The 144,179-nt window shown below is 41.6% G+C and overlaps 2 protein-coding genes across 8 annotated transcripts in view; one reads left to right on the forward strand and one right to left on the reverse strand.

Annotated features, from left to right (window-relative positions):
* PPHLN1 (periphilin 1) overlaps positions 1–21,777 on the forward strand; it is a 68,847-nt gene extending 47,070 nt beyond the window's left edge. For all 5 annotated transcript variants that reach the window (XM_042872459.1, XM_042872460.1, XM_042872461.1 and 2 more), the window contains one exon: positions 21,210–21,777. In XM_042872459.1, the coding sequence (XP_042728393.1) occupies positions 21,210–21,419 (210 nt within the window). In that variant the 3' untranslated portion in view covers positions 21,420–21,777. The remainder of the gene's footprint in view (positions 1–21,209) is intronic.
* Positions 21,778–26,162: 4,385 nt separating this feature from the next.
* PRICKLE1 (prickle planar cell polarity protein 1) lies at positions 26,163–87,223 on the reverse strand. Of its 3 annotated transcripts, none has more exons than XM_042872387.1 (8): positions 87,156–87,223; positions 36,647–36,826; positions 34,287–34,400; positions 33,309–33,446; positions 32,270–32,473; positions 31,533–31,719; positions 30,530–31,393; positions 26,163–28,446 (listed from the first exon to the last, which is right to left on the reverse strand). In XM_042872387.1, the coding sequence occupies exons 2-8, from the start codon at positions 36,776–36,778 to the stop codon at positions 27,587–27,589; spliced, it is 2,499 nt and encodes an 832-aa protein (XP_042728321.1). In that variant the 5' UTR covers positions 36,779–36,826; positions 87,156–87,223; the 3' UTR covers positions 26,163–27,586. The 3 variants fall into 3 exon arrangements, with proteins under 3 accessions (XP_042728321.1, XP_042728320.1, XP_042728319.1); XM_042872386.1 differs by lacking the exon at positions 87,156–87,223 and adding an exon at positions 41,641–41,720; XM_042872385.1 differs by lacking the exon at positions 87,156–87,223 and adding an exon at positions 41,574–41,645.
* Positions 87,224–144,179: the final 56,956 nt, after the last annotated feature.

A 144,179-nucleotide genomic window follows, 5' to 3' on the forward strand; every position in this document is an offset into this window, starting at 1 on the left:
GTATACCATATTGATCAGTTCTAGGTATATTAGGTTCAATATTGTATTTTAGCAGTTGCAGTGAAATAAATGAATAAATTGGGGGCATGGGGCTCCGAGAAGGAACGAAGGAACAGGAGCTCGAAGCTGACCTGGGTTGTACTTTTCCTTTTGTCTTCAGCTGAGACAAGAAAGTGGGCTGCAGTTTCTAGAGATTAGCATGTTGATCTGCTTCTGCTGCTGCTAGTTTCAGGCAAAATGATCTGGTTTAGAAAAAATCCCCTAATTAAAATGTGAGTTAAGAGGTGGATAAGTTAAGTGAAGCTAAGAGGAACTGGAGTAGCTGGAGAACACATTAAAGGATTAGCTCAGATTATAGATGAGGTCAGACATGCTTTGCTTCTGATGGGAGTAGACCAGACAAGAGTAATAATCTAGATGAGAGTAAATAATGAGGAAGCTGTTGAGATTTTGGTTCCCTCCTAGTTTTTCTATTGAGCACTTCATCAATTTAATTTCTTTGGTACCATACCATGTGTCATGCCTCGTCTAAGCTTACATTAGTTTATTTAAATGTATGATGTAGTTAAGTGTGCTAATTTATTTTTCCTAATCAGAGAAACTTTTGTCCCTGTTTTGGGTAGCTTGCTGTAGGGATCCCAGAGAAGTTGAAGAGGTTTCCTTTTTTTTTTTATGGTAGCATTTGCCAATGGTCTCGTTTCATCCTTCAGTGACTTACCAATTTCCTCATGTGAGTACTCTTCTCCTTAAATAGAGGACAAGTAATTTTTTTTTTTCACATTCTCATTCACTTTTTCTTCGGTATTAATTTTCACTTGCTAATTTTCTCATAGCTTTTTTAATGTATATCCTTGAATTTTACCATTGTGAAATCAAGTCAATTAATTTTTTTTCTATTTTCATCCTTACAGTTCACACATATCATTGTTTGTTTTTCTTGTAACGGGATATTTCAATTTTTAAATTTGAGCTGTTTGTTAGAAATCTGTATTTTCATGTTTATGAGGACTGCAAGAAAAAAGGTTTTAGTCAGCATTTTGGTATTATCATTGATTTAAGGCATTGTAATATTGCAAAAAAGTAACATTGGTTTAAAGCAGAGTACCTGGGATATCAGAAGGGTTTGGAAACTTTCCTTGTGCTACAGATACTGTGCTTTAGAAGTTGCTCCTCACTTTACAGTGATTTAGCCATGTTCTCTTCCATTTCCATGGGCATTAATGTGTTATTGGGGTTTGGACTGCAGTGTTCTTAACTACAGACTGCTGCATTTGCAAAATCAGAGCGACTCAGTCGTTTCACTTCAGCACCTGCAGGTAAACTTTAATAAGGAAATGTATTACCGCATTTCAGCTCTTTGCCAGCAGCTTTTTCTTCATTGCAAAGCTGATAAAAAGCGAATGTTACTTAAAGTATAGCACTCATAGGGCAGTACTTTTCAGAGAACTTAACACCAGAAATGTTGCACACATGTAGCAGTGGGGTATTTTTGTTCTTAACGACTCAAATACAATAGATGGAATTCACCTTTTGTTTTTTGTCATCTGTCCATGGAAGAATTTGAGTTTGGCAGTTTGTCTTATCTTTTTAATGTAACAATTTTTGTTCTTTGCTAAGCACATTATTTTGAAGCTGCTAATGCTGGGAACTCTACTTGTTGGCAAGTCCAGTCGTTGATGTAAATTTTGACACAGTGATGCTTCATTTACGTGATCAAACAATAGTGCGCATTCCAACATCTCAAAAGGAATGTTTGTTTACAATCTCAAGAGCATTATTGCTTGTAGGTGTTGCTGGTAGATCTCTGGTACACTTAAATGAGTGAATGGTAGTAGTACTTAGACGAAATTGCTGAATGTAGTAAAAAAAAATAAATAAAAATAGCAAAAATATATGACTTGTACCTGATTCACTCAGTGCCCAGCTGTTGAAATTTGTAAGACAAGAGGCAACTTTTGTTCAGATATAATGAAAATCTAAAAACTTGTCCATTAAATAGCATTTTTTCAGTCAGCTGCTACCAGTGATTGTTAACTGTAACACTGAATAAACTGGAAAGAAGAAGGCTTAGCATAAAGAAGGAAGTTTAAACAGAATTGGAAAATTTGAAAGAGAGGAAGCCATCTAAAAATATATAACCCTTTATATATATAATATAATACAATATATTATTATGTATTATAAAATATATTATTATATATTATTATATGTAATATATAGTAATAAATATAAAATATTATATATAATAATATATATAATATATTATAAACATATATGTCTATATATATATACTATTTATATTTAATTATTAATATAATATATTATATATATATATATATATAAAATTAAGAGCTAATTAGCAGAAATTCCCTAATGAGGAAAATGTCAGATGTCAGGGTGCTTGGAAAGGTGAGCAGAACTGACACTGAAGAACCTCCTGGGAAAGCCAAAGGATTAAAAACAGAAATGGTGAATAGGCAAAGCCTTAACAAATGCAGTAGTTTCTTTGGGGTTGAAGGATGTCATTTTTGTGTGTATGAGTTGCTTTTTTCTCTCTTTTTTTTCCTCCTCCTTTCCTATTTTTAAGGGAACTTGAATTTCATGTAGAAGAAAAAGAGAAAGCTCCATGTCTTCCAAATTTGTCTCCAGCATATTCTTCCTTTTACAAAAGAACATTAAAGGATTTGAGAGATGGTTTTTTATACATATAATACTGGTATTGTTATTCCTGATGAAGTCTGTATTGTGTTCTGAAAGACTTGGAGATAAAATGGGATGTATGTCGGGCATGTAGTCATGACATGTAGTGTCATGAATGAAAGGAGATAGTTTCATAAAATCCAATGTGTAACTCACTGAAAATACAAAAAAACCTGCCTGGATGCCTACCTGTGCAACCTGGTGTATGGAACCTGCTTTGGCAGGGGGGTTGGACTCGATGATCTCTGGAGGTCCCTTCCAACCCCTACAATTCTGTGATTCTGTGATTGGTAAGTAGTGAATGAAATGCAGTCAAAAGGAAGTTGGTGGCAGAAAGGATTTGATGTTTGGCATAGAAACTGGTTGCCATCTCTCCTGTACAGGTGAGAGCTTTCAGGCTTCAGGAGCTTGGAACAGAAGAGTGTGACGCAGACAACCATGCATATGGAAAATCTGCTCGAGTGTGAATGAATCTACAGCTTTGGTTTTTGTGTCTCTTTTGCAGACTGCTGAGCTGATCTTAATTTAGCAGAAGGTTATTTTGTGGATGCCAGCTTTGCTGGTGCGTGTAGTTTAATCCTCTAAATCTAATCCATTTGTAATCTGATTTGTATACAACACTGACATTCCCCTATAAACATAGGATCATCTATGTCAAAAACCACCTTCGTGATAGATTTTGTCTCTTGGTTTCTATAGACCTTGTATTTCTTTTGTTATTCTGAATTACAGTCCGTATCATGTCTTCTTTCTTCTGGCACTTACTCCACTGAGCAGATTAAAGTTGTTGCATTTTAAAGGGTAGGCTGCACATTTTTAGTAGGTTGTTCTTCCTTCTGAGCATTGGTAATTTGAAAGCTATTAATTGCATGGCATTTTGGAAGCAAGCAAAATAAGCTACAATTTACAGATAACTAGTCTTGTTTTTTTTGTTCAAATTATTTTGAGTGCACATCGTATTTATTTTTGTGTGTGTGTGTGTATATAATGCTTGGCATAGAAAGTATATATGTGCTCTGATCTTTAAGGCAACCTTATAGTTCTATTTTTAATCTGTTTATTTGTTTCATAAGGTTATTAAGTTATTTCCAAAGGGTTTTGGAAACAAGAGCTTTCCTAAATGATGCAGAAAAAATCTTTTGTTGCACAAGTAGTTTATGCATGTGGTTCTTCTGCAAGTCAAGATTATATAAACTAGATTTTTATCTTGGGGTGTAAATGACTAATGCATGTCATCATTTATCACCAACCCATGAGTACCATTTCTCTGTTTCGTTTGACTCTTATTTGCTCTACTGCTGTGACTGTCCTCAGTAATTGTCTGGTCATAGACACATTTGGACACATCATGTTTAATGGCAAACTGCAAAGATGTGGCAGATAAATAGGGCAGGATTCCCCATGGGGCAAAGGCTCTGCAGTTGCAGTATGCCCATTTTACCTTGGCACTTTGACTTTTAAAGGCTCACAGAGTCAACCTGACTCATAAAAATTACAGAAATTGAACACTGACAAAATCAAGTGGGTCAGGTTGTTCATGATTCTTTAGCTTCTCATACTTCTTGAGAAGGACTATTTATACATTAATTTTCTGAACTGCTGATCTTTGTGCATTTCTCTGAATGACAGTAATAACCCTTAATAGATGGGCTAATTGACCTGCTAGCAGTCTTTCCCCCTTTCCTGTCCCCTAAATAGCTTAAGTACTTGTTTCATTACAGCATTTTCATTGCTGTGTGTACTTACTTGACCGTAATTACACCTCAGAAGCAGTTCACCACCTTGGTGTAGAAAATAATTCATATATTAACTTTTGAGTCACATGCTCCTTGAATGGAAAATTTCCATGTAAGCATGTTAAACATAGAATTGGAATAGATAGGCTGTGCTGACACAAATTTTTCCTGCAATGTGCCTGCTGTCACAGGTGAGTTCCCATGCTGCCTAGCTGTTGTTTGACTACCTGCTACCATCTCTGAACATCTAGTGTTTTGAAAGCACTGCCTGAGATACTCAAATTTACTAAGAGGTTGAGCACAAGTCTCCAGGAAGCCACTCTTACGTGGCTTTGTCAATTCCATAGTAACATTTTTTTTGTTCTATTTTTTGTGTGGTGTTTTTTTTGTTTTTTTTTGTTTGTTTGTTTGTTTGTTTGTTTTGTCACAGGGAAGATAAAACTTCTGAAAAATAAAAAATAATTGATTTCTGTCTAAAGCTACCAGAAATATCTTCTTTCTCTAAGACACATCACCATTTTTAATTTTTTTTTTATTTTTTATCTTGAATAACCTTGTTTCTGTGTATTTCTATGAATGTGAGCAAGATTCATAGAAATGAGTCCCAGTTGACTTATTTGGGAGGGCTAGTGCATTACTAAACACTCTCATAGCAGCATCTTCCAGGTGGCTTGCTGGAGCTTGGATCTTGCTGGGAGTAGATCTCAGAGGAAAGAGCAGACACAATAATCAGTGATTTTGGTAAGAAGATAAATCAGTTTTGGGTACAGAATGCTCCTTTTGAGTGCAGACTCTTAACATCTTGCAGTTCATTAAAGTATTTGCACCTTGGAAAAAGAAGATCAAAATATTTCTGAATGTTTTACTTACTGCCTGTCAGCTAGTGTGATGATGAACTGGAAGTATGCAATCACAGCGAAATGTCCTTCCGCATAGAGGCACAACAGTCTGTGAGGTAAAGCTGAACACATCTTCATTGAAGCTGAATGCATCCTATTCTGTTATCTACCACTGAATATGATGGTTGAAACAAAGACTTTGTTAGAGTTTAAAATACTGGCTCTTTGTTTTTGGGAGGACTGAGATGGAGGAGAGCTGGATGCAATCTCCTTGGAACCTGAGACTAGATTACTTTGACTGATGGGACCTGCTGACCCACAGCTTTCCCAGCAAAGGGATGGAGGCCAGCTTTTGGCAATGAGTGGTGCACCACCCCAAACAAAATGTAGCTTTTTCATAGAGTTGAAAAGAGAGAAACCAGTGTAGGATGATGTGTGAATGTAAACGTAGGAATCTTCATGTCAAAATTATGTATTTATTGAGAGAGGTGGACTGTGCCAAAGGAGTAATTGAAGGAGAACTGGATGCAAGAGAGAATACAGAAGAGTGTGAGGAAAAGGATGCTGAGGAAGAGATGAAATGGAACTTTGTGTAACTGAGCAGTGATGTGACCTCTGAATTGGAGGGTGGAGGCAAACTGGAAGAGATGAAAGGATTTGTGGTGACAAGAGAGGGCTGGCAATTGAGTGTGGAAAGCAATGAACAAGGGTGGGACTGGACTTGCATTTGAAAAAAAGGTTTGTGCCAAGATCAGGAACCCCAGCCAAGAGGGTGGGGAAAAGAAAATTATGAGGAACAAGAGGAACTTGGGTGGAGATGGTAATTAATTCTGCAGGAGAAGCTTTGAAGCCCATGGGCAAATGCAGTGGAGTTTCTCCTTGGCTGGAGGGTGGAGATACTACATCATGCAAGAAAACTCATTGCTATTTCTAGTGCCAGAAACAAATGGGAAACAGTCAGGTGCTACCTGCTTGGTGTCTTCCCCTCTGTACACCCTTGGGGCATCTGCTGGAAGGAATAATGGAGTCATGAGGCAAAAAATGCACTGTTCCAGCACTGAACACCTGAAATCGCATGCTGAAGAATTAGAAAAACATGTTATGCTGTAGTTTGTTCTACTCTATAGTTTGGCTTACTATATGTCTTTTCAATTAACAATCAACATGATATGAGTGTTTTAATGTAAAATTGTTTTGAATGAAGTTAGTGGTCTCTTTGTCCAACTGGATGTCTAGTTATAGCTTAAAACTCTTCTGATCCATTTTTAAATAATTTTCTTAGCTTTTCCTCAAGTTTGTAATTAGGCATAACTACAATTTGCTGTATAATTTCCTTTCTTCTTAGTTCACTGCTGGAAGATGTTTTCTTGCAAGAATGTTTTCTCTCAAATCAGAAGCAAAGATAAACTCAAAGATTCTGTTTCCTGTTTCACTGAAGTCAGTTAATGTGTTTTCCTTTGAGTTTCTAGTAACAGGATACCTAAATGTTTAACTCCAAGCTGTGGGAGGCTCTCTGACTCACCCTTGATTTGGTTTAGGCTGTTGGTGTTTTGAGCCCATTTATGAGTTATATATGCTTCTAATAACACAGTGAAATGTTTCAGAATACGTAAAATGAAACTATTGGTCTTACTATCCTTGCAGTCTGCTCTTGGATTGAGAATTGCATCTGCATTCCAAATGTGACACTTAGGATCTGTACGCTAGTGAATGTATAGTAAAATGGTTGTGGTATTGAGTCATTAACATACTTAATCCAGATGTGATTAATCTAAAATTGCAAATTTATATGTGATTAGGTAAAAAAGACTTTTAAAATTACTTATTTAAAAAAAAAAAAAAAAAAAAGCATATTATGTGTTCTTGGTGTGAATTTTCCACATAATTTGTCAGCCAGTACTCAGGGAATAGGGTAGTGGTCGACAAAATCTTCAATTTGAAGCAATTATATTGTCTTTCATGACCCAGGTAGGTCACCAAAGGGACTCTGTTTGAGGAGTGTTTCTATTTTAGTCAGGGTGGGATTTTTGCTACCAAGAAAAGCATGTTTCATCATAGTGAGTGGGCTCTCAAGCATTTTAGTCCGTTTGGGTGTTAGTCGTGTCCTGGTAAGCAGCTCAGAGGAAGGGTGCTGAATAGAAGTGTTTCATCTACTGTGAATATTATTCTTTCTTTGTATATTTATATCGATTTAAGTACACTTTCATTGATGGGGGAAACATAATTTTTGCACGTGGGTACTTTTGACAGTACCAGTGAAAATGGAAGGTAACTTCTGTGCTATATATTGAGGACTTCCAAAGATACATACTTCCAATATATTGAGGACTGTGTAGTTTGCAGCATTATCCTCTTTCCGTACTCTGTCTGTAGACCATTTAATTCACTTTTGTGAATCATGGCATTCATCGTAAAAATGTTTGTTTCTGCTTTAGGGAAATGCAGGGTTTGATCACTTATAACTCCTTTGTTAAAGCAATATTGGATATTTTTGAAAGTCTGTTGTCTCTGTAGTAATATGGCTCATGTTTTATATCTGGCTTGAGTTTATCTCCCATCTGCTGTTTGATCAAGTTTGCTGTACTATAAGACCAAGTATTCTAGAAAAATAGGATAATATATTGCTGAAGAGCTAACAGTAACATATAGGTCTGTTAGAGATGATGATATGTTGTTTTCCAGCTGAGATATTAGAGGAGGCAGGGTCAAAACTTGATAATTGTGTCTAGTATCTTGTCAGGTAAATTTTATGACTACACTGGTATATTTGCAGTTCAATTCTGTGTAGGTTGCTCAGTGTAGGTATACCTTTAAGTAGCTTTTTGCTGTACTTCTTAGAACTACTATGTTATACCTTTAAAATGAAAGCTCTGAAAGAACGAATGCATGTGTAGGTAGGTATACGCGGTGCAGCGTTTGTTTCTGCTTTTTAAATAGATTTTCTGTTTAGTTATGAAATGTACCTTTTATATTTTCATATTTGATAGAAATCCATGGTACATAAACTCTGGAATAGTTGTTTTTATGTCACAATTAATATAAAGATGATCACGTAACTTGCTTGATGCAAAATATTTTTCAAGATGTTTCTGAATTTAAGGCATTATGTGAGAGCTGGAGTGAAGTCATGCCAGAATTAGGGAATGGAGAAAACTTGTGTAGCAAAAGTGGTTGCAGAAGCAAGGGCAGTAAGAGTATTGCTTATAGTTGCTGCTTTATTAAATACATATTGACCATCTGCAAGGTCTTTAGAGTAGTAACGACATGGCCTTGTCTGTAGTAATGTTTGCTAAGCAGCGAAGTGCTGAGGACAAAGAGAAGAGGTGAACAGATGAGAAAAGGTAATGCTAAACTGAGGTAAGATGGAGTGGTTCGTATTAAAACTAAGCAACAGTCCCAGTTACTGGTTTCAGTGCATTGCAAGCTGGTGAATGGGAAGTGATGGTTGTACTTTTTCTGTTAAGAACGTAAGCTACTGGCTTACCCTACAGAAAGCAACTTTTTTTTTTTTTTCTTTTTGAAGAAACAGTTGCTGTTGTCATCCTACACAGTTCATGGTGCTCTTTAAGTAAATAAATAAAATAACCCTTTGTTTAGCAATAAATCAATTCTTTGTGGATACTAATTCTTGAAATAACAAAATGTCTGGACTTGAAAATAGAAAGTTTGCAATGTTTATACCTTCATGTGATTTTAAAAAACAAAAAGCCTGCTGGAATTTCTAAATGAAATGAGAGAACGTCATTCATTTTGATTTCATTTCTTCCTGAATTTGACTTGGTCTGTTCGAGTTGATTAAATTTTTTCCTTGTTTAATTCTGTTTCCAGGCACTGTGGTTCAGGCAGATCTTGACTGACATGAATTGTTTTTGTTTAAGGAAAAAAGAAAAAAAAAAAGTTCTGGAAAGCTGCACAAAGTGAGGAATGCCTTATTTTTCAGGATATGTTTGTACGAATAGCCCCCGTCTAGTCTGTATCTTTGAGAGCACGTGGTAATCTTTTATGAAGTAAGGTTAAAAGGTAAATGGTGTGGTACTGTTTCTTTTGGCTATTGCATTCAAGAGTTTGACCTTTAGAAGCCTATTTTTATCTCAGGCAGCAAACTATTTAGCTCTGCTTATCAAAAGAGACTTCACTGCTCTCTTTCCATGCTGTTCTTATCCAAAACACACTGTATCAATTTAGCATCAGTAGACTTTATCTGCAACTGCTATTATTCTGCTTCAAGATGCAGCATAAAATGTTTATTTATATTGCAGCAGTAAGTTTTAGTCATTGAATGCTTTCATGTATAGTTCTGTGGTTTCCAGTGTCGTTGACTAGATCTTTTGTATTACCTCTTTATTATTGTAGTGAATAATGTAAAATTCCTGAACCCAAAACACTGCTTTTAATGACCAGAAATCTGTAGAAAAATACAGTGATTATAAAACATGAAATACAGAAGGGGATTTAAATCTGTCAGAGGAAGAATAAGTGCAAAGTCAGTCTGTTAAAAATTTTAAGCAGTTTTTCAGCAGACTGATGAATTATTTAACTGGCAGAAATTGATCACTAAAACATTGTATCATTGCAACTGCCAAGCATTCTCATTACTTTCCTGAAAGTATGCAGAAATCAGCTTTGCAAGGAAGAAAAATATAAAACAGAGTACAGATATGAACAGTGTTGTGGTGCCGTTATTGTACTATTACGATACTTTTTTTGTTTTTTCTTTTCTAAGAGATTTTAAATATTTCCTCAGATTAATATGGCAAAGTAAGTCTATTTGCAGTTATTAGCAGATTTCCTAATTATTTGAGGATATCTTCAAATCATCAAAGTGCTGGTGGTAATGTGAAATATTACCAGCTGTTTGGTTGAAGGCTCAGTCCCATCCCTTCAGCTGTCTGTGTGACGTGCCCAAGTTCTGCACGTTGGGGTGCTGGCCAGAGGCAGAGCTTGCTGCATCTCTCAAGCGAGCACAGTTCATAACGCTGCTAAAGCTACTCAGCAAATCTCTTTTGCCCACATGAAGTCAACTGGGCTTCTAGGCAGCAAATGATTTATTTTAGACTTAATTTTTTTTATTGTTTTAGTCGTTAAATTATATGATGCTTTACCATATTACTCACAAGCTTGTTTTATGATAAGAGTAAATAAGGTATTTCATGAGATAAATCCAAGAGCACAGAGTCTAGAACTCTAAGTCCTTGTGTAAGGGCTTTGTTGCATTGTGCTGTTTTCATAATTTACAGATGTCAGGGATCACAGGAAGCTGCTTGAAGCTATGTGGTAAATACAGAGCTAAAGCTCTCAATACTCTCCCACCTCCCCCCAAAGGGAAGTATTTGATCCCAGTTTTCTTCTATAGATCATAATGTTTTTCGTAACAACTGACTGAAACCAGACTCAAAACTTTTCAGTGGGTGCCAGAATCTGAAGACAAGCGAACACTTCAGAAAGTTATGAGTGTGTTCACATACCTCGCCAAGTCCGTTCCAGATCTGTCCTCCGTCAGTTCACCCCACTAGACGACTTCTGGAAAATGTTTGGTGTCACTGCACTGAACGCTGCAGACATTCCTTTAATGAGTTTGATAGGTAGCAGTTCTTGTGCTGAAATGCTGCAGCACTGCTCAGCTATCTCATTAATGAAGGCATGAAATGAGGACATTGGAAGCCAGTGTTCTTCGTTTCAGAAGATCTTCAAAAATACTTTTTTATACAACATGCTTGTTTCTCACGTGGAAAAGTAGTTTACAAAATAAAAATAAGCGATTCCCAAGGTATTTGAAGCATGTAATTGCTGTGATTCTTCAGTATCTCTTATGAGCTGTGCTCTGAATGTATCCAGTAACTAATTCAAGTGCTCTGGGATACAGTCGGCAATGTATCCTCTGAGTAAATGCAGAACTCGTATTGCATTCTCTTGGACCACAATTGGTAATCGCTGCCCTAAGACATATGATTTACTAACCATAAAAGACAAGCTCTGTTCCTTGTGGCTTTTGCTTTAGGGAGAGACATGTTTTCAGTTTTTACCCATTTTTGGATCAGATTTCAGCTTCAAAATTGAAGCAGCTAGAATTGCAGGAGCAGGTTCAGAAGGAGGGATGAGTGTAAAACACTAAAAAAAAATACGGAAGAAATGAATGTGTTTGCAAAAAGAAATGAGGTTTCATCATATATCCTCTCTGATCTCTTTCCTCCACCCCCACTATTATGGGTTATGTTAGCTTTCTTGTTCTGTTTCTTAAGGTATTTGGTGTTTGACTGAAGATTCACACTAAGATGTGCAGTCATTTGAGCACAGATCCTATGTGCTGTGTTTGTCTGGATAGCAGTTTTGTGAGAGGTCCCAGCTAAACTCAGACCTACATGTTTAGCCTCACTAGTATAAGGCTGAACGTCCTCTCTAGGTGTGATCTACAGCTGCTCGTTACCCTCTGACCCCAAAGAAGTGATTCCTCCCTGCAGCCCAACTGATGTGCTACACATGACCTAATCAGCCTGATTTTGCCTAAAATCAAATTTTAAGGGTGGTCCTGTATAGTGCTGGCTCACAAATAAGAGAGGTGATGATTTCTGACATGCAGACAGGGACAGGTGGCAAAGGGGAATGGCCTTTTCAGCTGCCACAGCTGTGTATGGGAAAAGATACCCATCCATGTTCTAGGAGAAAATTATGGAAGTCTTCAAAAATGTGGCCTTCATTGATTTTTTTTCTTAACTTTATATTCAAACTTAGTACATGGATAAAGGATGATACAAGACCATGACTTGGACATGAAAAAAATGTAGGTCCATTACTGAAGCACTACTAAAACTGATTTGTGAGACCAGTATAATGTGTGAAGTAATTCTAAACTCTCAGAAACCTTAAGGTTTAACATAAACTAAGTAATAAAATGTTGGTAATGTAAGTAATTGTTTTTCTTCTTGCAGCTGTTGCTTTTCCTTTCTGAAGAAGTTGTCCATTACATACAGTTCTTTATTGACTTCATGTACTAATCTCTTTATGCAGTGTGTGATTGAGCAGCACTGGCTTCTATAGTGTTTTGTTGTTGTTTTTATAAATTGTGTGTTTATTTGGAGGCTACTCTTAAGCTTTGATGATGAGAATGCCTTCTCATTTGGAGGCTGGTTTAAAGTCACTGTTCCATTAGCTTTGAGTTCTCAGCAACAATCAGTTGCCAATTAACCATGCAGTTAATCTAGTAGTTGTTGTTGCGCAGCTCATGTACTAGTTGCTCCTAAGTGGAAAAGGAAGATATATTTTCTTTTTCCTTTTTTACTATTCTCTTACAGTGTGTTAGTGATGTAAATACAGGTGATGCACACTCCAGAATAAAATTCTCTCTTTCCCATTGACAAAAATAAGCCTTTTTAATGCTGAATGTGGATTCTGAGAATATTTACAGCTGAGGATATTTGTTGGAATCGAAAACATAAAGAGTATTCCTGAGGAAAACCTCAGGTCACTTTGGCTGAAATCTCATGCACTGCTGCTGATTTTGACTGCAACACAGTACATATATATAGGGTTAGGGTTATGGATTTCTAACTTCCGTTCTTTCTCTATAAAAATGGTGGAGTGCTTTTATGATGAGTGGTTTCTCATTATTGCCGTTAATATGCAGCCCATCTTGATGAAGCTTAAACAAATATTGCTTTCTTTTATGGTCAGTGGGCATAACTGAAAGCTATTAAAGAAATTGGAATGAGAGAATTAACGTAGACAAACAGTCTTCTGCAGATAAACTTCACCCTTCCTGTTTTGGATAGAGCAATAAGTTTACTGTGAAACACATTTAGGAAATAGCTTCCATCAATTCTGTGTTTTATAAATAAAAAGTTGCAGGGTGAGGTCCTTCCTTTGGCATAAAGTTGATTATTTCCTGCTTAATCCTGAACTCAGGCATTTTAAGTCATGTGATTTAATTTTTTTCTTTTTTTTTCGTTTTAACATCCATCAGAGAGAAGAGCTTTTGGATTTTGTTTAGTTTATGGTCCCATAAAAAGTGCAATTTCTAGGTTTTTAGATCATTATAGAACAAGAGAAAATTAATAGCTACCTAAATTGATACTCTGGGAGACTTTTTTGTCTTACTTGCAGAGATTTTTGTGGCTGATTATTCTTAAACATGTATCAGGGTATTCATACATGTGAGCTGGAAAGGTATCGTTGGTATGTCTTTAAGAGATAATCAGTACTTCTGGAATAGTATAGACAGTGATGAATTGTAGTTGCTATGGTCTATTTGATTTTGGATTTATAATCTGCTTGCAGAAGGCACATGCTTTCTGAGAAGAATATGTGAGAGGTAGAACTTTAATAGTGCTGTTTTACCTACAGAACACACAAGTTAGTATATGAAGTAACACTACCCTCGTCCAACACATCTGTTGTAAAGAAGCCAATGAAATCTAGGCCACACACAAACTGGTCTCCAAGGGCCTGTAGTTGGTGTTAGAATGCTGTTATTATGTGGTCTGATTGGTTTAGTAAAGAATTATCTCCAGTAAAACCATGTAACATAATAGTCCTTGCCTTCCCACATGGGAGCTGCTTTTGCCTGGCTGACCAAGACATTTCTGGAAGAAGTAATAATGCACTTGCTATTGCCAAAATATAGCACTAAATGAAGTGTATTGCTGTGAACACTTCTTGTTATATATAAATTCTTGTTCATTTAAACATTCACTTAAAATCCTCCACTGTAGCATTTAAAATTATTGAAGTACATATATGGATTTCTTAGCAAAGCATTTTAAATAAACTTTTTGCTCCTTATTGAACTGATTTGTACCTAAATAAATTTTGAGCAATGGAGAAGTATTTAAAAAAAACGTGAGCTTTCATAACTAAACTTCTGTTGCTGAATTTTCCCAGATACTAATTTTATGGCTAAGAAATACAAGTCATGGCAGTTTAAATTTAATCTTACGGTGCACTGGTTAAAACATATGTGATAATCTGCCTTTTCTGTTCACTTCTACTTACAAGTGAGTTGAGACAATTCTGTAGTTCATATGAATAGGTATCTAAATGGTCTCAACACACTTAGCTTTTGCAAGGGTTGTTCAGACCCACATAGCCCTGATCTACAGATTTGTCCTTGTGTGCCTCTAGCTGCAAACACTTGCTACAGTTGGTGAGGACTTGCCTTTTTTATTGCTTTTCGTGCTTTGGCTCTACTTACGTGTCATACAAAAATCGTATATTCCATCTTTAAATCACTTCAGAAGCACTGAGTACATGCACAAGACAGTGATTTTTATTTATTTATTTATTTATTTTTTAAGTTTGGATAGTGAAAGCAAAAAAAAAGAAAGTTGAGGAGGTACGGCTGTCCTCTGCAGGGATCATAATTAGGAGCACTGTTGCTCAGAGGCAGAATCCTGCATGAAGTTGCAGGAAGAAGGGGCAAGTGCTGCAGATGGGATCATGATGAAGATGCTACTTCAGCTGCTGCCTGCTGGAGCCAGTCATACACCTCTCTTACAGTGAGCTCCACCCTGTGCAAACCCTGTGGCTTCACTGTCATTGCAGGAGGTGTCAGCTGGGCAGCTTTGAGGCAAAGGAGTGTCCAGATGATGAGCTTAAACTGGGAGTTTCACTGAAGTCAATCATCTGGTCTGCATGTTTTCTTCTCAGTGAATGGAGAAGACAAGAGCTGGATCTTAGGTCCCAAGCCAACTGTTCAGGGCTTTCAGGCTAAAAATGCGTGTAAGCTCAGCAGGCAGATTACTGCTGTAGACACACACACACACACACAACACACAATTTTATAGGACATTTTTCATCTTTTTGTGGTAGAGTTCTACTTTTAAGTGGAGCGGGAAACCTTGGTTGTGTGGTTTTGGTGAAAGCAGAGTCAGAATCAGAATTCAGGCTTCTAAAATGATGGCTGTATTGGCATTTATCCCACGTGAGGGAGTTCCAGCAGATTTTTCAGTCAGGTATTTAAATGCCAAAAGATGTTTTAACATTTCTGAAAGCTGATTAAATCTATTAAAGAAAGCATTAGAAACTTTCAATGGGAAGGGAGGCAGAATTGCATTTAAGTGCGAATAACTTAAATGTTTTCCATATCTCCAATAAGTAGCAAATTAACATGAAATTGTTCATTATTATATAGTACATTAAATGACTTGGTTCCCTCAATTTGCATTTCAATGAATATCTAATCGGCCTTTAAACAGCGCATTGATTAATGGGTGCAAAACTTATTGCATGGATTGAAGGCAAAATCGTTAGTGCATATTAAAGAAAGGAGTAGAATAGACTTGTTGATATGTTATAATTAAAAATTGTATCCCTGCATTGTAGCTAAATATTAAATTTGTTGTACGCTAATTTAGCTTTTTGTAACCGTAAAAAATAGTTAATCTTGCATGAAAACCAATTTTAAATGTCTTGATCACGAGAATTGTTTGCAATGGTTTAATGACAGTTCTGAGCTTTCTTTGCACTATGGAGCAATAAGTTTATATATTGTGCTCATAAACATAGCAGTACAATTACATTGCCACTCCAGTAATGGAAATGTCTCTGTATTCTTTCAGCAGAGCATTAGCTTATTGTTCTTGAGGAGAGTGGATGTAGTCTAATTTGCATGCTTGAGAAAAATCTAATGTAGCGTGTAAATTAAAAAAGAGTCATTCGGGGAGAGGTAATAATTCCTTTCAAAAGAAGTCTGTGGCAAGGAAAATTCTTTGTTACCAGCAATATTGAAGTCGCTGATTGTTCACTAACTTCCCAATTTGCTAGTACTTACGTGCACAATTACAATGTAAGATTTTATTGCATTTGCAATCAGCTCAGAGCTAGGTCTACATTACAAAATCTTTTCGTGTAGCTCACAGTCAGTCTGCTCATGCTGGGAAAACCTGGCAGAGGTGTGGTTGTGTTAACAGAAGAGTGCTTTGTCGGGTTTATTTTAGGGCTGCTGAGGAAGGGAAATACAAAGCTGACTGATACCACCAGAGGGCTATACCAACCTAGCTATCGTGGTTCAGCTGGCGGAATGGAAGCTGTTACCTCCGTCTGCTGCAGAGGAGCCCTGGGGCTTCATTGAAGTGAGAGATTTCGGGCGGTTTGCTCTTTCATTAATGGGATATCTGGAGGGGATGTGGTATGGCTTTCAACCCTGTGCTCTGCAAGTTCAAGCACTGCCTTTGTCAGAAATCAAATAGCTATCAGGGAGTGTGTTGCTTCTCTCCTTGCATGGAGCATTTGATATTTGTGGGAATTGTGCCCTTAGTAACAGAGTAGTTTCTGTCTTCTGAAAGATAATACATAAAGTGATTACTTGCATGAATCACAAGCACTGGGCTGTGATTGCTGAACATGCTGGATCTTCTCAAGGGTGAGTTAGTATCTAAGGGTTGCAGGCTGTTTAACATGGTTTCTGTGCCACAGCCCTAACTCACCTTTGCCTGTGCTGAACGGAGGGTCAGGATGTAGAGCTAAGCTGGGAAAACTGCCATAGGCTTCAATAAGGTTTGTGATTACCTCCACTTTAACCTTCCTGGTTTTCCACAGCCCTTTTGATTACTGTGTCTACTTCTATTGTGGAAATAAAGCTTTTTGGCCAGGTATGCAAGACTCCGAGACTAGGGAGTCAAAATATCTGAGTCTCCTGCAGACTGTAGTCTCCTGCAACAGGGGAAATTTTATTGTCTGATTTCTGTTCTCATTACTGTTCATTTATGTTGTCTAGCAGCTCTGTTGTGCGAAACGAATGGGCAGCTCTAGATAGTTTTGGAGAAGTACACCATACTGTACAAGGCATAGAAAGGAAGTGATGCAGACTGTCAGTGAGTAGTAGGCATGACATCAGGGCATTCCCTACCTAGGTATAATTTCACCCACACCCAGAATTTGAAGTTACAACCAAGTTTTGGTGATGATGTTTAGAGGATGATATGAGCTGGTGCTCATACATCATCTGAGCCATTCCACAAGCATCATCTGATTTAAGTCAAAACTGACATTAGATGATCATTGTAGAAGGGACATCAGAATATAATAAATGAGTAGTCTCTAGGTGGTTGCTTTTGCCTCTCCACCCTCAGAGGTCAATGTCCCTGAGGTAGAAGAGAATCTGCAGTATCCTTTGTCTCTTTCATGTCAGCATCGAAAATTGTTATTTAAGTCACTGTTGATGGTGCTTTGAAGTTAACTCTGGAAAGTTGTAGGGCTCAGTCGCCTTCAGTTGGTGGGCAGAAAAGGTACCTGGGGGCTGACATCCTTATTGTTCTAACTAGATCAAAGGCACTTAGCTGTATTTAAACTGTCCTAGTGGTGCAACTTTTGGTTTAGATTTCTCGAATATAGGAAGAGTGTTCACTGACGTGCTGTGGGTGCAACACCCTTTTAGATTATACAGACTAGCACAGTGAAGGGCTGATCTCAGCCAGAGCTTCTAGGCTATTATCATGCAGGAGTGAAAAGAAGTTCAAATATCACGTGAGCAATATAAGGTAAGCATCTTTGTGATCCTCTGAGCTCATAGATGTTTTGCTGACCTTGGAAAGCTTTTCCAGAGATAATTTGAATGCAGCTTTTCCTTCATTGGTGAATTGTACTTAGAGTACAGGTATATATTATGACATACATTTAAAAAAAAAAAAGATATTTAGGAATAGAACACCTGTTTCTACTCTTCCTCCATCTGCTTGCTGCAGTGATACACGTTCTGTTCATTATGCTGGTGCTATAGCTTAGCTCAGAGTGTGAAAGTACACTATGGCCTCAGTAAATGATCATCCTATGGCTTTAGCTGTTTTCAGGGTTACTTGACACATACATCAGACAGAATGGTCGCGTTGCTGGTATCGTTGCATTTTTGCTCTTCAGTATAAAAGCACTATTTCTTCTTTCCCCACACATGGAATCATTTTCAGGTTTCAGCTCCAGCTGCTTACAGACAAATGTTCCACAGTTTGAACTCAAAATCAGTATCAGCTGGAGTTTTAAAGATGGGGATATTTTGCAACCTTGTTGTGTTGTAAGTTCTTCTAGTATTCTTCTCTAACAGAGCTTTTTTTGGAGTATTTTCTGCAGTTTCCTTTTCTCAAGCAACATTTCTCTGCTTATTTCCCAGTACTAGCTTCCTACTCTTCTGCAGAGAAGATGGATATGAATATGCACGGCCACCATCTTCATTTGCAGCAACTTTGAATACTTTGGCAGTTCTTAAAAATAATTCATCAGAGCATTAAGCTGTAGTTCATGTTCTCCTGTAATTGATATTCTTGTGAATGATAGCCTCAGTTCCCTTTGGCAGAGCACGGTAACTTCTCTCTGACAGTTTTCATGCATTGGATTCAGATACAGTCTGGTTTATGAAGTTATTTTCCTTTCTCAACTGTGGTTCTCAGTTCTTCACTTGTGCTGATGCATCTGGTTTTAGAATTGAATCACTGAATCATGTTAATTGGAGGGAAGTAATTTGAAAAGGGATCATTTCAGTGATGCAATTTTTGTTGCAGCTATATAAATAGGCTTATTAGCACAGTTGAGGAAGAGGCAGATTGCATTGGGAGCATCAGAATTAGCAGTGAGGCTAGAAAGCTTGTTGAGGGAAAATTACTCAATTGTTGTTACAGGAGCTGAACTGTTTCCTTTGTTTTCTGTTGCTAGAAATGCCTTCCTGCCCCACCTTCTGCCCTCTTCCTCTATGTCAGGTATTCCATTTTTTAAGTCTTTTGTTGCAAAAGAGAAATGTTGCTGAAAACATTCACCTCTTGTACGAAGGATTTGTTTCCACTTCATTGTGTCGGCAAAGTGTCTTCTCTGAGTCCAACGGTGATGGTGGCCCACTTGATTCTCCTTCCAGGCTTCTTTTGGGAGTCCTTGGAAGAAAAATGTGCACAGCCTGAGCCAATCTTTACATGCTGAGGTTCAAAACGTTTCATCTGGGCTGTTTCTTCGGGATGCGGGAGAGAAATATCACTCATTTGAAGGCCAGCTTAGAGTGGAGAGCACTTACATTGGCCCTGTTCCAGGGTACTTTACAGCATAAGAGATGGGGCAGTGTTGCCTGTGTTCTCCATTCCTGCTGAGATCTCACAGGTGTCAGTGTTGCTCTGCAGGCTGTGAAGGCTGTTGGTTATCCGGGCGGTTTACCTGTGGAAGATCATTCACACATCCTTGGTCTGAAGGAGGTGTGAATAGGATAAATAGACATGCAGTAAGAAAAAAAAACCTCACCAACCTTTTGAACCATTTCCTCTCTAACATAATGACTCTGGGGTTAAAAAGAACTTTCAAAAATCATTCTGTGAAGGTGATAGGAAGCCTGCTGCAAGCACTTGAAAGGCTTCATTTTCCAAAATGCAATACCATCTGTCTGTCATGTGGCTAATCAGACACAGCAATTCTTCCTGAGCTTTTTCCTTGGAAAGAATCAGGAAAAAAAGGAGCTATCATTTGCTCTGTTTCAAATTTCTCTTTGCAAGTGCCCTACTTCACTTGGTGTGGGAAATGAGCTCTGGGAGAATCTCTGTTTCTTACTGATATTTTTGCTACCAGATAACTGAACGTATAAAGCAGGAAACAAACCCAGTCTTTGAAAAAATGCCACGTGTGTGCTGTTTCCACATTTGAGGTGTTTTGCACCAATCTGTTTTGGACTGCACTGTTGTTTTTGACTTCGTAATCTCTCTTGAAAATGAGTTCCTCTCAAAAGATTTTCTTTCATTTCCTAACCACTGTTTGAAAAATGGATCTGGTTTTAAATTTACAGCATCATAGAATATACTGTCAAACGTTTGACAAGTCTTCAGTAAGAATATTGTGTTAAATCATTATGTTTCTGACAATGATAAATAGAAAAAAGTAGGTAGCGCTGGTGGGAGGATTCTGTTTGGTTCAGGTTTTTGTTCTCTCTTCTTCCTCTTTTTCTCTTTTCCTCCTCTCCCCCCTTCTCCCCCTTTTTGTTTTGTAATACAGAGAATCCTTCATATACAGTAGCATCATCTGTGCACAAAATATCATGGAATCACAGAATTTAGGTGCTGGAAGGGATCTCTAGAGATCATTGAGTCCAACCCCCTGCAAATCAGGCTCTCTACAGCAGGCAAAATACAGATAAATGTGCTAGGAAAAGCTCACATAACATTACAGAAGTCAAGTTCTAGCGCAATGTTGAAATACTGAGAAATATCAACATTTTTGTTCCTCTTGTAAAATGTGGAGTTATGCAACTGATTTACCTTTCTTCAAAAATCTGTTGTGCTTTCTGAAAGGAAATTTGTCAAATAAAGTAGGATTGTGTGAAACCGAACTGCTTGTAGTAGTTGGAAGACTTTGATGTGTGCCTCTTTTGGTGGTGTTTAGATTAATAACCTCATTTGGAATTTGAAAAGGTGAAGGACTACTACCAAGATTTCTTTTATTCTTATTGGTTGAATCACACATGCAGTCAAACTACTTGCAAGTTACACTTGTCAAGGACTTCTATGAGAGATGGACATCCAATAAATAAACATAGTTTGGTGAAAACATTTGAATATTACTTGCATTTAAAGCACTATGAAAAATTTAAAACTAAGTTAGTGTTGTGTGAAGATTGAGATTGCTGGTTCAATTTGCACAACAGTTCTATTCATTTTACATGTCATTTTACAAAACTCTGGTTTAGCATTTGCACTTTATTCTGCTATTACTTACTAAATAGCATTGCAAAAGGAACTTTTTCTCTTCTTTGGCATTTCTTCCAAGAAGAGTTATTTCTTTTGTTCGAGTAGTCCTGTATACTGGGTATGTTTGTATTAAAGTCGGTCAGAAGAGAGGAGAAGGCAAATATTTCTTACAGCTGAGACTGGTTAAATTCAATGCTCTCTGGTTTTGGCTATGCAGTAGCTCCTGACTTAGAGGACTATTGGTGTGCTAATGTAGACAGTCTTATATTTAACTGTTTTCTAAAACATGTTGTTTCTAGGTGTACAGACAAGACTGTGAAACCTTTGGCATGGTGGTGAAGATGCTGATCGATAAGGATCCGTCGTTAGAGAAGTCCATTCAGTTTGCTCTGAGGCAGAATTTGCATGAAATAGGTGAGCGATGCATTGAGGAACTCAAACATTTCATTGCTCAGTACGATGCTGCCAACCAAGATATGTCAGAATCCTTCAAAGATGGCTCATACTAACACAAAAATACAGTTAGAACTCTGCATACAGTACGTGCACTGCAATGCATACATCTGTTTCTTGTGAGGAAAGGGGAGTTTGTGTTGAAGATTGGAAGCCAAGGCCTGTGCTACTTCATAGCTCAGATGGCTGTACCTTGCTCATTGCAGTTTCCACAGTTCTATTCTTTCTACCTGTACTTGTTATTCCTTTGAAAAAGATGGTTTTTTTCTTCAAAAATTCTGTAAAGTGACAAGCTATGCAGTTACCTGGCAAAACACATTCAGTCTGATGTTTGTGCACTTGCATTTTGATGTTTGTAAGCATAACCAGAAACACCATGTTTTTTATTAAAACAAGAATGTTCTTCCTTCCTTAGCTTATGCAGAAATATGTCCTGTGTTCATATATACTGTAGGCAAGGACAATTTGTAAAATTGCTCACAACTATGATTTAATTTATTTATTATAGTTTAATTTTGAATTTCAGATGGATTCTGTAAAATTACACCAGGGTTTATGTCTAGTCTTTGCCAGAGGAACTCTGCCTACTTAATGTTAGAAGAACCTACTCTACTTCTGCGAATGCTTTTTATATGTTGGTTTTCCACACTGTATATCATTACTAGTGAGCAGTATTATGTAGAACTAAATCCAATTTTTGTTAACTGTTTGCAACTGTCTTCTTTTGTAATGATTTTTGAGCTGTACCTTACAGAATGTAAGCACAGGCAGACACTGAGGAGAGGACTCTGTTTTTACCCTTTCCCCTTCTTATCCCTTAAACCTCACCATTTTTTGTGCAACAGTTAGGAAGCCTTGTAAATCTTCAGAAATCCAGAAGGCACAGGAATTTGGAGTGCCAAGATGAGGTCTGGGCCATCTCTCTATTTAGTAACTCCAAATTGCTTCAGATCAGGTATAATTTGAAGTTAAACCCTAAGTAGACCCCAGATGCGTTATCTCAAACCTAAATGATTCTGTAGTAGTGTAGTATCTGGAGCCATTTTTGACCTGATAGAGAGTGACTTACGGCTGGGAAGAATGGTTGAGTAGAGGCAAGGAACTGCCAGTGCTGTGCCATTGCGTTGCAGAGATGAAACGTAACTTAGGAATCGTTGGCACTGGTAGGTATCCTGACTGTTGGTATGTGTACGTGGAAGGTGATACTGTTTTTCTTGAACGTTTTAGGAAGAGGGAGAATTTGAGTCATAGACAAGAAAAAGTAAACGATTGTTTTCTATGCGTGTATTTAGAAACATGAAATTCTGTCAAATGGCCAACAACTAAAGCTCACCGTTTCCCATATGCATGGTATTAAATGGAAATGTCAATGGATTCAGCCCCTTATTAAGTAGCTTCTCAGATTACTGCCAAATGGTTTGCAGAAAAGTAAATACAATGGCAGCGATTTTGCACATACAAGGTACTTGACCACAGCATCTTACACAGACAAACCTTGATATGGTGCATTAAATATATATTCCATCAGATTCCTGAAATGCCTGATTAGTTTTAACGTCAGGGCTGCAGGGTTAGGGAAAAGCTCACTGATCCTACTGGGTGCTGATTTGGGGTGGGAGATGGGAAAGAAAGGTGACCTGTGATGATACAGCAGCTAGACCTGACCCAGCCCTTTTTGCAACAGCCTGGCTTGTCCTGCAACGACAGGCAACGTTCTCTGAGACAGAAACGTCGCAAACAGGGCTCACTATGGACCAGATAGTTTTCAGGTGGTAGATCTGAGCTTCTGCTTTGGGTTAGAAACACTAAAGAAGAAAACAGTGAATTCATGCTTAATATATTTTTTTGTCCATTGTTACTGTATGTTGTGTTAGGAGTCTCTTTCTTTTGTTCTCATAGTGAAATTTAATCAGGCTTCTAAAAGTACCTGATTTTGCAAGAGCTTCTCTATAGAGCTTACAACACTGTTGTGTTTTTGCAGTTAGTCAGTAGGTCAACATCTTCCTAGGATGTTCTTAGCATTCTTTTTTTTTTTAATTGATTTATTTTTACTGATGAGCTAAGGAGACACTTTTATTTTTATTTTTTTAATAAATACTGTTTCTATGAAAGTGATTGGTGGCTGTTTTTTCCCTGTTTAATACTTGGCATGGTGCTAAATGTTCATGAGTAACCTTTTGTGATGTATCCTTGATGCTGATGTCAGTAAAATGTTACGCCACTGACGCTTGAGCAAGAACTACATTTTCTTATTCTTGCTTCCTGTAGGAACAAGGAATTTTATTTTGTATCGGTATAAGAAGTTGTCCTTGGTCTCTTGTAGAGCCTCGAGGGGACTGCTAGAAAGGGGCAGGAAAAGCACTGACGGAAGGAACCCACGCTGTGCACCAGGAATTGTTCTTTGTCCCTTCAGGAGCTCTTGGAAACACAACATACTTCTAGGACTCATTAATGTGCAGATGCCCTTAATAGAATGAAAGGGGAAAAGGAAGTGGAAGGAAACAAGGGCAGAATTAGCTGCTAAGGCTGCAGAGAATATGAATGAATCTGTCTTCTCAGTGGGGGTGAGGTGGCAGCCTTGAGCAACAAGTGGAGCAGTTAGGGTGGAAGTCAGCAATACAGCCACTGCAGGTAGAAGAGGAGCCAGTACAGCGTATCAGAGGAACTGCTTCCTTGTGACTGTGTTTCTGTGCAGGATTTCATCTTTGGGAAGGTGAGGCTGTGTGGCCTAAACGTTTCTTGGTATCATGAAGGTATAAGCTCCGCACACAATGAAGGCACGCCTTCCAATAATGTACATTCTGTACCTGTGTCAAGTGCAGGGAGTGGGCACTTCCTATCATGTCCATATCATTTTCTTCATATTAAGGTGGAAGAATGGATTAGAAACATTTCCCAAAAGAAACTGTTCAAAAATAACGAAGGAGCAATCTTTTATATCAAGCTGTAGAAAAACAAAACAATCTTACAGCCATCTTTAAACTTAGTGTATAATGTCTGAATTGGGTAGTAGTACAAAAAGCTGCCTGTTTTGTTACATGTGGTTACAGGCACCTGTTACTCTTCACATGATGGGAATGTCCTCAGTGATCCTCAGAAAACACAATTTTCTAAGTGTTTCTAATAGTCTTAATTGTTTGTGGCCCTGCAGCCTAGCACAGGTGAGTGGTGACAGGTGACAGAACAAAGGGAAATGGCCTCAAGTTGCACCAGGGTAAGTTTAGGTTGGATATCAGGAAACACTTGTTTACAGCAAGGGTTGTTAAGCTCTGGAATAGGCTCCCCAGGGAAGTGGTTGAGTCACCATCCCTGGATGTGTTTAAAAACGGAGGAGGGAGCAGAGGGTTGTTAGGGCAGTATGGTTAGGTTGAGGTTGGACTCAATGATCTTTAAGGTCTTTTCCAACCTGAGCAATTCTATGATTCTATTCTGTGATTCTTGGTAAGGGAGAGCGATGTGTCTCAAAGTTGAGGTACCTAAGCTAGCCCTGAGGAAGCTGCTCAGCCAGAGCACTGCTTCCCTGGGCACTGTGCTGTGCAGCTGTACCTTCAGTGAGTGTAGTCTCAAGGGAAAGAGATCACAGCTCCTGCCTTGGGCTGGAAAGAATGGCTGCTTTTTTTCCTTTGGCTTGTTGTTTTGTTTTAATAACAGTATGGGGAAGAGAGTCATCTTTCAACTCATTTATCTGGAGGTTTAGAGGGAGGTGCTATGGAAGCAAACTCTCTGAAGACAGCTTAGAAATGACACTAGATATCTGCATTGAATAGTTGCGTTGTTTGAAAGAAAAAGAAAGAAGTGATCACAGACAGTGATTGGAAAGCGTTTATCATCTGATACTCCGTAAGGCTTTGTGCTTTGGGAGAGTATGTATGTGCTGCATCTCTGAAGATGGTGTAAGACAGTTTAGAACAAGTGCTGCTGGGACGTATCTGCATGAAGCCCTACTGCAGTAGCAGAGGATTTTGATGACCTGTAATTGCAAATGCAGTTAAGAATGGAAAATCCCAATCCGTGTTTGAGTATCTGGGGGAAAATGCTAACAAGTCAGTATCACTCCTCAAGTCCTGGAAGTCTTTAGCAGGCTGGCTGTTGTAATGTCCTTAAGCACAACCGCCATTTAGCTGCCAGAAAAGTAAATGCTGCCTAAGCCACCAGGGCAGCCTGCCAGCTGGAGGCATCCCGCAAGCTGCCCATGGGCCCCTGTGATGTAGCATGATATTTCTTTGATCATCTTTCATGTACACAAGACTTGTTTGTACTAGAAAAGGACTCGTATGGTGAATAACACCTCTGGGAATAAAGGATCTTCTGCTTATTTTACCCTGAAGAAGACAAGCAAGTAACAGCTATTTTAACTCAGCTGTAACAATAACTTCAATTTGTTGGGTGTGAGCAATACTCATGTGTCCATTCCATCCCTTATTTCTAGCTGCTCTTACTCCAAAACTTTTTATATCCTTAAAAATGACTTCAGTTCAATCTGCCAGTTCTGTGTATGTAAGAAGCACCCGTTTCTCCATCTCTTCATTAATTACCTGTGTTCAGGTGGTCAGACAGCCTGCTGTTTTAGTGTTTACTATTTCAGTGGGCAGACATCAGTGTTAAGTAACAAAGTCCTGCTCTTTCCTTAAAATAAGCTGCTCTCAATGCTTTACCTTGAAGGTGAATTCAAGGCAACTACTTTACCAACTTGCCTTCTAGGACAACCCTGCGTGTCTCTCCCTTGATGTAAGCAAACATGGAAATGATTTCTGAGAAAAGAGGGAAACAATAAGAAAAAAAATCCACATCCACAGGAGTTGGGTATTTGTTGTACTGATATATTCCAGGCTTGTGTGGTTTTTACATTTATATAGTTTACATTTTGCTTGACCCATAAATAACACTTGCAAGATTAAGAGGGCCATAGTTTGGAGAGTATTTACAGAGCCCCACCATGCATACAGAGCTTTCAATACCTAGTAGACAAAATTAAGCTGTTTTGCACTAAACATTTTTCAATATTTTTAAACTCCCTGACTAAAATACAAGCACTATTTCATCCATAATGCTGCTGTTAAACCCCTAACAAATCTAGTTCGATATCGTAACAAACTTCTTCAAATTCAGGGATATAAAAATATTCAGCTTTTAAAAATCTTAACTGTACAATATGTACATTCGTATTTGCACTGTTAAATTATGAATACATTTAAGCCTATGAAATACTACGTCATAAATAGCAATTTTTTTGATTTAGAATTGCAACTAATACATTTTAAAACCTGGATAATACATTTGAAAAGACAGAATTTTGGAGCCTAATCCTTTAAGCCCTTATGAAACTGTTTGTTATGTAAGTAGATTCATTGACTTAAATGGGGTTATGTGCCTGAGCAAAGGATCCCACCATTTGTACCTTTCTCTTTCAGTGCTTTGTTGCAGAGGAAATGACATAAAAGCCATCACTGCTCACTGGCAGTCAAGTCCAATTCCAACAGCTGAATTAATATCTTCCTTTTAACAGGCACAAAAAAAACACAAACCAACATAGGATGGAGTTATTTTAAAAAACAACAAAAACTGGAAGGAAAAACATAGAAGTTAAACGTGTAAACCATTTACTGCTGCTTTAGGATGCATCAAGGCCTCAAGCATTTCAGCTCCCACAGTCTGATTTTTCACACCTTAATGGGGGAATCTATGGAAAAGCAGCTTCTTCCTAAGTCAGTTAAAAAAAAAAAACAATAATAATTCCAGTTTTTGTAGGGAAACATCAAAGAGGAAGAATGAGTTCTATCGATGAGGATAGGGTGCTGTCTGTAGCCCTCTGTTTGATGGAGAGAAGTTGAGTATCACCACGTACGGGTACGTACAGCTACAGTACAGGACTGACAGTTTTATTTATTGATCTTCACCGAATCCTCTCTCTCAGGTAACTGAATGTGGGTGAATAGAGAGCGTAAGGTCAAGTCTACAGAAGTCTGTATCAAGAACGCAGCAACAATATTTTGACAGCTGAAACACAGTATGTAAACCTAGTGAAATCTGAACAGATCATCATTTGGCATAGTGACATTTCCCAATGTTACTTTACTTTCACAGCGTAAACTGAATGGGTTATCAGTTAAACTGGCAAAGCATTAAGAACCTTAGCAACTTGCCTAAGTACAATTATTAATATAGAAAGATGTGGTTCAAACTGTAGCTAGAGTTGACTGGTCTTCCCAACTGTTAAAACAAGTTAAGAAATGATGCAATTTTTCCCTTTGTGTCCCCTCTTCTTCTTCTTTGATTTGGTTGTCCTTTGTCCAAACTGAGAACCAGATAACGCATTAGTTGGACCAGAAAGGTCATCTGTGTAGTACGGGTATCTCAGTGACCGTGGCTGCGGAATTGGCTGTCCTAGGAAATACCCTTCCTCTTCAGAATCTGATGACGAGGATGAAGTTGAGCACCAGGAGTCATCTTCCTCACCATATAATCCAAAAAATTTATCAACCGCCTGATTCCTCAGTGCATAATCAGAACTAGTATGGGCATACTGGCCGTACAGCTCTGCATTTTGAATATAGGCCCGAAACTCACGTGAGCTTTTATTTTGAATAAATTTGTCATGATCCTGAGGTGAGTAATAACGAAACCTCTCTTTTGGAGAGTATCTTCTTTCTGTGGCCAAATTAAGTGCATTGTCTGAACGAGATTTCCTACTTCTTCTGCGATGATGAGAAGGTCGATTTCCACGTTCTTCAAAATGATAAACGCGCCTACGAGTCCGTTCACTCATTGGAGGCTGTCGAATTTCAACGTTCTCGTAACTTCCATTATCAATAACATCATCTGAAAACTTGACTTGCTGTGGTCTAGACTGGGATTTAGATCTTCTCAGTACAGGCACATGCGCTGGCTTTTCCTCTGGTAATGCTTTTTCCTGGCACAGCTCTGAGCTCAGACTCTTCAAAGACTCTGTGCTCCGATGGAGCATTGAAGAGTTCAGAGTTCCCATGTTGCTCATCTTCTCACAGTCCTCTACCTCCAATTCTTGGAAAGTTTGCAAAGAATAGAGAGATGGCCGTGGCTTGCCTTCTCCATCCATTGACGCCCCTGTGGTGGGATGGAAAAAGAAGGAAAAAGAGTATTATTAGGGGCGTATCAAATGATGATACAATGAAACGTTAAAAACACTTCATGAAAGCAGACTTTGTTAGTGTTATGCAATGGACACAAGCTAAACTCTCTCTGACCACTAGGAAACACTTCTGTGCTTCTGTGCAGCGATGGAGCACTGGCACAGGCTGCCCAGAGGCTGCGAGGTTCCCCTCCTTGGAGATCTGAAGACACCTGGATGTGGGTCTGGGCACCCTGCTCTGGCTGTCCCTGCTGAGCAGGGGCTGGGGCAGGTGGAGCCAGAAGTCCCTGCTACCCTCAGCCATTCTGGGATTCTGCTCTTTGAAACTATTATGAAAAGGACGAGCTTCACATAAGAGTAACTAACTGTTGTTTTTACTTACTTTAAGAACTTGCTATCACCAGGATATTGAGAATGGAAGAAGTTTAGTGAGTTTAAAATATTTAAACAGCTCTAACACATGTAGAGCTAAGCCTCTGAGGAAAGAATTACTTCAAGTTATTCTATGTAGATCCCTCTGAAAGCGATGCGTTGTACTGATTTCTGTGGAAACTACAACAGACACGAAGAGCACAATAACACTGCTCTTCAACAGTCACCACTGTTAGCTGTGCAGTTTAACCAGCAGTGAAGAAGAGCCTGCATGCTGTGCACATAAAAATCTGCCCTAGCAGAGGTGATCCGCTGTTGCCACTGCTGAAATGTACCACCAGCCACCTCACTGTGCTCACATCCACTGGTTGGTTTCCAACCCTGAGTTAAGCGTTGATGGATGGCAATAGATGCATTCTTTTTTCAGCATGGAGGAATTCAGTGACAGATCTTTGCTCCATACACACCTCCATGTCAAACATCATTGTGTCAGACTGCCCCTCTGCTGCCATCTGTCTCACAACAACAACATGGGATGGAATATTGGTGAGAAGGTTCAACCTCTGCTGAGGCTGACCACCACCACCACCACGGGCCAGTATAATAAAACAGGGGACATTACTCTCAGAGCAGCCCTCATAGAATCCATGCTTACCATTTTGTAAGGCTTAACTGCTTCTGGTATCACTAAATTCAGTATTCCAGCCGTTGTTCCAAAAAAGCTAGGCTCCCTCTCAGAGGATTCTTACTCTCAAAAAGTCATCAACAGTAAGCTAGTCTGGTTTATTCCAGGTTTGTGTCAAATGACCCTTCTTCCTCACAACAAGAGTTTCATTCACCCTTTAACCCCCATCCAAATGCAGTGCCTGTGATTCCTCCTTCCTTAACCCCTACACCTAGCTCCTTTCATCATTTCCTTCTTAACTGCGTGGGTAACACAGCACACAGCTGGCTCTGACCTATAGGAGTAGCTAGAATCTTTCATGCTGCAGAAGGAAAGCAGTTTGTCTCTTTTAGCCAATTCTCAATTGTTTTGTGTAATTTTTGTTGGGAAATAGAGATGGGAGGGCGACACACAAAACATGGACATGCCTGAATATCTGACTTCTATCCTTTTGGCTAATTTCAGTCACATTTGACAAGGAGGTTCACAAAAGTGGATTATGTTGCTCTTTAGTCAACGGAGAAAGATAATCTCATAAACCTCATTTCCTAAGGCTAAGAAGGTTACTACTATTTCAGATTTTCTACATAATTTTACAAGCAAATCAGGAAATCTACAGTGTTTTGCAGATTACCTTTAAAATTATTCTAGCAAAGAATGCAACTTCCTGTACTTAAGGTACAAAATTTGCTTGAAGCAGTGGTTTGTATATAACATGCAGAGTTCAAGACCGCTTTTACTCTGCTTATCATTGTTTATGTTGTCTCCTTAACACTGTTTATATTGTTGTCATTATAAGCAAAGAGAAAATTTAAGCAGAAAAGGATTTAAATAGAATTTAAATAGCATAAATAAATCTCATGGAAGAGTATGTGCTTGATAAAAGCTATTGCTTACTTTACGTATATCTCTTGCTGTGAAAGCTTTTTAAATATCACAGATATAAGCTTGTTTCAAAATATACAACATCCTTGCTTGATTTGACCTCTCCATCAAAACCATTCGGTTTCCCCTGCCATTACCTGTTATGTTAGACAAAGCCAAAGAATCCATCGAGTCCCGAACGCTTTGTTCTTGCTGCTTCAGATCAGACAAACATTCAAGCGAACCTCCATACCACGGTGTCTGGTCATGTTTGTATCCTGATGCCCCATGTTCCAACTCCAGCTCCTGGATTTTTCTGCTGCTGGCAGGGCCTGGATGGCTGCCATACGCAGAGTCACCCAAACCATCTTGCGACTGGGCCCAGTACATGTCTGATTGATATTTCTTACTTGCTAGGCTTGGGTTATTTTTTTTCAAGTCCAACTTGCTCTTGACCATGCTATCAGAAATCCAGTGTTCACTTGATCTAATCTCTACTTCAGCAGGTTGCTGGAAAAGGCTTTTATCACCAAACTTCAGAAGAAGTTGAGTCATGTAGTCTTCATGTTCAGCCCATTCTTCAGGGTCTTCAGGCATTTCTTGCTCTACCCTTCCTTTCCAGAAGTCTTCGTTAACAAAGCTTGCCTCTTGCCTTGAAAGGCTTAAATCATCCAGCTTACGAGAAAGCGTATCGTCAGCATTGCCTGAAAGACCAGGAAATTTATAATTGAGGGCTGGGGACAGGAGGAGAGACTGGCGGCACTGGTCAGCCGAGCGGCTGCTTTTTCCCATGCGAATGCTCCTCCTGGAATCTCTCGATCGAGCAGACTGGAATGCTGAATCAGAGGAATCGGAGGCATGAACATCTTCACCCAAGCTGCAGGTTTTTGAACAGTAGATCTGCCCTTGCTTTGGAAGGAAAGGGCAGCCAAGCAAAGAGGTCTTGCACTGAGCACAAGAAAAGCAAGTCTCTGTAGCGTGCCAGTGCTGTCCATCATAGGTCATCTGAGCATGGTCAACACCTAGAAAGGGAGAAACAGCAATACTTTGGGTTCTCTCAGAAATTACTTACAGAATCCACAGTTCCGGAATGTATTTTTGTTTTTTCAGATCGGCTTTCCCCAGGTTTGTAAGTTTAAGACCTAAAAAGGACATACATACCAATGTGCTCCCCACAGGTCTCACAGTATTCTGCATAAAGAGATTCAAAACAGCTACAGCAGAATGGGCGCCCATCCTTCATGATGTATCTCTGCCCACCCAGGATTGTTTCACACTCGAGGCAACAGAAGTGTTTCATGTGCCAGTGGCGGCCTTCAGCTTCTGTACACTCATCAGCAAAAATTATCTTTCAAGAGATAAAAATGAACTTTAATGGAAGTGGGGAAAAAAACTCACCTCAGGACACAGAGCAAACAAAATATCCTACTTGCACAGTTAGCACATCGAAGTTATTTCTCTTTAACTGGCTTTTGAGTACTGTGACAGAAACAGCAATTTCCTGTAGTTACTGTGGCATTTTGATCTTTTAAACAGCAAAGAAAGAAGAAAAACTACTTTTTAAAGCAATAAATTAAACGAGGTCACAGAACTCAACAAATAGCTGCTATTATGATGACATTTTTAAATATCTCTACAGATTCTTTACCTAATTCAATCTACAAGACTCAATTCTAAATACAAGCAGGTATGTGCTTTCTAAATACAATCCCTTTGCTTGTCATATTGCCATTTGGACAAAAAATGAAACACCTCTCAGCTTTCAAACACCACTATGCACCACAGCCCTTACTGCTTGAGGGAACGCATCTGCTCTTAGTGATTGCCCAAGCAAACGATGCAGTTTGTTAACAGAACAGTAACAGGTGGGAGGATTGAATGCAAAGTGTGAATTTTACCTCATCACAGGCTGAGCATCGAGGCTTAAGTAGTTCAGCATGGTGTCTGCCGCAGTGAATTTTTCCATCTTGGTAGAAGTAGATGAGGTCAACGAGGAGCTCATTACACGTGAAGCATACAAAGCATGATGGATGCCAGCACACACCAGGGCCAGCTCTCGAGGCAAAAACTGCAACTTCACCGCCATTTATTTTTGTACCACACTGGGAACAAAAACCAACAAGTGAACGTGCTTCCAATCACAGACTGTTAGCTTAAAACACCATGCCCAACACCCAACACAAAGGCTTTATTTCACAGAATCATAGAATGGCCTGGGTTGAAAAGGACCACAATGATCATCTAGTTTCAACCCCCCTGCTATGTGCAGGTTGCCAACCACCAGACCAGGCTGCCCAGAGCCACATCCAGCCTGGCCTTGAATGCCTCCAGGGATGGGGCATCCACAGCCTCCTTGGGCAACATGTGCCAGTGTGTCACCACCCTCTGTGTGAAAAAATTCCTCCTAATATCTAACCTAAACCTCCCCTGCGTTAGTTTAAACGTATTCCTCCTTGTCCTACCACTATCAATCCATGTAAACAGCTGTTCCCCCTTCTGTTTACACGCTCCATTCAAGTACTGGAAGGGAGAAAAATTTTAGAGAAAATAATTATATTTTGACATTCTGATGAGAGAAAAAAAAAACCCTAGGTTTTGGGCTAGACAAATTCTGTGCATCAACAAAACTTCTGTGAATAGAAATTTATTTTATACCCAGCAATATTTTGATATAAATGCCTGTTTTTCATTTGTCACTATTTCAGTGCGAGTCAGCGACAGTAGAATGTACATCAAAGACTCAGTTCATTGCTAGTATCAAAGGTTTTGCTTTTGCTTAAGCAAGCACTACCTTCATTCTATTTATGTGCCATTTCAAAAACATCCCTTTTTTGTGTGTGTTCAGGCACAGATGAAATAAGACTGCATTTACTATTGGGATACTGTAGTTATATATCACTGAGCCCAGTGCTGGCCTTGTGGCTCCAGCAGTATTACCTGTTCACAGACTGCATGCATCACTGCTCTCGAGAGGAGTTTAATAGTGCCTCGTCCAAGTGCCTCTTTTTTGCGCTGAGAACTGAACATCTGCAGTTCTTTCTTTTCTTCTTCGCTTAAAGACTGGCAGTATCTCACCTTCCAGAGAAAAGGCAGGAGAACTTTACTTTAGATCCCGAGCTTTTAAAAGAACACCTCAAAAAATAAGCATATAGCATGCAAAAAATATATCAGGAATACTGGCCATCACCATTAAAGCTCTCTAGCTTGTCTTCTTTACAGTCTTAGTATTCAGTTATTATGGCATAACACAAGCACAGCACAGAGAGAAATTTTGAGTTACAAGAAAAAAAGAACAACAACAACATGCTTAACTAAACAGTTGTCCAGACAAGAAATAAGACTTTAAAAAAGCCAAACCAAGAAACTGCTGCTGCCCTAAAACAATGGAATTAGCCTGAATCAGCCACAACATCCTTTAGATTTACGGTGAAGTGCCTACAACTCAGCACTGCAGTACACAGGATCTTAAGCATTGACACCCCCGCCCCTTTTCTTACAAACAGCTTGTTTGTTATTTCCACTTCTACTCCAAATTACACCGCATATCTGAGATGCAAACCCTTCACTGTCACAAAGCATCCTTTTTGTGTGCTACAATGAAATCCCAAGAATTTGTAGGTTCCTGGTAATTGGTGGGTGGCTGCAAACACTATAAAGCCAACTTGTGTTAAGTTTATTGCAGTGACACCAACCTTCCCGACAAGAAAAGGCAGCGTCCTCCCAGACAGCTCTTATCTGCACACCAGTGAAACGCAGTTAGACACCAGACTCTGTACACAGCAGGCTGGTTTATAGGTCAGATGCCAGCACAAGAGAAGTTTCAGGCTTGTAATAAATACACAGTCAGGTAATTCTCCATGTGGAAGAGGCAAGCAAGGCCTCACTCCTGACTGTGCATTCCCTGGTTCCGTTTACCTCATTATCGTGGGGTGGCAGCTGATAGAGAAGTTGTTTAATCCTGTGCTTCTCTCCAGGGCTGTTAACATAAGGGACCTTCTCCTCTGGCAGGCAGGCAAAATACAGCTGTACCTACATAGGAGGAATGGGAAGTCAAACCAGGAGACGCACAGCACCCGAGCACCCTTCAGCTACTGTTTTATCTCAGGTCTCATTACGAAGGAAGCAGGCTATGCTACATTAGACCCGTGACAGGGCCTGTGCTGAAAATACGAGACCCTGATGAACCAACTCAGCAAACCTGGCTCGCCTCTGATAAAACTAGCACCCAGCTGCTGAATTGCTTTTCTGGAATGCAATTTGCAGTGACAATTAGGGGGTATCGTAAATTATGCACATGTAATGTTCTCATTACTCCCAGCCCCTTCAGGGCTGGTCAACAACCCTGTTGAAATTCCAAGTTTCCCTCTGCAATTTACCACACAGGGCACGAAGCTTTCCAGAAAACAGCCTCTATATAAACAAATTTAATTTGCTCTGCGCATTTTACACATTGCTGAGACAAAAGCTGTTTTGTAGTCTCCTGCTGATCAGGTTCACCCAAAGCATCAGCTTTCATTGCTTCCATGTGGCCTTTGGTAAGAAGGTGGAAACATCCTTCCCCCGGGAGGAGGCTGGATCCAGCCACATTTCAATCGGATGCAAATTAACGGTGAGGTTTGCACGGGCTGCATGGTTTTGATAAAGAAATCAATATTAGCTGTACACGCCTATCAATCTTCACTCTTTTTTTTTTTTTTTTTTTTTTTCTTTCCAGAAGAAAATGATGACAGGAAAACTGTAATGAACACTGTGACAAAGCCCAATGGCAAAAAATATTTGTGTGGAACGGCTGCAGATTTATTGTTTTTCCTATGCAGTTTCCAGCTTGTCACGAGGCCTGGGGCAGTAAACAAGAGCCGACTATTGGCAAAAATATTACTTGCCATCCAGATGTAAATAATGCTTAGGTCAACAGCTTATTACTGTGCAAGACAGATGAAAAAGAAGCAGCGATCAGTCACTTGACTCAGGAAGCAATCAAAATCATATGGGAAAGGTTGCACAAAATATTATTTGACTTTCATTTAGCCAAATTTCTTAACATCAGAAGTCTACTGCAAGCCCACTTAGTGCTGAGTGCATTTCAAGAAGCTGCAGGAAAAGGTAAAAACACACAGTACAAAGTGAAACTTTAAAGGTACTTTATGCCCTTTTCTCAGCTTTTTGCCCTGTTCTCAATTTAAGTCATTCTTCTTAAGGGAAAAAATATAATGAGTTTGAATCTAGCTAGATTATGGGGATACTTTATGTAATGTATTTAATTGTTCTGACAGAACAGTTAGCTTGCTGTTTGCCTTAAGGTCTGATTCATCAGGATTCTTATATATGCTTAAGCGAGCAATAAAGAGAATTTCCCTAAAAATAGCCCATCATTTGCCATTCTTGCTGATCTTACCTTATTCATTAGCAAGAAAATGTCTGCACTGCAAGGAAGATACATCCTTTGCATCTCCATCCCTGTGGGCTCCAAGAGCTTGGCAGCTGCCTAAGAGTGGGTGGCTCTGCCACACTCAACAAGTGTGAAGAAGCACCTCTGCCTACCTAATACCATCTGAGCTCTGGGCCTCACTGAGTGCATAGCTTCAGTGCAATATCAAATAAATGAATGCTATCAGAGGTTCAATTTCACTTCCCATAGCAACCTTCTCATCAGTAGATCTACTTTTATTTCTGCTGCCACTGTGACATAACACATACAGAGGGAAGGGGAGAGGGGAAGGCACAGCCCAACCAGCCCACAGGCACTGGCCACAACGAAGGTAAAAGAGAAATCCTGGTGTGAACAAATGGCAGGCATACAACAATTTAAAAAAGCACTAAATGCATTTGTGATTGTCACAGTGACAGAATACTTTCACTTCTGTATGCTGTAGTAATGCCCACATTCTCGATGTCAAATGCCAAATTATTTGAAGAGCGGAACAACTGCAGTTATGTACTGACCAAATATCACAGTATGACATGAGTTTCAATTTAACCTAATAACTTACCTCAAAGAGAAAGCACATTTCTGTGCTACTTTAAGACTCAACAATACATCTGTCTCTGTGGCACATATTTATTGAAAAATCCTGACAGGGAACAACTTTGTCTGTTTAAATATAAATGCAGTGTTGAGGATTTTAAGGTCCCTTAAGGCAGCCTCTTTGGAGTGGGAAACAAAACAAGGTGATGAGTTTTAGATGTTTTTATAATACAAGAATGTAACAGACTGGCTACTGCTCCCTTAGACAGACCTAATGAGTTATTTAAAAACACAGAACAACAGCTGGTACCTGCTCTGGTCTGAGGCCTGGCGGGACCCAGGCATATTCTTCCAGGGCACAGCCAGAGTCGTCATCTGATGTTGAGCTTCGCTGACACGCAAAGACAAGATTGTTAGCTTTGGGCTCCATCTCCAGGGACATAAGTGTGAGCCGTTCAATGTTTCAGCTGCAGTTCATCAAGGAGTCGATCTGCAGAAAGAGATTAACAGAGCTTTAATAAACTTCAACACGCAAAGACTGATTATCAACACAAGTGATCCTACTAGAGTTTAGTATTCCTTGCATCGGCCAGAGCACGATTATTAGAGCATCACTGCAACAAGCAATTCAAAGATATTTAAAGAGCTCTCAAAAACAGGAAAACAACAAAAGAGAAAAGTGAAAATGCGGCTTACTGAAGGGAAAGAAAAGTAGACACCCACTACCATGTTTGACAGCCAACATCTATTTCAGTATTAGCAGCCACCTTTTACATTTCTGCCTGCTTCACATGTAGTGTATACAGAGATAGAAAAGACTCAAGACTCATTAACAAAATGAACAAGACGAGCTCCTTCTGAAGTCACTACTAATCTAATAATACAGAACACATGAAAACTGCTTGTCAAAAACTGATGAAGTTCTTGGGGAGAGACAGCTGTGCAAGTAGCATCCTGTTTTTAACACGGCAGGCATAAAGCAGTGTCTGCAACATTCCTTGTTTTAGCTGTATCAGAGCGGAAGGGTGTTGGTCCAGTTAAATATCTGAAATCCAATTATGGCAGATTAGGCTCTGTAAAATACATCATGATTGTTCTGTTAATTTAAAACCCTACAGGGAGATGCTTCTGTTGATTCATGAAGCCTACAAAGCCCAATATCAGTGGGATCATTTTGACTCACAACTGGCAAAAAAGGCATCTGTAACTTTCTGCAGTAAAAAACTTATTAAGATAAATATCTTACATTCATTCTAGCAGGAGTTCTTAGGAAATATCAGTGGAATACACATTACCAAAACCAGAGAGGATGTTTTCTGCCAGGACAAACATCCTGAACACCTGAGCTTGAAAACGAGCTTGCCTTCACACTATGCCATGCGTGAGTTGCATCTTCTGTTTTAAGCACTTTTTTCACCTACCCACCTTCACAGAGACACAACTGTGACATGGCTAGATGCAGGCTGCTGGCAAACTGCAGAAAAACATCACGTCCTCCACTTATAACCTTTGGGTCTACAGGGAGAGCAACCCACACTGCAAGTCCCATCACCACCATGTTAGAGCAAACAAGCTGCTGCTGGATTGCAGGGGAAAGGAAGGAAGCAGGGGCTCGTTCTCCTCTATGCGCAAGGCACTGGTGAGTGCCACACTCTGCTTCTTCAGTACAACACGCAGACCCAGACTTCTCAAAAAAACATGGCCACACGCATGTGAAGTCAGCAAATCGGAGAAATGACAATATTTGCTACTATACATTCTGCCTATCCCTGCTTTTAGTATGTTCATACCTTCCCACACCCAATAAAAGAGATGACTTCACTGCTACCCCCAGCCAGTGCTTGAAAAAAGCACACTTTGCTCCAAAACTTCTGTTTTGAAAACAGAGGTGCTGTTTTTTGGTGTGCTGCTAGGATGACAACGCACGATTACACTGCATGGCCACACTGCAAGAAAAAACTTACTGCATATCTTACGGGGCAAGCAGACCTGCCAACCTTCCCTTTAAAAACGGGCTGCTTCTTACAGAGCTTGTCAGACTTCAGGCATATTTTGGCAATCGGACTCTAGGTGAAAATGTGACTGTCCAGCGACTGGACAGCATTAGCAGATCAGTCACATTAACTGAATTCTGTTGTCTTACATACTGTTATAAAAGCAAGGATAGAGAGTCAAGGACTGTCTATTGAAAATGCAGTGTATGACTGGAGTCAAAGAAAAAGCCTCTAGAAGCTCCATCCTGTATACTTAAAATGCAAAGGCAGACATCCTTGTACATACTAAACTTCCTGAGTTAATTTCCTTCGGAAACAGGTAACAAGACAGCAAGTGATACCAAACTGTGTCCCTGCCCACACCCTGGTGGAAATGAAGTCAGCCATCAGGTACATTTGTTGTTACAGTTCCTGTAAGGCTGGGGGTGGAGGAACAAGAGAATACTGTCACACGGGTATAAGAAATCACCACTAGCAAAAAAAGCAACAATGCTGCCTACTACAGAAGGACAGCGATGCTAGGGCTGGGTCGGCATCTTGTGCTCCACATCATCTAACTTCCAATAATTCTGAAGTTAGTCTGAATAATAATCCAGCCATCACCATGACGGGCATCAATGAGAAGCTCAAGTCCTCCTGAGAAGCCCCAAACAGCAGAAGCGGTGCCTCACAACTCCCCATCAGAGGTAGCTGGACGGCTGGTTTACAACAAACGCCTCTCACTGAGGCCTGAGCTGATATTTCCAATTCCTCTGGCATTGTGTCACGAGAAGCTGCGCTGATCAAGCTGTCGCTTTTCAGAAGCTGACTCCTGCCCCATGGAAGAAAGGAGCCACAAGATGAAGCACCTTTGTCAAAGCTTCACTAGGCAGACTGACCTCAACCACGGCAGCAAGGAGCAAACCTGACATCACATTCAGCCGGAGAGCCTGTCAGCTTTGCAGTCCTGGGGCACCAACACACCGGGTAACTGCTCAACACGGACTGCTCCAAAGCCTCTCTGTGGGATCACAGGTTAACTGCTCTGCCTTGCTTTCTCCAGCTGACAAGAAAAATAAATAAATGTGACCCTGTGCAGACCTGCTAGCTTTCCTGGGGATTTTTGAGCACTAAGGCTACGTGCTACTTCTGTATGGCAAAAAGCAGCACTGAGTGCTGTTAGGATTTCAAGCATACCAAAGGTACGTAAACACGGGATAGCTGCCTAATTCCAAAGAAAAGGCTTTCATTAGAGATGGAACACTCTCCTTCTTCACCAAGACTGACACTGCCTGGATCACTTTTACCTGTTCATTTTGGGCAGAACAGGGCAGATCCACAGGCCCTTTCTTCCTGTGACACAGAGTGGGCTGGCAGTACAAATGGTAGGGAATAAAGGAGCAACACGCCTGACCTCAAGCTGCAAGAAACAACTTCACCATCAGGGTGCTCCTCCCGAAATAAGGTGATTGGCAATGTTCAAAACAAGGTGCATAAATCTCAACAAGTCCAGATTACACAAAGGACAGCGTTCACTTTAAAAGAAAAAGGTTACCATAGTGCTAATACTGAGCCTGCTATAAACTGGCTGACAATACACCATAAAGCAGCATGGCCATGCTGCAAATATTGTGCTGCTGCTGACAGCGAGGTTTCTAAAAACAGCACAGCCTAACAGCAAGCTATTTGCCCAACTATTTCAGCAATTACTTGTTTAGAAGTTCTCCTTCCTTTCCTGCTGAAGTGTAATTTGGTTTGCATTTTCAAGCTGCAAGGCTCTTCCTCCCCACCCCCCAACTGCACCGCTTCTTCAAAGTGAAGCTGTTTGAAACGACTGCATCCTAAGGAGGATTCAGATGAACATAAACAACAGCTGAAAAAATAAGTGCTTTCTGAGGGATGAGTAGAAAGGTGGTCTTCTTTCTTCTCATGCCATGACATCTACATAACACTGCAAGTTTTGGTTTGCTTTTTTCAATTCTGCGGAACATTCTGAGGTTTCAGCTTTGCTCCAATACCACCTCACAAAAAAAAGCTTCCTAGCCTACAAGGAGATATTTCGCTGGCAGCTTGACAGCTATGAATAACATCACTGAGTTAAACAGCTAAATTTGATTTAAAAAGAAAAGCAATTATGACATTTTTTTCCATTGATGTACTAAAAATGACCATATAGGACCAAGTTCTCAGAAGGAGAAGCAAAGAGAAACTGCGCTCCCAACTGCAAACCCACCAGCACACAAAACTCAGGGTATCAAACTTAGAGCACAGCCCTCAGACACCGGAGGAAGGTTATCCTCGTGCGAGGATTTCCAGCTCACCGATTATGCTCTGCTGTCACCCCTGACCAGATAGGAGAGGTCACGATTTGCGAGCACGGTTAGACAAACATCTCCTCGCCCACCCCCTGCTGTTTTACCCCGTCCTGCAGGGCAAATTGTTTAACGACTTTTATTGTTAGAACGCTTGTTAACAAGGCAATAGGGGATGCGAGATGCATATCACACACACACACACACACCCCCATTCACAACCAAGGCTCGGCGACTTAAGATTAGCGCTGGCAGCCCATTCACCTGCTCGGCGCAGCCCTCCCGCCTCAACCCGCGTTCGGGGAGGAAGGGCGGCACACGGCAGCGATAACCGTGCGGGAAGCTCCGCACGGCTGCTCCCGGCGCACGTTACTCGGACGGCCGCAGTCCCGCTCCGCGGCCGCAGAGCCGTACTGACACGCGGCTCCAGGTGCGAACAGCCGCACCGGGCCGGCACCTCCAGGCGGAGCCGGGGAGCGATCCCTTAACTCTCGTCCCCTCGCCCCCCGGCGGAGCCCTGCAGCGCCGCGGGGACAGCGCGTTCGGGAAATGCCCACCCGTCCTTAAGGGCTGCACGGAGTTAGCGAGAAAGAAATCTCGCCTTCTACAGTCTCCCACTGATTTTTTTTTTTAAATTCTATTTTAAACAGCAGCCAGACTTTACTCCAATGTACACACGCGCTCAGGTTTCACTCCGTCACCTGTTGGCTCCCGAACAACACCCTTCTTTGTTAGGGCTCGCTGCCCTCATTTGAGACAAGTTTCCAGAGAAAACACTTGGAGAAAGCGTTCGATCCGTCACCGGGCCGGAGCCGCGAGGACGCAACTCCGCGGTGGCCTCCCCAGCTCATCGCGGCGCAGCCGGCCCCGACGGCCGGCCGGGCTGCGGGCTCCCGGCAGTGAGGTGCCTCCCGTCCCCGCCCCCGCGGCTTCGCACCGCCGCCCGCGTTACCTCCTCGCCGCCGAGCCCCGTCCCGCGGCTCCCGCCGGGGCCCCGAGCATCCCCGCTCGCCGCTCACCTCGGGCTGCGGCGGGGCTCCCCCGGCGCCGGGCGCAACCCGAAGGAAGGGGCGGGGGGGGCTCCTCCTTCCCCTCCTCGGCCCGCCCGCCGAGAGCTACCTGGGCCGCCCCCCGCCCCGGGCCCGGCCGGCCCCCGCCCTCCGTCCTCCGCCCTCCCCCCTGGGTTGCGGGCCGGGGCGGACGCGGCCTCGGCTCCCCGCCGCCCCCCCGGGGATCATCCCCCGGCCGGGGACGGGAGCCCGGCGCCGAGCGCTCGTCCCCGCGGCTCCTGCGGGAGGGGGCAGGAATTCGGCAGGAATTTCTCCCGGCGGCGACCTCGGCGCTCGTGCCGGGAGGAGCCCGAGCCCGAGCCGGGCCCCCGAGGGACGCGGCGGCCGCGGACACGAGGAACCGCGTTTTACCGACGGCGCTTCGCCCGCCGTTTGTGCTGGAAATAGGTTTCCCACCCCGCCCCGCATTGTGCTCTCCGGGAAGGCCGACCCCGCGGTCCTCCGCGAGCGCCCGGGCTGATAAGGACGGGAAAGCTATTGTATCAACAAAAGGAACGGAAAGAAAGCGGTGCGCCCCCGCCTTCAGGGACGCCTCGAGCGGGCCCCTGGGAGGAAGGCATCCCGGGGTGACACCGGGCCGCGAGAACCGCCTGCACCCTTACACGGCGCAGCCCGCATCTGGCGGCCGCTCCATTCGCCACTCATCGGAAATGGAAGCGTCGGGAATAATGTCTGTCCTTCCCCGCTCCGAGGCCGAGTTGACCAGCGGCTGTCTGCGAGGATTGCCCTCTCCTGCAGGGCGCTGACCGTGGCTTAGCAGGCCGCCAGCGCCAGGCCTCAGCTGCGGAGAGGAGATGCTCCCCGGGGCTGTGAGCAATGCACTTCACCGTCGTAAGGCCGAAACCCTGTACAACGTGCCCGTAACTTCTTCCTGAAAGTGCTTTTCGCATGAGTAAAACATTTGGTTTTTATTCAGAAGTGCCAGCAAACTCAGTGCAACTCCTATTAAATCCACCACAGCGCACCACGAAGTGGTTTCAAGCAGTCAATTGCTTTCAGCTCTTCTTTTAAACTCTCAGATTGCTGTTTCAGTGCTCAAGTGCTGGATGGTAATAGAACCCTTGAATGTTAGGTGAAGGAATCAACTGCCGTAACTCCCCCGGGCATTTGCACATTTCTGAGCTGTCTATCTCTTTTGATGCAGGTTCCTTCCACAGCAGCAATTGCGTTGCTATGGCTTTCTATTTCTTACACAACAAATACAACGGCATACACGCTTTTAATCTTAAGCATAAACTATGCTCCAGAAGTTGCCTCAGAAAAAAAAAAAGCTAAAAAAAGACAAGCGCAAACCTTCTTGCCCTTTCAGGCACGTTCCACATTCTTGGCTCCGGCTGGGTAGAGCTAATTCTTCAAACAACCGGCTGGTTCAGGGTATCTGTAATGGATACGGAGCCGTTTGCCCCAAGGTCTTAGCACAAATTTAGTCTGGGTAACAACTTTCTTTTACCGCTGACCAGGCCACGTGTGTTCTCTGGCCTGCGTGAAATTTGCTCCGAGTATCAGCTGGGTTTCACAGTTCGCAATTATCCACCTCACAGAACATCCCTTGAGATAACACCAGTAATTGCTACCTTTGTTGGCAGTCTCGGAAGAGAGACCAAGGAGCAGGGAATTAATTAACCTCTTGTGCTTTAGACGCAGTTTCCCTGGGTAGGACAGCGGCAAAACACCCACTGCTCAAACCTGATTACTTCTATGGACAAACAGAGGAGATCACTCTCTACATCAGCACCCTTTAATGATCACCACCTTCACTCCAAGAGTTTTAATTAAGTATCATCTCATCTGTTTATTTATTAAAAAATAAAAGTGAGTCAGCTCTGAAAGGTGAAAGCATGCTGTAAGGTGAATGGGAGCGAGACCAAAAAAAGAAGTCTGTCAGTCGTAATTCTTTCAGAGAACTCAATGAGAAAACTATTCAAAATAAACCAGGTTTCGTATTTTGAAACAAAACAAGGATTTTGCATATTTCTGACAGTGCAAGAAGAGTCCACGGAACAGGAATTACAACAGCTTTCCAAAGGTTTGACCACAAATCAAAGCCTCGGCCTGGTACACATTGCTACCTTTAAGGAATTTTAGGAGAGGTGACCAGAGCACGTATGATTCCGACTTCAGGCTACAATGCAAGGAGCTCTAGGGTATTTCTGCAGCACCCAGACCCTCTCCACCTTTAGCAGCATCAGGTCTATACCTTGAGGGAGCAAAGAGGCCAGCGTAAGGGACGCAGTCCCATGGCAGTCTGAGCTATTCTAGGCAAGATCCAACCCAGCAAAAAAATGCTGGTTTGGTTCCCTGAGCCAGGCAGCACTAGCACGACAAAAAGATAGACCCAGCTCCTCAAAGACCACTGAATATGGTGTTCAAAAATACAAGTGTAATGTAATTGTATTTGTAGTATCATAGAATATCCTGAGTTGGGAGGGACCCAAAAGGATCATAGAGTTCAACTCCTGGCTCCACACAGGACCACCCAAAATTCAAACCCTATGTCTGGAAAGAATTGTCCACATGCTCCTTGAACTCTGGCAGCTTGGTGCCATTCCCACTGCCCTGGGCAGCCTGTTCCAGCCCTGACCACCCTCTGGTGAAGAACCTTTTCCTGATTCCCAACCTGACCCTTCTCTCACACAGCTCCCTGCTGTTCCCTCAGGTCCTGTTACTGTCACCAGAGAGATCAGTGCCTTCCCCTCAGTTCCCCTCAGGAGGAAGCTGTAGGCCTCCATGAGTTCACTCCTTATCCTCCTTCTGAATGCATCAATTTTGCTGTGTACAGAAAGCCCTGTGGACATCTATCTGCACCTCCGGATACTTAAGCATCCTGTCAAACCTGACCCTAGGCCTCTTCCAGATTAAGAGCATGAGGTGTATGTGGAAGTACATCTTCATAGGTGGGAACAGTTGACACAATGTTACTGCTATATATTATCATTAGGAGACACCTGAAGCACTGGGTGCCTTTAAAGTAGAGGTGAAGCTTTGAATCAAAGAACGGCTTAGGTTGGAAGGGACCCCAAGGATCATCAAGTTCCAACCCCCCTGCCACAGGCAGGGCCACCAACCTCCAGATCTGGTGCTAGACCACGCTGCCATCCAACCTGGCCTTGAACACCTCCAGGGATGTAACATCCACAGCCTCACTGTGCAGCCTGTTCCAGCACTGTTCTCTCTGTGAAGAGCTTCCCCCAACATCCAAAAGATGAAGGACCATAATGAGTCAGCAGAGCAAGTTCAGCTCTTTGTGCCACTCTGCACCTACACAGCCATAGGTGAATCCCCCATGTGCTCTCCCCACTCAGCCTGGTTTCCTCCTGCCTGCATTACATGCGCTCTGTGCTGTCTCCCATGTGGATGGGGGGATATCTGCCACATCAGGACAGGGAGGTGGCTGAGGGACCGTGTCCAGGCAGATGGGCAGCAGCACAGCAGCTCCTCGCCACACGCTGCTCGGGGACATCTCACAAATGGCAGGCCAGTGTGGTCACTGGTGTGCTAAGGCCACTCAGTTCTGTCACTGCTTGGTTTTATCCTGTATTTTTCAGGCTACGAAGAAAAGACACAGTGGGAGCACCTGTGATGTCTTCAGGTCTGAATCCTTGCTAATTTTCAAGTAAATACAGAGAAAGCCATCTCCGTAGAAGACAAGCAGACAAGAGGTGATGTGCAACAGAGAGGGAGAGATATGGAAATGAAATTGAAGCCTGCGTGGGGAATGCAACAAGTGGAAAATAAGGGAGAGGGTTTTTTTGTCTCACACTGGTTTGTGACTCAGTTGGGGTGCTCACTTTCCACTCTTCTTTGCTGCATTCAGTGTGATGCATCCCCGTGCCTGCTTTATCACTGGCAAAGTAGGCACAATGCCCAACACAACTTTAGAGAGTAAGTGAAAATACCCAATGGAAACATTAGCATCAGATAACAAATTGTGAGCCAGCGGAGTCTGTCTCACCAAAGCAGATAGAAGCACGCTCACGTGTGTTTCCACCCGCTGCAGGATGGCTGCCGAGGCACCCGGAGGGAGGCACAGGTGGGAAACTACCACCCAGCTGCCACTGGCCTGTGGACTGGATGGTGTTACAAAGCAAGAGACTTGTTTTATTTCCTCTTCTTAGCGCTCCTGCAGTCTGTGAACAAAACGCCTTGTAAAGCCCCGATTCCACTTTCCTTCAGCAGCAAAGAATTAGAAGTTTCATTGAAATGCCTGTCCTTGCTGGATCGGGCTCGGACTTGCTCCTGAACCAACAGGTCTGTTATGGAACCTGGAAACTCTGATCCCCACAGGCTTTTCAAAAGACAGTAATCTGATTTTATCATAACCAGCTCTGCGCAGCTCACAATCACACGCGGTGTGAGGAGCTGCCTGGGCTGACAGCTCTTCAGGTCTTGGCCACGACATCACTGCAGCCAGTGTCAGTCTCCTGGGGTACCTGCCGGCCTCTCAGCTGCATCAGCATCCCCAGCTAGTTGCCGCCCCGTTTCCCAGGCTGCGTGAGGCATTACCAAGTGCCTTGCAACAACTTGTGCCTGCAACGCTTTGCCTGTAGCTGAGCTGACGCAGGGTGCAATCACTGCCTGGCTTTTTAATAACACACCAGCACAAACACCGTTGTGCAACGTGGAAGGTGTTGCATAGCTGGTGCTAATGCACTGTTTGCTTATTGAGGTACTTTAAAGCCAGCTATTATGCCAAAGCCTATGTGGTTGATGAAGGATATCAATCTTATCTGTGTCAAGTTCTATTCTCGGGCCTTGCGTCCAAAGAACCCGTCACAATTCATCTAAATTGGTTTGGAAATTGATTTAGATTTAAAAAAGGAAATGGTATAAACTCTGTGGGGTTCTTCTGCTAGAAGGTGGCTTATCACAGGAGGCATCTGTGCAAAGAGACAAACTAATATTTTAAAATGAACTTTGGGCTCTTAGCATGATTTTGTGGATGAGTAAATGCTGCAGTGACGCATGGCCTGCTCCTGCCATGAAGCCAAACTCTGGAGAAAAACAGGTGATTGAGACTAAGTGAGGGCACAGTTTGATATGGAGGATTACTACCACTGCTGCAGCACTATCTCCATAGAAAACAATTTTAAATGGAAGATGAAGTTTGCAAAGGTCAGCAGTAACCTCCCATTGCTTAAATCTGGGGAGGGAGGAAAATCCCACAGTTACTGAATTAGGAAGCCAGCAGACTGCTATGTTGCCATTTGCTGAGACCTATATAACACAGTACACCACAAACACATGGGACAAACAATGGCTGGATTAACTATTTAGCTTATTTTATTGAATAAGATCACAGGCCATCCTCAAGGAAGGCAGTGCCGTAAGGAGAACATAAAGAATGTCTGATGGGTAACAACTCACTAGTCCTTTGTTAGCTTTCAGTAAAGCAGTCGTAAGAAAGAAAAAGAGACTGCCAGAGGTATGGGTTGTGAAGATCAAAGGCCATGCAACCCTACTAAAAGGCATCACCAAAAAAAAAGATATGCGTTTCAGTCTTCTACACAGAAAAATCAACCAGTAAGTACCAAGTCATATTATAGGCAGGCACAGCTAGGAACAATCCTCAGCAAACTGAAACATCTGTCTCAAGGCTAAGCAGGCTTCCACCTCAGCAGATACTGCTCTTCTATCCAGCCAGTTTACACCACTGCTTCTGTTATTGCAGCTTTCTTGATTTTTATAAGATTTCTCATGCTTAAGAAGGCTTGCCATGGGCTAGGCAGGATCCAAGTGACACCTGCTCTACAGACACTAATCCATAGTTGTACAATGAGTTCCCATGCTTTAAATTGTGGCTGGCTTAAAAAATAAGACTAAATCCTCTATCTGAAGTTCATTCTATGAGAGCTGTGGAGACTTTACCCCTCACTCCCATGTCTTTCTTGAATGTGTTATAAATCTCTATAAGCTGGCCCCTTGCTAAAGAAAAAACAATCCCAGGGTTTTGTTTCCCGGTGGGATTTCTGGAAAGTAACCCACTGCCCTAAAACAGGCACCAAAACAGCCCCCAGTTTACAGACCTGGCCAAGGAAAGTTAATACTAAAGGGGGGTTTGCCCTTAGTACAAACTCCACCTTACTAGCATTAATCTGACTGTATGACCAAGTAGGATATAGGGTAAACATGCAGACTTCATGCCTGCTTTCTCTTTTCCTAGGAGGATTATGATTCAGCCTGTTTACAGGGAAACTCAAATGGGCTTTTCACATAATTATGAGGACTGCTGATTTAGGAGGTTATGTCCTTTTTCTTTCTTTTTTTTTCTTTTCTCTCTCTGAAGTACAATTAGTTCTTTCCCAGAACTGGTTTACTGTGGAATGAGTTGAATGCAATTGTCAGCATAAGGAAGGGATAGGAGGTAAGGAGAGGGATGGTCCTGCTCCTGGTCAGTAGCTAGTTATTATAAACACCCTGATACATCAACACCACATCAAACAGAAGCCAGGAAAGATCGCTTCACCAGCATTTCTCTCTGCCAAGTTCCACTAGGATTATGGATACACAGGTATGAACTGAAGGGAAAAAAAAACAGCCAAAAAATAGCCAAAAGTGCCACCACATCAGTTAAAAAAAGAAAACAACAACAAGTTCGGCCAGACCTAGCAGAGATATAGTTGAAAGGCATTATTAGAGTCATGTTTCTTCTCCAAGTATTCCCTTCTCTACATAGCTAGATCAGGTGGTGACTTAAAGCACTGTTTTCCATTTCTTCATGTAGATTACATGTGAAGTTCCAGTCCAAGATGTCCATTCAAGATGTAAGTTACATCTGGTTTTCAGCAGGATAACAGTGAAGATTTCAGTTAAACAAATACTCAAATCAAGTTAATTATGTTCTTTTGCTAGCAGCCATTAGATTTTCCACACAAACTACAAGACACTTAATTATGTAGCTACAATAGGGAAAATTGTCTTAGGTTCCCTAAAATATCAAGCTTCACCTCATCGCCAACATGACGTTAATACAGACAAGACTGGAGCCTCCAGTACACATCCTTAACTGCATTCATACAAAAATTTGCAGTGTTAAGAATAAATAGGCATATTTTCAGAACATTTTACTCACAGTAATGAAAATCCTTTTTTAGGTGGTATCCAGCAAAGTCAAGATTGTTTTAAGAACGCTCAGCAGGCACCCTTGACCTTTGTACAAGCATCCATTTATTCTTAAGTCTTTCTGGTACTGTCAGCTGCTGAAACAGCAACTGTTAGACATTACCTGACACTTGATAGTTTGCTAGAAGCCACCTAGCTTTTAAGCTACACCCACCTGGACATGTCAGCATATCCCAGCTTTTCTTCCTTACCAGCTTACTTAGGAAGACGGATTGCTTTGGACACATAGCTGTGAAGAAGGAATGTCTAGCTTAAAAAGAGTACTGGAATATAACAGAAGTGAGCAAGTGGCGATGCAAGCTATGGCCACAGACAGTGCATGCTTCTAGAATAAGCAGGATCCCCTCCCCCCCATTTAAAAAATATATTTACACTCAGTCACTATGAAGTGAGGGACTGCTGTGAGTCAGAGGGAATCTGTTCAAGTGTCAGACACTTTCTGAAAGACTGTTCAAGATTAGTTTCTTCAATTCAGCAGATTCTAAGGAAGAATTCCATCATTTTCGGGGTTAGATAGCAGAAAAACATGCCACCTACTCATTACATAATGCTTCAGTATCTTTTAAATAGGTTCTGAAAGAAAGCATTTGAGACAGCACTATGAATACAAGGCGAAACACTACTTTGTGACAAACAAAAGGTTTTATTAAGTACAACCTCTGAGTGTCACATCTGCTGTATATGACTCCAGATTCACCTGACAGGTGATTTGTCAAGACAATGTTTTTACAGGTCTGAGAATTAGCAACTGTCACGTTCTGAGGCCATACAAAGTCTTGAGCATACGGCTGTATGTTTAATATTCGTTCTTGACAATTTACTACCTTTAAACATTCACATTTTCCTGACTTGCTTTCTTGTCTACAATTATTGCTGAGACAAGTTTAACTCCCAGCCAATTAGTAAGCAGAAGAAAGATGAGAATAAATATTTCACAACAGCCATATACACAACTCTCCAACTTGATGTAATCTTTGGATTTTTGTGTTACACACATGCATCCCTCCCTCCTCAGTCATCATCTACTTTCTCTTCAGCAGGACTCCTTCATAATTCTCCTTCCCTCATACACTGAAGTAATGAGTCAGTGATAATTACATTGTTTTTGTAAATGCAATATATTGACAGCTGCCTGGGACCTTTCTTCCAGCACTGTAATGAGAGCTCTAGTCCTCTGAAGGTACCCTGAAACTTGCACCAGGTGATTTTTAAAGCAAGAAACACATTTTTTTTCCAACAAAGAGTGGGGATGGAGGCGTGGTTCAAGATCACTTTTTAGCTTTGGGCATTTGCCAGATGTCCCATACACACTTCCTGGAAGGCAGAAGCTCTGTTCCCAGAAGTAAGACCTTAACAGAATTCACTGAACAGAATGAGACTTTAAGGAAAATAAAAAAGTTTTTCTTAAAAAAGTAATCTAGTTACACTACCCACAATTTCATTAATAAGAATTCAGTTACTGAAATGTGGAACCCAGATCCTGTTTTGAGTACTGCAACTGCTCTCTAAACAAACTTGAGTGCCATTAGATTAGGAATGGAAGATTAGGAAGTCCATACTCAAAAACGATTCCTAGCATGCTGATCAGACAGGTGATCTCTAAAATTTGGCAAGACCAAGTTACCACTGCAAAGGTCCAGAGAGTTCCCTGCTCAGTGGGACTGAAACCCCATAGGCTGTTCACACTACATCAAAACACAGAAAACACCAAGAGCCCATACCAACCCGGATTGACACTGTGTTGAGATCACAGAGCCTCAAGTGCTAGTCACCTTCCTCTTCTAAATGAGATCTGGATTTGCTTCTTCATTACACGTAACACTAGGAAGTCTAGAGAACATGTGCATAATCAAGGCTAGCTTGTAGTATAACATAGGTTCAGAAGTGTGTTCTTGGCACTGTCCAAAGCACCCAGTAGATGATGACTTGTTAAAAATGCAGCTTGATCGACTCTTGCTTGATACCATTACACTACTACAGCTACCATAGCTGTCTAATTCTTCAAGGCATGAATGATCAAGTGGCACCAGCTGCACCACTGAGATGACACACATACAAGAGGAGCGACAGATTTCATTAACAAGGAAGAGGAAGAATGCCTGGGAGAATTATAAGAGGGTGGGTTAGCCCTCTACAGTTTAGATGCTAAAATAAGACCTTTGTACCTAACTACGATCTTATTACTCAGCTGCCACAACTGCAATGGACAGGTTGCCTCCTCTTGACTTCTCTTTGATCCACAGAAGACAGTGGAGTTAACACAATAAGGGCAAGAAGCTGAATCAATATGCTGATTCTCCCAGCAGTGGATTTCAACAGAGACCCGTTACTGCACAGTGAAAATGACTGAGGGAGGTTCAGGAGATGCAATTATCTGTAGCTTTTCCTCATTAAGCCTTGCAACTTTCTCAATGAGAATTTAAGAACACACATACCTCTCTGTATTAACTTCACAGGAGATGAACAGCACAACAAGCCGTTCACATTTTGTGTTATCAACAACTAAATGCTGAAGAGCAAGATTTTGGATCCAGTTATTACATATAATTATACCTATCTCCGTGAATAAATAAAAACTAGTTTGCATTTTTTCCCTGATCATTAGCCTCATTTGCATAAATGTTATGAGGCCAGTTCTTCATCCATTAGTGTGAATTAAGCGATATCCTGCTGCGTGCAGGACTGCTCAGACATGCTGACTGCAGAGCAGCTGCTCTCTTCTTTTGGTATTGAATGTTGATTAGCATCATGGTGCATGACACACTGCAGGGCATATCATATGTCATGCTATGGAATACAACATTCAATGAGAATCCAAAGCAAATCCCATCATTTAGAAGGCCAATATCTGCCCTGAACAGCAGGGTGATAATTAGGCACGTGGTCCATCTCAGCAAAGACTGTGCTGCTTGAACAGTGAGCATTAGTTTTCATGGGACAACACTGAGTCTATCTGAGGCTGAGCTCTACGTTTTTTTAGTTACTGTAAGCAGCAGTAAGTGTATCCACTGCCACCTCATCAAATCAATTCACTGTTTTCCAGCAAGGCACTTGCACATTATCTCATCAATTCTGATCTGTGAGACCGAACAAAGCTTCTGCATTAATACATCAATAGAGAAGATTTAATGAAAGACACAGCAACTATGAGCAGAGTGAATTATACAAATATAAATGCCAAAAACCTGATCAAGATTTAGTATCACTTTGGTGTAACTCTTAACAGATCTTCAGCAGAACCAGTAAGTTCTTTGTCAGCTTTCCTCACCTGAAAGATGGGGTGACACTACCTTGTCTTGCAAAGATTCATTATTTGAAGGCTACTTTGACAATACTGTAAAATAGTGCAACACTGTATTACAAACAACATTTCACTACTTACACAACATTAAATGGAGGCAGGAAAAGCTTTTCACAATGCCAGTGGAGCAATTAATATTACATTACCCAAACTGCTGGGGGAAACTGGTTTTGATTTGTTTTAGGGGTTTGGTTTTTTGTGTCTTAGTGTGTTTTCTTTTTTCTACCTGAAAGCATGTTTCAAGACTGAGTTGTAACAATACAGAAATGCTTTCAGCACTGCTGCCTCAACTCATCCACAAAGCAGCATCTAGTAGACATCAGCAAAGACAGGTCTTTTTTGTTCTGTGTCTGGAACTCAGTTCAGCATGCACATTTCTTCTCCAGAAAGACAAATGCAGCATCAGAATCCACTCTTCCAGCTATCACATTTTGCTGTGCCTGGTTCTCGCTGGGCCCTGCTGAAAGCAAAACAGCAGAATCCCAAGTTTGGTCACTGGAATTGATTTAATTAATGCTGTGGTTACACATCTGTTTCTAAGAGCTGAGCTAGTAGAACCCCCATACGAAAGGTGTTGGAAGAAATCAGAGGGACATCATTAATCAGAAGAACAATGACAACGCATAAAACAACCCACAGCTTTTTCTGTGCTGGTCACAATACAGTCACTTTCTAGGAGGACACTGTAGCATAGTAACAAGGGGGCAAAGAGCCTTCAGCAGTCTGTGTGACACATGAGGAGAACGCTCATGTTGACGATGGATCAGGAGGGCCTGCCAGACATCTGCCATGAGCCCTCAGTGAGATTCAGGTCGGTAGCTTCATCCTTTGGGGCAGTACCATGTACTGCCTACCACTACGGCCAAGGGGCATTTGGAGTTTCTTGGCTCTCCTTTGATAGGGAGCACACTAAACTGACACTGAACAGGGCCAAGACACAAGCCTAACAGTCACCTATCCTATTTCACAGGTGTACATTCCACAGCATGTTTTTGACTATTACTCCTGGACATGGCGTGTAGGATATAGGAAAGCCATAGACTGTTCTGCTACATGAGGTGAGAAACATAGAGCTGTGTTTTAGTTTCCCCAGCCTCCACAGTCCTCCAGCACTGGTTCAAGGAGGCTTTGAACCACGCAACATGTGTGTGCCTTTATATAGTATCCCAATGCATGCAGCATCCCAAGGTTCCTCAGGCAACATTATTACTCAGATTGGGCAACACAGTATTTCGGACACACAGAACAGAAAAGAAAAAAAAAAAAAAAAAGAAGAAGAAAGAAGAAAAAAAGACAATAGACAAAGAGGAATAACATCTCTATTACAGGTGCAGCGGGGTGCACAGTGCAGGGCAATACAGCATGGGTTTGGCCATCCCGACTACTGGTCTCAGAGAATCACGTTGCTGAATGAAACACAGCTCAGGCAGATGGAGTCTCAGATTTCTGAGAAGTCTTGTGCTAACTTTTTCAAACCCCTATAACATGTATAATAGCAGAACAACTGCTGCCTCTCTCATTTTTCAGGCTTACATCTCTCAATTTCTTGGCTTACAAAAGTTCCTAGATGAAATTTTGAAATATGTCTTAATCCAACCTGAATGCTGGAAGTCATTATTACAGACATCAATGCAAAATGCCTATGTTATAAAACATTAAAACAGCCTTCCATTACTTGGAAGCTCTTTGATAGAAATGAATCCAATTTTTAATAAAAACACTACTAAGCCACACAGATTTGAAAAGCAAATAAAAAATAATTCCAGAAGAGCTCCAACACCCCCACATGATTGAAAACAAAACATTATTGGAGAGATTTTAAACTGCTTTTTTGGAGTTAGAATCATCTTTTTTTTAACACGTCTTACACATAAGTGAACACAAAGAAGCAAAAAGACTTTCAATGTCATTCACACAGACATTAATCTCATAGAATACTGCTGTTTTCAATCATGTTAAGCAGTGTTAATTTTTTCTCATTATCAGTAAAACAAAATAAGTACATGCTGAGGATAAGGAAACAGCTTTGTTTATCTTCAAAATCATGTGCTTACCAGAACTAAAGCATGTATTTGCCATATGCCAGCCCCTGCCCCCTTCTTTAAATTACATATTCATTATTATAGCACAGTGGTGCTATATTGCTAGCAAGGAATAGAGCACATTTTAAGGAGCAATTAAGTAGGATAAAACTACTTGAGAGGTTTTTCACCACCAGCACCTCAAGGAGGCCAAAGAGGAAACCTGACACTGAGAAATGTCAGCCTGAACTTGATGAATTTTTACTCAGAGCAATGTTCCCCCCTCAACAATGTTCCCTTCCCACGCTGCTTCACAACACCATCCCTTAGAGCTTCCTTTTATTCTGCGAAAGGATGGATCTGTTTGGATCAATGTATTTAATAGAGCCATATCTTCTGTTATTGTTTCAAGCTCCAAAACTCAAACCATCTGTATTCTGCATGCTGCCTGCCAGCAAGGGCCGTTTTGCCAAACAGCTTGCACGTGCTGAATCCAGCAGTCCTGGTCGCAGACACACCGTGACAATTCAAACACTCCCTTCGGACAACAGCAGCCTTTGCATAGCACTCAGGCCTCAGCTTCCAGGCCTGGTGGGACTAAGGCACATAGCAAACCTCAGCACCAGGTCAAGTCTGAAGTCCTCTGCTTTGCTCTTTTGGTACTGGGATTTGAGACCAAAAGTCTAACGGCTTTGTTTTATGGCTTAGAAAGGAGAACCTCAAAGAGTATGATCCCTGATTTAAACAAAAGCAGATTCTCTCTGATACAGAAGAAACACAGTGCTTAGCAATGCTCTGCTTGCAAACATTATGCTTTTGAGAGATTATATTTTTATAGACAAATGAACCCGTGCGGTTTAATGCAGAAAAGAACCTTTATTTTTGCTGTGAAACATTTCCCAGCCTTTTTTTTTTTTTTTTTTTTTTTAATAGATAAGAGTGACATAAATTTTTACCTGTCTTTCAACAATACTGCCAATATCCTTGCTATTCCTCTGTTCCCCTGGGATTTCGGAAGCCCAGCCTTTCACACGTTTAGTTCTTAAATCAACACACGTTTGTTATTTAGGTTATATTGTCACTACTTCCTTTCTGTTCCTGTAAGAGCAAGGCATAACATGGCTGTTTCTTCCCAGCCTGCAAGCTGCATCTTTAAAAGGTGACTATCGTGCTCTCCACACCCCTACAAGAGCTAAGGAGAAAATGCTTTTGCTGCATAGAAAGACTGGCAACTCTAAACACGCTGCAATAAAAAGCCAGACCAGATAAAAATTCCATTACGTGCTTATCTGGAGTGATTCTTCCCAGTTCAAAGGGTCAATTTCACAGCGGGGCACCAGCGCTTATCAGCCAGCTCCGCTGAGCCTTTCACTTGCAAAGAGAAGTGTTGCCTCCAACCGGCATGACAACGGCTCTATTAAGCAGGCACTTCAAAGATACAGATGTTGTAAACGCTTTGATTTTGCCCAGTGCTCTATGCCAGCGCTGTCCAGCGGACTTTTTCATGCAGAGGTCGGATTCTTCAATGGGGAATCGAAAAGTAGGGAATAAAGACTTGTGAAGTGCAGCAAACCCATCCCATGCCTCCACTGCTAAATCAGCTCTCAGTGTTTTCCCAGGTGCAGCTGCTGAATACTGCAGCTGCGTTTATTCCTTTGGCTCTCTCTGGTCTTCTCCACTTGTCTGGAACTGGTCAAAATACCCGATGTCTGCAAGTATAATCAATGTCGTGCCCCTTAACATGGGGTTGTGAGATACGTTGTGAAGAAGGACAAGCCTGTGGTTCTCCCCCTCATCTCGCTGGTGTGTGCTGCAGCCTAGGCCTGTGCCCAGCATGCCATCCTTCAGAGAACTCAGGGAGACACAACAGCTGTGAGAGGCGTAACGCAAATGGTTCAGACCAGCAGTGCTTTAAACTCAAGGCCCATATGTGACCACAAAACAAAGCTACTGTAAAAGGAGGCTCATCTAACCTGCCTTAACAGGGTGCCAAAGCCAGAGAATGTGCTGGCATCCCACAACCCTGGTGCCTTCCTTCCAGCAGGAGAAAACACAGGGACAACAGCAACACCACTGAGAGCTGGCAGGACAGACTGTTCAGCTGAGCAGATGTGCTGATAGCTGCCTGTCTGACAGCAGCACCCACTCCACAGGCTGCACAGGCTGCAGAGCCAGATACCCCCTCTGCTGATTAGGGACACACAGCGTTTGGTTGCTGCGTGGAATGAGCCCAATACAGCACCTAGCAGCTGGTCACTGCCTGGTTACCACAGGAGCATCTGATACAGATCATTCACCTTAAGGAGCACACCTGGTCATCCGACAACTGCCAGTGTGCATCCAAGCTGGATGTATGTGCCTTTATCTAGATCTGAGATGACCCACCAGCCTCACACCTTTACCATTATCTGATCCATGACCTTCTCTTGCTCATAAACCATATGTTTTCAGTAACACTTTCCTGCCTTGAGAGCAGGAATTCTACACATCGTCTGTCTTTTAAAATTCCTTTTCACTCAGTCCTCTCCCCACTTTTCTTCAGAGAAACATCCCAAAGCCCCCGCTGTATTTTTCAGGCCAACCATCTGCTTGGCCTGAGCAGCATCCTTTGGACAGAGCCTGGCAGAATCTGCAGGCCGTCTGCAGCCTAGCTATCTCGACTTATTAGCTCCCAACCCTGGGGACACTCCTACAAGATATGCCAGGAAAGATTGCAACAACAAGGAGCTTCATTTTCACATGAATCAGGACACCACAGGAAGCTTTCCAGCCCCAAACATTTCCTGTCTGATCAGCAGGCCGCAGTTTACACATAGAAGTAAGCCGTGACCCAGAGCAAATCAAGGCCATCTACTGCAAAGCACTGGTTGAAAACACACTTCATTGGAGGCCTGCTCTGATTTTGCCTACTTCCTTCTAGTCACTCAATCTGCTCACATTAAATATCACCTTCACCAGGGAAAAGGAAGCTTTCACTTGGAAAGCTGTTCAGTTTATGCAAGAACAGTTGAGAAGGGAATGGGATGCAAATGAAAGCTCTCCTATTCCTGTAGCCCCACAAGTTCAGAAGGGAGCCCTGCACTTTGCCTACCCAGCAGGGTTGCAAAGCCCTTCACTCAAGGCACTGCACAATGCAGGCTGCGTTTCCCGTGGCTGAGCCAGCAACACCGGCATTTGCTATTGCATGTCCATGACCAAAGCCATATTGCAGCTTCAATAAAACTTACCAGGGCAAAATAAGACCTTAACCTCCACTGCTGATAGGCTCAGATTGACTTAACGTGCAGGTTATAAACAGTTTTGTCTTGGGGCTTTATTCCCTCTCAGCTAACACACATTTATATACCCTCTCTTTCCATGCCCCCGGCAGCAGGGAAATAATGGCTTGTGGTTGACTTGCGCACATGTATTCTCTCTTGTTCTCTTTTGTCCCACCTCCTCCCACCTCCCTTTCTTTTGCATTATCTTTCAATTAGTCACAGAGTGCAGTAAAACACACAGTTCTCTGATCTCTGAGACGATCTTTTATTTACAAACATGAGTACCTGCCTTCCAGTCTCCAGGAGAAGCAATCTTTCCGGGATTAGAGGAATGAGATAGGAGATGTTTTAAATATTTATGCTGGCAACCCGTAATAAAAACACTGGCTGTTTTTTTTCTCATTGAATATATTCAGAAAGCTTAAAGGCGAGTGAGCGTGACTTGACAGTCCTGCTGGTGGCTTAAGCTCTAGGACACTTCGAAGAGAAAAACTTAAACATTGAGACTAACTTCTTTTTACTGGCCATCCATCACTGATAGCACACTTGGGTTAGGACAGGGACTCCCCTCTACATTTCAGGTCACCTGCCTGTCTTATGCTGTAGAAGTTACAGGGCTCATAAAAATGCAGTAGGAAATAGATTGGTTCACTGAAAAGAAGAAGCAATGGAGTGCATGAGGCTGGTTCTGGAAACAAGGTCAGTGGCCTAATTTTTCTTTGTTTATTTGGTTTGCTGTCTTTTTTCCGTAACACCTTATTTCAAGCACCTCAGGCTTTGCCTAGATTAGGAAGCTGTACTACTTGGAGGACATGAATACCGTTAGCAGAAATATACTTCTACTGGCATAGCAATTTCCTTTCAGCAGGTGAAATAAAATTTGTCACAGGAAGTTTTGTACAGAGCACAGATTAAAACACATCTCTTTTCATTTTCCCACTTTTCTGAAATACACCGTGTTGCTCAGGGGGCACCCAGTTCTTCTGCCACATACTTCAGCCACATCAGCTCCCCAGCCAGCCACCGTGGCACTCAGCCACAAGAAGCACCAGAACTGTGCCAGAGGATGGACCTACTCCTTCAGTAGATGCCAGAGTCCATCCATCCATTCCCATCTGTTAGCAATTAGATGCAACACAACGATGTCTTGCTCTAGGACAAATTCTAAACCAGTGTTACAGAAATATGGTCCATGATCCTCAGAGATATAATAATCTTTAGTAGGCTTCACAGGAAGAAAAAAGCTAGTGTTGCACTGCTATTAATACCTCAGGTTTATTAAGTACTATGCGCACTCCTACGCGCACTCCAGAGCCATGAATTGCTACACATATTGCACAAGTTGCCTAAAACAAGTCATTTATAGGGTGTTTAGTCAGCATGCTATTGTCCACTAGTTTGGGCAAGTTCTATAGCAACAAGCTATAGGACATTAGGATTAGACGCATGTGTCATTTTTAACTCATGGAGAGCAATTAATTTAGTGCCACTCCTCCAACACACACACAAACTGACCTGGCTGACAAAATAGCGCTGCCTTGAAAAGCTTAGTCAAGATCTCATCAGCTTCTATCTAGATGGCTCTCCTTGACAACACTGTTCTACTGCAGCGTATCCTTTCATCTTATAACCTGACTTGAGGAAAAAGGAAGAAAACACTGAAATAAGACTCTGCAGTGTGCAAATTATCCTGAAATATCTTCTTATTGAACCAAGATATAAGTACTTATTAAAAAATACTGCATGCCCAGCTTTATAGTTGTAATATGAGCAAGCCAGGATTACCCTGGAAACAGAACAAAGCAAGACTCTGTATGTAAGGGTTTATCAGGAACTGATGGATTAGGTTTTCTAAAATACTGCTCATCTAGAAGAGCCAATCTCAACATCATTAACTTAAGTTACTCCATCATCGCTCATTTGGGTTTTCTCATGTCGCTCATCACTTTCAAAGCACGTCCCTAAGAAAAAGCCTTGCTTGAGAGTTTATTTCATGACATTAAGATGATGGGAGTTTCACATCCTGCTTTGTATTTTGAGGTTCACAGTGGCCCACTTTTTTCCTAGGAGAATGCTTCAAAGAGGCAGACCAGGTCAGTTCATCCAACAATTCAGAGGGTTCAAAACTTTGAAATGACTAAAAAAATCAAGTCAGTGAAGGGAACAAGGGCAAAAAGCCCTCTGTGACATGGCTGCTGGGCTCTCTGCCAGTCAGAGCTGGAAATGGTAAGGTACAGAAAGTTTCAGCCATCTGAGCCCAGACCCCTGAACACAGGCATCTGCAGAGATGTGCGTGCCTATATCAAGCAACAGATCAAGAGCAGAGATTCATGAGCTAGTGGAGACTCAGGCTCATAAATCCACATGATGCAGTACAGCTGGATATTCAGCTTGAGCCAGCATCACTACAGTCACATTTACATAGCTCTTATGCTGCTGAACTTGGATGTCTCTATCACATTCCCCCATAGCTTCTGCTTCCAAGGAAGTGCAGCCAACTAGAGAATGCTGGGAACACACATCTGGGGTACAGAAATGCTCCAAGTCAAAGCTGATGAGGTGAATCACTATCCTCTTGCCAGCTGAAAGATGGAAGAGATCTATCAAGCAACTCTCCTGCCCCATCCCGCTGGGCAGTTGAGATTCCTAGCAGCAGGAGGAGAGATCCAGGTAGGCAGAGGAGCTAATGCAGGCAGTCTGCATTCAGAAACAGATGCTCAAAGGAAAAAAATAAAAAAATAAAAAATATAAAAGAACAAAAAAAAGAAAGTTAGAAAACTGTTTCAAATAGGACTTCAGTGCTTCCTAAAGTCAGAGTAAACTCGAAAGATTATTGCTTCCAATTAAACCTTGGCATATGGGTGAGACCATGACAGCCTTAGATACAAACAGCACCAATCTGCTGAACAGCTTAAAACTGATTTCTGGTCTTTTATTTTAATGGTGTCCAATGGGATAAATAAGAAGCACAGTCAGCACTGGCAGCGTTGGGAAGAAGCCAACACCAACACAGCAGATTGAGCTGGGGCTCAGGAATCAGGAGGAAAGGTTCTCAGGGAGGCCTGTAGCCCAAGGCCAAAACACAGGAAGGGAAAGGCAACTGAAGACACCCTCGATTAAGCCATGTAAATCACTAGAAATACTTACGTGGAGTGAAGAGTGATTGGAAGTGAGGTCTGGCCACACACAGGAGGCATTTGGAGATTGCTTTCTCTTTGGTCCCCTCGCCCTTCACATTAAAGGATTCATCCTGAAGCAGAACAGCCACATTTTCTTTGTTTCACCCACTTGGAGGACTTTATCCTCAAGCACAGAGGGCAGGGGGCAGAGCACTGCACTGATCACAATACTCTGCTCTGTGGAGGCCATGGGCTGGAGATGCAATGCTGACCCAGCAGGCTCTAGCCTGCCAGGAGACTGCAGGCTCTCACTGTTAGTGAAGCAGGGCTGGTAACACCACCTGCATCTCCAGAGGCTGCCCCTGCAGCAGAGATATCCCTGTGGCAGACCTCTTGGCAGAGCTTTCAGAGAAGCAAGTCTGAAAAATATGGTGTGCCACACATGGTTAGAGAGGATGGGCTGCTCCACCAGGAGCGTACTGGCTTTACACACTGCTCTGCCCAGGAGCAAGGGATGCCTGGCACAGCCACAGGGCTGTGCATCAGACTTCCTCCTGCTTAAGGCATAATGGGGTTTCAGCTCTCAACCACACAGTAATGGCAGTGCTAGTCCTGGCTGCCCGCCTGGCAAAAGAGGGCCTGTCCCACACCCAGGCCTACAGTTAAAGCAACATATATGGGGCCTTACAATTTCCCTCTCTCCAAGGTCATCTCATTTTTTGCAGCTTCACGCAGTGCTGACACAAATGCCCTTTTCATTTTAAAATACCTAAAACAAAGTCACCTCAATGCCCCAGTGAGTACTGCTAGGCCAACACTCAGAAGTGCAGGGAAGAAAAAGCCTTGAGCTTCCACTGGGAAGTAGAGAGGATGAAGAGACTGAGCTACAACAAAGACACACTCAGTATACCTATACACAACACATACACTGAACATATGTACACACACACACACACACACACACACACTACATTGCATACACAGACAGACAAGACTATATCCAGGCAAGATGACTCCAGAGCACTTAAGGACACAACAGTAGGCAAGCTGAGACAAGTAGGTAATAATAGTTTAAAAGAGCAAGCTGACAGCTAAAAGATGCAAAGTAGTTTATTCTAAGAAGTACCTCCATCTATTTTATGGTGGAATAATTCATTCCGTATTGAGTAAAATTTGTTTCCAGAGTAATTCATGCAAATAGATTTCAGATAATTTTCTTCTTAATTGTTGGCGTGGGTGCAAGATGATTTTGACCTAAAAGTTAGCTTGAAATCTCTGCCCAGCTCAACAAGCCTTACATTGCTGAGCCTTTTTTTTTTAAATACACATATATTAATTTTATGGCTAGACCCTAAATGTGTAAAGTCATAGCTTATTTCAAAGGGCCAACTTCTCTTAAAGTGCCAGCTTTGCAGCCAGGTGGCACTGCTGTTGGATTGCTCTATGCCAGGCACGGACTGTCAGAAGAGAATCGTCTTCCGCAGAGAACCATCCACAGAGCTGCTGCTTCATAAAGCTTCAGAAACAAAGATCAAAAAGGGTAAGGGTAAGCTCTCACTGCAGCCCAAAGATGGGCTCACTGAGCATGCACTCATCCTACTGAGTGTCACAAGATCTGGTTTGCTTCCATCAGAGCACTTATAGTCACTGGAAAGCCTGAGTGCAAGCACGTATTTGTGACCACATTTCTCCTCACTAACGCAAACAAATTGCGGATCTTCCCCTCCCCAGCAGAAGAGATACTTCTGGAGCTCATCCTTGGAGCTTTGCTTTTGCTGTACTTTTCTAGTATATACCATCAAGCACATATGAACTAAACCGCCAAGCATGGCTACCTCTCCTCTCACTCCAAAAACCCCTCAAGAAATCCTACATCTCAAACCACATCCTTACTGAAAAAATTAATAAGTAAATATTCAGAAGGGCGTGTGCAAGCCACTAAACCAAAATTCCTAAACTCTAATCCTCTCCAACAATAAAACTTCCTGCTTCTGCCAGACCACTTGGTCCATCTGTTTCACTATCTTCTACTCTAAAAATGTGAATGCAGCTTCCTCTACTTTACAAAAGCAGCCCTGGACTTCACTGTTTATAGTGTCTTCTCTGACTAAGCCTTTTCTTTGCTTCAAATCATTTTGTCTCTGAAGTTTCAGATCTTGTTCAACACACAGCTCAGGTAGTTATACCACCACTAATTCTCGTGACATTGCTATAAACACAGCACAATCTGCTTTGTTGCTGTTGTTATTGACAAAATAGGCAAGAAAAAAAATAGGATTTTGAATTGGATTTTCTCAAGGGATTCGAGAAGAAGAAGACAGCATCTTTTCACTTTCTTGAAAAGTCAAAATGCTAAGCAACCAAGAATGCAGTGCAGCCTTCCACTTGAAACATCAACCACTTCTCTGAAAATCTGAAACTCCGAAAAAGTGTAAGGATGCCTTTACATCTTCTTTACACGAAGAAAAATCTAACCACTTAAAAGGAGAACTGCCTTTCAGTTAACCATTAACTAACTAATTAGTACATTTTAATATTTCAATAATGTAAGTTTTGAAAGAATTCCATCTCTAGTCCTATAAACCTTCAACAACACATGCTGGGGAGAACCTGGCCACCATTCCATCAAGATCACAGTAACTAATCCAGTACCGTTAGCACCTAAGGCTAGAAACAACTATTTAATGAACACGTACTACTCAAATGCAACCATTTTTAGGCCTACCTCTCTGGGGTAGGAAGCAAAGATGGCTGGAAAGCAACTTCAAAAATGTCTTCTGCAGGCTACCTTCAGAGGGTAGATACATGTAAATAAGAATTCCTGCTCCTCAGGGTTTCATATGGAAACATTTACTCAGTTACAGCAGCATAAATGACTGTAAAATCTTAGGACAAACCTTCTCCTTCAACATTAAGTTACTTCAACCTCAGATTTTATTTGTAATTAAAATGTTCCACAGGAAATAATAACCCTAGGCTTAATTAGGTAATTAAACCTGTTCTTGAAGACTTATGTAATGCAAAAGAACAATCATGCAGATGGAAAAGTTTAAAATGGTACTAAGCTACTAATTATATACATGCACAATTTACAAGAAAAAGCTTCTTTCTTAAATCTCTTGTTCTAAATTTGGCAAAATTACATGTTCAACAACCAGCTGTTGTGCATCTCAAGTGAAGAGCTTACTAATGCAGTGCTGCACTGAAAGCAGCACTCATTAATTCTCATGGAGTTACAAGACTTAGAAGAAGTAAATCAAAGAGATTCACAAAAAGCTTATTAAGTCTGCTTTCTAGATTCTATAATGCTTAGGTGCACCAGAAGTTGGGAATAACTTATCTTTTTGTGATTGTAGATGTTCCTTCCCCACCTGCCTGTCCCTCCCTTTTCTAAGATGCTTGGTAATAGGGATGTTGAACTATCCTGCTTTGCACTTCACAGAAGTACAAGGATTAAGGAGGGTGGGGGAAAAAGTACAATTATTTTGCTTTGTGAGTACGTGTTGTACTGTTGTGAGATCTGATGAAATCAGCTCTTGGAAATGGAAGACGTGGATTTACCCTTCCAGGGATTGAAAAGATTTTAAAGCACATGTTCTCAGTTCACCTTTGCAACTTGTTCCCAACCTATCTGCAGCCTAATTTGGGATCTGCATCTCAGAATTGGCTTTCTATGATCAGGCTACAGTTTCATAAACATTTGGAAAAAAAAAAAACAAACAAACTGTTGCTATATCTATTTGTATAGAGATGCACTTCCCTGAGCTTAAATGCACAAGTTTTCCTTTGTAAGTTGAAAGCTGATCTCCCAGCATGAAAAGACTGATGGAAAATTCATCAAATTTTAAGAAGAAAAAAATCACCCAAAAAGCATTAGCTATCTTACGACAATATTACAGCAACACTTGCCAGTACTTGACAGTTTTCCACATTTTTTCTGCCTAGAAGTTAGGAATGCTGACAAAGACTTGATTTGGACTGAAATATCCATGGTATGAAGTCATTCAATAGGCACCATTATCATTTGATTCCAAGACCACTGGAATTGGCCACTAAGTTTAGTAACACTTGCAAAGAAATTAGAACACTATGCTTGATGTTTTGAGCTACTTATGCTTCACTCCAAAGGCTGTTCTGGGCAGCAGGAAGACTGCATGAGGTTTGTCCAGCTTTTATAGCTAGGTTCCAGTTACTGTAAGGCATTTACCTTGGCCTTCCACAGACAGCTTCAGCTGCAGGAAAGCATGTCCAAATGTATCATTTTTCTTACTTTAACTGCTCACATCCCTTTCAGTTCTCTACCAAAGAATACCAGTTATCTCTAGCTTCAGAAAGTTGCTGTCCTCTGGGAATGGTTAGACAGAGCCATCTCCTGGCTAGATAGTAAACAGAACTTACTGAATAATTATTCAATTTTTAGAGAGTATAGACATGAAATTAACAGCCATTCTGTGGTAAAAACACCCCAAACCGTAAACTTCACCTGCTGGCTTGACACAGCAGTCAACTTTTATCCATTTGTTCTCAACAGAAGCCTCAGAATGGGTCAGGAGATAAACTGTGTGCAAACACTGTCAGTGCTATCAGTCATCTCGCTTCCCCAGTCCTGTCATTTCCTTAGGCATAACACAAGGACAGCTAAACTCAGTTACCTTGATTTGTCAAGAACAATTGGCAGAAAAACAAGTAATAGCACATTCTGGATTTTTTTTTTTTTTTTTCAGTCTCCAAGACTAAGTTAACCTGACGAGTTTAACACTAATTTTCTAATTATCTTGCACTGGGGATTTGTTTAAAAATATCACACTTCAGTAGGCTTCAGAGCTGTAATTACTGTTTCTTAGGCATAAGTTAGTATTAGAACTTTTTTGCAATAACTTCTCTGTACAGTATCTCTACCACTTGTACATGATGAGAGACATTTTCTTGTTTCTACCAAGCCAGGGGAAAGATGGGAGCATGGCAGGCAAACTTTCTCCTCTGAACTGATTCCTAGTTAAGTCAACACTCAGGACTATTAACAGATGCGAGAAGGAGAGGCTGCAAATAAATGAATGGATTTTATTCAACGATGATCTTTGTTACTTTTCCTGTAAACACAACTACAAACAAGCGTAGACACATTAGGGCACACAGGGAAATGTGCCAGAACCACCAGGCTGAAGTGAAATGAAGTGGAATACAGAACTCGCCATGGCAGGGAGAGCTATCTATCATCCTTAACTTCTTCAGATCCTGCGTGTGAGCACTGAGCAACTGCAACCCCTCCAATGAGAATATTTTCTATCCCCCTCCCCTTGCCCAAGGCTTTAAATCCTAGCTCTGATGTTTTCACTTGCTGCAACTGAGCAACACTCCTTCAATTCCCTCCTTACGGGTGGATGAGGCTAAGAAGTCTCTTACAACACACTCCTCAGCCACTACACCAGAGTGCCCTACTATCCATATAACCTCTCTCTAAAGATTTGTGTGTTCAAGCTCTGAAGTGAAAACTTGATTTTCTTTATGAAACGCTCAGGAGCTGACCTTGATACACAAGCTCTTAGAGTAAACATTCTAGCAAGTGTAAAAAACAAAGAGGAGGTACAACAGCCAGCAGCAGGAGGGGCCCGTGGCCCCACAGCAGCCTGGGCACCCTCTGAGTGGATCACAGAAACCTCAGTTTGTGGATCTTGGGCTAGAGCAGTGCCTGGCTGATGTGGATGAAGTGAAACAGAGCATTTTGGTCCCATGCTAGGCCTGTGGTTCCCTCTCACAGGCATGCATGAGCAACATCTAGATGATTGGAAGCATTTCACGTAGGCTGTCTGGCAAGTCACAGATGTCACTTTAAAGTAACACAGACATTATTCATAGCCAGTCACTGCTTGCTATCTACAGATAACTGATTGCATTCAGACCAGATTGGAAACAAGGTTGGTTGAAAGACAAGAAAAAAAAAAAAAAAAAGAAAAAAAAAAGAGCCAGACTATCCAGCCTCTCTAAGTTCCAGCCATTCCTGCACACAGAAATTTGGGAAAGACTTTGACAGCTGGGACCCACACTTCAGCACAGTACCTGCTCACAGTCAAGAATACAGCATAAGAATTCATTACCAGCCTCCACACTGCAGAAACTTCAGCAGCTCGAGTCTGAAGCCGCTTTTCATTGCAGCTGGACAGTCTGGCTTTATGTTGCAGGCCTTTCCTGCTCTGTGTTTGTGTAATCAGGTTGGTTTTTTTAATTAAAAAAAAAAGATCAGCACACAGTGTAATAGCAGAAGAGATCAATAAACAGTTCAGCTGGCCACATGAAGATGTGTGGCCTGTTTTGCATTTGTTAATTACATGAATATATCTCGTGCTTTTTTTTTTTTTAATTCAAGATTTTTGGTCTATATATGCAAAGTAACATAAGAACAGCACCCAGTGCAGGCAATACAAAGTTTCTGCACCAGTCCATCTTCACTTAGCTGGGAGAATCACTTCAGACAAACTAATTTCTACACCTATTATACTATTAGCTTCTTTACTGAAGCATGGTGGGGCTGGCTCATGACATAGCTTGCAACAAGGACCTTCCTTCCCTAGGAGCAGGGTACATTAACTGAAGAATTTTTGGCAACTACTCGGTGGCCACAATTCACCCCAACCTAGTTTAATTTGTTTAATTACAAAAAATAAGAAGTTTGTTATCACTAGTTTTTGTGACAGTAACACACTGGAATCAAGAAGTTTGCCCTCTGAATGAATACACCAGCATTTAAAAATACAGGTTTCTTCAGAGTACTCAAAAAAGTTCAAGTTGCTGTAGGAATGTTTTGATAACTCAGCCATTAGACCACCAACCTGAACTGGTAACAAAATATTTTACATAGGTATCTATAAAAACATAAATTCGTGTCAGAGCACCATCCGCTAAACAACAGTTACTTCATTCTGATACCCTGAAACAGTCACTTCTCTTCCTGGAGGAACCCATAAAGGACAGCACTGAAACCCAGTAATGCTGTGAGTAAGCAATGTGCAATTTGGTACTGCATCTCTCTGCAAGCCCCCACATCTGGGACCTCTGAAATGCCCATTAAGAACACAGCACTGGGCACAGGAACAATGCAGTTAGCTTTGTTAAGCTTTCTTGCTTTTCTACTTATGCGTATGGGATGTATATGAGAAGCTTTTTGTAAACACCAGACTTGATTTTGAGTTTGTGAGTATGAGACAGATCAAATGATCAAACTAATGACAGAACATGCAGATGTTTACAGAAGCACACAGCACAATCACTCTGAAGACAGACTAACATTCAAGATCTAACAAGTTCTAGCAGTTTTTAGAGGTTGATGATTGTTGCAAAGCATTCCTAAATCTCTTGCTGATGTGCTTTTTGATCTGTAGGTGAATTAAGATCATTCATGACACTACTGAGACACGCAAATCTAAAATCTCTCTTTTGGAAAGCAAAGTCAAGTGCTGGAGTCTTTTCCTGGTGCTTTCAAAAAACAAGATACTGTGCCTTAGAAAAAAAAAATCCTCAGGAGATTAAATGGAAAACAGTCAACTGAACAGACTAATTTCGTTGATTTTTTTTTTTTTTTTTTAACTGGAATTAATTATATCTTACTAACCACAATACATTAAAGAAAGGCACTAGGGAAAAGAAGTTCTTGGATTTTGTCTACAGGAAAAAAGGGTTGGAAAGGACCTTGAAGACTATTCAGTTCCAACGCCCCTGCCATGGGCAGGATTACCACCCACTAGATCAGGCTGTCCAGGGCCCCATCCTACCTGGTCGTAGGATCATAGAATTGCTCAGATTGGATAAGACTTTTAAGATCATCAAGTCCAACCACAAACTAACCAACCTACCTTAACTCTAACAGCCCCCCACTAAACCATATCCCTGAGCACCACATCCAAATGGTTTTTAAACACATTCAGGGATGGTGACTCAACCACCTCCCTGGGGTGCCTGTTCCTGTGCTTAACTACCGTTTCTTTAAAGAAGTTTTTCCTGCACTTGAAAACTTCAGGGATGGGTCATATCCACAGTTTCTCTGGGCAGTCTGTTCCAGTGCCTCACCACCCTCCGAATAAGGAATTTCTTACCAACATCTAACCTGTATCTCCCATCTTTTAATTCAAAACTGTCCCGCTTCGTCCTTTTTACTATCAGACCATCTAAAAAGTCAGTATCTTTTCTGTTCATAAGCTTTCTTAACTACTGAAAGGCTGCAGTGAAGTTTCCCTGGATGTCACGAAGGGACAAACATTCTAATGTTAAGTTTAGCTGAGGTAACTTGGAAAAGATACTGCCTTTAGCTGTTTAACCCATCCTATGCCCAAATGCCACCTCTCGAGAACACACATGCATCTCAGCCACTTCAGCTGGACGCCCAGCAAAGTGGGTTCAGGCTCCTTGCTGTCTATGATTTAGACTGCAGTGCTCACTGATGTGGCCAAGACGTATGTGGTCATCTGCTGGGAAGGGACAGTCAGTTTTGGCAGGGGTGACAAGGAGGCGAAGGGCTCTAAACCCCAGTAATGACCACTAAGAGTGGTAGCCATGGGTAGCAGCCTTTCCAGCTATTTCAACACATGAAATAGGGTGTACCTGCAGAAAGAGACGAAGCGAGATGAACAAGAACTGAATAATCAGAGGCTTTATAGATGCAGTGTAAAAACAGCTTAAACCCATTTACGTTTGGGATTATATCTTTCTTCTGTGCTGACTACACAGCTTCCTTATGCCAGCACTGGCACACAGTTGAGCTCATGATACAGCCATTCAAGAACCTAAGCAGAAAGTGAACTTCACAAAAAGGAAAAAAAAAAATCCTGTTGATTTGATTATTTAAGTCAGTTCACCATGAGGTCAGACAAGCAGTAACACCACTGCAAGACAGACCACAGCCTTGCTTATCTAAATAGTGCTCAGAGCCAACTGAAGCTGAGCCTACACAAGCAGTTTTCTCTCAACTGTTCTCAAACTGCTATTGTGGTATCAATGTCAAACAGTTGTTCTTTCACATTCAGATTGACATTCTGGATCTTTCTCCTGTTTTGCACATTGGGATAGGGAAGGAGGAGAGACAAAGATGAGTTCGCTGTTTGGATTAGTAAAGAGTACCTGTGTTTTACAGCACAATAGACTTCCTACATCCAGCCTAAGTATCTGAATGCTCAACCTATGAAGAAGAATTAAGCAGTGATTAACATTTCACAGAAACAATAAAAACATTTTAATTATTTACCTATGATAATGTAACCTGTCCAAACAGTGGTAGACTTGCATGCTGGATTATAGCACAGAAAAGTAACAAGTTTACTCCAGAGCATGGATTTGTGCATATGCTTTCAACTGCATGGCCAGCATACCTATCAGCCCCATCAGCCCTCACCAGCAACAGGCTGGCAGTTACACTCAGACATTCTGAACACTTCTTGAACCATCTTCAGATCCCCAGAATAGCCACAGAACTTAGGGACAGCCTTGGTGATAACCCCCATCGAAACAAACTTCCTTAAATTTCTGTGGATATCTTTGGGCATCTGCGATTTTTGAGCTTTGCTTTTTCTTTGAAGCCTGTGAGTTGTCAAACTTCCTCATTACCCCCAGATCACTTGGAAGGAAATCACAATCAGAAGTCTTCTCTGAAAGACAGGAGGGTGCAACTTCAAGCACCTCATGAGGAGCATGATGCAGACATTCTGCATATAAAACAAAATGAACCTGGAGGCTCGAGTTCAGTTGTAAGTACTGGATTTGTATTCCTTTAGAACGACTGGTTCCTGAGCCTCATTTCCAACCATGGAGAGATTTTGGAGATGACAATCTTCTAACTTTTTATTTGTATTTCCTTCTGGAATCACTGTAGATTTGCATTCTTAAGTGGTTCTTTCCCATTCTTGAAAACATTCTGAGAACAAAGCCCTGACCCATTTCACAGCCATGTAGATGAGAAGGGTCTGCTGGCCTACATGATTGGTGTGCCTCCTGAGCATGACAGAGCTCAAGTGTCCATCCTTACAGCACGTCCTTACAGCAACATGACACCAAATTCAGTGGAGAACAACTGCCTATATTTCATGAATATGGCTTCTAAATTAATATTTAAGAAGCTATTTTTGAAAGAAATCCTATCCCAGTTGACTCTTAATAGTCTCCTCACAGCACTTGGAAGATATTTTCACTCAAGTGCCATTTTCAGACAGCCATTCAGCCAGCTACTTTAGCAAGCTAGAGTCCAAGAACTATGGAAGCTATGTAAACAGTATTTATAAATGTACTCTGTAACTGACTGTGATGCAGTGTGGTACCATTAATGATTCACTGCACATACAAGGGAAGGAAAAATCGTATTTTTCTATTACTCCAATTATTTCAATTAGGTCATGATCTATTAAAAATATTCTAGTTTATGAAGATACAATCTCTAAAGAGACATTGGCTTACTGTCAATTAATTTAAGTGGTAAAACAAGTATAATGGTCCAAAATTCAGTTTTACAATGATCTGTGGGTGCAAAAGCTTAGTTTTACAATGGTGATCAAATTCCTCCATCCAGCACGGTGTTTTGGTTTGGTGAGATCATGCCTGAAGTGCTACAAACTGCTGTTCTCCATGAAAATGAATTCATGCCATTTCAAGCATAATGGCAACTGTATTTGCTTTACATATTAAAAATAAACTAATATCCACTATGAGATACAAATGTAGAATTACTGCTCACATCTCAGAGACTTACAATAGCTTTGCTCCATGATGAGTACAACACTCTTGCTAAGTTACCCTTGAGGTACACAATTCCCACTTAGCTCAGAGCTACCTTGCCATCAGTACCCTTTCCATATTGGGTTCTATAGGCCTGTTTCTGTCCAAAAAAAAAAAAATATCCAAAAACCAAAAAGCAGTTTGAGAAGTAGATAAGACTTACTTTATCTCTATCTCCAGATTCTCTATTAGTTAATCTTTATCTCTTGCTTTTTTACTGCTGAATGTCAAACTACTGTGATCCCGAGTGGCTTCTTCAGAATGAACATTTCTCTATCCACCACTGAGCTCAAGATTTTGCATGCGAAAAGAGTAGACCCAGTCTACTCTACTAGTCCGGACCAAGTTAACCTGTGGCAGGAAAGAACATATGCACTACTGTAGATGAAGATGAGACTTAAGAAGGAAACTTACAACTCTAATTATTTTTATACAAGGTAGATTTGCCCAAGATCTTCCCTCAAAACACTTCAAGAGCTAAGAATCTCAGAGTGAAACACAAAATGCCTTCTCAGTGTTCTTAGATCTTCATTTCGTGAGCAAAGATCCCAGCAGTACTACAACTCCTCTGAAGTTTTTGTCCAGAAGCTGCCTTGATGCTCCTTATGATGGCTTCACAGACAAAGCTCACAAACTATGTCTATCAAATTAATTCAGCCCTATAAAAGCAAACAGACAAGCAAAAACAGCAGTACCTGAGACCGCCTGAATTGGGCAGTGAATATTTTAGGCTAAATTTATGAAACAGAGCTGTTGCTGTGCGGAAGTGTTCAGCAGTAGTCACCTGTATAATGTGAACCCTCCTGAACTTGCTTGAGCAGCCCTGTTTAGTCAAATAAGACACAAACATCTCTGACATTTCCGTGAAGGGGAAGAAGCCTTTGGAAAAATCTAAATTTCTATTAGAGGCATCAAACTTTCAAGGAAAAGAGTATCAGAAAAAGGTTATTGGAAGAGATGAACAGAGACAAAAACCAGCACGTATTATGAAGAGTATCCTATAGAATAAAAAAGGAGTTTCCCACTGATCAACCCTACTACTTTCACTCTTAATATAGCTTCCAGGAAAGATGTTTGATACCTGAAGCATGGGGGGAGAAGGACAATAGTGACATCCACAAACAAGTGGTTCTGTAAAGACAGTTGAAACCATGGCTTACTTTTTAATAGCACTAGATTATATCTTCATGAAATCCCCTCACTGTCAATTTGCCATAGGACTAGTAGGCAACAGGAACCCAACATCAGGTGGCACTGGCAGAGCTGCACAGGCATGTTACTGACTCTGGGATTCCAGCAATGCTGGAGCTCTACCAAGGCCCTTCTGGAGCCTGGCAAGGCTTACTGGTCCGAATTCACACAAAGGACAGCAGAACTACGCTTGTCTGCTTTGATTCTTTTTTTGAGATTGAAGCAGTACTGAGATAAGGACAATTGCATTTATATCACTAGGCTTTCCTGGAGCTAATAATCCTGCTGAACCTTAACCTGCTCTAGTTACAGCATAAATATTGAAATATGGAATATCAGCTGAAGACTGTTGTCCATACTGTCAACTTTCTGTGCTCCTGCACTACTCATACATAATACATGTGGGCGTGCAGACAGCACACAATCCACTCAGAAGCAGAAGTGTTACCTGATCAACATAAGCTTCCCAAAATTTATGCTAGAAGACTTGAAAACAAAAATCCCACATGACCACAGTCTGTCATCCCCTGAAGGCGTGTGTCATGTTGCCAGACATGATTAGAACGTGATAAGAAAAGAATTTTAAAAGATCACGTACAGGAAGCAGTTCCAGGGTTACACCGTATCAATCCAACGTACGTCCAGTTTTTTAATGGGTAGGAAGCGGTCAGGCAGACAAAACACTTAGTACTTCCAGTAAGATTTATCATATTCTGAGCTTCAAATAAAAATATTTGTATTTTTAAACGCAAAGCATGTTTGTTAAAACACTTAGTTATTCGTTAGCATTTTTTATCCTTAAAAAACTGCTTAAAAAGTAAGGGCCGTTCCCATTCCTCCCTTGTTCTGAAGATTTCAATCTATTTGTCAGTCACTCTCACGAGTAAATTTATTTCCAGTAATTATCTCTTTTGGCATAGAATCCATGTAACTTTGATCCTTGGAGTCACCTTTTTGAGCAGTCCAAGTAGATATCTCAAGATCAAGAAGATCATCACAAACAACATGCGCTACTGAATCCTGAAGTGCTCTAACCACTGAAGTTCAAAGGATTGATATCGCAGATGCAACTACATATTCAAACATTTCAGGCTTGTTTTCCTTTCCAAGAGCAGTAACACAACACTGAGCACTCCTCTACAGCAATTTTAATGCCTCATGATTGCATAATAAAGCTATCCCCAGGGCTGAGCAATTGGGAGTGAAAGCTGTCACGTAGGAGAGACAGCTCCCATATTCCAAAAGCACACAAGAACTTCAGTGCTGACCATTTTCATTTTCTCATTGGAGGTGGATGGGAATGATGGTTTGGGTTTTTTTTGCTACCGCTATCACTAGCTAGTAAGTGCTTTGCAGACTGAGACCATCTGTACCCATTCCACACCAGTAAGCTCTGCAAGTAGCACAGCACTGAAGGTCTAGCTTCCTGTCACCCAATAGTGAAGCTATGCACTGGACAATATGTATTTCATAGCTAGCTCTTACTTTCACACCCCTGTATCTTGTTAATACCTTCTTGTTTCTATACCAATACTACTACACTGTTGCCAAGGCTCCTCTCTTCATAACAAGATCTTGGTGTTTACTGACACCCATCTCTCAAAGTTAGAAATTGCTTTAAAACCATGTTCAGTGTCTCCAAGACACTGCATAAGAGCGCAACATCAGGGTGCTTAGAAGCCTGCAAGGCAAATATCCCATCCACCTCTTCAGCTTTTAAGACAGCCTTACAATGTAGAAGAGGCACCAGTTACACCCCATTTTATGGCATCCTTCAGCTCTCCTCAAGGCACAAGGTCACAGTGGGCAGCCTTTTGTGCCAGAACAAAGCACCACAGAGCCAAGCTCCAACTGAGAGGCAACCACTATGGCAGTACTCTGCTCAAGTCCAGAATGTGAAGACAACAGTAGAAAAGCCTTAGAAGCAGTAAGAGAAGCCTCAGAGGAGTCCCAAAACTCACTTCATTTTTTTTCAACTAAGAGAGTGAAACAGCATGCTCCTATCAGCAGCTTATGACTATAACAAATTGATATGCAGGGGTGAACAGCAGATTAGATGAGGACTACTACAGATACACGATTAAAAACTGGTATTTTGATGCAAATAAAGCTTCTTTTGAAGACAGAGGAGATGCTGCTCTTGCTCTGTGATGCCAGTATTTCAAGTCTGTATTTAAATTGAATACACGAGCCACAAGCAACAGGGAGGAAAGGACAAGGAAGACAGGCAGAATAAGGACAGAAAGATTCCTCAAGGAGAGGTTAAGCTGCTGCCACACACAAACACACTGTTAAACACTGACCAAGGGTTTGTAAGCCATGTGGGAGAGCGTTAATTGTTACAGGTACTCAGGGTCGGATGAATACCAGGAAGCAGTGCTGAGAAAGTCCATTGTACAATTAAGATGGAAGAGGAATTGCTGAAGGAGGCACTTTCATTTAAGTCCATCCTGCTACCTCCTAACCTAATTATTTACTACCAAGGGTTTCCTTTCCCAAGATTGAATTCAAAGAACAAAAAAACTCAAAAGAATGTTTTGTTTCTCTTGTGGGAAGAAGGATACACACGTCGGGGGGCAGGTCTTTATTTGGCGTAGCACTAACCAGTATTTGCAGAAGATAAAAATGCTTTCTGGTCTGTTTGATACTAGCTTTGATGCCTGCCACTCAGGCAACCCATTACTAGCACCTCTGTCTTACATTCCTGTCACAAAAGCTATAAAGTCAGTAACACTTAACATGTGAACAGGGTAACACAAGGATTAAGCTAAAAATGCTCAAACCATATGCCTAACATTCCAAGAAAACCACCGCTTTACTTTTAAACAATATTTTGGTGAGGTTGGCCAAATGCTCGAGTTGTGCCAGCAACTCCTTCCCACTTCTTTTCTGTATAAGATTTTCTGAATACTTGGGAATATTTTGCCCATATGTAACACTTATGTGGCTGGACTACTCCCCCTGAAGTGAAGGAGGATCACTATGCGCAGAGCTCGGGGTTCAGCTTTCAGCAGCTTTGATCCTTCCACATGTGCAGATCTGGCTGCATGCTGCACAGCTGGTGCCTTTTTTTTCCCATTTGCTAGTTGAGTTGCATCCCTCTCCTGCCCAAGGGTCACTCTGCACCACTGGAAACAGCCAGTTGCTTCCCGACCTTTTAAGGTGCTCTTTCTCTTTTCAAGGGCAGTAGAGTAAACCTATGACAGCCACAGCACGTACGCCAAGCAGGTCACTCAGACCTGAATTTAGCACCTACTGTCTTTCCTTTGAAAGAATGGCCAATGACCCGATCCCAATCAGCTTCTTTATTATCTAACGTTAACAGTATGTACACAGGGACCCATGAATGCTTAACCCAATCAGATGCACCTCTCCTGCCATTTCAGGTAGGCCTATCTTACTGCCATATCTGCAGGACAGGCTCACTTCATCGCAAAGGCTCTCTAAGAATGAGAGATAAGGAAGTGCTCCTTGAGGTATTCAGCAAAGCCCACTTCTTCCTCCTCTCCCAGGCCTAGTTAAACTAGTCAGGGCAGCTTACCAGGGTCCTGGAGACAGACTTCAAAGTGTTTGGTTTTCCTCCATTGTCTCCCGTGTTTGTGGAGCAGCTGTTATCAGGCTGTGCCTCCCTCCAGAGCACTCACATCCCCACACCACAGCCACCACAGCAGGCAGCAATCCTTCTCTGAGGGCTGGCTAGGGAAAGGCCTGGCAAGTAAAAGCTGCAGGGGAGCGCAGTGCCTCACACAGTCCACTGCCACTTTGGCTTCTTGCCTTCCATCTTCCCTGAACCTGAGCGCTCATTTCATGCTGTGCTCTCAGACCACTCAAAGGACAGCTGCACCTACTGCAGGCAGGGAAACGAGGAGCTCTATCGCTGCCGAGGTGCTCATGCAGGCAGGTTTCTGAACGTAATGGCCAGGACCTTTACACCCATTTCATTTCGTTGCAGTGCAGTTTTTGAAAAGCAGCAGATCGACAGAGATGCAAACAACAGAGAAAGGGGAAAAACCAGGGCTCTTTCGCATTGTCAGAGCACCGTCTGGCCTTTAAATTCATTTATTTTGCTCACTCCAAGAAGAATTATAACAATTCGAAGAACAAAAAAAAAAAAAAAAAAAAAAAAAAAAAAGCATTTATTTTGTTCCGAGTGTCACGGAGCAGACCCTTTAAAGACGTCCTAAAGCAACGCCGTGTGATGAAGCGTCCTGAAAGCAGCACGGCCGCCCTTATTGCCCCGCACCCGGCGCTTCCCGTGGGACCTCCCGCACAGCGCCGCCCCGCAGCAGGGCGGCCCCGCGGCACCCTGCCCGCCGCTGGCTCTCGAGTGCCACCCAGCGGCCTCCTGCTGCTCCGTGAGGGCCGCCACCCGCCGAGCTCAGCTTCAAGAGTCCCACAGAGGCACTTCGAGAAGCCTGGCTTTCTTTAAAAAAAAAAAAAAAAAAAAAAAAAAAAACAACCGAGTAGTTAAAACACGAGCCCTGCGCCTCAGTATCTAAGCAAAATTATGCAGCGCTGTCATTCGTTCTATGCCTTTGACACCTATGCAGTTTCAAGTGCATAGGTTTCCTCAGGTCAGCCTGCAATGGCCGCGCCTTCTGGGATCCCCCTACACCTCAGGCAGCCACGCCGGTGATGCACATCCAGCACTGACTGGCTTCACAGCCACGGGAACATCTCAGTTCTGGAGCTGCTCCCCAGGATGAAGCTCAGAAACAATGTTAACCAGTAGCCCAAACGATCACAAAGCCTGTTAGCATATAAATGCTATGCTAAATTTTTAACGTTGCTTTATTCCCTCTCAATTATGAATGTCTTCTGTCCTGCACAGATGCATATTCTAGCAGCATTTTAAACACTCCCCTACTTTGAATATCATGACACGGACATCTATCTGAACAGAAAGATTGTGTAAGCAGTGCCATATGCTCCTGATCCCCTGCATTTGTGCTTATTGCAACACAACGTGTGTATTCAGTCCAACAGCATCTGTGTGCTAGAAAACCATTTTTTACATGAGGCTTGGAATAGACTGATCATAACCTATCCAATGGTCACAGATTATTAGGATATTATTAGGATATCTACATACAAACCAAGATTGCAAGAAAATAGCTCTGTCATTACCAGAAAGATGGCTTTTTAAAATTTACTTTAAGCTAACTGCTGCTTCCAAAGCAGACTGGCTTGGAGAAGTATTGCACCATCACCTCTACACTTGTGGAAACAACTGCTCAAATAAGTTCAGGCTCTGACACATCTCTCCAAATACATCTTAATATCATGAGGCCAAGTCTTCTGTAACTCATTTCTCCACACAGCAGAAGGTGACTGAAGTCTTCTCAGAGGCCTCAGTCATCAATGTTGCTATGCGATTGGTTGCAGGTGACAAACTCAAATCTGGATGCAATGCTGCACCTTTCCAATGGAAGATGCTTCACTCCTGAAGTTGGTAAGGTGCTTCAGATTGCTTGGCAAATATTTAAGGCTTAAGTCATCTCTGCATCCAGCGGCATCAAATGGACTGATTTTCTCACTCTCTCATACTCTAGCTGTGGACCTCCCTGCTTCCCCATCACATACTCAAAGACAACTTTTGTATAACAGAGCTTATACATTGAAAATACTACCAAAACTACTTTTTCTTCCAGCTATGCACTGTAATTACCAACAAGTCTCACTTTGAAAATGGCATGAAAAACACCTCAAAGCCATCAGATTAGTAGTGTACAAAACCTGCTGCTGGGACAACATTCATCTGCACTAAGAAGACTGCCAATTCCCTCTTCCACACTAAGGACTACTCTATCAAAACAATCGTGAGAGGTATGAGCTCTGAAATAAGAGCACATCTGATTGACGATCATATGTCAAGCGTATGTATCTGCCCTGTCATCATTCCTCACATCAGCTGCAGACAAGCACTGCTGCACAGAGCCATGGTGACTCATCTCAGCAGCACTGATCCACACACTCTGCTTTAGCTGCCATTCCCATGCTACCTCAGTGTCAGACCTCTGGAGTGACACAGTTAAGCTACAATAAGTTCACTATGATGAATTAAGTGAGCAAGTATCCAGAATTCTTTCTCCCCAGGCTGAGTAACATGAAACTTAGCAGAGATGAGGGAAAAACCCTCTGTTTTCAAGAAGGTAGAAACTGGTCATGGAGAACTTCTGTGGCTGTGAAGCCATGTGAATGATAGCTCTGCAACAGCCTCTGTAGCATAGCATGCTTCTGCTGCATTGTCTATACCTGATACTTCACTGATAAGCTGATGTATAAACACCATTACATACTGGTTAAACAAACCATTGTCTTGGGGAGAATGAAGGGCACAGATTAAAGCTGGAGAGGAAAGCTTAAGGACTGAACAGAAGAGGCTAAACATGATAGGGTGTTCACTCACATCACAGTCACATCAGAGATAAAGACTAAGCGATACACTCAGCCTACCATGGTCTTCAGGCTTAAAGAGACTTCCTTTCACACACGGGCAATTTGCCATTCAAGCAACAAATTCAAATAAGCCGTTAGATCTACTCCAAGTTAAAAAACACTACAGGAGTCAGCTACTTCATGTTATTTTTTAAACTGTAAAAAGAAGCAGTCAAAGCAATGTTTCAGTTAGGGAGAGAACACTGCATTAATTTCAAAAACTAAATCGTGGTAGGGTTGGAGCCTGCTGCACTGGTTAATGAATGAAGTGACTGTTTTCAAAGACATCCACACATGCACAGATCATAGCTAGCGTGAACAGTTTTTATAGCACTGCTGTATAATCTCATTCAGTTATTTGACTACTGATGGTAATTAAGGTCCATAATCCATTGCCAAAAAATAAACAAATGTGAACAACCACCAAAATGTAGGCAATGGCAGAAACTGTGTGGATATTCCAAGTTTATTGCCAAGTACTTAGCAGTTCAGGGAAAATTTGAAGTTAAAATAAATTCTTGAGTATGTACAAAACATAAGAATGGAGCCAAATGATTCTCAAGCACAGGAAAAGCAACAGCTGAAAGAGGGTTGTTTATGAAGAACGAGTATCTAGAAGCTGGATAACAAGGAATGCGATTCACAGATGAGAACTACAGCAGTAGAAAACCACAAAGGAAGTTAAAGTTGTATGGCTGTAGTCAATCTAGCCTTCTTTCTTTTGGGACTTGCACAGAAATACAGCTATGCTGCAGGCTTTTTGTAGGGTCTGATCCTAGCAAAGTAAGTACTTTACCAGTATACTAGTTATTAACTACAAAACTTGATGTAGTAGTACTGTGGTATTAAAGAAATGTGCGTCATTATTCTGAGTACTAGCTGTAATATATTATATATGAAAATGAAACATTATGTATGAAGAGAAACAAGTATAGCAACTGATATCTACAACATGAAGTCACAGTGCCACACTGAACAGTTTTTGGTTAAACCAGGATCACTTAAAAATAGAAAGCAGAGGCTGGGCTCTTCTCTCACCCCATTTTACATGTCTTTACGTTCATTGATTTGAGCAGAGTTCTTCACAATTTATGTCATTGTGAGAGGAGAATCAAGCCTTGTGTGTTTGAAAGGAAACTGCAGATATGTTTCCCACCGGAGTGCAGGGGCAGATTTAAAAAAACAACACAAGTATATGAACTGTGAAACCAACAGAGTACACAAGTGAATGCAAGCATAGAGGCTCTGGCTGGGGTGGTGGTGGGGAGCTTGCAGCTTATCCAGTTTGGTTTTTTTCTCTTTTTAAAGACTTGGGATTAGCATGAAGAAGTCAGATGTCCAGTTGTTACACTGCTTTATAACAAAATTATGGAAGTATTACATTTAGATTTTCTGACAGACATCTTTGATTTATATTTTCCTACTGATATTCTATAGAACGAGTACAGGACCACTTCATTTGCAAAGAACTGACTTTCTTCTCACTAGAGTTAGGAAGTGAGGTACGAGAGATGGAATTATTCTTGTACCAGAAAACGGTGCCTAACAATGACTCACATCCAAGCTCAAATAAGAGATCCTCCCAGACTCTTCAGGGTCTACATTAGCTACTGAGACCAACACTTACCAAGGAAGTCAAGTCAAGTCTGACAAAGTACTGGTTGATTTAGAGGTGGCAGAACAACTTAATGGTACAGACCTGCTGGGGGCCTACTGAAATTGAAGTTGACCAGCAAGGCATATCTGAAGTTACCACTTTATCACCATATCTCTGGGTAACAGCAGCAGCATGTGATTAGAAAGCAACTCTTTCACCACCCTGGCAAGGAACACAAAAAGGGACTACATGAGTTCATTTCTGTATCATGTCTACCATCCTACTGCAAAGTTGAAGTCAACCATTGCTCAGAGTCCAACACTGCTGGAACACACACTGTCACTGCCTGCTTGCAGATGCTCTTTCCCACCCTCATTTGTGTGCACAACTGGTGTTGCAGCTCACATACTTAAGCATTCCACCCCACTCCAGTAGATATGCATGTCTGAAGTTTCCTTTTGAAAAGCAAGTCTGGATTCTCTTCCCACAATGGCATTAAGTACTGACTGATTTAGTATGCAACAACACAGGAAGAAGGTAAATGCACAGAAATGTACAAAGGAGGATGACTTCACCGACTGAAGAAACAAGTCACATAATCCAAGATCTACCTGCTAGTTTCCATGAGAGTTGTTATGTCAAAGCATTAGTCTACTTCCAGTGCTGTGGGAAGGTAAAAAGAGAACCAAGAACAAGCATCTCCTGAATATCCAACTCAAAATGCTTTGGAGTTGTTGCTTAAATGTTGAATGCTGACTTGTATAAAGAAATAAAAAGAATAGGGAACTTCACTCTTAAATGAGCAGCAGCCTGATATTGCCCCAGTTCTTAAAAGACAGCTAGGAAGTATAACTATGTGCTATTACATCACAGTCAAGAGTTTCTATAATATCAGTACCTCTCTACACCACCAGTTCTAAGACATTAAGACGTGCTTAGCAACTAATAGGTCAGAAATGATAGCCATAGCACGATAGACAATAAAGAGACACTGAAAACGAATCCATTGAAATTAGAGCCTAAAAGGTGACAGATTCAGAACTAAACAATACAGCTCTGATCATCAGCAGAGATTTTGCATAGAAACCTGACTGGCTGTAGATACGCGACAATGAAACAGATGCCCACTTGTCACTGTGGTCACTTCAGTTCATACAGCTACATCAGTCAAGTTCAAAATAGCAGCAGCTACTTCAAGAAGCTGCCAGCTACTCTGGCACAAAAAATATAATCCATTTTACGCAACAGGAAAAGCAGAAAAACCATATGTTGATAAATCAATTGGCTGTTAGCCTGGACTGCTAAACTACAGTGTCACAGCATCTGAAATCCCCCGCAAAGACTGCCCAAGTAGCCTGACTGTAGGAAGGGCTGGGTAAGGCTCAGTGCTTCCCGGGTTCACAGTAGTTGCAGAGCTCCCAGCTCAGTAGCCCACCCAACAGCTCATCCTTTGCTGGGAGTACTCTCAGGGATTGTGTCCAACTGGTGGAGTGCCGCCAGAGATGGCACTTCAACAACTTGTTGGCAGCTCATACTTAAATGCAATAACTGGGGTTCCCACTTACCACAAAGCGCTCTCCACTCTCACCCTGACACTCACCTCCACCCCCTATACCTTTCCCATGTCAGTCAGTGCCTCACAAAAGGGGACAAAGGCTGTGGAAAAAAGCTGCCATAACACAACTGCTGGCCTTCTTCAGGCAGCTCCCACTGCTTTCATGTGCTAATGGTACCCACAGCAGATGCTGGCTGAAATCCGCATTACTGCAAAGATAGAGCAAAACTGTGCTCCAGGTAACATTGTCAGAAGGCTGGAAGTTAGGCATGTTTCTCGTACCTCTGTACAGATGAGAGCTCAGCATGCTTGCTACATGCTTGGCAGTGCTCAAAGACATACATTGGCTATTGGCCTGCCAAGCTGTTGAGGCTTAGGTTCCTTTGCATTCGCTTCCAACTATTAATTTTGCTAACTATAAACATATCCTCCATGCATCTCACTCCCATATTCCATATGTACAGAACTAACTCATTTCAGTCCTTGGATGAATTGGAACTCAATATTTATCAAACAGATCCAACATGCTTTGCAAACAAGAGAGGAAAAAAATCTCGCAATGAAGTTATCCATATGATCTTTCTGATGAGTGAAGCTTGAGGAAACAGTTCAAAGCTCTCAAAGCCATATGTATGTACAAAAGACATCTGCAATTCACCAGCGAGGTTCTAGACCTAGCATAATTCATTTTGCAGTTTGTATACAGAGATGCAAATACATTATGTTCAGACATTTCTTCAATGCTTCCATAAAATTCATTTAAAAGAGTATAAATATTCACATTTTGACTTGTCATCTCAGCTTCTGAAGCTTTTATTTTTCTACAGAAACACTGAACTTGCAAAAATAGTTTAGCCCCTTTCCATAAATGTCATACAAGTCAAAATACTTTAATCATAAAGCAGACACACAAACATTTAATTTCTCTACAACCACTTTTGAACTCCTGGGTGCATAACTATAACACTTGATTACAAAAAGATCTTTTAAAAAACACCTTCGTTAATCACTCACTGGTTTTTAAACACATTTTTGAACCACTCAGCTTCTGCTGTGGTTAGACAAGTTGATCCACACTTGAAAGTGCAAGGAGGCTTTAAGTTTGTCCCCTGGTTACTGCACATTTGTGTTGCAAGAGCAATAGGCCATGGGTGCAGGCAGTGTCAGGCAAGCCATGTGCTGGGCTGGCTGAGAGGGAGAGCTTGAGCAGCTAGGAGGCTCTCGCTGAGCTAGCACCACCTCTGTCACATGGTGAATTCACTAATTGGGGAGATCATAGGAAAGGAAGGGGGGCAAAGCTGAACAGTTACAGCACTTCTGTCAGAGGAGGGCTGTTTGCTCTCATGAGGAATACTGAAGAGGAGCAATATACCAGTATGTGTTCGGATACCCTTAAAGGTTCAACCACAACTCAAGGGACTGAAGTGAAAAATGTATACATAGAGACTAGCAAGAGAAGACACAGCTCTCTTGCAGTGCGAGAATATGCAAGATCGGAATGACTGGAAGTCCACATTGCTACATTTGTAGCTACATCTATGCGACTTTCAGATCACTCAAACACCTTCAGAAATGAAGATTCTTGGACGGCAGAGACTCTTCAAAGAAACAAAAAAATTGAAGACTGACATCACCCTGTTTTAAAAACATCTGCAGGTTTTATTATAGGCATCATGATATTGACATGCAGATTTTTTAATCACGCTGGTTGCAATTATACAAATCAGTGATCAAACCCTGTGAGAAGCCAGAGCTGTTGTATATGCTGCATTAACACACAGATTAGACATGGTTTTGGCACGCTGCCGTCAGAGAAACCTGGTTCTGAGATCATACGATATTAAGATTGGGGCCAGTTGGTGCGAGATTAGAAGGCACCATGCTATAAAAAGGATAAAAATATCACAGGAAACAAAACTTATGTAAAATAAAGCAAATCAACCATATTTCAATATTTGGGAGGCGGTTGGAAGTGGGTTTTTTTTTTTTTTTTTTTTTTGGCACGTGGCATCTCCACAAAACCAATATTGTGTGCAAGCAGAAACATTTAAAATAAAACCAACAAAACAACAACAACCACAATTGTTTCTAAAGTCAAAGACTGTAGTTACAAGCTGTGGCATCAGTGCTCTGATAAAAGAAGGGTAGCCACACTAAACTGTTGCAGGTAGAAGTCTATCAGCACATTCCATAGTACTTTTACCAGCTTTTGTCAACTCAGTAGAACTGGAAGGTGAGGGGGCACAGCAGAAAGGACAAGGAAGGAGAGAAGAACGGCAAAAGCTGCTGGGGGCTATCAATCAATGCTTTAGGCAGGAGTGTGCAACATCAGCACAGAACAACTGCAATGACACAGTTTTTGTTGATGTATAACCCACTGGAAATGGAAGGCCTGCCTGAAAGGCCATCTACCAGAGGTCTCTTAGCTAGATCAGCACTCCGAGCTTGATAGGCCCCAAATCATCCTGAAGAACTTACGGTTGTATTTAAGAACCTATTAGAAGTTTGCCTTCCAGGCAAAGTGCCAAGAAAAGGTAATCGAGCAAGAAGCTGCCATGTACAGATATTTTAGAAGTACTACAAGTGTTTGTATTGGCTTGTGCCTCTTATGTCTGAGCACTTCACTCATTCTGTACACTTAAACATGTTCTTCTGCAGGTTGTTTTTTTTTTTCTTAAGAGTTGTCAGCTTGTGTTGATAATCATTTGATTACTTTCTACATAAAAGAAAAACAAAACAAAAAACACCATCCAACCAACAAAAAAGATCACAATAGCACAATATAAGCAAGCAAGATACAAAGAATTACAGCATAGCACTTGAAAAATGCATTTCAGTAACTGGAAATATCCTTCAGACACCAGCCAAGGAATTGCTTCTGTAAGAGAAATATGTAATTTCAGCAAATTGTGAAGTGATGTGATAGCCTATCTTGGTCTTTCTGCCAGAAACATCATGACTTCAGTGCATTAAAACTCGTAAAACACGTTTCTCCCCATCATTTTTTGCCATGGGGTGGAAGGGGGCAGACAGGGACTGCTGCATTGCACCCTTCCACACTGCTTCTTCCCATCACACAACTCCTAAGCCAAACAGTTCAAGCATATGAGTAAAAGCTATGCATTGGTATAAGCACTTCCAGGAGCAGGACCAAAGCATGCATGGCTCACAAGGAGTATATACCAGTGGTCACAGCCAACCTCAAGTTTACCTCCATTTAAAAGAGCATAAACAAAACAATGCTGGTCAGGCTGAAGCTCCACAGTCAGTACAAGCAAGTTGATACTGACACGTGCCACTTGGCCATTACACACACCTAGCACATATTCAGGTATCCTTAACACAGTGCAAGACCGCAGAACTACTTTCCTAAAATTACAGAAAGAGATCACTTTGTTGGGATGAAAATAAGAAGTGATGTCTTGGGGTATGCATGGTTACAGCCCTGGCAGCCACAGCAGGGATCTCTACTTGAGGACAGCAGTGGTAGAAAGGAAAACAAAACCCAGCATGTTTTGTTTGTTTTACATGGTCTTCATCACTGCACATACAATTACCCCTGGAATGCACGAGACCCAGCACCCAAGCAAACAGTGCCCTCATGTTGAAGCTCAGCTTTCCGTCTGTGCTGGGAGAAGCTGTGCACGGTAAGTGCTGACAATATGTTGTGCAAGACCTATGGTACAAAGGGAGAAGACTTCCAGGCTGCGACACAAAGGCTGAAGCATTAAAAGGGGAGCAAAGACATAATACGAACCAAATCAATTTAAATTACTTCATAAACTGTAGACGTTCATTAGCGTAGAAGAGTTTCACAGGAAAACAATGACAAAGTCAAAGCCATCTGATTTTCATATGCTAATTAATTAAACATGCCAAACACATTTAATCTCTTATTATAACCATAGGGGGAGACAGACGAAACTCTTGAAGTTCTGCAAAGCCAGGTCATTAGAGAGCCAAGTCACTCCTCACATCTCTGCCTCGCACACAAACGCACACTCCCCACTTATTATAGGTCTGAGTGGAACCCGGCCCTGCCCTCTCGCTCCTTCTCCTCCCCGGGAGGACACTTGGGATCTTTTCACGCACCCTAAATGCCTCACAAAGCGCTGGAAAGAACCGGTTTGCTAGAAAAGAAGCACAGAAGCCATTTTCCAAAAAGCCAGAGTTAAATGTCCTCATCCCCGCAAGAAGCAGGGTGAAGCGGAAAGGAGGCTGATAATCTGCTTGCACTCAGGCATGGCAATGCAATGGACCCACAGCTTGCACTCGCCCCCTTAAAGTCCCGCTAACATTTGGGAGGTTTTTTTTTTTTTCCCTTTCTAAGCTAGGAAAGGATTCTGGTGTTTACACAGGGCTCTTCTTGCTTAATAAATCTTAAATTGAAACAGATTTTTTTTTTTTTTAAACAATTACCTTCTTCAGAGTTATCATACGACAGGATATTAGGGAAAGCCAGAGCCGCCTGTTGCTCTCGCCCACATCTGCCTCCAATCTTTACAGCTCAGCCATTAACCCTGTCGGGTCCCCAGGCGCACACCTCGCCCAGCCGGCGGCACGGCTGCAATGGGCTGACGCGGGTTGCTTCGGCGCGATCCCTTCTGCCGCACAGCCGGAGGGCAGCGCCGCGGAGCCGCCCGTCCGGGACACGACCCCCGCTAAGCGACCGGCACCGCTACAGCCGCGCTTGAGCGGCGCTGCGCCGTGAGGGCGAGCGTGCGGCACTGCCTGCCGGGCGGCACTGCCTGCCGTCAAACCCCGCAGCTGGGCAGAGGGGCAGCCGCACCAAACCCCGGCAGCTCGACGATCGCAGCGGAGTGACGCAACCCGAACTTTTCGTTCATCTGCGACGCCTTTTCGGTTCCAGCCCGCGGAGAACGCGCGCCGTTATCCTCTAAGCCCTCCGCACGGGCTGTCCGGCAGCACGCTGCGTCCAGGCTCGCCCCGAGGGGCTGGGTGACAGACCGCGGCTCAGCCCCGCCGGCACCGCGCTGACGGCACCGCGCTGACAGCCCCGCTGCGTTCCCGGGGCCCTCTCGGTGAGACGGGAGAGGAGCAGCCTGCTTGTCATCGGGCACCGCCGCCACCCGCCCGCTGCCCCCGCTTACCTCCGAGCCGCGGCGACGCGCTCCCGGGTGGGGGCCGCAGCCGCGCGCATTGACAGCAGAGAGGCGGCGCAGAAGAAGACGAGCCGGGAACCTCGCCGCGCCCCGCACCCGCCACGAGTGGCCGAGCCCCGCGCCCGCTCCCCGCCCTAATGGGGCTCCGCCGCTCCGCGCCCGGGACGGCGACCGTCGCCTCCCGCTGCGCCCATTGGCTGCCGCCAACCCGGCGGGGCGGGGAGAGGGGCGGGGTCGGGCCGAGGGGCGGGTTCAGGGCGGGGCTTCGTTCACCCGCGGGGTGGGGCGGGCGGGACGCTGCCCGCTGGAGCTCGCTGAGGCGCTGCGAGAACCCCGCGAGCCGCGCTGTCTCCCCGTTTGGGGGCTTCACAACGGTTTTCCCCTCCTCGGTGCTGAACTGGGCCGTGTCGGTGAGAATGGGGCTGTTTAACGATGCCGTATAGACGTGCTTAATTTTGCACGGCTCTGGGAGCGGGATCCGCATCGCCAAACGGCTCCTCTTAAATCTGAGTGAAGTCTGAAAATAAGCACTTCCAGATTGCGTCTGTGTGGAATTTTCAAAGAAAGCACAGGCAAACAGGTGACACCTCCTTACAGGCAGTCTCCATCGCTTCTGCCATCAGGATGAGGTTTGATGTAATTTAAGAAGACACATGAGGGATGAAGTAGAAATGGGGGAGTGGAGGGGAGGAGGGAAAGCATACTTTCAAAAAGGAAAAAGAAGAAAAGGATAGCAGTGGTGGCAGAAGTGCCTGCAGCCATCTGCTGTGCTGGTTCTCCTTGTCCCCTGTCCTGTATTCTCCCATGCCACCTCTCTGAGCCTCTCTGTAGCACTTATCACCAAGATCTAAATATATTTAGTCTGTGTTTGCAGCACTGCTTGATTTCCATCATTTACTTCTTCCCACTTCAAGCTCCAGAGGTATAGGAAATCATATTGCTTGGCTTGTAAATAACCTTGTCGGAGGTGTTTACAGTCATATATTAGCAGATCTGAATCTAGAATGAAAGAATTTATGGCCAATGCCCTCTTTTAAGTTGTATTTCTGTTTAGCTGATCCTCACTTATAAATGCCTCTAATTAAGCTATAAACTCTTCATTTCTACTTAACCATCTGGGTAGCCTGGGAAGCTCGTAACAGAAATGTAATTCACCCATACCACAGCCATGTCTGCAATGCAAATCCAGCACGACTGCTTCCCGAGCAGCCTGCTATGGTTTCCACTACATGGACAGAAATAAAGCTTGTCCAAACTACCAACGTAAGTCCTCACTGGGGATGACACGACACTGTGTTTGTTCAGGAATGAAAATGCACCTGTAACCCTGCGAACAGTGGGAGATAGCATTTTAAGTTGGATTTTAGGAAAGATTTCTTCTCAGAAAGAGTGGTGAAGCATTGGCATTGACTGCCCAGGTATTGGGTGGCATCACCATCCTGGGAGGTGTCCAAGAACCACGGAGATGTGGCACCGAGGGACATGGTTACTGGGCGTGTGGGGATGGGTCAGTAATTGCACTGAATAATCTTAGTGGTTTTTTCTGACCTTAATGATTCTCTGAGCCTATAATTAATTAGAAAATGCAAGCCACAAGTGTAAGTACTGAGGAAGGGGTTGTGATGTTCTTGATCAATTTTTTGCATTTTCTTTGGTTTTGCTGCATCCCGACCTTGCGTACTGTTTGCTGTTTTCACTGGATGCACTTCTCACTGTTCCGAAGGCTACACAGTTTGGAGGTTTGTCAGCTTTGACCCTGAACTGGGTTGGGAGCAGTAATAAAGAAAATTTGCACAGCGGATATGCCCCAAAAATAGCCATTCATCTATTTTAAATTGCTACTGAATATTTCATAAATATTTATGCAAGAAAAGACATCTAACCTGGCAATATGTAAGTTTAATACTGGTATGAGCCTCAGCTTTATTACCTTGGCATAGTAAAAAATCCAACTTGCATGGAACGCTGGGCAGTGATTACCTAATGTACTTATAATATACATCCTAAAATTTGTGTCATATTTAGGATTTTTCTCTAGAAAGTGATGCTGACAGATATAATGAATTTCATGCGAGGAATGCAATTTTTAGCCTACATTTCAGAATCCTTCTTGAATATGTGAAGTGTGAAAAGTTTCTGAAGTGTGAGTATAGACACACAGGTACCCCAGAAAGCATGGGTAAATGGGAAATGCCTGGAACAGTCTGTAAGACCTTCTTTCCCAGTTTTAACCTCTTTCAGTCACTACTTTTATTATTTCTTATTATTCTTAGAGTATCCCATGTTTTCATATCTGAAAGGTCTAGCTAGCCTTGGTAGTCAAGAAGACACAGAAATCTTCTTTTGCATAAATTATATGTAGAAAGTTACAACTGAACTGCAAATAGGTGAGTAAAACCAGCTTGTGAGCTGGGCAGCAGAAATCCCACCTAGCACTGATGAAGCTTTGAGGCTCTCCCTGCTTGCACTAACTGCCTTCAGAAGTCCTTTCCAACCACGTAGGTACAGGATCCTGTGACCTGGAGATGTTGGATCCAGCCACAACAGGAGATGCAGATCTGATTGTGCCATCTTGTTGCCAAAACAGTTAAGGTATGGGGCCATAGACAGTGCTTGTCTCTGGAAATGGAGAGTGAGTGAAGCACTGTGGTATAATCCTGGCACTGGGCCACCCCACAGGTGCCTGTCTAAATGGTAGTTATACTGTGGACTTAGAATAAAACTGGCATCAGATTAAGGATGAGACTTGGATTTTCTTTTCATCAAGTCAGATTGGGCTGTTTTGTTCTGCTTTACCTTTGCTTACTGCTGTGAAATGCTGGGCAGCTTCTTGGATCATTTGGAGATTTTGTGGAGAGACAGTGCTGTTCCTCACTTTCTGCAACACTGTACATTGGATTTTAAACGTTTTCTTTATTGCTTACTATGCCTTTAAGGATGGGTACAATGGCCATTTTTCCTTTTTTTACTTCCAAATAGCAATAGGAATGCCTCAGTTTCCCTGTTTCCATAAGAAAATAAAACTGTCTTTCATGACATGTGTCTTATAAGGTTGAGTTAATATTTGTGCAGTGTTTGAGTTGTATAGCAGTGCATCAGTGAATAATAGTAATGAGGACACCTAATGAGAACACCTTGTTCTAGCTCTACATTTGGTCTTCCTGGACTACTATGGAATCAAATAATGTAGGCTACCTGAAGGAAATAGGTATAAACACTCCCATGCTGATTCTTATCAAACCAACTCTTTTCTTTGGCTTGTATCTAGCAATATGTTCTTTATCAGCCATTATAGCCCGGGCTTAAAAAACAGTTTTACAAACTGTTGAATGTTTGTAAATGAATGAATGCTAGAACTGAGTTTTCACAATTTCAGTGCTTTGAGGATTGCTTTCCCCAGTTCCATCAGGCACACCACTTTCCTTCTCTGTACCCACAGGCATCCCAAAGGTCTCCATCACACCCTCTCTGAAGGCTGGGTGGCCTTTGCAGTGCAACTGGAAGCCTGCCCCTAGCTATTCAAGTCAGGCATAAGCGGAGGAGATAGGGCTCCATCCTAGAATCCATGTTTGTGTTCTTATCCTCTACAAACCTGGATATAACGCAGGCAAGAGGGAGGTAATTTCATCCCGCTACAGAGCTAGAACCAAGATGCCTGCCTGCATTTGGGAGAGGTGCTGAGCTCTTGGGTTTTCCAGTTCAAGTTTTGTTTCAGAATAAGCCATCTCTTTTTCCGATTAATTTTTGCAACAGTCCTTCATTTCTGTGTAAGAGCTCTCCTTGGTTGTTTTTTTTTTTTTTGCCTTTTTTATTTGTTTTGGCCTCAACCCTTGGCTCTGTAACATTTTCAGCTACATGAGTCTTCATAATCTCTGTGTAAAAGTGCTTGGCCTGATAAAAAAAACCCTTATGGATTTCATTCCCAGGAATCTTCCATAGCTTTTAAGTCTCTCTGTCCTCTCTACCTGGACTAAAATGTCATCCTTACAAGGCCTCACACCCTGCCTTCAGTCACAGACTTCTCCATCAGTTCTTCTAGCTCAGTAATCTCCTCTGGACTAGGATAAAACGGGCAATGTGACCAAGAGGAAATGAACAACATTTCATGTGCCACACGTGCAAATAATCGCCGTCTGTTCCTGAGATGCGCTGTTGTTCTCTTCCCTCTGAGCCGGAGACAGCCCTGCTAGCTGCTGTGGGGTTGGAGCAACTCCTGGAAGGCAGCCGAACATCTCTGTACCCCGTCCAACTGCAGATGATTGTACTCTGCCTTTGGAGTGGTCTCAATGAATCTGATTGTTTTCCAGAAATAATGGCAAAAATCTCTGCATTTCACTAGCTGCAGATGAAAACTAAGAAACCCAGTGACCTTTGAATAGGTTTCCCAGTCCTCCGAGGCATTAGTCTTCTGTCGGTACTCCTGAGAGGCTAGCATGGATTTTTCACAGCTTTTTCCTCAAGAATATGGCCACTTCATTGCCTGGAGATGTTTCCATTTGCACAGGAGATGCTGAGATGGAACAACCTTCTGTTGTCCTCACTTGGAGAGATGGAACAGCTGGAAAGCATATGACTGATCCCATGTGCACTGAGGCATTTGATTATTCGCTCATTAGTTCATAAGACCAACTCAGATTTGTAAGCAATACGCGGAAAAGATTTGATAGAAGGAAATAGATATTAATTTGAATAAGTACCACTGATGCTGTTATTAAATTTGATTCTCTTAAAATTTACACTTTGAGAAGCCAGAGCGTTAGAAGTTAAGGCTAATGCTTCCCACCATTTGTCCTTCTTTGACAAGCCAACTCCTAGCTCAATCAGCTTTTGTTTCACTGTGTTACTGTCCTAACATGATTTAAACAGAGATCATTATTTGACTGCACAGGAGATCTTAATCTTTCACTTAAATGTAAATTGCCAAGTATGATCACTAAACAAATTGATTGAATGCCATTGATTACTCATCAAATAATTGTGGGAAATCATGTAAATCAATTATTCATCATCCTCAAAGAATAGATGACATGAAGAATGAGCTGCAATTAAGATAAAATACTATTGGATTCTGTACCAATAATTTATTTTGAAATTACAATTCTGGCAATTAAAGCAAATTGAAATTAAAATGTGAGTAGCCTGATTGAGGCGCTGAGTAGTGATTGTACAGAAGTGTAATCTGCTGGAGCTTATTCACATGTGGGGACACAGATGATGTTTGCTTCCTGAAATGTTTGCTGTTTTTCCCCATGCATTATTTCTGTCTAAAGCAAAGATGCTGATATGATTATAGTTTTTAGTCTCCTCCATTATGATGTGACCAACCCACCAGTGCTACAAAAATAAAACATACTCCTAAAAATAATGTAAAATTTAATTCCCATGCTAAATTTATTCTGAGTTTGATCTGTATTATTTCCTACAATATTCACACTATGTATTTCGTATGTGTGGAATCCAGAATTTAGATTCAAAGAAGCATGGATAAATTTCTATTACTGCAAGGATTTGGTTTTGCAGATTTTATAGAGTTTTGAATTTATTAATTGAGTTATTATTTCCATCAATACAGGAGTGACCTGCTGGATAGTTAAATCAATGGAAAATGTCCCTTTGTCTATGTGTAATATACCTAGAAAAAGCATCTCTAAGAATCAGTAAAAATAGAGGTGTTATTCTTCATTAAAAACACTGATTATGAGGTAATTTCTCTGTCAGTTGGACTCAGACAAAAGCAAAGATCTCTGACGTGTGAGCTTTGTCTTGACATGTTTTTGGAGAAGGCTCTGAGGAGATCTCCCTGTGGCCTTCCAATACTTGAAGGGGTATATAAACAGGAAGGGGAATGGCTGTTTACATGGATTGATACTGATAGGACAAGGGGGAATGGTTTTAAACTGAGACAGGGCAGGTTTAGGTTAGATATTAGGAGGAAGTTTTTCACACAGAGGGTGGTGCTGCACTGGAACAGGTTGCCCAAGGAGGCTGTGGATGCCCCATCCCTGGAGGCATTCAAGGCCAGGCTGGATGTGGCTCTGGGCAGCCTGGTCTGGTGGTTGGCGGCCTGCACATAGCAGGGGGGTTGAAAATAGATGATCACTGTGATCCTTTTCAACACAGCCCATTCTATGATTCTGTGATGATTCTATGTTAAGCTGTTTTTGACTGTCATACTAAAAAATGATGTGCATAAAATGCTCTTCCACCGAAGTAGCAAACAGGAAGGTCATTAACATCACAAATCATTTTTCTGTTCCGAATGCCCAAAGTATTTCAAAAGGATTGTTAAGATGAGGGGATTTTTAAACACCAGGGATGAACACTTCTCCAGAGGCAATCGCTATTTGCTATCACTGCTACATGACCGAGTGCAGCTATTACTTACAAATAATAGCCTCACATGTCATTGTTTTGATGCTGATAGGATGAGTGTGGTAATAAGCAGAGTGCAAATATTTAGATAGATTTGAAATTCATGTACTGAGAATATGCATTCAGGTGTGATTAGGGCTATGGTTTAGATATGCGTCGTCTCATAGTCCTTAAGGTCCTTTTGCCTCAACAACATGTACTGTAGCAATCAGTTCAGAAGCGACAAAGGCAAGGTTTGCAAGTAATACACACACACTCAGAAAAATGTATTCCATCACCATGTTTACCTAAGTAGCTGTTGTTTTGTTTAATCAAAAGGGGGAACAGAATTCATTCATGTTTAAATGGCATTTTAGCTAGACCTCTAATGTTAAGCAGATATGGTAATGTCATTAGAGGTATTTCTTGTCTCTCTCCTCTCTGCTAGATGAAATGCATTTTATTTATATTAAGTATCAATCAGTGAATGGTTTTCAATATTTGTTGAAAGTAATTTTTGAGGAAAATATAGAGGTAAAAAAAAAACCCACAGAACCAAAACAAAGCAAAAAACGATCAGATTTATATTAATAATGGCCTCACTTTCTATATTTTAAATGCATGTCTCATTTTCAGTATTTCATATTCTTCATTCAAATTATTTGTGTTTCCATGTAATAAGCTGCCTGGCACTGTTTGTGTTGTCTTCCTGAGTAAAGGCACTGTGCTGCCACTGTATATACAGACAAAATAAAATTGTGCTTCCTCTAACAATTTGAAGTGAGTTGGAAATACATTTTCAGAAAACATTGGAGTTGTAAAACTTGGTAACATGGGAGTTCACAGAAACATAAAAGCCACAAGTAAATAAATCAAAGGATGTTTTCTGGAGATGGTGAAGAGCCAGAAATCCAACAGAAGGAAAATGGGATAATGAGTGGGCAGCATTTCTGAATATCAGAAATATTTGCAGTGTTTGAGAGCTTGCTCTTTTTCCCCCAGATCCAGATACCACGCATCTTCACAGAACATGCAACCCAAACAGTTTATAATTAAGCACGGATCTATTTTTTTTTTCTGTTTTGTTCTCTTCCCTGGAGTGTCACAACACAATTTGTTCCCTTTATCACCAAGTCTCTCTCCAGGTCAAGCGAGAGGGGAGCGTTGCCAAAGTTTTGTACTTCTTCATTCTTCGTCATGAAAGGCTCCTTGTGTATTAATTGCTCCTGTGAAATGTCAGCGATGAAGTAGGCTGAGGTCCTGGATGTAAAAAGGCATCCTTGTTCCTTTCTAGGTGTCATTTTCTCAGGCACTGCCTATCTATCTGTCAAGGTTGACACGGAAATATGTCAAGTCTCCCAGTCTGTCAGCTAAATAAGCCTTATGTTTCCTTGCGTACATTTTATACGGTTAAACCCGATCTAACAGAAACTCAGAAAGTCAAAACACTGGAGTCAGTGAAGCAGAATTTGGCAAATTCACGCTTGGTCATTTTAAATTAATTAGGAAAGAAATTCTCTCAAGACTGACTGGAGCTGACTGGGCTCCTTGGGTTATTTTGAGGCTCCCTACAGTGCAACCTGATTTTATTCTGTACACATTCAGTCTCATCAGAGGAAAGCACCTGAGTCAATGCACTTAAACTTGTATGCAACAATTGCAGAATTTAGGAAAATGTTTCAGTACGTTTCCTTCATACTTAGAAAGCAGTATTTTCTTTTGCACATGTGAATGGGGATCCTTTTCATTCCTCTCACTGTAATGATCTGGGGAACTTGCTTGCCCACAGAAGCGTCTACAACGTCCCTCTTCTTTTATCCAGTAGCAAAATTAGGAGCTCGCTGAGCTCTGATTTACTGTTCACAGAAATGGGTCAGAAGACAAATATCCTCCTTTATGTTGTTTAATTACATCATTTATTCATTTTAAATCTGAGTAGACTATTTTCAAGATGTAAAGTTAAGCCCCTGCATTTAGTTTTTCTGGAGGCCTGATATGGATTTGATTTGCTTCATGTGCAAGGCAATATGTAAGAGTAATGTAAAATGTGTATAAAGCAGTGGTACAATTAGTGCTTTACTTTGCAATGACAATCCAGGAAGAACTATTTTCCCTCCAGGAATCCAGGAAACCTGTTAGAGTGACAAACTCTGCTCTCAGATATTCAGCCACAGTTCATGCTCAAAACAGCGAGAGCTGGTTGCAAAATTTTGCCTGCAACCTTGCAGGCTGCTCTGCTCACCATCAGGGATTTGCTGGCCTTGCCTTCCTGAGCCTCTCTTGCTCCTCTTGAATTTCATTCACATGGGAAAGGCTGACCTTGTGCACAGACACCTTTGAATTGCTGTCATTGTGCAAAGCAACGCTTCCTCAGTGCACCAGACTTGCAGAAGGTGTGGTGGAAGGTGAGAAGAAAGTATGTCAGTAAATACATTCAAGGAGAGTGAAATGAAACAGTTGACATAAAACTTGAAACAACTGATGAAATCAACCCCATTCTGGGATATTGTTGGAGGTACTGGACTGGATTGTTCTGGTTCCTGGTTGTACATGATCATGGTGAAGAGCTCTGCTCTCTGGGGCTCTGCTCCTGACTCCCTGAGATGCACTTGTGTCTTTGTGCCTCTCAGGCAGGATCCTAGTCACAGAGAGATCCTGTCATAGGACTTCCAGAACTGAAAAGATGTAAAACATACCAGTACAATTTCTTTGAGAAGTACAGCAATAAGGAAAGATGCAAGGCTGCTAATCCAGTTGCTAAGACCATGATTAAAGAAAATATGTAAAGAATACCCTCCAAGACAAAAATGCAGCCAGAGCCTCCTGAGTTCCTCACAATGTCCCCTGTATTGTCCTATTGTTGCTCTAGTCAGCAGTAGGGAACTTCCAAACTGTTACTTTTCTTTCACAGATAACCTCTTTCTCTACTTTCTCCACCTGTAAATTAAAGCAGCTGTCTCCAGATTGCAAGGTTTGCTAACTTCCTGAGTGTTTCGTCCTGGTTATGCATTTCTCACCCCTCCATATAAGCACATAATAAGGATCAAATTCTTAGGACAAAACCTGCAGATTGAGACATGAATGTTGTGTTAGGACAAACCCAGAGATGTGTGTGAAAGATCATGCATCACATAGAGGTTCTGTTTTACACCAAATGTGAGCTTTAGGTTTGAGTTTAATGTGGGACATCAGTGCACCCAGCCCCTCTGCTAAAAAGCTGGCTTTCTGATATTGCAGCATTACACAGGGAAAGAGGAAGAATTGGTTACTCGTTCCTGGGTACAAATTCTGCCGAGTCAATATCATAAAGCAGAATGAATCCTTCCACATGACTGTTTTTAAATTTGCTTCAAACCTACAGGGTAAGGATGAAGAGGATATAACTGGAAAGAGCATTGCTACATGGCAGATTACTCAGAAGCAAAGAATCTTCAATGCTTATGAGGCAGTGAAAAGATAATGTGCCTGAAATGGTCCACTGCAACATAAATCTCATGTAACACAATCAACTCCTCTGCATTAACATATATTATATCAGGAAAAACAACATATTACTTCAGGGGATTGAAAGCTGAATGGCATAAATTGACAGTGTCTGAGCTATCAATGCTGAAACACCAAAAAAAAATTGGATGAGTTATCTAACTGAAAAAGTGGTCACTTCTGAAATGGAGATATTAGATTTTAAAGCCATTGTCACAGAGAAGGAAGAACTTGACAACATTCATAAGCATTTCTTGTAGTGCAGATGTAAGTAATGATGGCAGCCGCATTTGTTATGCACAAAAAAAGTATTTTCAAGAGTCCATGTCAATAACATTTGAAGTTCGTGCTTTAAAAATTAAGCTGTTCACAGCAAACAAAATGCATTAAGGAAAAAAAAAATGCAATTCAAAGAAGGTATTAAGAGGCTGAGGGAATCAGGGAAAAAATCACAAGAATCAGTGAGTGGAAAAGCAGCTAAAATCTATTTAGTTAAATAAAGAGAAAATTAAGGGATAGTCTGACCTAGCAATAAACACCTGTATCAGTAGCAAAAGGACTTTGCAGCCCAGCTGATAAAACTTTTGCCAAGTCCAATGGATGAAAGATGAAACTGATTTGATGTTAGTTTTTGCTGTGTTTCAAGCAACCAACGGAATGATTTGTTCAGTCTATTCTCCAGCATGGGATAATTGCCATGTTCAAGAGCTTTCTCAATAAGTAGGTTCTAGTTCAAGTACTAACTACACTCAAGGAAGTATCACAGTCTTTATGATCTCAAGAACCAGCCTGGATAATCACAATGGTTTTGTTATATCCTCCAGTACCTGGGAAATCATGACAAGTGTTCAGGCAGTGGAGGTCCCCATAACATTCAGAGCAAGGAATGAGGAAGTCCTTCACTTAGATTTCTTCATTTTGGGTGCACTTCTGGGTGCTCGAAGCTGATGGCAGCAGGCAAATATTGGTTCAGGGTTCTGGTGTGTAATAAGACAAAGACTCCTTGGAGATCACTAATATATGCCCTGGGGGAAGGAGAACATGCTATAGCTTTTGGAGAGTAAATGGGAACTACCACTAAGTCCACATTACTTCAAGTTCCTGTAGAAATGGTCTTTTCTTTTCTTTTTTTTTTTTCCTTTCTTTTTTCCCCAGCTGGTTTCTATAGGCAGGTCAGGAATCTAAAGTTCTCTGCACAGTCATAATGCAGCTGTAGTTCTCAGATATATGGCTGAACCCATTTTTTCCTGTTATTTGAGTTAGACTGGAAATATTATTTCTTGCACTGAAAAAAAATAAATTCTTGCCTACAAGATGTATCTTACACAGTCTCTGAATTCACAAAGTTTGGGAAAGGAAACTTACTTGGAAGACATTCAGCCACTAAAATGAGAAATGGTGTCTGCAATAAATTTTATTCTCATTTTGTCTTCAATTTCTCCCTCTTTTCCAACATGCAGCTTTGATAAGAAGAGATAGCATGTATAATTACCCTTTTTCTCTCCCTCTCCATACACTTATGCTTACAAATGCAGTACATTTTGGAAAGCCTGCAATATGGGAAAATAATAAAGCATTATATCTGCTTAGCCAAAAACCTAAGATATTAAAAATCTCTGAATGCTCAGATGAATTCTCAGCCTGATCTAAAACAGAACGGAGAGAAAAAAAAATCACCAGAGTTTCATAAATTCTAGGTACAGCTTTGACAGAAAATGTAGTGCAAGGGCCAGATCATGTGCTTTGCATCACAGTGTCAGCAAATTCTGTCCATGATGTGGGCATATCTGTTTCTAAGGAGAAAGGGGTGTGCCTGGGATACTCTTCTGGGGAGCTGCTCCCTCGCCTGCTGGTTTCATCTCCCGTGGCTTAAATAAGCTTGGTAGAACATTTTCGCAATTAAAAATCTGGCTGCTAAGGAAAGCATGTTTCCCTCCTGGTTTTTGAGTCTCTGTAGCTGCTGCTAGCTGAAGGCAAAGCCTGCTAGGTGTGTGGTCTGTAGTGCAGCCAAGGAGCTGGCCTGGAGCGCCTGGCTGCTCCGAGTTACACCGCAGCGCACAGAGCAGGAGCAGTACTGCAAACAGAGCTGCAGTGCAGCAGGACCAGGCTGCTCCATGCCAGGGCTTCCATGAGCGGGGGGATGGAGAAATGTCTGCCTCCAGCTGCTCAGCCCCACCTGCCATGTGCCCACGGCCTGGCGGTCTGTTGGAGGGACACGGAGCCCATCCTCAGCTGGAAGGAGATGTTTCCTCTCTGTTTTGGCTCCTGCTGGTCTTAAGAGTGAATGTCTGGAATTAGACCAGCTCAGAAAGAACGTGACTGATGAAGGACTTGCACCTTCGTGATGCAAAACCAAACCAGGATTTAGGCTGTGGCCGAATGCTGCATATATGATGGCAGATTTTTAGTTCTGGGATTTGATCTGATTCTGGGCTGCTCAGCTAGCACACAGCAGCCCTAAAGCACAGCAGTGTATGTGCAAGTTTATGGTCCCAGGCAACCTGAAAGCAAGAGCTGCACATTTCAGTAAAATATCAGCACAAAATGGCTTTCTTTTTTTTTTTTTTTAATACAGGCTCCAGCTCTTCCGTATTTACTGTCTAAGTAAGATATATGATACCAGTAGATGCAAAGTATAAAACATAACAGATTCATACTAGCTAGAAAGTGCACATAAAAAAGCAGTACAGAATGCCCACTGAGTACAATGGAAAATCCTCACAGTAAATCAGTTCCCAGATTTCTTCCTTACTGCTGTAAAGAGAAAGTGGCTTAAAATACTGAACTCCCCAAAACTCGGTTGGGAAAAAGCCTATTAAACCAGGGTGGAGAAACCTGAAATCAATCTCCTCAATTAATCCTCTGTTTGGACTCCTTTTAAAGCTTTAGCACATGTTATTTTTCTTTAAAGGAGGATTTAGTGCTCGGGCAAATGTTCCCACATATCAGCAAATATAAAGTAGCTTCTTTACTTTTTCCACAACCTTTTTTGATTAATGAGGGAAAATATTTGTATTTTGAATAAGGCTCTAGTACTTCCTGATAATTTTCATGCTTGAACCTGATATATGGTAAACTAATATAAATCAGGAGTAACTTCTTTGAAACGATGCAGTGTAGTATGTATGGGAGCAAAGCTGTATCCAGAATAGTCGTGCAATAGATATCTCTCATCTCTTAAATTTCTGCAGAAGTATGCAAGCCAACAGCATGAATCAAGTGTAATTAAGAGCAGGATTTAGCCCAAGATGTTACATGTAAGATGACACGGGTTGCTGTGGGAGCAGACTGGTGTCACAAACACAGAACTCTGTGCTTTCTTCCCGCAGCACTTTGTGGATCTTTGGGCAGTGAAAAAGAAAGTGATTATTCAGGAGTAAACATTGGTTGGTGATGTCAGTGCTGATAGCACAGAGTGGTACTGAGCAACCAAACTGCCGTTTATGTTTCTGGCTGTTTTTGCACCTTTGATCTGGTGCAAAACTCCTTCTTAAAGAAAAGTAACATGACAGAAAAGATGCAGCAAAGAAAATAATTTTTGCAATGATTTCAAGTGTTTTCTTGCTATTTAAATGTAATGTTTATCTAATTAATAACATTTTGGTGTTAAACAGTAACTGTCTGTGGTCCCATTTTGAAAGTCAGAGCGTCCTTCAGGATTTGCTGTGATGCCTTTAAAAGCAGTTTTCTTCTAATGAAAAGACACACTATGTCACTGGGGCCGGGTCCCAGGGAAGGCTGCTGCCACTCTGTGCCACTGGGGAGCCTGGCCTCTCACACAGCCCTGTGTCAGTCTTTCTCCCTTGCTTGCTTTCTTTCTGTCCCGCAGTAAAATCAAACAGTACCTTGGAAAGAAAGTTTATCAAGACAGTGCCGCAGCTCAGTGTCAAGTCATTAGGCACTGCATGAATAGCTTCTAAAGATGCAATTGTTTTGCTTTTGCTTTTATTTCTGTGCAGAAAAAAAAAAAACAACAAACAAGCAAGCCAGAAATGATTTTTCAGACTTCTAGGTCTTGCCTACACAAGTATAGCTCAATATCCACGTTTTTACTTTCTTAGGGATACTGATTTGTTTAAAACTGTGTGTGCTTAAAAATGTCTGTGAATTAATACCTTACATGGCACCAACCCCCACTCCCCAACAACCCTAAAGTAAAATGAAATTACTATTCTTCAATGTGAAGTTTGAAAACAAGCTTCTCTTCTAATTCTTAAACAGAGGAAATTAAATTCATACTTTCCAGTACAGTTAATCCTGAGCTGTTTGACATATTTGAACATTAGCCATTTGCACTGGGGTATAAACTCCGTGTGGCTTTCAGAAATGCACTACTCCTGGAGACTGCTGATCCAAATGGACTGTCAAAAGTTATCTGAAGAATTTCAGCAGCTGACCTGTTTTATCAGGGCCACCAGCTGCCGAGAGCTATGGATGGTGATGAGTGCTTAGGTGAGAGCAAAGAACGTAGAGAAGCTAGCAGGGGGACCGAAGAGCTCAGAAAGCTCTGTGGAGCTTTGGCTGTTGGCTCTGGTACATGGAGGAGAAATTGTGGCTGAGCCATACCCACGGAGCTGGGCTGTTAGGGCTGAGAACGGCAAAATGATAAGCTATGATATTTATTTCAAGCACATGAAGGAAAGGTCTGTATACTGCATGCCTTGTGTTCTTAATCCAGAAATGGTGAGGACTGTAGTACAGGTGGCCATCAAAACCCCTTCAATAACCTCTGGAGAAAAAGAAAAAACAAAGTTTTATGCTCCTGCCACTAGCCAAGATGCCTATTTCTAGCTATTAACTGGAAAAGGAATATTGATAGCTATCTCAGAGACAGTCAGATTATGTTCAGTTAGGAGACCCTTGGTCCTCTTGTTTTTAACCCTGGGTTAGGCAAGAGAGAGAATAAAGGTTTTAAGTTCCCTAGGTTTCTCGGCAGATTTTGATTTGAGGTTCCCACATCCCTGTAAGTTAAAAGACTTGTAGAAAAGGTCACCTCTGTTGCTCACAACGTGATTTTTATTACTAAAAAAGATAATCACTAAGGACAACAAACGAATAATAAAAAGAAAAGCCAGTTGTTCCCTTCTTCCACTACCTCGCTCCTTCCTCAAGCTGCATTTTTTACTTTTTGTCTTAAACAAGGAGCACTGAAGTAAGAAAATGAAGAGCACTTGCTGAGCAAGGCACAGAGGTGGCCAAATGCTAACGTATGTTTTCTGTTCCTGCTATTTCTCTTACTCCTTCTTGTCCATACCAGGGAAGTGGAATGCAGTTGCCTTCTTGTGGCAACCCTGAAATAAGTCTCCTGATTTATAGGATTGCAGCACTGCTCTTTTGTATCATAAAATTCTTGTAGAAATGTTGACAAGATGAGTAAACATTTAGTGGCAGCAGTGACAGAACACTTCCATCTATTATACAGATGAAAATGTCCTAGAGATTACAGCGGCATGGGCTTCGTTGTTATTTCCATGTCTTGCAGAGAAGGAGATGGAGCATGGGAATGGAAGGGAGGAATTCCTGGGTTCTGAACTCTGTTTGGATGCCGAGTCTGAAGCCTCGGGCTAGTCTGCTCTCTTGGTGCTGCAGAGACTGACACCCCATAAATACACAAATAATAGATAGGAGCAGCTGAGGTCTGCATTTTATCCAGGCCTCAGAAGACACGGGGCCAGGAGCTGCAGTCTTTTGACAGCAGTCTTTTGACAATCTGCTTTCCTGTCCGTGAGCCATAGCAATGAATGCTGAAGTCTCACTCCTAAAAGCCCATGAAGCAAGTCTTAGAATCTGTGCACCAGCACTTCTGCCCACCTTTCCTCATCAGTAAAATGGACGTAATAGAAACGTTATCCTTCACTGGGGCTTATTTACAAGCCTGTCAAGATTGAGATTAATGGCAGAGTAAATAGTAAGACACTGTCTTTTCAGACTTTGTCTGAAATCAGAACTTCCAGTGCTACAGACCAACAAACCATCATGAGCTGGCTTGTGAACACCTTCCCTTGGTGAGTAGAAGCATTACACTGAAGTCAGAGGCACATGCAGCTTTTGGCTGTTGTAATGAAGGGGCCACAGTACATCCTGCATTATTACTGATGCCACTGCATCATTATTGATAGAAGATACCTTGTCAGTCCTAAAAAGCCGTGCAATTTTAGAAAAATTAAGGAATGATTTAATGCCAGATAAAATTGTGAAAGAAACTAAGGATTGGTGTAGAAACAAAGTAATTAGTTAGAATATCTCACACATCTCTGCAAGAGGTTTTGCTGTAACCTTTCAGCATGTTAGGCTCTATTGGAATTAATTGATGTAAAGTGTTGGTATGGATTTCTCACTCCCTGTTGTGCCACTACCTGTAATTCAGAAGAATGAAAGAAGTCTGATTGATTACTAATTGGGGAGAGTTCAACAGGTTACTGTTTCTGAAAGAGTCATACTTCCACAAACAGCTTGTAGCCAAATCCTCTCATCCTGATGCGGACTGAACTACCAAGAAGGCTCAGCATTAATGTGCTTCAGGATTAGCTGTTGTCTTTGTTATTGCCCCTGCCTTTGGGGTCACTTGAGGGTGCCTTTGGCCCCACTTGAATCAAGAACCGTGTTTCTTCGAAGCTGCAGTGCAAAATGAGATGTACAATACAATGCACATAATGTAGAATAACCCAACATGTACTAAAATTGCTGACTAAGCTGAACAACAGATGGTAAAATTGTTCCCTCCCATCTCCTCTCAAGCATATGTCTATATTTTGTGGTAACACCAGGGAGCAAGTCCTGTGTCCACACTGCTTGTTGCTAGCAAACCTGCCCTTAATCCAAGATCTGTATTAGAAAGCTGCTGTGGCTCCTCCGTCTCATTTACAAGCATACAGCAATCCCATTATTTCAATCCACCCCAGGTTGCTTCTAGGATGGCTTGTAGTCAAACAGACCTCTGGGGCTCACAGATGTAAGTATTTTATTTCTGTACAAAGCACAGGCCAGAGGCTGAGGAGCTCTGATCCCTTGGGAAGTGAAGGCAGAGTGTTTGTTTGCTGAGAGTAGAGCTGCTGGCTTGCTGGGTTGGATTTGCAGCCTCCTGCTGAGGCAGTAAATATTCAAAACTGCTGGTGTCATTGTGAGCTGCTACTTGAAGTCTTCCCTGTACAATTAGCCATGCAGTGCATCTGAAAATGTTATAAAAAGGAGCTTTGCTTCCAGCCAGGACAGGAATCGTGGTAAAAAGAATCAAAATCTGCTCTCCTGCTCTCAAGTTTTTTCCAGAAAAAGCTGAGGCAAAATGCAGTTGCAAAATATGTGCTGGTTTTGGGTTTGAGCAGCAGCTGAATATGGACAAAGACATTGCTGATGTTGTGCAGCGTGCAGCAGTGGTCCTGCTCCTGCCCAGCCAGCAGAGGGGCTTTCTGTGCTCCTTCATCCCTGACTAAGCAGCATTGCAGCAGGGATGGATTAGGGGACACTGCAGGACAGAGACCATTATTTAGAGAATTTTTGCCCTGTGTGGTTCAGAACACACGTGGCTGGTGATCAACTACATGTTGTCCAAGACAAACTGAAGTAGAGTTTGGAGTCTTAGATATGCAGCTCACAAAGCCTTCCAAATCCTATCAGCAGTATATATACCCTGTGGCTGTGGCTTCATCTGTTTCATGGGGGGAAAGGGCTGGTCATACAGCTTGGCATTATAAGAGACAAAGGAAGGCTGGCCACCATCAGAAACATGCACTTGCATTAAATCCATATTATTAGTGATTCATCTTCAAGTATGAATGCTGCCAGACGCGGAGCAAACTGCATTTATACATGCTCTTCACATGTAGTTCTGCTGCATGTGGGTGTGATAGTTCTACTGCATGTAGGGGTGTAGGAGTGACTGTCTGAAGAAAAACTTCATGTCATGCTTACTGCAGTGCCCTGGAGTTCAGCTGGAATCCACTACTGTCTTTGAGCTGTTGTAAGAGGAACATTTTAGCTATGGGACTCCTGACTTCCCAAGGTTTCGAGAAGAAATTATATCAGATGACCAGAGTATCGCTTGTGTCTAGTGCTGGAGTACTGTTTCCCCTGTGGGTTATGCACAGAGGAACTGCTAAGGTTAGCATAAAGAGAGAAATGCAGTTATAGCACACATGACTAGCATTAGAAGATTATTCTCGAAGCTTTCACTTACTGAAAATTACAGAAAAAAATACCTCGAGCCCTTGAAACCAACACTTTGATGTAGGTTGGGAAATAACAAAAAATATGCTCTGAGTGCTGGGCAACCCACCAAGAGTTCATAAGTTAATAAGATTCAAGAAAGCATTACAGTAAGCAGTATTTCAGTTTTAGGCCTTAAATTAAGCCTAAAATGCATTTTTCATAATGAAGAGAAATGCATGCTTGGGATTTTAAAGAAGTATTAAGAAGGATATGGGAGTAGGGCATAATAAGAAAAATCTCCCTGTTATGCCTTGTCCTCCTTCACGTATTAACACTGCCACCAACACCATCATTGAAGAACAAGTTTCTGAACTCATGTCTGTTGAAGACATCTGATCTGGGATTTTGATGTTGTATTTCTTGTTGTGAATAGAATGAACCGTGGCCTCTGAGAGCACTGAGTTACTGGCCATCAGCACTACAAGGGCAAACAGCACTGCACAGGTCAAGCAATTTTCCCCTCAGAAAATGATATTTCCCCCCTATCGACAATTTTCAACAGTCTCTTGTCAGGACTCTCACCAGTGTGTGGTATGGAGGAGTAAAAAGCGTGATGGTCAGAACTCACAACCATGCACAGGCATGTCAGCCTCGTTCTGATCAGTAAAACAGAATATTTTAGTCACAGAATCACAGAATGGCCCAGGTTGGAGCAGACCTAGAGGATCATGAATATCATGAATCTCCAACCCCCCTGCCACATGCAGGGCCACCAACCTCCCCATTTAATACTAGACCAGGCTGCCCAGGGCCCCGTCCAACCTGGCCTTGAACACCTCCAGGGATGGGACATCCACAGCCTCTCTGGGCAGCCTGTTTCAGCACTTTACCACTCTCATAGTAAAGAACTTCCCCCTGACATCCAACTTAAACCTTCCCTCCCTCGACTTAAAACCATTTCCCCTTGTCCTGCAGTTATCTACCCTTTCAAAGAGTTGACTCCTCTGCTGTTCATAGACTCCCTTTAGGTACTGAAAGGCTGCAATGAGGTCACCCCGCAGCCTTTTTTTCTCCAGGCTGAACAAGCCTGTCTAGGGGAGGTGCTCCAGCTCTCATCTGGACCCTCTCCAACAGCTCCCTGTCTTTCTTGTACTGGGGGCCCCAGACCTGGGCGCAGTACCCCAGATGGGGCCTCACAAGAGCGGACTAGAGAGGGACAATCACCTCCCTGTCCCTGCTGCCACCCCTCTTCTGATGGAGCCCAGGATACCATTTGCTTTCTGAGCCGCAAGGGCACACTGCTGGCTCATGTTAGTTTTTCATCCATCAAGACCCCCAGGTCCTTCTCTGCAGGGCTGCTCACAAGGACTTCTCCTTCCAGTCTGTATAAATGTCTGGGATTCCTCCGGCCCAAGTGCAAAACCTTGTCCTGCAGTCACATCCAGCAGATCTGTTGGTAACAGAAAGCCCTTGCTTGTCATTCTTTAAAGGATTTCCTGAGGAAGAGTGGAGTTCACTGACACTATTTTATTTTGTTTATTTTAGGAGTTGGATGGCTCTGTTAATGTACTGCTGAAGTTACATTGTTTAGTGTGGAAAGCTTCATATCAGCCTGTGCAATAAGGGAAATTGTAAGATGAACAGGGAGTCAGATACAGAGGGAATTTCAAAGAATTGTATTTGCAGCATCCTTCTTTGAAATCAGATCACATTTCCTACAGTTCACCCTTTGCAGTTTTTCTGGAAAAGATAAGAAACTTTTATTTCCATGGAAATCTCACTAATATTCTAAACTTTGATTGAGCATGCTTCAATATGCCCCTGGTAATCTCTGTCTCATCCAGACAAGCTTGCCCTATATTTTTAACTACTTTAACCAAGACCATGTTTGGGATGAATTATTTTTAGTCAAATTGCCACCAAATAAGTAGATAGTGCAGAAACATTGTCAGTAATACCTTCTGAGCATTCTGCTGGATGAGCTAATATATGATTGTATCAAAGCATGTAAATAAAAGGAATGCTACTGGCACTGCATTTTGTCTGAGCACTGTGCTCACAAGTCAACATCAGGATTGAAAGTGCTTTTAGATCCAGATCCAAAAGAGTGTAACTTGTTCTAGAGATCCAGATGCTCTTTCAAAGTCACAAGTTATGAACAAATTGGTCTATCTTAAAAAATAGTTGTGAGTATATCTATTGCATTATGTTTTTTAAGAGTTCTGATCTTTCTTGAAAGATGGCAGTGAATGATCCCTATTTGTGTAAATCATTTCTAGATCTACACAACCAGTTTTGGGATAGAACATTTATACAGTCTTGTAAAATATTTTCTTATATTTTAATTAATTTATCTTCTCAGTTACTTAATCAAATGCTGTTTCCAACCAGGAAATGAGGCAAGGCATGGCGGTGGTTCACAGTGTTTAGCAGAGTTAGCGCTTGTGGCTTCCTGGATGACAAATCCATCTGACTTCTGCAGTGCTCTGGTGACTGAAGCAGTCCAAATACAGTCTCCTGAATACAGAGCGCCTTCTTTTTCTTAATGCTCTTTTTTCTTTGAATCCTTGAAGACATCTGTACATAATCCTCCTACAGGTGTTCACTTGTGGTCTCAGCTGTGTAGAAGCCAAAGGAGGATTTGTGTTGAGCTGATCTATGCCTTAGCCAGTCTACATCGTAGCCACTCACGCTAGAGAACATCATTTAGAATTTCACTGACTGACATATACACTTGATATCTGAGCTAGCGTAAAAGAACTTTCAAAGGTATAAGCAGTTCTTCAAGATTTCAGCATCCAGGTTTTTCTGCTGGCTTTCTAGTGGGGGTCTGAAACCGAACACTAAAAATTATCCTTGTTATTATGCAACTGACCAAGAGAAGTGGTGTGATGCACAAGGACTTGGGACACATCTGCTTTTACATGATTTCTGTGAACACTTTGTCTTGTACCCCAACCCTGTGACGTGTATGGATATTGACAGACAATGGCAGAACTGCTTCCATCATTAAGTTAAACCGGATGTTTTCATCTGACAAAGCTGAAGAAGCCTTCTACATTATACTGTGTCTGGTATCTTTCAGATTTTTTTTCTCACCGTGTTTCAACATTATTTATATGCTTCAGCATCCAAATTATAGAAGCAAGCTCAGTCTCTGTGTGCGTCTTAGTTTCTGCTGTCTGTAGGATGTATGTTATACCAGGAGAGCTCTATACATAATTGGTGATGGACATTTTTGATTAATTTTATTTTTTTACATCAATAAAATTTGGTTATCGAAGACATTTTAATAATTTGAAAATAAGAATACTGCTTTTGTCATTAGATTTGGTTTAAACCCTTTGGTGATAAAATGAATCTGACAATTTCTTAGAATAGCATGAGCTTTTCAAGTTAAATCTTTTATTATCAAACATTTTCCCATTAAATCTTTTATTATCAAACATTTTCCCATATTTGATTTCAGTAAAGGAATTGCTTGTAAAGGAACCAAGATTTTAGAGCTCATCTGAAAATCTAGAGAGCAGACGTGCTCTCTAGAATAAGAAATCTCCCTGAAACTATAGATACAGCAAATCTGTTACATAGATGGATTTATTTAAGGTGATTCACGATTTGCTTGAAATGGAAATGAAATTGTAAAAAATTGTACCTAAATCAAAAGGTAACAACACTGTGTCAAAAGTACACATTTCATCTGATCAGACAATAATAGCACAGTTAAGCAGACTTACCCTTTGGTGTTTGGCCAGTGGTTCATCGCCTACCATGGACAGGAATTGTTTTTGTGGCCTGTTTCAGAATAAGAGTGTGAAATCTGTGACTCAGCTGATGCTTCCTTGAACAGAAGAAGAGAGAAAAAATACTTAAACCAAAGTACTCAGCTGTTGTTATGGTGACACACTGAACTATCCAGTCACTGTGGTTCGGATCCAGGAGCAATTGTGTTGTGGGGAAGGTGCGCACCCTCTTAGGAGCCCTTCAAATCAATTTTTCTGAAAGCTGCAGCCGAGAAATATCTTTAAGAGAAGTATGGGAATTCTCATCACAAAATAACGTATAAAATTGAAATTGAAGCCATATATAAGCTAGGAAATGCCAAAATTAAGATGCTCGTACAACCTTAGCTCACTTCTTTTGTTGTGCTGTCTGTATGTTTTTCTTTATATCATCACATGCCTCATCCAATTACTGAATGAACAGTTTAAATGTTCCAAAGAACAGTGTCCCTTCCAGTCCAGCCCACAGACTCCAGTTAGCACCTCTGTGACCTGAGACATATGTATGTGTGTGAGCATACATGTATATTTTTGTTATTTTTCAGTGGAAAACTTCAAATGTGAAAGTGATGTTGCTGGCTGGTGTTCTCACAAGATGATGCTGAAGGTACTCATTGCTTACCTATGTGTGAGCAGGTATTGTGTGACCTACAAGGAACCAGACCTCCTGCAGAGGAGGAGAAGATTTCCTGGAGTACACTGTTCCTGGAATTACACTTGGATTTTGCCTTAGGACAAACTTTTTTCACTTGAAAAATGAACTAACACATAAGTAGCATGGATAATTGTGGGTCTATGTGACTTGAGGAAACTTGTATAATCCCATGAGACCAATGATTATTTCTCATTTCTGATAGTGTGAATGACTGCCCTTGGTGACTTTGGTATATTGCATTTGACTGAAAAATCTCTCTTTTTGTAGGAAAGCTGACATTTACATAACCAGATCAACCTCTGTAAAAGGATTTGTGAAAGAAAAATGGTAGAATAATCTAAGAATAATAACACCTGATGCTGTAAGCTGCCCAAGAGTTGCAGGAATCTACAAGGTATTCTGAGTTTCTGCAGTGTCATGAACCTTGGGACCATATTCCAGGAGAACTCCTACACATTATTTTATTACACAAAGTCACAATGAAGTTATTGCAAGAAGAAGATTGTAGTGACTCCGGGACAGTGGCAGTGGAGTGGCTGCTGCCACTATTTGTGCTGGAGCACCTCCGGAGATGGGTGGGAGATTGAATCACTTTCCTACAGCATTTTGATGGCGAGCATGTACGTGAGTTAAAATACTTTTAAATAGAAAGTAAAATGAGAGAGGAAACCTTGTAGCTTCCAAATACAGCATGGTTTGTATGAGGAGAAAATGGCCTGAGATCCTAGCAGAGCCAGTTCTTGTGTTGCCAACCACATACAGGTTTTGTTTTGCAGTTCTAGGAGCAGATCACAGAAAACACTGGGAGTAATTTCTCCCTCAAATCACATATTGAGGGGAAAGAAAGGACTGGTTTTGTGATATATCTGCATGTTGGGTGGCTGTCAGAGAAAGAGGACGGTGGAAGAAACAGGCACTGCTGTTAGTGATTCTTACTGCTCTGCTAAGAAGAGCAGTCCATGGCTTTGACGGATCCAGGGAGAGCTCAAATTTGTTTTGTAATCTCATAATGTCGCAGTCCAAATGCTGTAATTTCCTCATCCAGCCTCATCAAGTCCTCTTTCGGGTCAACTTTAAAACATCTGAGAAAGCACGTACATGATTTGACTGAGAGTTCTCTGCACATACGGCAGGAGGGGAAGAGGAAGGAAGGAGCTGTCCTGCCACAGCCCTCTGAGAGCAAGGGAACAAAAAGGACAAGGAACGGGTTGCGGTCAGGCAAAGGACTCAACCTAAGATCCAGCACTTGGCGGAAAGCCTGAGCTTCAGATTTGTGAGAAACTATCTGGGGGAGAGAAACATCTTTACACTAGATGTGAAATAGGAGGGCCTGAGGGAGGCTTGGAGAGGAGCCCGAGAATGAGCACAGCCTGCTGCAGTCATCGGCTCCAGCCAGGGCCTCCCTTCTTCCACTCACATGAAGTTATTTCTATTGTCATTAAGACTTAAAAAGCTGTTGTGTATCTGCATATGCACGTGTGTGAGTGTGTGTGCGTTTGCAAAAGTGATGTTTAGCTTCAGATCTGACAATGCTCATTTGGCAGATTCAATGTTAAAATTAACTTGCTCTGTCTGTCTTCTTTTTTTTTTTTTTTAAAGAATAAAACAAAACCAGATTGAGCTTTTACACTTAAAGCCCTAAGAAAATCATAAAAGTGAATTATGGGGTGAGAATTACTCTTTAAAGGAAAGCTTTACACTGGAGTAAACTTGGAACATTTAAACATTAAATATTACGTATAACATTTATGTGTATAAAATCTGCTGAACTGGCCAATTTCTGACTATTATATAAACTTTATGCTTTTGAGAAAGCAGACTTTCTTTCACAAAAAATAATTTGTTCTAGTCCCTAATATAAAACACTAATCCCTCAGTATCAGCACTTGGTGCTATTGTCGCACGTTGTCTCCTCTGTGAGCTGTTTGTCCTTTGTACTTACTGCACAAAGTGCATTGCTTTAGCAAGCTAAAAGCACAATGCAAGTGAATAGAGGGAAAAAAGTAGGGCTGGGAAGGGAGCACTTATTTCAGACAAAGGACACACACAATTTTGGGGTGCAGAACTTGTAACTAAGCCACTTGGTATTCAAGGTTGGCTTGGAGAGGAGGCCCAGGCCTGGGAGGTGGACACCGTGGCACGGTTTTACTTCTCCAGCACCTCTCAGACCAACAGATGAGGATCATCTCCTACAGACCTGCTTGGATGTGGAGGATGGGCAGTCCAGGATGACCAGGCTCTTACAAGCACCGGCCACGTAAAGCGAATGCACCAGGAGGCATAAATATCCTTCACTGTGTGCAGTGCTGTCTTCACGAGAAAGCAATGACAGAGGGTGAAAGAAAATGAGGCAGATATTAATACTGTCACTTAATTCATGTCTGGATGTGTTTAGATACCATTATGACAAGGTCATATATAACTCAATGTGATGCAGAATAGCCTGCAAAAGCACTTATGTGGGATAAGCAGGCATTTCTTGGCATATCTGTGGAAGGATTGGCTGCTGTTTTTGCAGGTTGCTCAGTGCAGGGCTGCTCCACAGTAATTCATGTAAGATCTCTTTCTGCAAATCCATACTTGAAAGCTACAACTTGTTATTGCAGAAATTATTATAAAATTATATTAAAAGTCTATGAAAAAACAAACTGTTCGCAGAAATGTAAGCTGTAGAGCTGTTAATTTTTCTTTTGCTCAAAACTGGAACAGAAACTAAGCATTTCAGTGCCCTCAGAGAAATCCTATATATATGATCTTCCCTAATTGTCTGCCAGGGAAAAGCTGTGATTATGAAGCAATCACCGATCTGATTCCATAGTAGCTTGTCTTAAGTCAAAATATTCTCTTTTCTTTTCATTCTCGGGCATTGTATTGTTTCAAACAATCACAAAATGTCCTTGTCAGAATGAAACAGGCATCAGCACTGGATTAACAGAATCAAGGCTTATATCCTGGAACGATATAAAGAAAATAGATGAAACATTTAATTGAATTGCAGATGTTATGTCTAGAAGAGCTAAATACTCCAAGAGTAATTGAGTATGTTACCATCTACACAAAGCAGAGATTTTTAAAACAGAATACATATGGAGAATGCAAGAGTGCAGAACGCAGACATCTGGGTTGAATGTTAGTTTCCAGTGGTATCAAGGAATACACATGTTTTTCTTAGATTTTAGAACTTAGTGGTATCAGTGGAAATGAAATAAAATGTCTGCTCGTATTGCTGAAGTCAGCAGAGGAAGAATGCAAAATAATCTTATTCTTCTTCCTGAGAGACAACCATAATAAATCATTAGTAGTATATTAAAAAGTAGACCGTAGCCAGGGGACTAACTGTTTTCCTATTCACCAAAGGAATAAAAAAGGAGGATATTGAATTATGAACAGTATCAATTGGCTTTTGTGCTTATTTAGGCCATGTCTAAAAACATCAGAATGATCTGTGTGATGTTGTTCTGTCCTTTAAAATATATACCATTCTAAACAACATTCAGGGGATAGAAAAAGAGAAGATAATTTTTTTTAGGGAATATTTGTAGTACAGAAACTATAAATTACATTTTCTAGCTGTCTAAACATGCAGTTAATCTAAATGCTGTGAGGAGATGCTTATGTGAACTTAGAGATGGATTATCGAATTTTAGCTTCTCAGGTAAGAGGACAGAATTGTCTTTTCTATTACAGATATTATATGAAACTATTCATCTTTCCATTCATTTACATTTCAGCTTGCAGCACAGAAGGCTGCAAGTCTGCATAATTAAGAAGATTTTTAATTAAATCAAAGGACAAAGCGCGGCAATTTAATGACCTGAAATGAAACCTCATATGTTTCCATTGGCCCCAAGAGTCTTCTTGAAGAGAAAACTGTAAGATGTAGGAATCAGATTTTCTGATCTATGTGAGTTTGGACAGGCTGTTCCCAGTAGAAATTGGGAACTGGGCTTTGTTTCCTGCTGGTGCTAAAGCTCCACCCAAACTGTTTTACTTCTGAATCAAGTAGATACTGCAATTACATTAATTAGGCAAACATCTCAAATCAATTATGAAAGTTATCTTCTTTGATTGACTTAATAGAGCCTTGTTAACCAGAGGCCCAGCCACATTTTCTGTGAATAGATTTTGAGATAAAATCAATACAGCGATTTTTGGTCTTTTCTTGTTTTGAAAACAACGCAAATAAGCTGTTAACAAAAAAAATTGAGCATGTTGCTTTCATACTCACGCTTTTGCTCTGGGTCTCTGTGGTTTAACTCTAGTTTAGGCTGATAACATACCAATCTTCTCAACACACTGAGGAGGAAATGACATTTGGATCACTGCTAAGGTTTGGCAGGGGCTATTGCTGTGATACCTGCACTTCATCAGATAGCTCAGGAAATTCCAGAGCTGATACTTAAAGCTGTAGTTCAGGCAGGGATTTCCATGCTGGGTTAAGTGTGAAGTTCACAAGGAGTTAGCCATCTTGCATTTTCTTCATTTGGTGGCTGTGCCAACCCAATGCTTACATGGCATACGCAGGTGGTCAGGGCTTCACGTAGCACTAGCCATCGTTATGTCAATGGGAGTTGGTGAAGTGGAGGATGATTTGACTGCCTTCCTCTTATTGAAATGGAGCCCAAGTTGGTGCAAAAATTGAAACCTGGTGTAGAAAACATAGCTTGAATACTGGAATATAAGCTAATGTAATTATTGAAACAAATAATTTGGTAGTGTGCTTGGGAGTTGAAGTTTTTATCTCAAAATTCAGTGTCCTTCCAAGGTCAGGTTTTTGGTTAATCAGGATATATAAGCATGATTCAGAAACCATTCCATAAAATCATGTCTTTTGGTCTTCTCTTCAAAAAATGCAAGTTTAGAAAGTACAGATAATTGGGTAAGAGGACAATGATCAACTGTTCTTTAAAATGCAATTTAGCATAAACTAATTATGTGAGGCTTCATTGAGGGAATGTAGGTTAGATAGTAAGAAAACATTTTCAAAGATAAGGAAATCTTGTTAGTATTGAAATGGCCACCTGAGGAAGTTTTAGTTTCCCTTCTATTATAGAACATCAAGGACGAGTTTCATGGAATTCTCTTGGATGCTCCAGGCACACTCATTCTTCAGAAGAGAACAAAGCTGGATTCAGACCTCACTTTCCTATGACCTCAGGATTTTAAAGGAAATGGGCAATATTGCCGGGATATTATATTGGATGGACGTTAACATCCTTTCTACTATTTGAATTTGTTTGTATTTTTTGAATTTGTCCCACAGATAAAGAAAGGAATTCAGATGCAACACTGCCAATTTGAAAGAACACTACATTATTCTATTATTTTTGGTGTATTCAGACTCTCACAGTGTATCATTTACTTAACTTGAATAAGTGAATCACATCTGGAGCTGGTCAGAATATTTTCATTGAAATGAAATATGCCACTTTATCAAAGCCAAAATGTATCAACGTATCAGTTTTGACAAACATTTCTTGAGAAAGACTTTTGCCTGGGGTTCCCTTGTCACTTATGGCCGGAGGATAAAGAACTTGAGCTGAAAAGATCAGGTTTTTGGTCCAGAAACAGACATTTCATAACAATTTCCATTTGCAAAAATGTTTGAAGGGGTTGTTTTCATTCCTCCGAATAGTGAAAACAAATTCTGAAACCTTGAAATTTACAGGAAAATGGAATCCCTGTCCTCTGAACAGCTTCAGTCACATCTGAGCGTACAAATTGCTGATTCAGTATCTCACGTTTGAAGGATTTAGGTATACCAGAAGGCATAAAATCAGGAAACCAGAAGAAACGTAGTAGTAGCTTCATATCTGGCTTCTTTTTCTTTAAACAGTATTCATTTACCAAACAGTATGTAAGCAACACTGAACTTGACTCTTGCCATATAGATGTTTCTAGAACATGCATGATACCACATTCCGTGTCTTTCATACCCAGGATTAGTGAAGTGGATGGCAAAGCCCTTCTTAAATGATATAGGGCACAGGCTGCGCTCTACGTAATTACTGGAACACTAGAAATATGCTGTCTTTACCACATTAAATGTTGTGGGCACTTTCGCTGTTCAGTCAGGGTTAAAACGTTGCCTACTCCAAGAGAACAAAAACAGAACTGCTTGTATCAGCTGGAACAGAAGGTTTCAGCACACCAATGGGCCTCATAAGCTGCTTGATTGCATCTTGGAAGAAACGTGCACTGTGAATGACTGCACAAGAAAGGGGAAGGAACAACCACGGGGTACCACCCCTGGCTGGCATTTTATACTGATTTTGCTGTAACTCTCTTACACCCATTAGAATATGATCATGCAAATTGACTCTTTCAAATAGTCCTTAAGCAGGGCAACACACATGGCTGGGATACCAGAAATTGCTGAGGGGCAACAGGTAAGAAAAGGAAAAAAATATACAGAAGATATTGATATCAGGAAAGGGAATGCTAAGTGGTGTACAAGGCCAGATGTGTGGCTGCATACACACATGTAAGATTGTTCCTGTTAATCTCAAAGCGGAGTAATACTGTGTGTCAGTAGAGCTCATATTGCAATGCATTTTGCTTGTGTATGTGTTGGGATCTGGTTTTATCCGTTTACAGACATATTAAAGCATATAGTACAATTCTTCAGTAACCATCTTATCACAAAGAACAGTATCTGATGTACATTTTGCAAAGGAATTAAAAATCCACATGGCTGATTTTCAGCCTCTTGTAGTTTACCTTTAAATTGGAAGGTACCAAGTATTTTTCTTGAGATGCTTTTACAGCAGAAATTCAGATTTTAAGGAGTCTGGAAGACTCCATTTTATCTCTACAGCTAATGGCACGGTGCTGTGATAAGACTTGAAAGTGGAAGCTGAACAAGAGAAAGGAGGGGAGATTACGGATTTTATTTCAGTTGGTTCATGGATTAGCTTAAATGGATTTATGGCTGTTTGCATTTATGGAACCAACTGTATTGATGTCCACGTCTCTGATTTACTGGTACCTATTGCCAAACCACACCACAAAGAGCTCTGGTAAAGCTTCAGACGTCTGAGCAGACTGTGCTCACTGCTGGCAGCCTCCGCCTCCGAGCGCTGAAACCAATGCACAGCTTCACCTTCTGGCTCTCTGGGAACTGGCAACTTCATACAATGATTTCGCCCTATCTTCTTCATACATGGAAATAAAATCACAGCTGTTATTATGCCTGAGACTTGTACATCTACTGCTGAGCTGGAGGATAATTCTTATTTCTTACACATGCTACTGTGCTTGTTCTGATTGCTTCTTTTTAAACTACACTGCTAAAAATAACTTTATTTTCTGATTCAGATGCAATGGCGAGTGATGCTCATGAAATATTCCTGGAGAACAAAAGACGAAATCTGAGCAGCCAGCAGGATATAAAAACTAAACAAAGTGTTTTTTAAAAGAAATAATTAGGGAAAAGGTTCTATTTGGTAGAATAATTAAATAAAAATCTTTAATACAGCTGATAGCAATGGCTCAGTGAAAAAGGAAACCTGAATTTTAAATATTAAGGATAACATCTATCTTTGCCTAGATCTGGACATTATTGGCGGCCTCCATAAATCATCCTTCTTTTAATTTAATATGAGCATCTGTAAGGTCCAGAGATAAATTAATTGCTGCCAGATTTAAATAATACGCTTGGTTTCAGGCATTTCCTGGGGATTAATGACAGGTTAGGGGGAGCTGAGGGCCTAAAGTTCAGCCAAAAACCATTAACCTCAGGTTATCATTAACCCCAGGAAACACCCTGTGTCTCAGTCGTGTCTGTTCCTACAGAATGGAAATGAAAAGCATAATGCCACTTATTTCTTTTAGGGGTTGATGCCATACTGCTTGGATTGTGCAGGGTTTGAACAGCCCATGTTCTGCCTGGTTACAGGACATGAATCTAATGCATGCTTGCAATATGCAGCATTCAGCTTATAATGTAAGCCCTCACTGGGGACGTGAGGGCAGCATATATCCCAGGGTGGGTGCTGCAGTGAAGAGCCAGGTGTGAGCCTCATGTTTCTTAATTTACGCCATACAAAATTCTATCTGGAGGAAATTTTCAGAGCTCCCAACTCTCCTTATTAAGAGCTGAATTTTGACCTACTTTAAAACTGTGGCAGCCTCTGGAGATGTAGTATCTTGATATAGAAAATAAGAACAATATTTATAGGAGAGCTTTTACACATTTTTCAGCCTGAAGGATTCCACACATTTTCTGAGCATTTATTAATTAACACCTGAAATGTTCCTGTGGGATGTGTACTAGTCCCCCTCTGCACAAGTGATGACATCGGGGATGCCACCATAGGAGATCTATGAGGGTGGGAGAAGATGGCATCTTAGCTGCAACGTGGGGCAGAGCATGGGGAAATCCATCTTCTGTCTCGTCTCTGCCATGGAACTGGGAAATACTCACGGAGTTATTGGCAGAACTGACATCCAACACCAGTGCTGTCCATAAGGACTTGGAAAAGTATCACTGTTACTTAATGTTGAACTGAGCAGGTTGGGTTAAGCTAATTACAAAGACCAAGCTAATCTTATAGTGCCTTAAATACCTCCTTACTTGGGAAGAGCCCTGTATTTCCTGCTGATTTCTGTGGGACTCTAGAAGACTTTTTTTAACAGCAGGAGTTAGTTGGGGTGAACGCAGGAGTGGGAGAAGGGCTGGATATTCCCAGTGAGAGGACAGCAAAGCGTCCTGCTGGCTACTTACTGTGTGTTGAATGGTGGATGGGGGACTGGACAAATACTCTATATTTACACATACACCAGTTTGCCTTCGGCAGCACAAGGCCTCAAGCTCATGTTGGCTTCATGGAGGGAGATGATGGATGAGAGCAGAGAGATACATTGGGAACAACACTTGCAACACAGATTAATCTTACTGAAACTTGGTATGCTGACAGGGCTGCTCTTTGTTTTCTGGTCTGTTTAACTGGGTTTAGTTCAACGTTCATTTTTTATGATAGTCCTTACATGCACAAATCTATGCTATTGTATATAGCTAGACGGTTTTGTGTCTGTTTTTCATTATAATGCAACTTCCCTGTACATTACTGAAATCTGTTTTAATGTATAAATCATATCTAGTTTATGTTTTTGTAACCCACATGTTACTTCTGCTTTATGCTCTTTATGCTCAGAACTTGTTATCACTGTGTGTTAAATGCTTCTGCTGACAGACTTCTTTAATTCCGCTAATAGCAAAAACCTCTCCTTTAAACCTGTGACAATTCCACAGATAACCATCAAGCACTTTTTCATGGCTTTCACTTGTTACAAAGAAATGGCACAGCTGTCCTTTGAAGCACAGGAGATCAAATCGCGGCCTAAGCCAAACTGCAGGAGTACGGCTGGAAAAAAGGGCTCCCTGGAAGCTGGTAACAGAAGAGTTTTCTAAAGAAGGAAAACTCCAAATATAGAGTGCACAGTATCTTCCAGAAGCTGACAGAAAACAAAGGATTAATATGAACTAAGTCTCTCTCTCTCCATTTCTTGGCCCACAGTTGGCTGCAAAGAAGCAATATTAGGCCAGCTGTACAGAGCAACCTAATTCCACACAAAATATAATAGCGGCGGGCTATGGAGATTTGGAGTGTAGCTTTCATGTGGGCCGAGGGATAAGAAAGCTCTGGTTTACTGGGGATCGCAATTCACAGGCATAGAACTTTCGAATTTAGCTAAACTTGCTGTGTCTGAGCTTTACTGAGTTACACGAAAAAATATGCACGCTGATTTCTGCTTGCACACAAGGAAAGAGATCTGAATCTCCTAATGATGTCAGATACCCTCTGCTCTGCTCTGCTGGCCTTCAGTGCTATCGGAATTGCTCACTGTTGCATTTCTTCTTGCTTTTCCTCAATACCCATATATGTCTCCCACACTCTCATGGAGAGGGTCAAGCAGCTTTTGGGCCAGGAGAGGGTCACACTTGTGTTATAATGTACCGAAATATTAAAGATATTAAATTTGGAACTGCTGGAAAAAAACACATCCCTTGCTGAGCAAACAGGGCGACCAGAACTACACCTGGACTGGTCAGTTCTGTAGAAAACAGCACCTTGTGAATTCAAAAGACACATTTCAAAACCCAGAATCAGATGATATATCAGATTCCTAGATTAGACAGTGGTCATTCATACTGTAGCTATTGTTTGGAGATGATGCTTTGGGGTTAATTTTATGTTTTATTTAATCTTTTTATTGCTTTTTCTTAAAATGTGTATTTTATTCTATATTTTACACATGTACGTGCATTACATACATGCAATATATATTGAATCTCAAATGATACTCTAGAAATGGTTCTCAGTTCCTATGAAAGAAATGCTGAAATACAGGCATACAGTTAAACAAGTATATTAGAGAATTTCAAAGATATACTGATTCCCAAAAGGGGAAGATACATTGTCACTCATTGCTACTCAGCTCGAACAAGTTATAATACACCAAATTTACAAAATGAGTAGTCTAATATTCTAGGTTCATACACTCTTGTTTCAATTGTCTAGAACTAAAAGCAAAAGGATACTCTTTATAATTAAAAATAAATGGAGGATATAATTGCTTAAAAGATTATAGCATAACATTTGCATGAATGATGCACTGCAAAATACAAAAGGGATTTGCTGTACAGAATTTAATGTTGCTTTGCTGGTAGATAAAGTTGCATTCAGGGCATATCAAGAAATAAGATCATTTAATGGTTTATTCATTCTATTTAACAGAATATATCCACGGTGCATCATCCGCATATTCACCTGCTGTCAGCTGCTATTGAGCTCTGTAATGAACAGCTGTGGAAACGGCAAAAAATGTACAGCAACCTCTGGCTATTTGCATTTAAGATACTTAGTTCTGTATGAGAAGAATGACATATAATCAACTAAGCACACGGATAAAAATAGCAGGCTCAAGTTCTGCCTACCATTTTTCTCTTTCAGTAGAGATGTTTACTAAATTCATGAATTATTTGCATTTTGACTTTCAGAACAACATGCTATTTTTACAGGGCAGAAGGTCAGATGCTGTCAGTTTTGTTTCTGAGGGGTAGGGAGAAGCAGAGCTCTTCTCGGTGTATGCTATGCAAAGAATCTGATCTGTACTGTCAGTAGATGAAGTCCCATTAACATGCCAGTAACAGAGAGTGATGCCCGCACAGCAGGGGCAACACCTTGAAAAAGAAGCAGATCTAAAATTGCTCAGTGCAGCAGCCTGTATTGCATTGGCTCTGCTGAAGGTGATGGGACACCTATTAAGATCTGTGGGAGATGCTGTGCAATGACTCTCACAGCTTCTCCGCTTAAAATAGGATCACAGCTCTATTTTGCGCAGATTGTCCTTGAAAATGATGGAGCCAAACCTTTTAGTGCCCGGAGTGAGTTCTGAAATTGCTCTTGGTTCCTCTGGATTTCAGTGGGAGCCGAGTGCCAAAACAGAGCCCTGGAGAAGGCAGGGAAACAGGAGACAGTGAGCAGCGAGATCCAAGCTGTGTGTCTTGCTTTTGGAAGCTGAACAAGAAGTAAGTCTGTTCTCGGATAGAATTCTTGTGGAAGTCGCCAGGCAGCCGTCGATTGGGAAAATATGAAGGCTTATTTGATACCAATAGCAGGGTTATCTGCTATTATCCATTGTGGGTTGCAAAATTGTATTTTAAAGGTTATTTTACTGGAAAGAACAGGGACGTTTTGCTCTCCAGTCGCAATGAAAAAAATCTGGCCAAAGGAAATACAGCAAAGTTTTTCCAAATAATAAACAAAGATTGTGTAGCAGTGCCTTCAAAGTTTCCTCTCAGCTTGAGGGTATGTAAGAGTTGGAAATAATAGGAGAGATACTGAGAAAGTGGTGTTCCACCAGCCAATTTGCAGGAGACCATGTGATGTCAATTACTGGAAAAATAATAAGGTTACAGAAGAAGCGTGTACACATTAGGTAGCTTCTAAAATCCCCTCTAAATCCCTTTCAAAAAATGTCAGATATTATAAAGTACTTATGGCTGTATTAAGTATGAGAAGAACCAGTCTGATCTGAATAAAAGTACCGTAAGTGGTGGAGCAGCCACCTTCATACAGTCACTGTAACCAAAATGGCTTCATTTTTTAAATGATTTTTTTTTTTTTTTTTTGCTAGGTTTGTAGTATACAGTGAAAATCGAGAATGTTATTACTTTGGAAGACAGTTAAAATGATTCTCTGGTTCATTGTAAAATTGGGATACTGCGAGTGCTTCACGCAGTGCAGGCTGTGTAGAACCTGTATTTACTGGATGGGCCATGTTCAGAACAAATTGTTCCCTTCTAAATGATCGATGACCTGCAAATGAAAAAGCTCAAAGCTTTTTGACACAGAAACACAATAGCAGGACCTGTCTCTTTTCTATACAGTGTGATGCTGAGTGAAACTGAGCCACACTAAGCATAACCCAGTGTCTGTGGTGCTCAGCAGAAAGTGCTGGCAGGGCAGGGGACTGACAGGTTACACCTCATCAAGGGCCTTCTTTGGGTGCTTTCTCTTGTGGTTTCCCAGGTTTGGTTCCTGCCTCTTCTCCACATACACTGGAGATGGCATCCATGTGTGAAGCACAGTGCCATCCTGCAGCCATAATTCCACCGAGCCCCTGAGCCAGGCACAGCAACTACCAAGTCAAGGGCAGAACTCTTGTTCTTCACCCTGTTGCCCCATGCCCAATGGATGCAGTTCCAAACTGAAGCTTTGCATCTCAGCCTCCTCCTCTTGTCACAGGAGTGGGCAGCTCAGATGCGTCCATCACCGAGAGGACAAAGCACTGGTGGGTAGGTCAGAAAAAGATCTGTCAAAGGTGCACAACAGGGGGCATAGGCGGGAGGGAAGAATCTAGGAGCAGTTGCTGATCTTTGTGGAATTTATGGAATAGTTTAGATCATCTGGGATCAGAGAAGAAAGGCGCAGACGAGGCATTAACTATCTGGAAATAGCCACAAAGGAATCAGAAAATCTTTTTTAAAAGTTTAAGGTAACATGAAAAGGTCTGGATATAGAAGCAAATTACTCAGAAGCCCTATCAGACCAAACAGTTTAAACTTCAGATATGCCATGAGATTAGTCTCTAAATATTTCTGGCTACAAAGATGGAAAAGCAACAAAGAAATGACAAAAAGCTTCTATAAACAGTATGACGTGCAAGTTAACAAAAAGTGCCTGCTGGCTTTATTCTCTAACACAAGTGAAAGCCGTATCAGGGCTGGGATTTAGGGAGTTTGGCACTGTTCTCTCCCTTTCCCAGCACAGCCCAGCCTGCACTCAAAGTGCTGGGCCCAGAAGCAGCACTAAGGCAGGGCCTAACAGCCTTCAGTGCCTTGGGAGTATTTTTCCCTTTGCAAACTAAAACAGAAACAACCTGGCCCCAGATTTGTCTGTCAGGCTGAGAAACCCACGAAAGCAAAGCAAGCAACTCACATGGAAACTGGAACCATATTCCAGCCCCAATTGCTCCTTTAGACGCTTTCCTCATATGAGCACAAAGGTCAGGACATCAGCCTGGATCCCAGCTGGTGCTCCGACTGGCTGTGCTCCTGTGGTTTTGGCTCAGACAATTAATGATGCCTAAATGTCCATGCTCGAGGGTGGAACTGGTTCCCGGTGCGGGTTAGGAAACGGACATGAGCTGCGTGTCTCAGCTCCAGCAAAGCCGTTCTGCTGTATGTTGCCCTCGTGTGCAGTTCCTATAGAATTATCAATCAACTGCTAATGGAAAAATAGTCATGCAGACTGGCTTGCTCAAATGCACGATACTCCCCTTGCACACCCTGTCAGACCCGCCTTTTGTTTAAACATTTGTAGACTGAAACGTCCTGTCGGGCCTTGTTCTGTGGGAGAACATATTTGTGAGACAAAGCAATGCTGTGGTCTACCAGGAGGTCTATGACTCTCAGTGAATTATTCACTACTTTGCTGTGGTCTACATGCCAGGTCACCCGTGTTCACAGCAGAGAATGAAGCATTATTCATTATCAAACCTTTGGTTTTCTCTTCCAGGAGGTTCTTCCCCCACCCCCATTGGCCTTTCAGGTTTTAACAAGACGTTGCATTCTTTCAGACTTCCCCTGGGCAGCAGTTTTTTTGCACTTGCAGAGGTACGACAATAATAGGTAGGAAGCCAGAGCAGTTGTAAATTGTAGCAGTTAATGTCAAATTGATGGGGCAGTGATCAAATGAAGTTCATAACCACAGAATGCAACCTGGGGGTGGAATGCTGTTTCAAAGATTTTTAATGGCAGGGTTATAAAATCATAAAATAGAAGGCTTTTTCCACTGTGAAAGTTTGAAGGAATTTATTTGGCTGACCAAAAGTATTAGCAGTATTAGGGTCAGACTTATATAAGACATTTAGCACAATTGCTAATCAATGAGGGGACTGACCGGTCCACTTTGAAAGGCACCGAGGGAACAACACCTGCATTGTGTTTCTACTCTTGGACACCCTGAGCGCACCTTTAATGGTCTTCAGGTCCTCTCCAGTGGTGCAGTTTAATTAGAAACTGCTGATACAAAAGCAGGAGAGCAACATTTGACTAAAAAGAGCAGTTTCCAGGATTTCAGATCTGCCTTTTACCAACCAGCATTCGAGAAACCAAAGCAGTGGGCAATGTCACCACATTAACACAAAAGAAAACATTTATAGCTCATCAAAGCTGGACAGTATGCAGCTGTATTCCAGCTGGACTGTCCAGCCACAATGCCTCAGAGAGGGGAAAAGAGGTTAGATCCATGAAAATAATGTAAGATAAATAGCCACGGAAAGTATTTAAGACATGCCACTGTAATTTATATATATATAAGTGAGGAATGAACAGTGCAAATGAGGCCTATGCTTTCATAAATGAACTCTGCTGTATTTTCAGCTTTATTTATTTATTTACTTAGTAACCTATTTATTCATTTACTTTTGTGACTCCCACTTTCATTATTGCAAACAAACTGTGTGATCTGATTTATCATGTTCTCCTTACTTATTTGTGCTCATTTTATTAAAAAAAAAAAAAACACAGATCCATTAAAAATCCTTAGTTTCCCAGCCTTTTTTTTTTTTTTTTCGCTCATGGCAGAGCATAGGAAAGGAGAGGAATACATTTGTGAAAGTTACAACGTGTTTTTGATTGGAGAATGGTTATCAACTTCAGGTTTGTGACAAACACAAAGCCCCTAAGCTAGAGATATCTGGGGTTCCCTACTATGAATGCCAGCCTTAGTCTTTCAGATACACTTATGCCTCCCTCTCCTCCCCCCCGACCTGAGTTCCTGTTAAATCTACAGCCTACAGAAAACATGGCTGGTCTCTTTGCACAGTCATTGCATTTGTAAAAGACGCAGGATCAATGCAATTTCTGGTACTGCTCATTACAGTCAGCTGCTGAGTTTCTAATGCTACAGAGGAATTTGCCAAACAGAATAATTTTTCTTTGCTTTCATTCTTCTTCATCCTGCCCTATTTCCCATTCAGAGGTTCTTCATAGTGAACTTCTGAAGCTAGGAACACACCTTGAAACTACTTCTGTGCTATTTCACCCTGCTGCGCTCTGATCCTTTCCTTCCCTTTCCAAAGGCTTGATACCTTCAGATTTCATTTTTGCATTTTGTGGCCCTTTGAATTTAATGACAAGCATACAATCATAGAATCAATCATAGAATCATAGAATCATAGAATGGCTTAGGTTGGAAGGGACCCCAAGGATCATCAAGTTCCAACCCCCCTGCCATGGGCAACCTCCAACTCTGGTACTAGACCAGGCTGCCCAGGGCCCCATCCAACATGGCCTTGAACATCTCCAGGGACAGGGCATCCACAACCTCTCTATGCAGTTCCAGCACCTCAGCTCTCTCTGTGAAAACCTTCCACATCTCATGACATACAACCCTTGGAGACATACCTTCCAGTGTGGACTCCTGTGGGATTGACAGTGCCTGAGCTGTATCCTTCATAGCCCATCAGCTCCACAAAAATCTTTTGCAGATTCTGTAAGATGCTTATTGCTTTAATTTAGGCCTTAGCACAAAGAAAAAACCACACAACTGAGCCTTTAGCCCCTTAGTACATAGTGTTAGACACCTGGCTCCTGTGTCGATACCATTATACAGATGCTCCACTATATATGACAAATTGACTGATGTGCTGCTGCACAATACACTGTGCCTATTTATGCTACATATTAAGAAATAGATCATCATGAGTCTGCAAATAACCCAGGGCCAGATAACACTATCTGTAAGGAAATAAAAAATGAGCCATTGCCTGGAACAATACAGCCAGTGCTGAATTAGATGTTAGTCAGCCGGACAGTCTGGTATCATTGCATTTTGTACTGCAGATGCCATGTGAAAATGTCTCAAAAGAGACACACAGATATGTGATATGGATGTGATTCTTGGGAATAGAAGGCAGCTGAGTCCTTCAGTGCAAAAGCTGGAGAATATTCTGCTTCTGGTGAGTAATCTGTACTTTGGCAAAGAATGCTCGAGATCCACAGTGACAGAAGCAAGCTGCCTGTTGCATCTCTCCTTTACATCTGCTACTGCAGTCATCTCCTGATGATGCTTTTACAAAAAAGAACTGTGAAATAGATTAAAATTTTGCTGTATGAAGTAACATTAGGCTCGTAATTAGTATACCGTTGTTAATATCTCATTGAGGTGAATAAGAGCAGGTTACATATATCAAAGCTCTTGTTTCGTACCATTTACCATTAGCTGCTTGTATTAGCTGCCTGACGTTTTCCTTTATTGCTAGTCCAGTGATATGAGTATGTTCAAAATGAAACCTTAAATTTCTAGAGGAGAAATATGTGGCTGATTTAGAAAGAAGAAAGATTAGGTTGAAACATATGAAGGGATAGTGTGGCATTGCAAGTGACCCTGCTAGAAATCCTGAGAAACAACAATTTCAGATGGAATATGCAGCCCTGGTTTATTGCAAAGTAAGATACTGGATAAGTATTTCTTATGTTTGTATGCTTGTTTTTCAAACAAGGTCATTGAGTTTAAGTGCCTGGAGATGATCTGTTTTTGAAATACTGGGTTTTGTGAGTAACTTGGTAAGAATTTTATCAACTCAACCATCTCATGCTTTGTGAAGACAGAAATCTGGAGTCTTGCATTCTATGAGTAAAAATCATTTCCTAGAGAATATCTGACTGATTCTCAGCTGCATGAAGGAACCCTGCTGATTGTCAGTAGGAGCCCCAGTAGTTAGGTTCCCCCAGGTCAATTTCAAGACCCCTTTACAACCATAATGTCCATGCCAAAATGCCAGCTGACAGAAGGTGCTGGTATTTTTGTTTAGTTGGGGTCTTTTGCTTCTCTTCTTAAAAGACCATGTGCCCAAGTCACACTAAGCAAAATGCTACAGCCACATCACCCTCCTTTTCCCTGCATACTCCTTTCAAGCCCTCTTTGCTTGCTTGAACCAACTTGTCACATTTTATTTTGAGATCCTAAAGTATTCTGAGCAGGATTTATCTGTTTCTCAGATGGTGTTTGAACAACGGGTAGAAATAGGAGCCTTGCATCTGACAAAGCACTGCCAGAAGAGTGCCACCCTGCTGGGTACATCGTGCAAACCAAACATCTTCTCTAATTAAATGTAGCCCTTCAACATTTTCTCTTTTCTCTTAAAAAAATAACAAATGATTAAAAAATAATTAACCCAGTCTTTCTGTAAATGCCTGTGACTCAGCTGTGCAAAATTAGGGTCAGGTTTGTGTCTCCATGCCTCTTAGCCATGTTACATCAGAAATCACAGGCACAAACACTGATTTTTTTTTTTCAGAGCTTAGAGGCTATAGGAGCAGTCATGATGTTTAGAATGAGTAATGAAAGCAAAGCTATGTTAAAAAGTTCCCTCATGTTATTACTTGGCAGTTCGTTAAGATGTACCCTGTTTACCTGCTACAGCCTGCACACCAGATTTAACTCTCTGCAGGAATCTGAAGGCATTTAACGTGCAGAAGCTGTGAAATGTGGCAGAAAACAAAACACTTCTGCTTCATACTTTTATGAAAAGCAAGGCATTTAGCAGTGCCTGAGAGCCTGCTCATCCCTTCCAGATCCTTCCCCATGGCAGACACAAGAGTGGAACACAAAAGTAGAAAAACAGATCTGATGAGCTTTACTTATTGGCAGGCTGGGAAACACAGTGCATTTCTATTCAGCTCTTGGGCTTTCTGTGAGAAATTACAATCTCCTTTGGCTTGTTAGCCAATACTAATGCCGTCCAGAATTCATTTGCATTCTTGTGCTGCTCAGTGACCCTCCAGCTATGTCAGGTAAGAACACTGATTTTTAATTAAATTCTCAATTTTCAAGTACATTTCACAGTTAATACATAGTGAAAAATTCTGACCAGCTCCATTATTTCTCTAAGTAGTCTAGGTTCAGCCGTCCTTTTAATAACCTTTGAAGCAAAAAGTCACAGTTTCACTTCTGAAGAATATAATTTCACAGAACAAGGAATATAGGAACACCTGGAGTTCCCCATTTGGAGGAGACATCAAATGTGTGAGAAGAAGACAACACCCAGTACTTAAAAGATTTTAAAGCTCATGATGCCAGTGTTAGATAGTATACAGCAAATTGCCATGTAGTATGCAATAAATGGCTGTTAAACATATTCTCATGTTGTCTTAATTGTTCTCTATTTTTTGTGTCTTTGTGAGGCCATCAAACCCATGAGACATTATCAGTGATTTTATCAGTAGTACAAGATCCTCGAGATCTAGGTAAGCACTACCTTCCATGTCACACTGAGGGGCAGGAGGGGCTGGAGCCATAATTCCTCCTGGTATAACCGGTCCTCAGAAGCAGAGAAGCCTCACACAGAGCTGCAGGAATTTGCATCTGCATGTCCAGAGAGTAAGCAACTTCTCTGGATTGCACAGAAAACCTGTGACTCAGCTGAGAACTGAACTCACATCTCTCAGTCCCAGGCTCAGGCTCGGCCTCCTTACATGCCTCCAGTGCTTGAGAATGCCATTACATATTTATTTGGTCCATTCACGAGCCATCACAGTGTCAGTGAGAATGGCTGGCTGCATACGCCAGCTCCAGCTGGCTGTTTAGAAGCAGGCACATTGAACAAGGCCATTTCCTGTTCAGCCACCATTCCCTTTTTGACTGTGCTGAGGATGACTGCTTCCCCAGCCAGGTCTTTTCAACATTTTCAATGAATAATAAAAAAAGGCAGTTCTGGAACACTTGCAACATTTAATTCACCTTGAATCATTTGGTTTCACTTTGGGAATTTGTGAAAAGAAGCTCTAGGGCCAGACTCACAAGAGGAATGAGGTAATCACAAGAAGATGGTATTAAGGCTGTTCCTCCCTTCTGCGCCCTGAATCCCAGCTCTGGACATTTGCATTGTATGTGGGAAACTTTGGGTAAGATTCCCTTTTTGTCTGGTCCACAGCAAGAATTTTAACCCTAGGCTGCCCCATTCAAAATATCCTCAGTGTTAAGCTACAGCGTGCGCTGAAGCATGGGTCTCACGGCCTTCTCTGGCCACTTTAATCAACAAAATAGAGTCATTTATTGGATGAATAACAATATACATTTTCCTGAGGTGGAGATTAGGTCATTTGACAAGAGCAACTCCAGATTTTTAGTGACTGCTTCAGTGAATGTTTATTCATGAATATTCACAAATAATTTTGTTGTGTCCAAAATGACAATTTTGGGTTAGGTGATCTATTCAGCAACAAAAATCAATCATTTCTAGCTACATCACTGCTTTTAAAGTAGGGGGCTTACAGAGAGCAGTAATGTGCACATGAAGGGTCACATCTGGACATATGTCTGATCCAGTGTTTACTTTTTGGCAAAATAAGTGAATGAATAAACAAATAAACAAAGAATAACCAGAACTTTCAAGAAATAGATGACTGGGTAGGTAACTGGTAAATATTGAAGGCTTCATTTTCTTTTCTTCCCTCTTACCTTCCCCTCTGTCAGGGGAACTCAGAAAAATGAGGTTTCTAGATCATAAAACGCCAAGAATTCCTTATAAACCCCTTGGATAGGTTTCAGTTTTTAGCGTTGTACTGAACCAACTGTTATTCTTCTGAACAAAGAAGCAAAAAACTCAAAAGCTTTCAACTAAGTCGTGCTAGTATTATCGTGAGTGAGTGTGAGAGGTATCATTTCACACATACTGCATCTCTCAATTAAGGAAAATGCCAGACTTCTGTTAGCAAGACAGCTGGTGGTACTCAGTGACTAAATATAGTACTGTCATCACCTAGGAGCACAGCCAGGACATTTTAATGGTTGGGACAACTGATATTGTGGTTTAGCCAAAACAATTTTTAATCATATGTTAATATTTTAAATAGCTAATGTAAGAAATCAATGAACTAATGTGTTTTCAATATATTTTACCAATTTTGCTTATTAAGTTGATTTTCAACTAACACGTAGCTGATTTTTGAAGAAATTATGTGTATTATACACATTTGTGATAGACAGAAAAAACAGCTAAGTAAATACAGCTGGCACTCAGCTGATTCTCTGATTGTCTGCACATTAGATAGACTAAACTCCTTGAGACAGTCTTCTTATTGTGTGCCCAGCACATCGACCGGTGGGGCTTGGGTCCTCTGGGGAGCAGTTATTAGGGATGACTCCATAGCTCAGGAGAGGCAAAGCCACAAGTAAATACAGACTGCTGATCTTAAGCAAAGGCTGAGCCAGTTCACCCTGTGTCTGATGAAAACGCTCTAATCTGCAATTACAGCTGGATTAGGTTCTAATCGAAATTCCAGCAGTTCCCATGAATTTACCTTCCTGACTAAAAATCCTTCCAGGCAAGAGGACAAAGCCTTCTGGGCTCACACCTCGTCACCAACATCCCAGCCATTTTGCATGTTTGTCTTACTGCTCTTTATGCCTACTGTGGCTCAAGATAAAAGAAGATACAGGATTAGATATTTCTAAGGATGAATGGAAACACCTTTCCCTGGTAATGCTGTTGTAACTCTAAGGTCCGCGAGCTTGCCAGGTTTACAAACAAAGGCTGTGCTCGTGAGAAGGTGAGGTATAGAAATGAAGTGTCTGTTGCTTCCCCCTTTCCAAAAAGAACTGGATTTAGGACTGGCTTAACCAAGATCAAGTAGGTATTTCAAAATGCTTATTAACAGTTTTATTGCTTTGTTTTTCCTCCAGTTTCAAGCAATAGGGGTCCAGAACATGGGCTTTGTGTGCATACGCATGGATCCATGGCTGTTTGAGGACGGATACACAGAGTTGCCCTTTGCAGCCAGTGGGGTGGAAGATGGCCTGGTCATCCTTGTGTGTGTTCAGCATGAGCCAAAAACTGATAAAACTGCAGACATTCTCAAAATGAACTATCAGAGCAGAAACTCGACTGCTTTCCTCTGTGCTAACATCTGCAGCATCTATCCTCTTTCATTCTCTCTCTTAGCCAGAGAAATAAGAACATTTTGATGTTAAGAGAGAGGTAGGTTTAGCGCTGAGGAGTCATATAGGCAAACTTTTCATCCACACAGCCCGGACAACGTGGGCAGCAGCAGTGCATATTTTCTGTGTTTCTTGGCCAACTTTCCCTCCTGCAGCCTTTGGGCTAGCACCTGGGTGAGTGCTGGCTCCAGCAGGGCCACCAACAGGCGTGCCAGGGCTGATCACTTGTTTCTGTCACTCCTCACTTCACATGGCAACTAGCTCATACATATCTAGCCCCAAACTGTAGTAAACAATGAGGTGTACGGAAGCTTTGTTCTGTTGCTGCTGTGCACCAGATTGTTTGCATGTAGCCCAGAGGGCTTGCTGAGAACAGACTAAGTTCATATTTACCTGTAGGCGACAAATGCACTTTGTGCACTGGTAGCGATCAGCGCAGATTTGCTTCCTTAGGCCCTGGGGGAAAACAAAGTTGTACCGAGCAAAGCTGTTCCCATCCTTGGTCTCTACTAAGGACTTTTTTTCTGATCTGACTCATTATTGGAAAAATAATAATCTGGAAGTTGTTGTGTTTTCTCCTGTCTTCGTGCTGCTGCAGTGCTGGAGGGTAGCACTGAGCTGCTTCTACAGCTGCGCCTCTGCCTGCTCTTGGGAGCAGCTCAGGGCACCAAATCCACCTCTTCCCTTGCTACTGAAGCTGAAGAAGAACCTGGAAGGCTTAATGTTAGTGGTAGACAGCTTTTCCTTTTGAGTCACTCTCTAGTTTGAATAGTTTTCAGTTGGGCATCTGCAAAAGGACAATTAATGCATACTATTTTATATTCTCTATAAAAACATTTTTTGCCCCCACTCATTAATTCTTTGTTCACTGGACTGTTTTTGAGTTAATATCACTTTAATAGCTCCACATTTGTCACAAAGGCACCGTGCTGCATGGGAATTGTGTAATAATTATTATCGTGACCAATGAAGTTATTCTTTGAGTGATGCTACCAAGCTTATCGCTTTGTTTTTAATCTTAATGGAACCAATAATTTACAAGCTTTTGTCAGTAAATTATGATAACCCTTTCTGTTTTAATAGAAACTTTTTCATTAGTTCCACGATAATTTGTTATTTTAAATAACTTTCTTGAATACAACAGAAAGATAGAAATGGGGAAAGAAAAAGAATGAATTTGTGCTTGAAAGGTATATTTAAATTTTTTTTTTTTAAAAGGAACACATAGTGTGACCTAGTTTTTATAAACAGGAAAAACAATAAATGCCAGATCTGAAAAAGTAGATTTAGCTTGATGGTATTTTAACTTTTTAATTATTTGTCAGATGTAGGAGGTGATTTGACCTATTTACATATCGCTGGAGGCCACAGGGGAAAAAAGTATTCACTCTGAGTTGAGTTCAGAGAGTCTGCTTTGCCAAAACTAAAGGCAAAGGCAAATCCAAGGCAGTGCAGGTGCACATCTGAGAACAGCAGAGAGGTCGGTCTGGTTTGGCAGTCTGGCCATGACAGTCAATACCTGTGCGGCCAGTCCCAGCTCTGCCCGGGGTTCAGCTCCAGGGTCTGAGCCTGCCCTGTGCCCCAGCCCTTGGGTGTACAGCAGGAAGGGTGAAGTAGACTGCAAAGGTGATATTTCTGCAAAATATTACATCTGCTCATTATAAAAGTTTACAAGTGTTCCCCTGAGCCACCCATAAGCTGTGGTGAGTAACCCCGAGTTCTTTTCCGTCCTTCACACGATTACTTAAATGGCTGCTCAGTCCAATACGCTTGGCATTATTAAACACAGCCACATGCAGCATGTTTGCAAAAGACGTGCAGTCTAAAACACACACGTAAGCTAAAGGCTTGCTTCTCATGTTACAGGAGAACTCCAAACACAAACTCTTTTCTCTTCCAAGAATTCAATGGTTACATGAGGAAAATTCTCCAAAGCTGAAAACAAAGAACAATTAATTTAAAAACCTGACACATACATGCAGACTTGTTTTAATTTACTGGACTGAGAAACACTCAGATTAGTGGACATACAGAAAGGCAGATCTTCACAGCTGTGTTTTGGGCAGCTAACTGGTTAACTCCTGCAGCAACGGTCTTTTTGAGCACCAGAGAAAGCACCCCATCAAGTACGTGTAATTTATTCTACAGGGAGGGGGGAAAGCTTTGGAACATTTTCCAAGAAAAGATTCAAGGCTAAAGTAAATATGTATGGCTAGCAGTTACACCGGCATGACTTGATGTATAAACCCCTATGTGTAAGATACCAATGAGCCGTAAAAGTAACAACTCTGAGCTATTAAGACGTCTAAGTGTGTCTTTACATAAAAACCTTAAAGAGCTGCACAGGGAGTCATTATAGTGTCCTGTGTCAGGATCTGACTTACTCAGAATGTGGAAGGACGCACTGACACCATCAGCTGTGACGTAAAACGCTCAGAGGCTATTTCACAGGGTAGGCGTTTCAAAAGCCTTCAGCGCCCACCGGTTCCCACATAGGCAGCTAAATGAAGTGATGAAACTTCAAATGCTCTCAGCTTTCATGGGAGCTGGGAGGCTGGCCCCAAATATAGGGCTGACCCTGGGGCAGCCACGCTGTCTGCACAAGAGCCTCGAGGCTGAGGCGGGAGGCCCAGGCACCCCCAGCCTGCGAAGGTGCTGCTGAGGAAGGATGGACAAAAGCAGGCTAAAGGAGCATCCCTACTGCACCCATAGCAACCACACTGTGGCACAGATTGAAGAAATTTAATTAAAAAATGAATGCTAAGGACTACCTGCTCTGAAGATGTCCTCTCTCAGATCATGATAGCACTGCATGCGCTGTGGGAACAGAGCATCTTCCATGGATTCTTGTTCTGAACGGCTTCAAAGATTGTATTTCAGTACACATGAAAGCCAGCATAAATCATAGAATGCCTTTTTACCCTGGTAATTTTATTTTAAAAAGATGCAAACAAAACAATGTGTTTCTGGAGCTGTTGTTCTGATGTTTTATGCCACTGCCTCGTCAATAAAAGGAGCATTAAACTCCTGGGGCCAGGCTGAACCTGGCTATTTTCAGCACCTCAGGCAGGCTGGAGAAGGGCCCAGCACCTGGCAGAGAGGAGCAGCGCAGGGAGCCATCTGCTGCCAGCCAACCCCAGCGCTGCGCCTGTGTGCCTGCGGTGCACAGGTATCCCATCGCTGTCCACCTGCTGTACCTGCTCTTGGCTTTGTTTGCTGTGTTAGGGTGAGTCCACAGAAGGAAAAGCCACCAATGGCTATCAGACAGAAAAATATCGGCAATTACACCACCAGCTGGGGCAAGTGCCAGGAACACACTGCTGTGCAACTTGTTCTCCTCTCAAAGCCCTCCCCAGGCATCAGCTGGTGGCCTCTGCCTGATGCTGGAGGCCTTACAGCAGGCTGGACAGACCAACTTGTCTGGCCACAAGTGAGCTCTGCTTCCTCACACCATGATCCAGACAGATGAGTGGAGAGGTCCATCAATACGACCTCATTCTCTGAAGAGCCCAGCCTGTCAGCCTGCCCCAAGCACCTGGGCCTTGCAGTGCCTCTTGTCCTTTGGTGGCATAGTGCTTAGCACTAAGCATCGCAGTGGGTTTTCTCAGAGATGAGGCTGTGACTGTCTCTCCTCTCTGAGTGATGCTTCAGTGGCCAGCAGTCTTTTGGATGCAAGGTGCTCCTTGATTTCAAATGCTGTTTCAGAGTTAATTAAGCACAAATTTCCTCCCGGGCAAATGCCTCACTTATTAAGTTCTTTTGCAAGCATGAATCGTGATGACAAAACCTCCTCTCTCACTGTGCTTAGGTACCTGCTAGGAATTTTAGATCCCAATTGCACAAAAGCATCTATGCGCAATCTTGACTTCAGTCTTGATTTAATCACCAAAGTGCCAGAGGAAACATTGCTATGCCTGGCACCTCTGTTTAGCACATCTAGGTAGTTCTGTGCACAGCACTGTGCTGGAAGGTTGCGCTTGATACTGATGTGTACAGCAAAGTCCCAGGAACATCACACTTAATACATCCTTAATTTGCATACTTTCTGACATCTGTCTGCTAATGGTCTCTTACTGTAATTTCAGGGACATATGTAATAGAATGATACTGTGTCTGACTGGTATGAATAATAGATGTATGATCTGATGCATCTTTCTCCTATCTAATAGAGGATAAAATCAAGATAATTTTTCAGTATGGTACATTAGGATATTATTTCATGACAGTCCATTGCAGAGATTATTCTACATTCTTGTAAGAAGCCACAGAAAGGTTTGACCCCTTGCAAATTAACTGTAAGTTACACTAAAAAAAAGATCTTCTGCAGGTAAAAGAAACAAGAATAATGACTTGGAAGAAGAATAATTAAAGAACATAAGGTATATTATTCCTTCTCAGGCTCTTTCATCTTAACTGACATTCTAAGAAATGGGCAATCTGAAGTCTATGATTTATTACCTTAAAAGTTTTAGGACTTGCCTTTTTTCTCCTTAAGCTTTGTCAGATTTTAAACCTCCATGAGATTCCGCCTTAAGTCCTTTGAGAATTAATAAGTGAAGGGTTCCAGTCGCAGACAGAGACACATTTTTCACGCTTCCCTCCCTCCCACTTTCTGACTTGTTTTCAGTGCTCAGGCTCCTCAGAATGAAAGGGAAAATAATGCAGCCAGCAATGTCAGTTCATGTTATTATTGTAGATACAGAAATGCCTTAGCCAGCATTTATTTGAAGCTTGGTGGAGTATAATAAGAGAAAAAATGAAAAAAAGACTGAATCTCTTTCTTCTTTCCCTTGGTTATTTTCCCAAGTTCAGGCAAAAGGGTGAGGTTCATCTGGCTTATGTTTAATTGCATAAAACTTGAATTTCTCACAAAGCTACTTGGCTGAGTTGTCCCCACAGTCCCATCTCCTCACAGGTGGAGCTAAGTAGCCCCAAGTGGTGATTTGCTCCCTTCTGACTGTGACAGTGACCCACATTGTGGATGGGGTTTCTCCACTCTGGGTGCAAAGCATCATCTAACTGATGAGTCTAACTGTTACCTAACTGGTTTGGATGGCCAACATTTGATTTTTTCTGTTGTCTTCCAACTTCATTTAACCTGAACTACGTGGAAAGCTCAGAGGTCAGAGAATCTAAAAAACTGTCACTATGGTGACAAAAGCTACCCCTTCCCATAGCAGATTTCCAAGGAAGTGGTCACTGCTGTGTTTCCTGCCCTTCTGCTCCTGGGAGGACTTGGCCTATTTTTCTCTTTCATGGAGTTCTGAGGAGTGCTTCTGGTGAATGGCAACTTCACCCAGGGCCAGACCATCACTGAATAACTCAGACATCCCAGTATGGGTGGATGCTCAGCAGCACAGAACGCAGAAAGAAAGATAGATAGTCTGTTAGGGAAATGTAAGTGTACTGCCAGGAAGAGGAGTATTCTTGGCCTTTATATGTATATATAAAGACATATATATGAACCTATATATATATATAAATACTATGATTACTTATTTTAGAACAGGCCAAATACAGAAAGCAACTGAAAAATCCAGGAACAAATGGTTAATAAACAGATTTGTGAAAGATTTGAGCTGGTCACTCTTCTATTATTCACCATGACAGTCTCTATGCAGAAGAGTTGAGATGAATTTCTTGGTGTGAATAAATCCCAAACATCTCATTAATTTTAGTACAATGATTTTGAATGACTTAAATTCAGATGGGAAATGAATTAATCATTAATCTTTATTTTCTTGTTGACAAAGTCTTCTCTCTCATCCAATCAAGGTGAGGGCTTGTGTGCCCAGGGAACGAGGTACGGCATGCCCAGGAAATGCTGAGTAGCACCCATCAGCTGAAAGTTTGTCATAGAAAACGTTTAGGGGAACCTTGAGCACACAACATACATGAGAATGAAATCTGAAATTATTTGCAAGTTGTTCATTAACTGGAGAAGGGTCTGTATTTGCAGCAAGGAGTTTGTCACCACATACATTCATCATTTACATGGAACACATCTGACACTTGACTAAAAAAAGTAAAGATAAATTAAGTATATAGATTTGATCAGATCATGTATGTTTTAGTGAAGTCTTAGTGCAGGTGACAACCCTGTGTACACTGTTCTAATGCACAACTCACCTGAGGAGTGTGGACAAACTCTCACACTGTCAGTATTTCTCGTGTCCTGACTCTGCAGTCCTCAAAAAAAAACAACCCCACAGCTTATGTTAAAGTTTCATAAGTTTTCTCTTGCACAAGAAAGGGCAGGAACAGACCCCAAAAGACCCGTATGTATATACATATTTATCTTAATTGTATTATATAGTATGTCTCAGTCCAGTGTACCATACTTTTTAATGAGAATATATCTTCCTTCAGTGATCCCACGGCATTTTTCTTCTCTGCTCAAGACTGTACTGAACAACACATTTGCTTGAAAAGAAATCTAGAGTTGGCATAGACTGAGCACATTCTGAGATTTCATATCTACATGATAATCTGAAATGAAACACAGTCAAATATCATTCCTAAAGAAAAGTGGGCAGGAAAGAGTTGAAGGAAAGGCTTTGTTTTCTTTCTCACTTTCATAATATTTACTGTAAAGTCTTGTGATTATGCATTTTTTTACACTATACTTTCAGTTCACTGCTTTGTCTATACTGCAATATTATTGATGCTGTTTAGATGATATTGTATAAATAAAATCTTGGTTTGATAATGTGGGACTCTCCTATCTGGATATCTAATCCTTGCTGGCCATCCCTGGTTCTGAGCAGGCTGGGCACATGTGTATGAGTGTTAGCAAGTGTCAGTGCCTTGGGCAGTATGGGAGGGAATCTGCACCAGGAGACACAGCCAGCATCTAGAGTCACCATGCTGCTGTGAGGTGAACACTGGCCTTGTGATTAGCCTGTCATTACATGGTTGGGTTGTGATCAAAATTACTGCTTACACCAGGGAGCTTGGCACTTAGAACCATGTTTATGGCATTAATGCATCATTGGGGTTTTTTATTTCTGTGTATAACCCAGTTGACAAATTGCTTTGCTGGGATAGAGCATCCAAGGCACATTATATGTTCTCAGCACAGGCTTGTACCATATAACTGAGCAATGAACATCCTGGGGGGAGTTTATCAGATGGCCAAAATCCCTTTTGGCGCATCTCCATCGAGTCATTAGTGTTGCACCAGCAGGGAAATTGACCCCAGCACTCGCTGCAGGATTTGGCAGCCACCTCACCACGAGGACATTCCAGGGCTTTGAGGGACATGCATTTGGAACAAAGAGTTACTTCAGCGGGAGTAGGCTGACAATTGTTTGGTTTTTAAAGAGTTACCACATAATGTTAAAATAGTATCCTGTCTAAATGTTAAATCTTGATGCAGTGGTATCTTATGATCTATTAATCTGGGAAAAAATGTAAACCAAAAGATAATATATGTAAACAGTGCTCAAACCACAAGCATTCCTTGGAGTAAATGACAATATAATTAAATTTGAACTCCACATGGCAGATTCTTTCGGTGCATAATTGAAATTGTGTAAGATGCTTTGGCAATATGTTTAACATTAACTTAAAGCAAGTAATTTTAGGACTAGCATCTGATCTTTCTCTTATTGACACTGGTTGCACAGTTCCCGCAGGCTGGGTCTGTGTTATGGCTTCTTTGTGACGTGCGTCATGGCTCTCCTGGAGAGCCTCTGTCTGTGTCCAGGCTTTGTGATGGAATGGGACCAGGCTCACACCTCCTCCCCAGAGCTGGAAAAGTCACCAAGAAGGAGCACAGAGCATCTGCTGGGCACATCTTCCTACCAGCAACGTGTCCGCTTAGGAGTGTAACTGTGGCTGTGCCGTGTCAAACCCAATGTCTGCCTAGCGCTCTCTGCTGCCTCTGACAGCAACTGAGAGTGTATGCTTGCAAAGAGTACAAAAAGAGGATAAGCATGCAGTCTTACTGCCCCAGAATAGCCTCTAAAATGCCTACAGCTGTCAGGTTTCAGACTTCAGATCTCCTACTTTGATTTGCTGTATCATTTCCCCTTTCTGTTGGTTAGCATGTGGACCTGGGAACCGGGGCTTCTGGTACTTCTGCGTTGCCCAAGTCGCATGATGCAGACTCAGCCATAGATGTCAGCAGCAGAAGGTGCAAAGTCTCATCCTTCAACCTCTTCACAAGGAAACAGCCTTTTGCGGTTGAAACAGCTCATAGTTCGTGATCGTGTTATGTGCTTCATGCAAGCAACAGCCAGTCATGGAAGATCACCTCAGCACAAAGAATTTTTGGTATAATGAGAAGCTCATCCCACAAGCCCTGCTGTGCACCTGAGCCCCATTAGGGAGTGGTCTCCAGCCCTGACTCAGCCCCAGACAATGTTCTCATTCTCTGTGAGGAACACGGAGGCGGGCTAAGGGCAAATGTGGGCATTCCTGACAGATGTGTACCTGAAGTGACTACTACTTGGCTCCATATCTAAGGGTAAAAGAAGTCAGAATTGCTCACAGTTCCTTGCTATGCTCTGGAAAGAGATTTGTTGGGAAAGCAGTGAATTTGGGGTTTCACGGAGGTTGAAGTGTTGCCAGGCTGTGGTTTGCAATCTTTGACAATAGTCTGCGGAGAGCTGGCTGGTTTCATGCTAACTGTTCCTCTTCATTGTTCCCAGCCACTAAATTGCAGCCACAAGAACCAAGAGTTACATAAAGTGCACTCTTATCATCATGGCTCCTCAGATTCTTCCCATAATGAAGACAGATAAGTTCTATGAGGATTATGGGAAAAATCCAGGGGATCTTAGACCATGAAGCAAGCTGGGCATGAAACTGTGGACCAAAGTATGAAAAATCCTGGAAACTCACTTGTAGTTGTTCGTGGCTCGTGGGACGGAATGTCACTTCCTTAGGTGAGAGTGGCAGTTGTCTCCCAGAAGTAGGAGATGGTGGTTTTTTTAAGACGATCCTTTCCAAAGCCATCTACAAAAATATTTTTCTGAGATAAACAAAGGATATACAAACATTTTTATGGAGATTTACCTCCTTTCTATGCAAGCCCAATCTAAAATAATACTAGACTCAGCATGCCACATACACTGGAACAGTTTAGAATAAACAAGCAAGCAAAAGTGAATATATACACTTCCTCTGCCTGTCTTTCATCTCAAGGATGATTTCATGTCTGTTCAAATTTACACAGGGTTCAAATTCTGAATTTTCCCACAGATGGTTTAAATCCTCTTGTAGTGGACATTCAACGCCAGGCTGTGTCAAGGAAACTTTAAGGAGAGATGTCTAGAAGAGGTGCTGCAGCACAGAGGCTGTCCCTGGCACTGAGGGCAAAGCAGCCTGCTCTATATTTAGCTCTAGTGGAGACAATAGGGAATGTGGCTGCTGTGTACGAAATGCTGACTTCACTGGGAGAGGCAATTAGGGCGCTTCCTGACAGGACGGCAAAAAGTTTAATGCTGAGAAGAGGCCACGCGTTTTCACACGAGAGGGAATTTGTGGACACAGCTGCATCGCACTTTTAGCATTTGAACACTAGAAGGATTGAAATGCGACTTGAGGAATTTAATAGTGAGAAAATTTCTGGAGAGATTTAAAAATCTCTAAAGCTTGGCAAGTCAGAAAAAGTTCTTGCCCTTTTTTCCACCAGTCATTTGCTATTCGCATCTCTCAGGGATCAGATCCCATACACAAGTCTTACGAGGAGCAACTGAGGGAACTGGGATTGTTCAGTCCAGGCTCAGGGGAGACCTTGTTGCTTTCTACAACTCCTTGAAAGGAGGTTGTGGTGAGATGGGAGAGAGCCTCTGCTCCCAGGTAACAGTAATAGGACAAAAGGGAATGACCTTAAGTTGCACCAGGAGAGGTTCAGGTTGGATGTTAGGGAAAAATTCTTCTCAGAAAGAGTGCTGAGGTATTGGAAGGGGCTGTCCAGGGATGTGATGGAGTCACCATCCCAGGAGATTTTCAAGAAACCTGGAGATGTGGCACTGAGGCGCATGGCTTAGTGGGCATGGTGGTAATGGGTCAATGGTCGGGCTAGATAATCTTAGTGGTCTTTTCCAACCATAATGACTCTATGATTCCATAAGTAGAGTTGCTGCTTGGTTCCAGGGTGGCATGATTGAATACTTATAGGTACTAAGAGACTGAAAAAACACATACCAACCGCATTCCTCTAGCTGCAATTTCAGCAGCCAACAGTTTTCTCTTTCCATTTATAGGAAAGGTCAAGCAAAGGCTGAGCCACCTTTTCATGCACCTAGGAGACAGCTTTCTTCCCACACTTCCCAGCCACAACATTTGTCTGGATGCCCCAGCAGAGGGCTGCTGAAAGGAAGCTCTCTCCATCAGCCCATCACGTCTGGGCTGTGTGTTGCCCCAGAGCCTGCATTTGTAACCTGGGCATGCTGCAGAGCTGTTCCCAGGCTTTAGGTGGTGGGAGATGGGGTGCCTGTAACCCAGCTCTGGGGACCAGATCTATACATGGCCACTAAGGATGTATAGCAGTGCATTACAAAGTATGTTTTTATTTAGGGGAGTTTATAAAGAATTTGGGATAAGCTCCTCTGCTAATTGGCTTGAGAATTAATCTAGGTAAATAAACCACTGTTTTTATGCTGTAACGCAGCAATCATTTCACACTCCTGCTGCAGTTCTGGGCTTTGTAAGCTTATCTGCTCCATCTGGTGCCATGTCTCTCTGTACTTTTGCTCTGTGAAAGAAGCATAACGATGGGCAACACCCCCACCCCAGTCAGTGTAAAGGGGAAAGCTCTGACAGCAGCTGCTCAAAAGAAATGGACTAAACAGTTCAGGCATTCTCTTCCATTTGCCTTATTTTTAAGTATTGGTTGCTATGACAGTTGGAGAAACTATTTCTAATTGTGTCCTTTTTAAATTTGTAGAATAGTTTTGCATTGTTTATAGTCAGTGGCAGGGATATATTGGACATGTCTTTGGGGGTCGCAGAACAGCTTAGGTTTGTTTTGGATTCTCTGAACTTTTCATTTCTAAGTTTTATTTTTCTAATGTTATCCCTTAAAAATGAAAAATTTTGAAATATGTTTTTTAAATATATGTTAACCACTTCAGTTTTTACCCTTTCAAAATATCCATGTAATGAGATCTGACTTTGTAAGTACTGCCAAGAATCTGAATGGTTTCAGTAGCTGTTTTAGCTGCTAAAAGTATTGAAGAAATGAATTCAGCCATCTGCATTTTTAAACACAGCTTTCTTCTTCAGTCCTTCCTAAAACGCTGCTCCCACAAAATTCATTCTGTTGTTGCAAATATATTCTCACCTTTGGGGATTTGCAAGATCCAGTTCAAAATGTATGTTTTTAATGAATATTTTTTTATTAATATTTTATGATCATTTGCTCTTTGCTGCCTCACATTCTACATAATGACTATTAGGCTCTTAGTGAGAAATGGTCTCTTAGAAGCCACTTGCAGAAAAGAAGGAAGGAGGGCCAACAACAGAACACTGAAAGATAACAGTGATGAGGATGCTGAAAAAGAAGTTAGCAAGATAGGAAACAAGGGGATTTGGAGGTCACCGGAGTGGGAGCGAGCAGGAAATGGAGGGAGGAACTGAATGTCAGAAGCAGCTGATAGATTCATTACTTTTATTTTCTCAAGGTAATTCTTCCTCTATTGATATCAACAGCCAAGGATCCATTGCCTTGCATCTTAAGCCTCCAATCTGTGTTCCTGACAAATGCTGTTTGGTGGCTCTGCCCTTAATTCCTTCAGTACTTCTCAAACAGGCAAAAATCCTGGCTATGCAAAAGCATCCAGGGACTAAAGATAGAGGAGGATTTGCTTCACTAAGTGACATCTAGAAAATTCACATATTTGCTGGAATCACACCTGTTTATAACAAAGCCCCAGCCAGCTGAGGTTTAATTTTCCTTCTCTCATATGCCATTATTTCACAAAGACTACAAATCTTTATGACAAAAGAGAAATGGTGATGGCATATCCATGAACTACTTCACTGTAAACTTTGAAGGCTTTTAATATTTAGAGAAATTTATTATAAAACCAGGCTTGAAAGACTGCATTTTATTAGAAAGCTAACAATGAACTAAGAATTGAATAAATAAAGCAAGGGAATGTTTTAGAACATATTAAGCTATCAATATGCTAAAACTGGTCATCTGGTTAGTGGGTAGAAAATGAAAAGTAAGTTTTCAATTGTGCAACATAAACACTAAACAGTGCATGAAGTAGGTGCTAATGTACATTTATTTGAGAACATAGCTGCTAAATTAATATTTCAGAAACCTTTTGGACTGGGTCTCATTAAATAGTTTTCCTCTCTGTTCATTCTGGGATACACAAACCATGGTATATTCTCAAAGCTGATCACAAGCAGAGTTGGTAGGCTGATGCAGTATTTGTTAACCATGTGCAAAAGGTCAGCTGTAAAGCAATATGCGTTGGTTTAAATTTGTAATATACAACCCTGAATAATATAGAATATTACATTATATAACCCTGAATAATGTAGAATATATCAGAATATAACCCTGATCAGACTACATTGTCATGTGGTCATCAACCAAAGCACATATAGAACCCATAAAGAAGAAGCGGTAAATAACCCTCAGAGCAATTGGTTCCATGTTGACAGCAACAGTCTTCACACTGGCTCACTCCAGCACACATGCTTCACAGAGCTGTGAAAAAGAGTATGCCCAGCCTTGGGTGGTCTAGGACTTGATACAGGGCTTTTTCCTCACTCATCACACTCTGATATCAACCTTTTAATTAATTATTTAGCTTTAAATGGTTTCCATAGGTATGAAACCTCCATATGCTTCTGTTTCTGGGTCTTTCAGATGTTGCTGATCCGTCTGTGGGCAGCACTTGGACCCAGCTCCTGAATTGTCAGCGCCTTTTGTCAGGGTAGGAGGCCTTGTGCCCTCTCTGCTACCATCTCTGATATTCAGCAGTGTGCAAATGTGTAAAGAAACATGTAATCCCATGAAAACCATACCAAGTGAACTTGGCAACATGCATTTTACATAAATGCATATTGACTGGCATTTCTTTTTTTACAATTTGTTATTAATGCAAACCAACCATAGCTGTTCCATTGCTTCTGATGCCAGGGTGCTGCAAGGGTGATTGCTTGTGGTGTACGC

The sequence above is a fragment of the Lagopus leucura genome, unplaced genomic scaffold (assembly GCF_019238085.1).
Source record: "Lagopus leucura isolate 7727_CA_CO unplaced genomic scaffold, USGS_WTPT01 Super-Scaffold_100008, whole genome shotgun sequence".
NCBI classification, from domain to species: domain Eukaryota; kingdom Metazoa; phylum Chordata; class Aves; order Galliformes; family Phasianidae; genus Lagopus; species Lagopus leucura.

What these genes read in the sequence shown, in the direction of transcription:
- PRICKLE1 (XM_042872387.1), bottom strand. Translation starts at nt 36,778, where the DNA reads ATGTCCCTGGAGATGGAGCCCAAAGCTAACAATCTTGTCTTTGCGTGT. An exon ending in TGCCACCCCACGATAATGAG is followed by an intron (nt 33,447 to 34,286) that starts GTAAACGGAACC and finishes TTTCTCTGGAAG; the next exon opens with GTGAGATACTGCCAGTCTTT. An exon ending in GGCTTTGTCTAACATAACAG is followed by an intron (nt 28,447 to 30,529) that starts GTAATGGCAGGG and finishes ATCCCACCACAG; the next exon opens with GGGCGTCAATGGATGGAGAA.